At 33.9% G+C, this 144,179-nt stretch overlaps 6 protein-coding genes across 18 annotated transcripts; all 6 read right to left on the bottom strand.

The window, feature by feature from the left end:
• Nucleotides 1–15,795: 15,795 nt before the first annotated feature.
• LOC127845330 (uncharacterized) lies at nucleotides 15,796–46,232 on the bottom strand. Its single transcript, XM_052376188.1, has 28 exons — nucleotides 46,029–46,232; nucleotides 40,244–40,309; nucleotides 39,203–39,303; nucleotides 38,900–38,995; nucleotides 38,601–38,726; nucleotides 37,858–38,145; nucleotides 37,536–37,662; nucleotides 37,222–37,327; nucleotides 30,705–30,812; nucleotides 28,550–28,782; nucleotides 27,855–28,021; nucleotides 27,483–27,612; nucleotides 26,815–26,999; nucleotides 26,147–26,321; nucleotides 25,472–25,598; nucleotides 24,697–24,888; nucleotides 24,104–24,140; nucleotides 22,471–22,595; nucleotides 20,433–20,592; nucleotides 19,872–19,925; nucleotides 19,328–19,494; nucleotides 19,014–19,200; nucleotides 18,686–18,805; nucleotides 18,098–18,252; nucleotides 17,682–17,804; nucleotides 16,896–17,010; nucleotides 16,539–16,632; nucleotides 15,796–16,165 (listed from the first exon to the last, which is right to left on the bottom strand). The coding sequence occupies exons 1-28, from the start codon at nucleotides 46,109–46,111 to the stop codon at nucleotides 16,033–16,035; spliced, it is 3,780 nt and encodes a 1,259-aa protein (XP_052232148.1). The 5' UTR covers nucleotides 46,112–46,232; the 3' UTR covers nucleotides 15,796–16,032.
• A 14,377-nt stretch (nucleotides 46,233–60,609) lies between these two features.
• LOC127845855 (cytochrome P450 20A1-like) lies at nucleotides 60,610–67,159 on the bottom strand. The gene is made up of 6 exons (XM_052377023.1): nucleotides 67,000–67,159; nucleotides 66,421–66,484; nucleotides 65,930–66,106; nucleotides 65,058–65,181; nucleotides 63,582–63,693; nucleotides 60,610–62,011 (listed from the first exon to the last, which is right to left on the bottom strand). Exons 1-6 carry the CDS (start codon nucleotides 67,096–67,098, stop codon nucleotides 61,844–61,846), a joined length of 744 nt encoding a protein of 247 aa, XP_052232983.1. The 5' UTR covers nucleotides 67,099–67,159; the 3' UTR covers nucleotides 60,610–61,843.
• Nucleotides 67,160–80,778: 13,619 nt separating this feature from the next.
• Nucleotides 80,779–85,077, bottom strand: LOC127846294 (PR domain zinc finger protein 5-like). The gene is made up of 4 exons (XM_052377462.1): nucleotides 85,039–85,077; nucleotides 82,256–82,579; nucleotides 81,573–82,016; nucleotides 80,779–81,087 (listed from the first exon to the last, which is right to left on the bottom strand). The coding sequence occupies exons 1-4, from the start codon at nucleotides 85,075–85,077 to the stop codon at nucleotides 80,779–80,781; spliced, it is 1,116 nt and encodes a 371-aa protein (XP_052233422.1).
• Nucleotides 85,078–85,680: 603 nt separating this feature from the next.
• Nucleotides 85,681–115,129, bottom strand: LOC127844741 (protein new-glue 1-like). 12 transcript variants are annotated; one of them, XM_052375198.1, is made up of 12 exons: nucleotides 114,948–115,112; nucleotides 108,621–108,696; nucleotides 107,984–108,031; nucleotides 107,013–107,048; nucleotides 106,465–106,518; nucleotides 98,814–98,912; nucleotides 94,897–96,589; nucleotides 92,702–92,755; nucleotides 91,574–91,662; nucleotides 89,579–90,931; nucleotides 88,882–89,010; nucleotides 88,355–88,455 (listed from the first exon to the last, which is right to left on the bottom strand). In XM_052375198.1, the coding sequence occupies exons 9-11, from the start codon at nucleotides 91,638–91,640 to the stop codon at nucleotides 88,907–88,909; spliced, it is 1,524 nt and encodes a 507-aa protein (XP_052231158.1). In that variant the 5' UTR covers nucleotides 91,641–91,662; nucleotides 92,702–92,755; nucleotides 94,897–96,589; nucleotides 98,814–98,912; nucleotides 106,465–106,518; nucleotides 107,013–107,048; nucleotides 107,984–108,031; nucleotides 108,621–108,696; nucleotides 114,948–115,112; the 3' UTR covers nucleotides 88,355–88,455; nucleotides 88,882–88,906. The 12 variants fall into 12 exon arrangements, with proteins under 12 accessions (XP_052231157.1, XP_052231158.1, XP_052231156.1 ...); XM_052375196.1 differs by lacking the exon at nucleotides 92,702–92,755 and having other exon boundaries at nucleotides 89,579–90,610; nucleotides 90,671–90,931; nucleotides 114,948–115,111; XM_052375200.1 differs by lacking the exon at nucleotides 92,702–92,755 and having other exon boundaries at nucleotides 89,579–90,490; nucleotides 90,731–90,931; nucleotides 114,948–115,111.
• Nucleotides 115,130–119,004: 3,875 nt separating this feature from the next.
• On the bottom strand, nucleotides 119,005–123,768 carry LOC127845659 (integumentary mucin C.1-like). Of its 2 annotated transcripts, none has more exons than XR_008033310.1 (4): nucleotides 123,481–123,765; nucleotides 121,718–121,781; nucleotides 120,221–121,389; nucleotides 119,005–119,801 (listed from the first exon to the last, which is right to left on the bottom strand). XR_008033310.1 is itself a non-coding variant. In XM_052376684.1 (4 exons), the coding sequence occupies exons 1-4, from the start codon at nucleotides 123,481–123,483 to the stop codon at nucleotides 119,751–119,753; spliced, it is 531 nt and encodes a 176-aa protein (XP_052232644.1). In that variant the 5' UTR covers nucleotides 123,484–123,768; the 3' UTR covers nucleotides 119,005–119,750. The 2 variants fall into 2 exon arrangements, 1 of the variants encoding a protein (XP_052232644.1); XM_052376684.1 differs by having other exon boundaries at nucleotides 120,977–121,389; nucleotides 123,481–123,768.
• Nucleotides 123,769–127,926: 4,158 nt separating this feature from the next.
• Nucleotides 127,927–133,560, bottom strand: LOC127846293 (mucin-2-like). Its single transcript, XM_052377461.1, has 2 exons — nucleotides 131,970–133,560; nucleotides 127,927–129,124 (listed from the first exon to the last, which is right to left on the bottom strand). Exons 1-2 carry the CDS (start codon nucleotides 133,558–133,560, stop codon nucleotides 129,033–129,035), a joined length of 1,683 nt encoding a protein of 560 aa, XP_052233421.1. The 3' UTR covers nucleotides 127,927–129,032.
• Between the last annotated feature and the right edge of the window lie 10,619 nt (nucleotides 133,561–144,179).

The raw sequence follows: 144,179 nt of genomic DNA, 5'->3' as shown, positions 1-144,179 counted from the left end.
ACTTTTAAGTATAACTTTCGTACCGATTGTACTTTGAATTATACTAAAGAGTACCAGGTGTACTTGCAAGTAGTACATGGGCTTTAAATGACAAATCGAGATTATTTTTGTCACTGTAGTTGCTCGATGCAGTATGGTTGTAACAAAGACTTTGTCTTCCAATTGTCGCACAATTTGAGTAAAACTGTGTACTCCTTCTCCAAGATAGCACGGGGTCATATTGGACGACAGCTATGCTAATAAGATTTAAAATCCAGACAATTAAGGAAAAAGGATGTCGAAACAGGCCAAAGAAAGAAAAGGTAATATAAGACAAGACAAGGCAACATCAGATAATACAAGACAAGATTGGTAAATACACTGTAGAAAAAAACAGACGAGACCATACAATACAACAAAAGACAAAGCTAGAAGATGAAACAAGACAATTCAAAATCAGAGGTGACCCGACAACCCAATATCAGATGAGACAAGAAAGGTAATAGCACCGCCGGAAATAATAAGGGACACGACAACACAACACAAGATAATTCAAGGAAAAAAAATGCAGGTATATACACTGCATGCAGGAAAATATAAGATGAGACAAGACAATCCAAGGAAAAAAAACACACGACAAGGCAAGATAAAGCAACGTGAGATAGGTATAAGCACTGCAGCAAATGATCAGACGACACAATTCGAGTCAACAGCAGACAGTGAGAATTTAGACAAGTCAAGATAAGATAGGTAAGGCACTGTAGGAAAAGGTCAAACGAGACAAACTAACATAAAACAATGCAATACATTACAAGACAAGATAGGTATAGGGTCTGTAAGAAATTATCAGACAAGACTTCACAAGACAACCCAAGACAATACAATATATGACAAGACAACACCATATATGTGTAGACAATACAGGAAATGATAAGACGAGAAATACAAGACAGTACAAGGCATGACGCGATATGTCAAGGCAATGCACTATACAACAGAACACAACACGCTAAAAAGGCGTTGCAAAGCAGGACAGGACGACTTATAAAGTAATGTAACAAAACATTATATTGATATATATATACATATGTGTTTTTCAACCGACCCGATGGGCCTATAAGTCAGAATATTTCAAATATACTCACCTATATTTACCGACTTGGCCACATCAGTAAAACATCAGTTCATAAAAGCTAAAAGAGAGAAACATTGGCAAATAAGAGCATCAGTAGAAAAACAACGGCTTATAATAGCTGCAATAGAGAATAGAAATATAATAATAGATACATCAGAGAAGGATAATCTTACAAGAGCTTTATAAGAGAAAAATTAGCATATAATATATACATCAGAAAAACGTAAGCTTATGATGGGCATCAGCCACCTTTTCTTAACGTTTTGCTGATGTCAAACAGTTTGCATGGTAAATTGACATAATTATAACACGTTTGTTCAAGATAATACAATGTCATAGAACAATTTGTATTTACATTTTAGAAAACAGGTGTTATTCTTTGTTGACAACTATCAATAAAAATGAAACTTATTATGCACGAACCATATGAGCTTCGTCATGTGAAAATGGATCTTATGTTATATGCTTTATATCAGCGTTGCTCCAGACTATTGTCATTTACGTCTGATGCATGTCAGTTATTCACTTTCGTTTGCGATTTAATAAGCAATTGGTTGGGGACATATGTATACTCCTCAATGCATTAAGAGATACGAACTGAAAGCGAGCAAGGGAAAAAGGACCCTTGTAATGCGAATATTGGTCTTATTCCATACGAGACAACCAAATATTGCGTGACTTTATCTTGGACACGGTAGCTCCTGACCAGAGTGTGTGTCTGTCAAATGCTAAACATCGTTGCTGTATGTCTTTTGGTATTCAAAATAACATGCATATATGAATAGTTGTTCCACGTGAATATGCAGTGTCCGCTCTTCTTCAAAAAATATGTAGACAGAGAAAGTATAAAAAGAGAATCATATCCATTACAATGCAAACACAGAAACACATGCTTATCTAAAAGTAGCGAGAAGAACATATTTTGCACGCGTTTCTTAAAATAACATACTAAAATTTAGGCTTGCCGAGCCTTGTAAGCCTTTCTGAGACGAGAGGGATAAATTTAAGTATACAATCATACTTACATAGTATTCTATTTATCCTGCAAAATAATTCATCGTACCTCTACGTCCCCGATTTTAAAGAAATAATGAAACAATCGCTTCAAAGGTGCAGTTTTACCGGTAAAGAATGCGACTTCTGTCGTTTGAAGAGTAAATAATGACGTCATGAGCACGCGCGCTTAATACTTGTAAAAAATGTTTTTTGTTGTGTGTGTTGCAAATATACAACATCTTTGTATCAAATTGTTTGGTTTGTTGAATCTGATTCGATTTTACAAAAATGAAAAGTTGATTCCGAGTAATATGACCTTTCTCTACACATGACTAGGTGTGGGATAAACATAGGTGTGGGATAAACCTTATCTTTTCTGTATGGGTCCTATTTTGTTCTATAAAATCATTTAGCTGTAGTATAAAACATTTTTTTGCGGCCATGTTGTTGTTGTTGTTGTATTTTTTCACCGCCTATGTAGACGAACCTCTACCAGATCTGTAGAGTTGAACAAAAGGATATCGTTCCCACCACCAGAATCGTGTGGTCCTCCACCGTCTATGTACACTGTAGTATATACACAAATATTGTCTTTTCTTACAGTATCTGAGCTTCTGCTCACCCGCTAGCGTCAATCCGTATACATTCGGACAAAGGGAGAAATTCGGACAATACATCCTAAATGCATTTTACGTTAGAATCAATCTAGCCACAGGCCTTCAGCACCTACAGCGCTTTGATTTGTTTTTAATACCGTAGAGGTCGGAATAAAAAAGTTACTGAAGAAAAACCGTCGACACATTTGTTGTTTACTTTCTTGACCTTCGAGATGTTGGATGTTAGAATATAATTTTCTCTCATAATAAATAGTATATACGCTTGTTCAGCGCAAAACTGTTTTAGCTCACTTTTTTTACAAAAATGACATTTTTGCATTTTTGTCACTGGTTTAAATAGATACACATAATATTTAAAAAAAATCAACATATTTCTAAAAATAATGGTCAAAAAGGGCCAGTTGGCATTTAGTTCTATCTCACTTGATATGTTTAATTCAGTGCAAAACTGTTCCAATTTTAGTTGGAGCAGTGTTGCGCAAATTAAAATGATCATGATCACTTTTATTTTTAGTGCAACACTGTCCTAGACTTGTTGAAATCTATAATCTCACTTGAATAAAGAATGACATCATAGTAAAGCTATAATGTCATTATTGTATGATGTCATTATTGTGTGATGTCATGACATACTAATGTTTGGTCTTGTTATTGTGGGTAATCTGCTGGGAAATAACTATGTTGTGTCCAGACTTGTTGAGATATTTCAGAATTGTGTCCATAATTGTGGGTAAACTGCTGTGAATTAACTATGTTGTGTCCAGACTTATTAAGATATTGGGAATTAACTATGTTGTGTCCAGACTTGTTGAGATATTTCAGAATTGTGTCCATAATTGTGGGTAAACTGCTGGGAATTAACTATGTTGTGTCCAGACTTGTTGAGATATTTCAGATTTGTGTCCATATTTGTGGGTAAACTGCTGTGAATTAACTATGTTGTGTCCAGACTTGGTGAGATATTTCAGAATTGTGTCCATAATTGTGGGTAAACTGCTGTGAATTAACTATGTTGTTTCCAGATATGTTAAGATATTTCAGAATTGTGTCCATAATTGTGGGTAATCTGCTGTGAATTAACTATGTTGTGTCCAGACTTGTTGAGATATTTCAGAATTGTGTCCATAATTGTGGTTAAACTGCTGGGAATTAACTATGTTGTGTCCAGACTCGTTGAGATATTTCAGAATTTTGTCCATAATTGTGGGTAAACTGCTGGGAATTAACTATGTTGTGTCCAGACTTGGTGAGATATTTCAGAATTGTGTCCATAATTGTGGGTAAACTGCTGGGAATTAACTATGTTGTGTCCGGACTTGTTGAGATATTTCAGAATTGTGTCCATAATTGTGGGTAAACTGATGGGAATTAACTAATATGTTGTGTCCAGACTTATTGAGATATTTCAGAATTGTGTCCATAATTGTGGGTAAACTGCTGGGAATTTACTATGTTGTGTCCAGACTTGTTGAGATATTTCAGAATAAAGGCCATGATTGTCACAATTTATTGTGAGATTATAAGGATAATGTAAAGACATTTTTCATACAAAGTTTGTAGGTTGTGTGTAGATTTATAAAATGTTGCAGCTGTTATAGTTACTTTTGCATGCTGTTACAATTTGTAACAGATATTACCTGTATATTAAAAGTTAAAGGCAAAAGTTAGTCTTTTTATACAATGCACATTATAAAATCGTTAGACGGTTATGTATATCAATATAATCATTAATAAAGGTCTCAATAAGGTAAATGTATTAAAGCAATACCCTTTTCTATGGAATGCCATTACTGACTTCATATGACTGTTGTTGTTGTTTGCAGTACATGAATCATTATTTTCAGTGGAATATGCATTATGCTTTGTGCAATTTTCTTTACGTTCGGTACATTCGTCATTATATGCTGTAGTTAAAGCATTACGCGAAGTAGTAACAACATTTTGTTCTGTCAAAACTTCTTGACATTCTGTACATTCGACATTTTGTGATGTAGTTACATTATTACGCACTGTAGCATTATCATTACGTGCTGTGATATCTTCTTTACGTTCGGTTCATTTGTCATTATGGGCTGTAGTTACAGCATTACGTGCAGTAGTTACAATATTCAGTTCTGTGCTGGCATCTAAAGGTTCGGTACCAGGGGTGGTGAAATCAAATGTCCGAGTTGCCCGAGTCGTACATTTGCTTGTCTTGGCAACTGATTTTTTTCAATTAAGTTGTCAGTGGACAACAAGTTTTTTTTAAAGTCGCGTCCAGGTATACAAACATACATTGTATTAAAGCCGTAATTAAGTTTTACAAAACCGGATGTTGACACGCGATATCATTGTCAGTGCTATTTGCGGAGCAATCAAGCTAAAATACGTGCACTCTCCTGCGCAGCGATCTCACTTATTCTGTAAGAGACCGGGAGCATGCCGCATTTTCAACATTCGGCCCGACTGTTAGACAGTGTACAGACTGGTTTCTTTATTTTTACAATCAGACGGAAATAAAAAGTATCAAACTAAAATAATCAAAACACGGTCTACCTTGTTATTTAAGACGACTATAATGGTAAAGATGAAACTTTATTTTAATCTTCAACAACAGAGCAGAAACCCGAAGCATTGAGCAGCCCACCTCCCAAAAAACTAAAAAAGATTATGATAAAAAATATAATCTAAGTAAACGCACCAGAACTTTTCAAGTAACTTGGCTCAGAGATTTTCAATGGTTACCAGTTGATGATAATCAAATTGCTACCAGTAGCGGTGCAGAGCCTCAGTCCGATGAGGTTCACATATTGGACTAGTTTAATTTGTTAAGATTACGATGTACTTATGTTCAACACATGTTTTAATAACACTAGCTTCGCAAGATTTAAAGTTTAAGAAAGTCTTTATAGTGTTTATATCATACTGCTATAGTGAATGTACCATTGAAATACAATTATAAACAAAACAAGATCATACTCATTTTGATATATTCCACATTATTTAACATTAATCAATAAACGCGTTTATAATTTATATAAACATTAACGGACAAGTGTAGTTCAGCAATGGACAAGTTAAATTTCCTAAATGGTTGTCCGTGGACAAGTATAGTTTTTTGAGATTTCGCCACCCCTGGGTACATTAGTCATTACGTGCTGTAGTTACATCATCACATGCAGTAGTCACATCATTTTGTTTTGTGCAAACCTCTTTTATGTTACGTACATTCAACATTATGTGCAGTAATTTCATCATTACTTGCTGTGCAAACGTCTACACGTTCAGTACATTTGTCATTATGTGCATTACGTTCAGTATAATAACATTATTTCGTGTTGCGCAAACTTTATTTACATTCAGTACATTCGTCATTACATGCAATAGTTTCATCATTATGCGCTGTACTAACATAATTCCATACCGTGCGAACTTCTTTACGTTCGGTATATTCAACATTATGTGTAGTAGTTTTATCAGTATGCGCTGTGCAAACGTCTTACGTTCGGTACATTCGTCATTACGTGCAGCAGTTACATAATTATGTGCAGTAGTAACAACATTACGTGTTGTGCAAACTTCTTTCCGTTCGGTACATTCGTCATTATGTGCAATAGTTACAGCGTGCTGTTATAAAAACATTACGTGCTGTGTCTTTTCGTTCATTACACATCATTATGTGCACTAAGTTAAAGCATTACGTAGACATTATAGACATTTGCAATAAAAGTCATAATTAATGTTTATGAAGTTGTTTATTTTATCTTAATATAGATGTTAGACCTTTAGAATTGCCCAGTGAATGCTTGATTGTAATACCCATTAATGGCACGCTCCCAACCAGATTAAATTTCCTTTCTTTAATTAATGTTTTCTCCTCAATTAAACCATTGTATTTTATTAAATGAATTATCCCATCTAACATATATATAATAAGTAATGGTGATAGTATAAAATTCTAAGAATTCAATGAAATTAATAAATCGACTTCAATATTTGACAAAGTACTACTAATAAAATAGTAACCTAATAATATTATTTAAAACAAATGCACAAATATTATATAAAAATACTTCATTTATTTCAATTTTATATGTTGTTACACAGTTTATAGAAAAAAACAATGGTTGAATTGCCTTTGACAAAAATTTACAATGTCATATTTCATTGACATAGTACATTTTATTATTTTCACGTAAAATTGTGCTGCAAAGTCAAAATTATAACCCCAAAACATCTGCTCACAACTTATTTTCAAATATGACAAAGCAAATTACACTAAAATCTCATATAAAATATCGGGGTGAATTGTCTTGGGGGTGAATTGTCTTTAGGGGATGAATTGTCCAAGGAAATTAAATTCTGGGGGTGAATTGTCCAGGGGGTGAATTGTCTTGGGGTGAATAGTCAAAGATTCTGTTTCACACTTGCGGGAAAATTACGTCATCCGGTGACACGTATAAATGTTCCTAGAAAGACCTATCCACAAAACAAAAAAGGCGTAACTACCAAGCATAAAGTCGTTTCTATCAAAACGATGTAACCAGTACGGTAGCAGCGAAGTACTGAATACAATGGAATTTGCATAGCACGAAATTTTAAAACCTCAACATGTTATCATATAACTACAGCACACAACGAAAAATGTACCGAACGTTAATCTATGTGGACAGAACATAATGTGTTACTACCGTACGTTATGCTGTAACAACTGCACATAATGTTAAATGTACCGAACGTAAAGGCATTTTCTTCACACCATAATGCTGTTACTAGTACACGTAATGCTGTTACTACTGCGCATAATGATAAATGTACCGTTTAAAGACATTTTGACATAACTTAATGCTATAACTACCGCACGTAATGCTGTAACAACTGCACATAATGACGAACGTACTCAACGTAAAGACGTTTGCACAGCACGAAATGATGTAATTACTGCATAAAATGTTGAATGTACCCAACATAAAGACATTTGGAGAGAACATAATACTGTAGCTACTTCACACGATGACGAATGAACTGAACATAATGAAATTTGCAAAGCAAACAGTGAAGCTGCTACTGCGCGTTATATTGTAACTACCGCTCTTAATGAATGTACAGAACGCCAAGAACTTTGCACAGAAAAGAATGAAGTTTGCACAGAAATAAAACTGTCCACGGAACGTAATACTGTAACTACTGCACGTAATGCTGAAACTACTGCACATATTGACGAATGTACCGAATGTAATAAGTTTTGACAGAACATAATGATGTAACTACTGCATGTAATGCTGTTAGTACTGCACATAATAACGAATGTAGAGAACGTAAAGAAGATTGCACACGTCATAAAGCTTATCCCACCGAAACTAATGATGAATGTACTGCAAACAGCGCCAGTGCTCATATATAGTCAGATATGGCGTTCCATACTTTTCTATTCTTAAACCTTTTCCTATGAAGTATACTTATTGAGATAAAGCCACCATAATTGTATGTTCTGTGTTTATATTGTTAAATCATGTATCAAGTTAAATCAATGTAGTTTAATTGCATTAATTGCCTTTCATTTCGTATGTACAGGTATGTAATTCATAGTATTTTTGTCAACAGCTGCCTTAAAGCATAGATTTTGGCAGTGTTCTTTGAAATAAGCAACTGCATGTGTTTAATTCTTTGAATATTCATTATGATATTTAAATATTAATATATTAATACTAAAGAATATGACAAGAATTTTGCATTATTAACAAACAAAATGTTAATATATTATGTAAAGTTTTGTGTACCAGAAATTTAATAAAGTGATCATAAATAACCTAATAGTTTATGTCTTAAATGATTATTGTTTAAAACAACCATAATTAAATAGATAGAATCATAAAGTCACTTGGAGCAGTGTTGCACATATTAATATAAGCAAACACAATAATTGTTAGGTGGAATACTGTTTCTAACTTGAGTTAGAACAGTGTTCCACTAAATAAAAACCCATATAGACACAGTTTTAAGTGGGAAAACTGTTCTAACTGCAATAATGTTTAATATCTCTTTTAAAATTATATTTTTTTGTAGTAAAGAGCTATTTTATAAAGTATTTGAATATTACATCATTATAAGAAAAAACATATGACATATCTAAAGAAGCAACATAAAACCACAGTTTTTTCTTCTTCCTGAAAACTTTTGTAAAATGGAGTTGGAACAGTGTTGCGCTGAACAGGCGATATGTATATACAAACATAACACTCAATTATTCCTTACTATCAATGTTAAAGCAAATTATGTTATTAGCAATGTGTGTTCACCTATTGAGCAAAGTAAATAAACTGTTCTTTCCCCACGTTCTTTATTATATAGCCCCAATCGATAATCTGAAGTTTTGATTATTCCGTAAAAGCATCACCGAACGCATTTACAAAAGATGTCGATATTGAACATGAATGATCGAAATATGATATATAATTGGTTCTTAAAAATATTTGCTTTTTTGATTATCCAGTGATATTCCCTTTAAGCCACGTACATACACATTAACTTGAAAAATCTTAATAAACATGCTAATAATCATGTCAAAGTGTCAACGCATATATAATATATAATATATATATAATGTGACACGTCTTGAGAAATTTTAACGAAATTATGAGATAAATTATGTAGATGATCTCTATATGTTCAAATCTTGCACATTCACGTCATTGTGAAATGATCTACTGAAATTTTACAAGCGTAAAAAAATCCAACAAACAGTTGTATGCAGCCACTAATATGTTCCGTTCTCTTTTCATTTCTAAATTATAGTTTGTTTTCTGAGCTATAATTTATTTAATATGGCGTCTACAGTTGTAAGAATATATATATAAAATTTCCCAACACGACCTAGTTTATTTGGACTCACTTTACCCCAATGCGGACTAAGCCTAGATCTTTTAAGTTTATCACTGTGGCCAGGTTTCTTCAAATTCTTCAGTCCTGTTGAGGTAAATGTTGACCCCAAGACGCCTAACACATTGTACGACGCACTGCGCCGGCAGCGGAACATATTACGGAAACGTTAGGATGAATCGTTCGCTTCAAAAATAAACATTCGCCCATTGTCAACTCTATCTTTTTGCATATAACCAGATCAAATATATCAAGTGATATCGCTTACGATTATGACATGGAAAAAAAATGCTTACGCTGACATAACTGCTGGTAAACACTCTGTTCTGTTGGTATAAATCCGTTAGCTTAGTTTTTTTAACCTATCCAAGTGTGAAGAAGCAGGTATAAAGCTTAAGTGGTATTTTCATTATATTTTCGGTATTGTCGATATATATCACGTTAATGAATGATGATTTAAATACATGAGTTCAACTTAATGTTTTTGGCAAGTGTAACAGCGTAACATTATATCATAGATTAAAATATATATACATTTAAATTCAGACATTTCTGAAGCGCGACATGAACTTTGCAATTAAATTTGATTACAACACTGACTAAAAAACGCAAATTCGTCTTTCACACACATCAGTGTATATTCAACATACCAAGCAATAACATTTCCTTCAGAAAAAAATAAGTATAATGTATTTAGGGTGTCGTCCCGATTGTCCCACATTTAGAAATTCAATACACCGTTCAAATAGGTGTGAAGAGGCGTAAGATGGGTAATACAAGTATAAAAAATATCATGTCTAGGATTTATTATGATTAACTACGATCAAAGTATAAAACGATGATTATCTATTGTTTGTCTGCTGTGACATAAATACAATATATATTTAAAAAATAAGATAAATAAAAACTGTTATTTTATATAATTAAATAACAGTCGAACATCTCAAACATGCATTAATATATATCCATGCGTTATCAACAAATTAACCTAACTTCACTTTTTTCAAAATTCCACGTTGCTGTATTTACTTATAAACACGAAGGGATGAGCATTTTGCTTGACGGATTCAGATTTGTACTAAGTATGTATACTTGTATACTCATTGATCTTATAACATGCGAAGTATTGTTAGTATGCCATTCGAATTAAAGTATACAGAATCTTTATTCAGAGGGGAGATTAAATAACGGATTGAACGATTGATGCTTTGAATAGAAATATTAAGAATAAATGGTGATTGTTAAATAAACAAATTACCTGAGATTGTCTGATTTTTTTAATACATTCATATTGCATTTTATAGGTATTAAATCGATTGGTGATTAAATATAAAATGTTAATAAAGTGTGTCTATATTCCCTCTAATGGAAGAGAATAAAAATAAAATATTTATCGAGAAACACTTTTGTGTTTATGTTATGTTAATTTAATCAAATAAATACACGAAATAAATACCCCTTTTCGAGCCCCAGATATGCGACTTACCTGTCTTTTCCGTTATCGATTTTTTACTCTTAAAATAAAAATGTAGGACAATCGGGAATTAAAATATATATAGCATTCTAGCATTTCTTAGTTGGTATGTAATAAGGAAGTACTAAGCAGCGATATGAAACACCACCAGATGGAAATTTCTAATGCAATCTATATGTTTGAAAGGAATTATTTAAGTACATGTATTTTTAAGTATTTCAACGACTTAACATGGCATCAAAAAGCGATGTTTGTAGGCATTATTTCGAACCCCAATAAGGAATGCGAAAGAAACATATGTTTGGCACTGCATATATTTATTTAACGATTACATCAATCAAATACTCGATTATAAGACTGTTGGCGGATTATTTCAATACATGTTTCAACTTAGTGCACTATATGCAATGTTATAATTTACAGATAGCAATACTGGAATAATTGCATAGATATTGTATATAAGGTGATGCAATTTGTTAAAACTGAGTACAGCTTGAATGCAAGCATGCAACATACAAAAAACAATAATGTTGACATGAAAATATTAAATTTAAGAGTTGTGGCGCGCACATTTAAATAACGATTTGTTATGGAAAAGACAGATGCCGGCTTGATTGCAAACGTGCCATTTTAAAAGGGGCCTTTTCACGTTTTGGTAAATCGACAAAATAAAAAAAAAAATTTAGATACGCAAATGTTCGTTGTTGTTATGATAATTGTGAGGAAACAGTTACTTGAATATTTACCTTACCCTAAAATATCCATTATATGCATCTTTTGACGATTTAAAAACCTGAAAATTATAAAGCGTTGCAACGCGCAATGATTGAATATTGTGGATAGTTTTTTTTTGTTGTCGTTATATTTTGTGATACTACGAGGAGTGCTTATATAAAGTATAAAACACATCGCTTCTTGTATGAGCACGGTTGGCCAAGTGATCTAAGCGATAGACTTTTACTCCAGGGGTCAGTGGTTCGAGTCCAGTTGAGGGGATACTTTTTTATTTCTTTCATTGTATTCTTTTTGACTGGAATGTTTTAGATCCAATGTTTACATGTATCAATATAAAGCATTTAATTACAAACTTCAATACATGCCAAAATCTGTGAAAAGGTCCCTTTAAAGAATAATAGTTCATGCTTAGACGTGCAGACTGTTTATTTTAATGATTTGGAACGCACATTTAAAATGATAGTGCAGTGTGTTACTAAAACAGACTTGCTTAAGCCTTAAAACACTGCTGGTTAACTATTTGAACTTGAATTTAACTGAGTCGAATTATCAACTTTGGAATAATCAGTTGTTACTGCTGGAGCCAAAAATAAGATGTGTGTATTCCTAGCCTGTAATCAATAATAATCAACTTGGAGTTTGTAAAGATTAAGGATAAATGGCGCTGTTTTAATACACTCACTTGTTAAGAGGCTCAAAAGTACTAAACTTTTATATAAAGAACAATTTTTTGTTTGTGTTGAGAAACTAAAATATTTTAAACTCTATTCCCGTTTGATCAAAAGAATCGCCCTGATAAGGTGGACGTGGTTCAGACCGTTCGAGATTGTCCGACTATCGTTTGCATAGTGTTTAACATTAATGCATTTGAAATCTGCGTACGGCGATTACCAAACGCCTTTATCAATGATCATTAAGCTTTGCCTACTTTAAATAAGCAAATATGTGTTTCAAAAACGTATTTAAAGACATAACAATCATGTATTTTTGTGAATATTTCAAACAGACTCTGCAACCATGTACACACACATGACACACTTGGTGGTACCATTTCCCTAGAAAAAGTGATTTGTTTATGTGTATGACCATATGTCAAGGTGACTATTTTATTATTTATTTTTTCCGTTCAAGAAAAGTTTAAATAAATGTGGCACATCAATAATATTACAAATTTCTTGTTATACAATTATTGTATAAATGTATTTTCAATAGGCTCCACTTTAATTAAATGTTTGAACCTGATAGTGTCAATGCATACATATTTTACAATACACTACATATTTTACAAAAATGCCTTTTTCTGAAGTTTTTTTCTAACTTCAAAGCACAAAATAAAACTGACCAGAATTAATAACAAAGCCTGCTCGTAAAATTAACCATAAGCATCAGTTTGTTTCTGTCGGTATAAAGTTAGTTTTGTTTAAAAAATGAAAAAGACAGGGTTAACGTATTAATTAAAGTATGTATTTGTTTAGCCAAAGAATTTGCTATTACATGTGCCAAAGATGAAATGTTAACTCGCGACCATCACATTTATATTGATTCAGGAGATGCTGACACACAAGAGTTACCTCCATTAGTAAATGCACGGAGAGAGACCAAAGCCACTTATCTGTCTATTGAAAATTCTTGTGCTGCTGGCGTTTCCTTAGAATTCAGAGATGACTTGCACCAGCTGCCGTCAATTTTAATCCATCTCAGAAAATGTCATAGGCCATCATGCCACTTGTGGTCAAATCTCTCTTCTTAAAGTCAATGAAGTTGTGGAAGAGCTCAAGTTGGTGATGTATGTGTTTTTCGATTATGAGACTGCAGTTGAAGATTACTTTGAAAATAACAATAATAGTCGCCTCTTTTTAAGTTTATTCGATTTCCACGCCCTCTTCGTGCTTTCTTACGATGATCAACGGCCGTGATTCGATCTAACCTCGTCATTGATCGCCGTATGAATCCAATAGGATCAGAAGCCCGTTGTGGCGGAGGTATTTTTGCTCTTTCTTAATACAACGTAAACGCTTCGGTTTTGCTTGAACGCCTTACGATTGTCCCGAAGACTAGAACAGACACAGAAGCAACAAAACGTAAGGACACGCTGTAAACGAAACGCCGTGACGTCGTTTAACTGTATCTTATGTGGATCGACCGATACAAAACGTAAGTACAGCAACGTCCTTGTCACTATTGTCAATGGTATTTATAATTTATTATGAAGAAATACAACGCCATGATTATGTTATATATGTTATTACAGTGTACATGAAAGTAAAAGCGCAATGTTATAGTGCTAAGCTGAAATTTAAATATTATTAGTCAGCAGATAAGTTGAACGACTGTGAATATACAATTGCAATTAAAAACAATAGCCGGTTGAATTTTCGTTGATGAACACACTAGCATTTAACTATTTCCGGTTTTCTACCAATTATGAAATCCTTAGATCTACTTAGAGAATTGGTTTCATAATGTGCACATGCATGCATAATTGTACATGTGGATTTTGAAAATAAATTCTTTCAGCCAGAAATGTTTAAGTTTCGCAAATTGGTTTGAACATCGCGTCAACAAGCGCTTGCAGGTTCAACTGTATTTGAAGAATCGATTTGTGTAAGGGTGGAAAACATACTCGCATCATATTTAAACACATATCGTACCGTTGAAGAAAGGTGATGAATATAATGTTGATATAACTTCGTGTAGTTTATCCTCAGCAGGGTTTGAGGTTCACAATTGAACGTTAATGGATGTAAACATACCGGTTTATGGTGGTTTTCTTGAAATAACTTTTTCAAACAATTGTTCCTAAGAATTTCAACTAGTGCATACAAGACATTTGTATGCTGCTTATGGCATTGGGAAATACATCAGAATTATTTTAATAATAATCCTTGGCCAAAAATTCGAGATGTAACGCTTTCATGTTTACGGTTATGCTGCAAGAAACGAGACAGTTTGGTACCGATTTAAGATGTATTCTATGATTTATTTTTAAATCTTAAGATATCGACACACACAATGCAAGAAATACTGTCTTTTATGCACTTAATATTTTTGAAAATGTATTTCAATAACTTGAGATATTTGCAAATATAAAGTTCTTAACGATGTGTTTACATTCAGTTCAGCCAGTGTGTAAACCCCTGTAAACCCCGTTGATCCTGCACCATGTAATAGGCTATAAATCATTTAGTATGAAACTCATTCTTAGGCTGATTAATCGAAGGCTTTTTGTAATGCAGTTTTAACCACTTTTGTTACACGGTATTTATTAAGATCGGATTCGTATCGACGAACTGTTCCTCTTTCACTGTGACTAAGATTACCATATTGAATATATATAGAAATATAACTAATAAACTAATGTCTTAAGTGCCATTACTGTTTAGAGGCTTAATAAATCTGATATACATTGAAGATACATGTATATCAATGGGAAAAGTACGAAAAGTCGATTTGTTAATACGGTCGAACTCGTAAAATTGGGTATGCTATATAAACAACTTATTGAATTAACAATTTAATATTAAATGTGATATATATACGGGGTTATTAAATATAATACACATTATGTAAAAGGTTGATAAGGTTTATTTGATGTTTGTTTCAAATGTACAAAGTACTAGGTTTAATTATCCTTACGGGACTTGTTTACAGTATTGCAAAATGACACTTTCAATTTTAAAAAATGTCATAACGTAGACAAGGATCAATGCATTATATTAAAACAAGCACAATGACTCTCATGACTATTAAAATGTTAAAACTCAATGTTCTTTCATCCATAAGCATGATAATAAGACATATATTGTGGACATTGTTACAAAAGCTCAATATTTTTCCAATTTCAATTAATGCTAAGGGATGTTTGATCGGATTTCTTTGAAAAAAAAGAAATGGCTTTCTCAGTCCGCTAACGTTCTATCTATCGGTGTATACCTATAGTACATGTAAACTCATGTCAGTATTCTTGGTAATTCCTTATGTAATATAGAACACACGCTGCATTATTCTGCTATATATTTTATTATATTGTAAATGCTAGTGATAACGTTATAACGTTATAAGCCAGTATTATAAATTGCAGACACGATATTTATCCTTTGCGCCAGAGTAATCAAGAAGACGGAAAGCTAAATTTAGTAACAGGGTAATGCATATACACACAATTACACATACTTTAACAAAACAAAATGTTTTAGAAGTAGAACTAGGACCTCGCGTTCATATGGTCAAGAACTCGCTTAGCGTTTATAGTAGTAGTAGTCATCTCCAGGAGAGGCAACAAACACAGTGTCCAGCTCCGTTCTGATGTCAGCAAACGTTGGTCGCTTCTTCGACTGAAATGCCCAGCATTTGGTCATCACGCCGTACCACCTGAATAACCCATACATCAAATACAGTGAATGTTAAGGTAGTCCTTAAACCATGCAAAAATACCTCAACACAAACCGATTACGGCTAACGTTAGTAATATCATCAAATATTACTGCAGGGTTTAGAAAGAGACCAACGAGTACGTTATTTCTTGAACGTAATCGTTAGACCATAAACATTAACATTACAAGGTACATTTTGTTATTAACAACTAGGTATGCCATTAGAGAGAAAGCTATATGCTTATCTTGTAACCTGCCTAAACACAACGAAATAAAAACGTTGTTTTTTTAATATGGGATTACTCGCATGTATTGTGAAACAAAAAAAATGAGAAAAGGACCTATAGTACAAATAACGTCGATGTACGTACACGTTATCACAGTGGTCCGGTTTATGCAGACGCACATTTTTCTTCAGTCTGTCAAGCAGGTCTCGGCTTCTCACTTTCTCGAACGGGGTCTCTCCTGATTATGGCAGAACACTCAAGAATTTGTTTACGTTGATTTTGAAATAAACCATACTTTCATACGTTTTGTTTTCGTTATATTTAATATTTCGCATTTGAAAATGTATATATATCTGTGTGACTATGTAGCTTGAACGATATGGTTTTATTCGTGTTATCCTTTATCACAATTAACTAAAATGTTTGCCAAATGCATTGTTGTTGCTTTTGTTTTGATTTTTGCACAAAACTAAATACTAAATGAAAAAAATGCTGCTTTACCAAGAGTAAAAACTTCCCACAGGACTACGCCAAACGACCACACATCACTTTTCTGGTCTGCATCTTTCGTTGACGTCATGCATTCAGGCGCCATCCACTTGATTGGAATTCTCTCCTGTAATGAAAGCAACAAGTGCACATTAACACAATTGTTTTATATAAGAATGAAAATAAAGTTAAAGGGGCATTTTCACGGTTTGGTAAATTGACAAAATTTAAAATAATGTTTTAGATTCGCAAACTTTCGATGTAGTTATGATATTTGTGAGGAAACAGTAATACTGAACATTTGCCATGCTCTAAAATATCAATTATATGCCTGTTTTGACGATTTAAAACCCCGAAAATTATAAAGCGTTGAATAATTAGGAGAGTTCTGTTGTTGTCGATATATGTTACTACGAGGATTGCTTATAAAAAGTATAAAATACAGCACTCATTGTATGAGCACGAATGGTAGAGTGGCCTAAGCGATATACTTTGTCTCCAGTGGTCAGTGGTTCAAGCCCAGTTTATGGTTACTGTTTTCTTTCTTTAATTTTATTCTTGTTTTTACTGGAGCTTTTTAGATCCAGTGTTAACATTTATCAATATAAATCATTCAATGACAAACTTAATACATGCAAAATCTATGAAAAGGACCCTTTAAGAGCCATGAATGGAATATATTTGAAACAGAAAATTGAAGAAATCAAGGTTTCTGGACAATTAAAGTATCTTGCAAAATAAACGACTGTTGGATAAAAAAAAGTATTGATCATGACGGTTTCTCAACGTATCACTTACCTTTTTGCCGCTCTCTGCATCTCCGTCACCTTCTTCTTCCGGTTGTGGTCCGAAGCCGTAGATCTTAACTTCTTTCAAGGAGTTAAGCAAGATGTTGCGTGCCGCTAGGCGGCGGTGAGTTATCTTTAAATAATAAGCCGCGGATTTAATTCATTTAGCGTTTGTTGATTAATAATATTATAAGTCGTCAATTGTTGTAATTATGACACTTAAATACAGGCACTAGCGTGAACATGACGTTACTGTCTTTATACCCCCTCGCAATCTTGGTACAAGTTTGGTAGAAATGCATAATAATTTATAATCGTATAAGTTGTTTAACAACATATTGTACCACAATTTGATATAACTCTTATATGAAACTATCTTTAGTATGTTACCTGCATAACACTTTTACACCATTATATTTGAATTACCCCTTTTCCAGCCAGGTATTCCATCCCCATGGCGATGTCGCGTCCAATTCGAAAGAGGGTCTCCTGGATCTCCATGGTAACGTTGGACTTGTGCTGAACCAGGTATTCCTTCAACGTACCGTTCTCGCAGTACTCATACAGGACGAAAGGTCCCACTTAAACGCATGAAGGAAATGATACGGCATTTTGTGTAAATGTGAAAACATGTCTTTGAATAGGTAGATCAGTCTGAAGACTGACGACATAATATCAATACAAAGAAAACAGCGTTATTCACTCTCAACAGCGATAGCGGAAAGAAAGCTTAAACCATTACCGTAAAAGAAACTTTATCGCATTGAAAAGACAATCGCAGATTGTACTTTAAGTATGGATGTGTGTGCAAGCCCAAACAATCAAGTGTTATGTTTCAATTCGTTTAATAGAGTATCGCTTTAACACCGTTATTTACTCTCAACAACAATAAGAAAAAAACTTGAATCAAAACACTATATGTGACTTTATCTCATTGAAATGACAAGACCATACTGTGGGTAACGTGTTTTCAGTGTGTAAACCCCGAAATGTTTTCATTTACAATATACTAACTGCTCGTGTCATCAAGGCCGGATCCCAAATACTTTAATACGTTGGGATGGTCCCCAACCTTCTCTGATGAGAAGTTCATTTTCGCCTTCATAAGGAACTCGTCCTTGGTTGCGTAGTTCTCTAAATTGAAAGATTTGACACATTAATAGCATGTATAACAATTTTACAATCTTATTATTTTCTTGACGTTATGCAATTAAGTCAATATTGCTGATTTTTCAAGTTTTAGAGTTCCTAATAGTAAACACCAATGTGATTCTTTTATAATTACTGGTTCTTATATTTTACTTATATAAACTAATAACAGTAAATGAAATAATATGCATACCTTTTAGTGTTTTAGCCACCACAGTTTTTCCCTTGTACTTTGCTTTGTAGATGTTAGCAAAGTGTCCGGACTTGATGACAGACTCGAACACAATATCATTGCGACTAAGGACTGACTTCGATGCATACGTGTCCATGCCACCGTACAGGTAAAGTTCCTCGGCGCCCATTGATCTCGCCCGCGGTGTCTGATGAAGGAAATTACATAAATCAGTACGCTTAAACGTGTTAATGCAGAATCTTAAACGGTGTGGATAAGCAATATACAGTACACAGTGTAATTGAACGCTTAGTACCATATAAAAATACACCCACACTATAAGACGGATTGTTGTGTGCCTCGCCTCTGAACATACGGCTTTGACGAACCCGCCGAGATATCCTTCGCCCGACCACACGGACGCGTTCACCAGGTCGGATCACACCACAGCGGATGAGTATCACCATTAAAAGGACAACGATGGCAACAACAGCCAAAACCCCTGTGTGATAAATATTATATAATTTTAAATAACTCATTGACTTTTCAATATAAATATAAAAAATACCCTATTATTATTGTATCGAATATTAATCCTTAAATTGGTAATACGTCATAGGAATTTTTCAATACTTAAATATTTCATACATTATTAATACAGAATAATGTTTAAATAGGCAGGTATGTTAATCATGACAAGCGACAGAGCATGATCAAAAGCTAGGTATATAACCATTTAACAATTATCAATTACGTCGGACCGTCTTCATTATATAACAGATAGGGATTGATACTAGATTATGGATTCACAGTTGAAAACTAAATATTCCTTACGCGCAGCACAATCGTATTCTGGTATGGGCGACACGACATACTTACCTATAACGGCATAAATTATACCAATCAGTGGAACACCACCACCTTCTTGCTCCTCTGAAATAAGACATATAGAATTTAAAAACGCTGTATTTTGTGCTGCATTCTAAAAATTAAACATGTATGTTGGCTTTGTGTTGATTGTTATTTGATGATTGAAACTGGACAAATGACCACAACTATAGTATATTGTATGTTGAAGTAATAGGAAGACCTATGTGCTACCAAAAAAACTTAGTTGTAATCGGCCGAGCCACACACCTGTCCTTGCCGTCACTGCTAGATCCGTTTCTTGGGCACTTTTTCCCTGTGATTTAATGTTCAGCTCAACAGAGTACTACGTATTACGTAAGTTCAACTTTCCAAATACTTTCTTCTGTACTAAAGTGTCGTCTCATTACGCTGTCAAGCATCATATACGCATTAACTACTTTTCTTTGGAATAAACGCCTTCTTGCAATAATGCGCTTTTTAATAGCATTTTGTCTGTCCCTTAAATGATTGTTTTTTTTAAATATAAAACTGTTCCGGATGACTGAGAGTGGGTGGAGGTATGGAGCCTACCTGTTCGTACTGATTTCTGCGCGAACGCCTCACTCACGTCTGACTCACTACCCAGTTGCGTGTAGAACGAGATCTTATACACCGTGTTTGGCGTCAAACCCGCGACATCCAGGAAGGTCGTGGTGCTGGTCAGATAGTATTTCTTGGGCTGCGTGTCATCCTGAGTGGGATACACACGTTAGTAAACACGTGGTTCAAAAGATTACATTTTTCGAATGCGTCATTTCTTCACACATTGTATGTGGAATGGGTTCGCACAAGACATTAATATGAACAAGAAAATTCGTTGAATTGATATCCCCCGCCAATATTCTTCTGGACACAAAAGTGTTATATTTGACACTCAATGGACATTAGATTTAACGTTTTATTTGTACCGGCGGAATGGTTCCGTGACGTAACGTCGATTTGTGACGTAACGTTATAGAACTGACGTCGTTACCTAGTGATTAACTAGATAGAGACAAGGATTGTTTTTATATTGAGGATCTTTAATAAATTTTCATACCAAAAGCGGGTATTTGACGTTTATATTGTTCCCACTATCGGGAAAATAGTGAATTACGGATTTCCCATTATCGGGGATAATTCTCCGTAAATAGTAAATTACGGAAATTACCATTATCGAGGATACTCCTTAACACTAAAAAAAAAACATTTTTTGAAGATACAAGGGGCCATAACTCCTTTACTATCCAATGGTGTACAATTCGTTTTGGCGTGAATCATCCTCTTATCCATATATATATATATATATATATATATATATATATATATATATATATTCACACATATGGCCAGTTACGGGGTCTCTGATTTAGAAATAGGTTATGGGGTTCCCACTTTAAATACATGTATCTCCATACCCTTTTTTATCCGATATAAACACGAATTAAGGTATATAGGGGTACCTACTATATTATTGTATATAAATACGTCATTTATTTAACGTCTTATACAAGGAAATATATAGCGAACTTATTTGCGAGGTATATACAATTTCAATTTCAGACGTGATTGTGGTTTTCGATTTAAGACCTTATTGTGAGATTTGATTGCATTACCTCCCCTACACCCCCCTCATAGTAATTAAAGGAGCCTAGAATGCGGGGTTGTATATAGACCCCGTTTTTTATATTGACCTCGTAAGTACAGTCTGAAAACTACCGAGACCGCGTAACTGGCACTATATATTGGTATATATATATATATATATATATATATATATATATATATATATATATATATATATATATATATATAAATATATATATATATATATATATATATATATATATATATATATACTCATACCAAGTTTCAATGAAATCCGCCAAAGCACTCCCAAGATATGGCTCCGAATACAAAAAAGCATTTTTCCAAGATACAAAGGGCCATAACTCTATTATTAACAGATGGTGTACAATGCCATTAGGCGTGCATCATCCTCTTATCCATTTATATACTAATACCATGTTTCATTTAAATCCGCGGCAGCACTTCCAAGATATGGCTCCGGACCCAAAAGTGCCGGACGGACGGACGGAAGGACGGAAAGACAAACGGAAGGACGGACGGAAGGACGGCCAACGCCAAAGCAATATCCCTCCGCCTATGGCGGGGGATAATGAAGCAATACGCGATTGAAAAGTATACTTTATAAAATCAGAAATAACCTATTTAAGATTTTTTTTGATATCTTAACGAATTTTATTTCGAATTAGAAAGAAAACAAAACTCATCATATATTCAACATGTATGCCCTGCACTAATGATTATTCTTACAGTTTAAAAAAAAATATTATCATAAAAAGCAAACTATAATATGTTTCAAATAGTGATAAAGACAAAAACGAAAACGACGTGAATTATTATAATGAAACCACTTGGAAATTAATTGGCGGTTATGTTAATGCTGTTGATGCTGATCAATTATGTTTTTCGGCAAAATATGATGTTAATGAGGTAAGACTGGTTACAACAATATGATGATGGGGATGGGATTATAATCATATTGATGATGATGAATATCACTTACAAAGAACGCTATATTTATGACGATGGGTTGACTATCGTAGCACGAACGAACTGTAGGAAGGTCCCACTGGATCCTGAAGCTGTCTGGCCTCTTGTTGGTGATCCGGATGTTCTCAGGCCCAGAATCTAGACGGGGTCAAATCCTTTTTAGGCATATTATTAACCATTTTTGTACTAGTATATTACATCCTTAATTTCAATCGGCTTCATCGTGGTTCCTACAGTGCGTTACATTGGTTCATTTACCAGGACAGAAAAGATAGATCTACAGACGCTTTTCAGTCTCCGAGAAGAGTGCATGAATTTTGTCAAACGACAGATGAAAAAAAATCAACGCCAAAGAAAATGGATAGACGAAAGAGTAAAGAGATCGACGGAACCAACGTTTTAAGGTAGCTGCTTCATAGCCGAGACAACGCATCATCCGAACAAACTATAATCAATGCTTCATTGATAAATCTTTCTCCATAAAGTGTCATCGATTGTGATCATTTGTGCCGGGAAATATTCTAGCACTCTAACTATGCATAGAAAGTCGAGCTTAACAGATGTGCGGAAAGTCAATTATCTGGACAATCAAATAGACGGAAAAGCAGCAATAACCATTGAAGATTTCGCGCTGAGGAAGTACGTACGGGAAATAAGTGAAATGATGATGCGCTGCTGACACCTACACACACGCTGCATGAAGGTGGTGTTTTTACTTATCTGCATCTCGATCATCCCTCCACAGCATCTGAATATTAAGCGACACATTTAAAGGCGCACATCAACAGCTTAGGCGCGTTTGGCCACCATCAGGAGACATATGCAAATATTTTGGGACCGACAGTAAGCGACACAGTTTTGGCGAAAGTAAGAAGAAACATCACACATGACCATTATATTTAATATTGCTGAACAGCAAATTTTGACGTCGGTGACTGTGACATCTGCTCTCAACCTGGAAGGCGTGTTTCGCTGATGGAAGTCGCTTCGACCGTGCGTTTGCGTGTTGTTAGAATATTACTTACTACATGTACATATTACAATTAATCCAGCAAATAAATAGGAAAGGAAGAATGAAGACCGGATCATAAAATATCAACAACCAAAGCTGATCTCCATTCGAAGCAAATGACAACGTGTATGAAATAGACATCATTAAAACGTTGGGAATGCCATGGCAATCTTTAGAAGGACTAAACATTCAGCCAAAGAAAGTTACCGATTTTGGATTATTTCCGCTCACTGACGTATGATGTACTGATGCCTTAAACAAAGAGCCGAAAACACCCTAACATCAAGTATGTGGTAGAAGTGTAAAGACATTGCCATATTGCACGAGAAACGACGTCAACTCAGCGGTGCCGGTAGTATCTTACGGATCAAAGGCAACACCACCAAACGGGATGTGACAAAACAGACGATTTCCGTGAGAGCTATTGTTCAAACCAAAGAGGAACCTCCGAGAGAACATAGAGACAATCTTGTCTTTTTCTTCTCTCTCTCTCTCTCTATCCCACTATTAAAACACATCATTATAACGCATTATAAACAGATAATTGTGTAATGGTGAAAATACAACTACAACTCAACACTCAAGTTAACATCCAATATGTTATTTAATTGTTAGTGCTTGCTATTTTACTTACATATTTCGAGTCCTTTCAATGAGTTCAGCCGTTTGATCTGTAATAGACCAGTAGTTATCTGTATATCAACGACTGAGTGGCCATTTCGTAATTTAGGGGAAATACTTCAAATGGTTGCTTAATTGATTCCTTTAACACATAATTAGGCAAAGATAAATATCGAAGAAGAGAGCCCTGCTTTAGCAAATATGAATTTTAGGGTCAGCTATCGTAAGGAATTAAACTTATGCTGTTAAAACCAGTGAAGAGCGACTGAAGAACGACAATGAATTTCATTGTTAAACGGTTTATAATGTTTTGGGCTTGCGTTGCTTAAACATACTTCTCTGCGTATGCAACAACATATTACATGTGAAACCTACCATAATGAACTCCTATCTAACTTATAAGGATAAATGCAACACATCCCAAAAAAATACGACACTCAAGGATCTGACCACCAAGACCTGCAGAATGTTATATCCGGAGCACTTATCGGCCACTCTGAATGTGCTTACGTGGTTGTACTACCTTCAGAATAGTTTGCTAGTATTCCAACGACAATCGGAGCTTCGCTATTTTAATGTGTGTTGTCTAGAGCCTAATGTTGATACCTCGAACTGTGTATCGACCGGTTGTCGCGCCTGGTTGAAGGCACGCACTGTCACAGTGGCTCCCGCTTTGATGCTGTAGTCCTTCTTCGGGACCAGAAACCAGCAGTTGTCCAGGCGGACATTCTGTCGTTCCAGGAAGCAGGTGACCGGGTCTTTGGACGGTACACAGGCCGAGTCAGATGGCGACTTGGTCTTTACAACAGACAGATATACATGATGAGCGCTCATGGTTGAGTTTACAAATGCAAACGAGCTCAAGGATATAAGGCCTTTAAAGTATTTAGTTCCAAATTGTTTTTCTAACAAAAAACGATACAAGTGTAAGCTTCGAGGGTCAATGTTTACGGGAAACTTGACAATAAAGGCGCAGTTAGCATTATTGTTCTTAATCAATTTCGGCCAATGTCTAACACTTGTACCATTTCTGCTTCGGTTTCATTTAGATTTTTACCGATGGTTGAGTATCTGACCAACCGCAAACAAATGTTGTTTTGTGAGGTTTTTCGAATTTGTATTTTGATTTGACTAATGACAACAGTGGCGCACTGTCAATATTTGATTGAGTGGCATCGAATGAGTCGTACAAAACACTAACAAATTACGTACGAAATGCCTCCTTTAAACAGTGATTTTATAGTGGTGTTAGCAATTCTAGCCTTCTGCGATTGTTGATGTATAAAGCCTTCATACAATTAAGTTTAAGCTCGTTCTGGACCTGCTTATTCACTCGTGACCATTATCGCCATTAACAGCAGAACCCATGCTCGTACCCTACCTTGTCCATGCTGCCATTCACCACCTGCTGGAATCTGCGAACTACGCCGATATCCGCCATGGTGATGTTAACATCCAATTCTATCTGGTATACGCCGCTCTCTTTATCTCGGGCGTAAAACTCGTAACTGAAAAACACAGTTCAACTTTGGACATCTAAACATGAAAGTGATCATATAGACATCGAGATCATTTCATGTAAGTACGTGAATAGAAGTTATTTTGTGCCTTTATAGTATACACATAGAAATCATAAACCTTTGCACACATGGTCATCGTGGAGTGTATAGTTTATAAAAGAAAATTAATGACAGTGTTGACAGGGACATGAGAACGTTTCATTTGAAAGTAAATGTAATGGCGTTTGTTCAGTTAATATTCCATCACATGTCAACAGACACTAATACTTAATGAATAAATGAAGTATTTAAACAGATATGGTAGTTTGTTGAATTTCGTGGACAGTGTGTTAAGTAGACAGCAAAAAATAATTAAAAACTTATTATGTACCACTAATTGTCAGAGTGTAATGATTTGCCCTTTTTAATGGAAAAAAGTGAGTGACTTTGTGCTTTTTATTATTTTTTATTATTCTACAGCAAGTTTATATATACAATCATTAACATATCGCTTACACTAGATTTACATGTCAACAATGAAGATCGGACATTTATACCTGCTATAGTAATAGCCGCCATCCGTCTTTCCAGCATTTGGCGTGAACGAAGATGTTTTGTTTTCAGCTAGGTTGGAGACGATCTCCGGTGGCGTGACATCAATAGTAACTGTTGTCTTCTTCTCCAACATGTTGCCAAGTATATCGAACGCACGAACCCATAACGTTACAGTGTCTAAAATGATGGTGATAAGACATTTATTCAATATTGATACATGTTTATATATGTTTGATTGCCTATAGGTTTGTTTTGCAATGCTCTCTTTTCTTATTTTATTTGATAAAAAAATTGAATGTCTACTTTCTTACATAAACGTTAAAAAAGGTTATGTATTGCAATACGTGCTATTGTCAAATAATTAAAAAAGTGTTTAAAATGATTTTCTACACTTCTGAAAAAAAATCTAGATTAATACCATAATGCTGATGCTTGAATAATTACCTCTATAAAACATTGTGGGTGTTTAAATGACGATTAATTTATAATAAATAAGCTAAATAAATATTCTTTTTTGAGCTTTCACATCTAATATCATGGTAGCTTAAACTAGATTAATTTAATTATTTTTTTTGATTGCCATGCGTGTGTGTTGTTGTTGTGGTTGTTTTTTTAAATAAAACATGTTCCCATAAAGCAATTATTTCAGTATATGTCACAAAATACCTACCACCGTGATTGGTTGACACTGGAAGATCAACGTTCTGCGTTAAACCAGTGTTCCACATGGTAGGGGCTTGCTCACTGGCCTGGTTTAAAACGTAACCGTAATCGAATCGCGTAATCCCATTGACGTTAGGAATAGCGTCCATTGTCCTGGGGCCCTCTGTGTCATCGTAGGAGTCAAACACGAACCTGGGTAAATTAGGCATACTTTTTATCTGATGCGGGGAATATATGTGATCAGGTATTTGAAACAGTGATAATGTATTTTGCCTGATTTCAATTTGAGATGTGTGTTAGTTTGTTTGTTGGACTTTTAGCCGTTTTTAATAGCAATTAAGTCATATCGATGCGGTATTCAGGACACTTCAATGACGTCATCATAAGTGTATAGTTGATCAGATATCAGCTTATATGTCGCCTAAGGTAAATCAGGCATATACCTTATTATAAATAAAATATTATAAAATAACTAATGATTTGTTCACTTGATCCGAATATCGCATGCATTTTAGAAAATAGTGTTTATCATTCGATCAGAAAAACGCCATACACTTATATGACGTTGGCATTCATTTAATTAGATAAGATAAACGTGAAAAAAACGGTTATGATATATTCCATAGAAAGGTTAATATACACATACTTTTTATTTAAGTACAAATCATGGTTTACTTTTTCACGTTTCGGATTCCAATTGATTCGAGGTCGTCAAAAAGAGTTGGGAACTTTTTGATTTTGTTCAGGAACTTCTTTTCGTGATGAACTTTGTTCACAAAATAGTCCGTCCAGTTCAGTTTGACCGCTGAAGTAAAAAATATGCGTGTTGTTATTGGTTTAAATCGAGTTACATAACATGAAGGTTTTGACCAGTACATAAAGCTGTGTCATTTTTTATTTTATCGTTTTGAACGGAAATCATATTACGTACTCTTACGTACTATGCTTCACCGACTATTTGCGATATTGACACCACTGCTCATGCAACAAATCTCTTCCGATGCAAACAGAATGTTAACAGAATGATATCAATATAAGTATTTGTACACTTAGTTTCCATCTGCCAGCGGTAACCGGTTTCCTTTGCAGCGGAAGTTGCATGTAGACCATGCGCACTGAGAGGGTTGGTAGTCACGCTGGATACGTTGTCGTACAGGGCGAACCGACGAGTGAAGATGGAGTTGTTGGCGTTGTCCGTCACCTCCATCACGATGCTGAAATACAAATAAAATTGGTATTGTTTCAGATTTTTTTTTCTTTTTCTAAATAAAGATGTGGAAATGCAATTTGAACAAGTTGTCAGTAGATTTTGTATAATTCACATCAGATAAGCTGATCAGTATTATGAACGTTAAACGTAAAACAATGTCAGTCTTAAGACACGCAATCTACATTACATACACATTGTGTAGATAAACCTATCCTTACAAGGTCAATCTTTACCAAAATAGATTAGACCAATACATGCGGAGAAGATTTTATAAACAGTAACATATGATGTATTGATGTTATTTGTGTGCGTGGTATAACCTTACAAGTACGCATGGGCCATGCATTGACTTATTGGTTATATACATATCGACTTACTTGAATTTTGTTTATCGCAGCACACATATCTTAGAAGTGTGATTATTTCAAATTAACTCAAAGGTAAGCCCAATGGACGTTAATCTCATGGCTTTAATACAGCTTTTTTTCAGACAGTTTTTGTAAAAATATACAATCAAGAAACCGATTCTCACCTGTACATTCCTGGTTCTGGCGGTGTGAATGTGGTACTGAACAAGTTCTGTACCGTAGTTCCCCCCGTGTGATTTACGCGATTCTCCATGACGGGCAAGGTTGGGTTAGCCTCCGTGAGCTCCAATGTCGCGTCCTTGACCTCGAGCCGGTGAAGCTCCAGGCGGTACGCCCCCACCCCCGCAGAGTATTGGTCCGTGTCCACCCAACCCTTCCATTCCAACACTATCGGCGTCTGTCGGAAAGATGTCTCAAATAGTAATATTTGTGCTTTTATTCACTCGCTATTCTAGAAGACATATTTGGTGTAAAGAATAATTAAAATCATACAATATAAATATAAAATATCTTTGTTGTCGATGTGATTGCGATCACATCATAGGTGAAAAGACGATTTACAATAGTGCTCATGATAACAAGTTATAAGTCTCGCGTCCTGAAAAGACCTTCCGTTCCAATTTATTTTATTTCCTTGTGAATTGGTCGAGATTCGAATGCATCCCACACCAAACTGAACAGTTTATATGCAATATATACAAAGTATAACATATTTGATTCAGTTTCTATCAAAAGCTTTTAAACCACGATATAATAAGTATTTGTCAAAGAAAACATTGTCATTACAATACATTACAATTTCATATCACAACAACTGGAAAAGAGATGACAGAAGTTCCGATTCTTCACGTGTACGCATATTTTTAAAATAGTCAATTAATTTAGTACATGGAGGTTCCTCGGGTGGAAGTAACGTACCCTGGATAGTATATGGGCCCAGGAGCCCAATTTATTCAAATAAATATATGTAATCATGTTTAATGAGAGAAAAATTGACAAAGAGCCATGAACGAAAATCCACGTCCTCTGATATTGGAATCATAACAAGGTCATTATCTAGAATTTATCATAGACCTGTCTTCGCGGGCCGCAAAAATGTCAAAAATAGCTTTAATCCAAAGCATCCCTTTAACCTTTCAAAAACATTACTACAAAGAAATCTGTCCAGCCGTTAACTCACAGTCGGTCGATAACCAAGCAATATTTCGAGCCCCTTAGTCAATGAGAATAAATCTTAGACAGACTTTCAAACAATATTTTTGAGTTTTCTCCCCTCAATCGATAGCTCGCGTCCTATTCCTTTAAAACAACGAGGCATGTCACATAATACATAACAACTTACCTATATATATTGATCAAAACAAATATTAAGTTTAAGGGTTCATTTGTATGTTCATGTACCAGTTAAAAGGAAGACATATTTAGAATGTTTGAAAATTGATTTTATCTGGAAAAGATATATTAATAACTGATAGGCGTGCTTACATTACCATGATATATGTTGAATAGTTTTAAATTCACTTTGACAAAGGTACCGTTGGTTGCAGTAACATCCAATTTTAAATAAAAGGAGTCAGTGCATATGATTCTATGTACAATTCTTTATTGCAATAACTGTTATTTGGTTAACCATGTAATACGAAAGTGCATATACAATTTGTCTTTTGTTTCAATGTAATTGAAAATGTTCGACAACACTGGCGAAGAGTTACTTTTATCACACAAAGGTTGTGTACCTTGTTTGTTTACTAACATGACTAAGATGAACCGTATGCTATTGGGAATAAACGGCTTGATAAGAGCTTTATGTGTCTGAGTTAATAATTCCGAGACAAAAATATATGAATAGTTTTAACCTGTTTGACATGTATTTAGAGCAGATTTTACATACAGTATTTATTACCGTTATTGGTGGCCAGTAATGCATTTTTTTTCCAGGTTTAATACCTTTTGGAATGCATGTATTATACCTTGTGTTTTAGTCACTGACAAATTTGCATTTACTAATGAGTGTTTTAAAGCTCTGAAAAGAAAGACAGCGTGCACTTCCATCGATAAACAAACACATATCCTAAATATACGTATAAGACTACGTTTAAAAGGAATAACCATGCATAAATGTTATGTTGAAACGTATTATGCTATAGGGCAGTAGTTTCAGACTGACATTATTTTAAGGCTTCAGTGTACGGCAAATAAAACGTGTTATATTGCTTGTTCAAATAATACCTAATCATCATGACTGTTGCGCCGGGCTGACACGTAAAAGTTTTGCTCCAACTAAAGTGTACGACAAACACAACGTTTTAAACTGCTTACCTTGGTGAAGTCTGACGTAACCTTCAGGGCATTTGCGTTATACTGACAGGTGAATGTTGAGTTCTTACTACAGTGCACAGCGGGCTCAAAGTCAAACTTGAACTCCATCTAAAAAATGAAAACATCACGGAGTCATATTATGGGCTGGGCATTTTATGAATATTTTACTCAAGAGCATGTTAAAAGCTTTTTTTACTTCGAAAGAAAATTAGTAAGGTATCTAAAAATAAGTTATAAATAACTGATCATAGGACATATTAAATAAATTTAAGAACGCATAGGTTATGAAGCCCCGGATTTCCGTTCCCAAAAGGCCCATACCATTTCGACTACACATGTATGACATCATATACTTTTCCAAAATTGATGTTCAAGCATAAATGTTCAGACTACTGGACTATAGCGGTAAAGTTCGGCAGGAAACGTATCTTAGACCGGGAAAATAGGCATGGAACCAAACTTTTGCATTGAACCGATTTGAATTACCGCGAGTTGATCTCCCAGAATGAATGTTTATGGGTGTCGCACAATGCTTAGTATTATCTCGTATTGATATACTATACAAGATACGTATTGATGCAAAGCATCAAAGGGCGTCGGTAATTTCAGTGTAAAAGGCACTCAATGAAGTTACATGGAACGATTTTTTTCTACTGTAAATATTAATATATTGGCCGATTATTTTAAACAAAATCGAAAAAGATACTGGTATAACCATTATCTATAATTTTTTGTTATAACCCCCAAATAACCATTATTCATGATGTTGTGTTATAACCCCCAAATAACCATTATCTATGATCTTGTGTTGTAACCCCCAAATATTTCATAGTTCATTTTATTTACATTGGTTTCCTTTTTTTTTTACTGGCATCCGTGTGCAGTTTTCATTAATGGAACATAACTGTGTACGTTTTAAAAAATCTGCTTCATCTTGTAAGCGTAATTTCATATTTTTCTCAACTTCAAGGGGAGATGATTCTGAACTTATTCTTACGTTGCTCATTTACGATAGGGGTTGAGTACTCATTGATATGAAAACACTGCACAAGTTTGGAAAAAAAATGGAATGAAAACTGTAAATTGCATAAAGAAGCTGCATTTCACAATACTTTGAAATTCAGTAAAAGATCATAATAGATTTATTGCTCCGATATTCATCATTTTCAATAGGGTTCGAGTAATACTGATATAAAAACACTTAACAAGTTTGGAAAGATTCAGACGAAAGTTGTGAAATCTTTTAAACAAGTGGAAATTGTTTATTTTGTCAAATTTAAAAGAAAAAAATTCTGGACGTATTGTCCAGCACCCGATTGTATAAACGCTGGTTAAAGTAACCGCTCGGTAACATTCAAACCTTGGTAAGTTTTCGGTTATTCAGGTTTAGTAACCTTCAGGGTAACTCGATTGTATAAACACGATATACCGCAAAGTAACCTAACCGCGCAAAGTGGAATTTAACCACCGGTAACTTTAACCAAAACATTCCAACAATGCATTTTCTAATGACGTAATTTTCGCGCGAAGTGTCACGCTAATAAACAGCGACATGTATTATTTTTTATCAAATTCATTTACAAATGAATTGACAATAAAATAAAGTGTACATTTTAACTATGGAATCATCAAAATGAAGGGGACTAATTGATAATGATGTCGGGATTTGCATGGCGGAATCCCTGGTGCTTCCAAACTGCAAGAGAGTGCTTTCAAAGACGTCTATTCTGTTCTAGATGTAACATAAAAAGTATACATGGTCGTCGTAACATGCTAGCCTATCCTTCTAATTTGTCTTATATCCCGTTTTCACGACTGCGTTATAAAATAATACGGGAAATACTATCTTTCGCAAAATAACGGTTTTTACACATTCAAAGCACAAGCTGAGTACAGTATATCATTAACTTAAAATTACATCAGAAAATCACTCTGTCTGTAGTCCGACATTGCATATTGCAGTTGAGAAAAGTGCGAGTCTTTTTGAAGATTTATTATAAACGCGACTTATTGCACATGTAAATGTACTGCATAACGACATTTGAATTGTCAATTTATCACATTTTCCTTATTTCGTTCAATGTGCATTGTTTATAATCCGTGCATATACTTTTAAGATTTAAGAATGTGCAACAAGCCATACAAATATCGCACAATTCATAAATAATCTGCACTATTTGCTTTCCGATTTAATTCACGTTAGGCATAGAGATGTGTAAAGTATAAGATGTTAAAAATAGCATCACATTGGAATTCGGAATGTCCCATTTTGTACACGGGTATAATGCATTCATTTATCTGTTGTGTAATGGGATGTTTTCCATTCTTTGTTTATTAAAATATTAAATTATTTTCTTGTACAATAAGAGAATTTACCATAGACAAATTAAACATTGTTCAAGTTTAAATATATCTTTGTATGCAGAAATCTGCAAATGCAACTGAGTTCACCAACGGCTCTTATTTGAGCCGCGTTCTGAGAAATCTTGGCTCAATTCATGTGCGTAAAGTGTCGTCCCAGATTAGTCTGTGCAGTCCACACAGGCTATTCAGAGACGACACTTTCCGCTGTTCTGGTATTTTTAGTTTCAAGAAGGTCCCTCCTTACCGAAAATCAAGTTTAGGCGAAAAGTGTCGTCCCTGATTAGCCTGTGCGGACTGCACAGGCTAATATGAGATGACACTTTACGCACATGCATTAAGCCCAATTTTCTCAGAACAAGGCTCATTTGATAAACTGCTCCGGTTCATTTTAACAGCAGTAATGAACATAGAGTACATGACGTAGCGTGTGACGAAGAAGATAGTTTATTGAGTTATTAAACTCATTTGAATAAAGTGATAGGATGGCATAAGGGTCTTTATTTAACTATGCTAAAATAATTATTAAAGACCCTAGATGCAAAATCGTCAATTATTGAATTAAATGGATTATTTATGGATTTTAAAGGATTATTTAAGGTAAGATACTAGTTCGAACGTGTTTTGTTTTTTGTTTGTACTTTTGTCGTTCCCTGTTCTCGGTGAAATGATTTTAACATGGGCGCCATTGATGCATCGGATCACACACGGCATACCCATAACAGAAAACATGTTCTGTGCGTCCTTAAATTCGTCGTCCGAAGTCGGAAATCGTATTGCCCTGTAAATTAAGTCAAATAAAGTGTCAGTCGCTGCAATTTGTTGTTTACTCGTCGAAATTGTGAAGGTCGTCGATGGTTAGCTTTTATAATGTCGCGCGCCGCAGCCATTTTGTGTAGGTTACCTCTCGGTTTCTTGTACTTTCCCACCTAGGGAAGCAGGGTAGGGTAACACGCCCTTGAGTCGATTTTGCCCTTGAGTCGGACATTTTTATCTTTGTAGTTTTCAAAGATCAGTTTTGTTTAGCATGATTTGTGACGTTATATCGAACAATTTACCCTTCATACTCAAAATAAATAAAATTTTGAAATGAAATGTTATCAAATATTATCTGACAATGAATTTGGATTCGTTTAAGTTTTAATTACTTCTGGTTACGGAAAATTCAGAATTTTCAATTATCGATTATTTTACTACCATCGGCATCTAGGTCAGATACGTTTGACAGCATTCATAAATGACTTTATCGTCGCTGTCGTTCTCAAACCTCATAGGTACAAAATGCCAACTTTTCAGGAGAGAGAAAAAACCGACTCATTTTTTTATAGGAAACCTCGTAGTTGCAAATAAAAAAAATTATAAAAACGTTTTTGTCAAATTTGTCCAAACGAAACGACGTACCAATAGGTGAAATGGCGTCGCTACGACTTTTCGCCGGGAAAAAAGCCAACAATCATTCTACAGCATTTCGTCACGTCACGTGGCTTTTCAAGGGCTCTGATTGGCGTAGAGCTAAGAGATATAGCACAAAACACGCGCCAGACTTCATATATTCGGAAAAGACGAAAAAAATATTTTGAAAATTTTGGAGCTACGAGGTTTGAGAACGACAGCAACGTTATATTGAAAACATAATCTTATTCTATAATAACGAAAGGTAATGTTCAGTGGTTTGCTCTATAGTATAGGTATAACAGTAAAAAATGAATTACAACTCAATTAGCCCTTGAGACGAACGCAATTCGCCCTTATGGCGAACATGAGTTTATGTAATGGCAGAGGCATGCGGATGAGAATTAACAACATATTCATTTCAATTAACCTGATCTATAAAAAAAATCCGATAACTCACAAACAACAAGAATCACACAATGTTTTATCCTTTTATGTCTGCACTTTTCTTTGTAACCCCCACTGCTACAACTGGTTCCGCTGTTGTGAAGGTCGGATAGACACTTCAAGTGACCATGTCATTTTTTCTCTTTTATAACTTATTTTCGTTAATATGTTAACGAAAGAATAAACTTATAAAATCAACACATGTCTGTTACTGTGCAACTTGCATTTTTATAAATATATAGGGAATGGATAACCAAATAAATGCTAAATACAAATCTATGTCCGTGTTAAGGGCGAAGGTGTCCGACTCATTGGCGAATTCAGTGGATATTGTTATTCCACTATTTTTCAATGAACATAAGCTGGGAATCAAATAATAATATGTAAAATAGATTCATATGATATGATAGTTAAAGCCTGAACAAGCTAAGTCCCGGCTTTGATCACAAATCTTTTTATTATAGACTTATACCGCTAACCCGTCCGACTCAAGGGCGAGGTACCCCTATGTTTTAACTGGGTTTTAACCGATCGGTATAACTAACCAAATTTTATACAAACGCTTACCGACCAGTAAACAACAAGCTACCGACTTTTAACCGACGGTATGTGTTTAACCGCCAGTTTAACTGTTTATACAATCGGGTGCAGAAGTTTCTCATTTTTAATGAGGTAAAAATGCTCATTGATATGAAGACACTGTAAGTTTGGAAAGAATCTGATGAAAAATGTTGACATAATCACCTAACCAAGCAGTTTTTCACTTCTTTTTTTTAATTCAAAGAGACATAATTCTGGACTTATGGTCCGATATTGCTCATATAGAGAATTTGGGTTGGGTCCTCATTGATAAAAAAACCTGTGCAAGTTTGGGAACAATCGGATGAAAATTTTGGACTTCGAACAACGATTTCAAAATTTCTCAAATTCTAAGGAAGATAACTATGGACGTAATGCTCGGATAATGCTAAAGGGCCCATACCACCTGGAGAGTAATACGTGTCGCGCTTCGCGCTCTATATGTGGTTCTTAAAAAAAAACTGGTTGCTGGGACACAGCTCCTCCTTGATAAGCGGCTGCTTCCTTTATCGCAACTCATTGTTACAACCAATAATACGTGTCGCGCTTCGCGCTCTATATGTGGTAGGGATAGTACTTAGGGCCTATGATAGACAACCATAAAAATACATGGATAATAGATGTGTTGTTTGCATTTATTTGTTAATATAAAAACACGTGTATTTTTTTATAAGATATTTAAGTGATGTAAGACATTTTAATTAACGTCACCACGCGGCATCCATTAATTTTAATAAAAATGTTCAATTGTAGTAAATTGGCTTTTAAAATGTCTACATAAAATAAAGCTTTTTTATATTTATTAACCTGACTGAAAAAAATTGTCAGCCACCGAACTGTTCCGTTTGTGCCGGAACCCGGGATTGAACCGGGGGTCTTTAGATGATTGTTGCGTAAACAACTTCAGTCTAACGCTGTCCCAACTGAGCTATTCCGGCTGATATCATTTATGTACTGCTATTTGGTGAAGTTGTGTATAGCGATCGTTATTAAATGTCTATTAATAAACTAATACATTGTACGTTTTCGTACCACTACGCCTTCCAATAAACTTGCTTGCGCGATAGGTCGTCAAATATCGTACTACATTGATTCTCCACGAAATAAGCAAATTAGAAAAACCACAAAATAAATATATTTTGATAATGTTTTGTTTTTATACAAATCAAGAAAGTTTCGCGTATTTGCCCAGTCCCTGTGATCTTTCCCCAGTGATCAGTTGTGGATCAGTTATTAATTAAAACAATTAGTTTTGCATTATTGGCAATAAATGTTGTAATAAATGTAATAGGCACAAATGCAGTACTTATTTACACTAATTTACACAAAAAATCACCACTATGCAAGATATTCTTAAAACAAAAATATATACATTGATCCGTAAAATAACTTCTCCTCCCATAGGCGAAAAAAAAATGCATTACATACTAGTCGCCGCTCTCCAGAGCGACGCCAATGATTATTAATGCTTATGGAAAATCGCAAAATAATTGCAATCTTTCCCACGTGTTCTATTTAAAACATGACCCCAAATCGTCATGTTATGTTTATTTCAATCTGACAATCTGATTATAATAATACTGACAGTTGCCGAAATACAGATTTTATTAAATCGTCACGACAAAAATACTTATATTGGAGTAATGTGAAAATTAGTAACATAATATTATAGCATCAAATGACAAAATGACGTATTGTATACGAAAAGTGTTCTTAAGTATCGGTTTGTGACCTTTACCTGTTTCGTGTACTCGGTACCAATGATGCTCTCAGGGCGGACATTGACATCAGGTAATACAATTTTGCGCTGGCCCCCGCTGTATGCCGTCAGTTTCACTACCATGCTGAAGAAATCGAGGTACATATTAAGTTGTACCTTTATATTAATTGGACTACTTTGATACTTTCCAAAACTGATCTTCATGTGCGAGTGTATGTAAATGTGGTTTTAATGGTTATTAACGAAGTGCATTTTTATGCAACATGTCGCGTTGAACGTATTTTTTAACGTCTGCCGAAGAACGCCGATCCCTAATAGAACGCAATACTCACGTGTCTCCGTGCTCGATCAGCGTCTTGAAGGGTTTGTCTGGGATGGAACAGTTCATTAGTTGCGTGGGATTAGACACGATGATACCAGGACATGTGTAGCTGTAGGTCCCACGCTGACCAGCGCTCTCTGAGACATTAAAAATTTGCTCTATTGTGCAGCCGAATTTGAAATAATTCCATTTTGTAAAAACAAATAAGTAAAAATTATAGTGGTTCATTTTTAGGTAAACTAAAAAGTTCTACTGAAAAAATTCGTGAGATCGATGACCAAGATGAACATATACACGTCAATATTTTTATGCTACGGTAAACAAACCCATACCTTTTTTAAAATCGAACACCTTGACTTCCACTTTTCCACCTACGATTCCGTATTTGAAGTCATGCACGTACGTTGGTCTTTCGGGCATTGTTTGCGGTTCCACGTATCGGGCTTCGAACTGAAATGAGAGGTAGTTAAAAACCTGCTGGTTGCTCCAGACAACTCTTTTCTGTGGATCCTCATCTGTGGCATCTAACTGGAAGAAGTAAAGAAGCTCCTCTCGCGTGTTCCGGAAGTGTGATATTATCGCGGTTGATCTTCCGATAAAGGGTGTGTTGTTGTTAGCAACTAAAATTTTAAAAGAAACATTTTCTTTAGTACGATTTGATTATAAATGATAACATAATCAACTGCCTGCACCAATACAAAGCCAGTTATCAAAAGCCTACTAAACACATGGCTGACTGTGTGAAAAATATATAAAAATACCTCTGGAAGTAGACAACAATAATTTTCTCTTGCACTGTTGTTATGTTTAGAATTGTTTGTACGTTTTATGTTTGTTTATAAGCAGCATTTTAATACAAACCATGCCCCAATATACATTGATTCCGTCTGAAATCGAATCTTTGTAGTGATCTTGAAATATATAAGATGTAAGATGTTGATGATCATAATATCGATCTTGTATTTATTAACAACAATGTCTATTTCAGGTATTGTGGATATGATAAATAATAAAACCACTGTCTCATTGTATTTTATTTTAAAACTTTAATTTCTGCTAGGCACGTATTCTTTACTTTTCATGCAGCCGGGATCTCTAGGCAAGGGATTAGATGTCGTCTTTTCAAAGCCTTCAGTGCAATTACATTTCGAGTTCTCGTAGCAGTCTCCGGGATAACAAGGGTGGTAACGTGAGCAGATTTCTGAAAATAATAGAGCAGTGTAAAAAACGATAAAATGCAGACAAAAATAACAAACGGACACACTTTGAATATAAATATTTTTTATCTAGAACATACTTTCAGTTTCTGTCTACCTCGCCACTTTTATGTATAAGTATGTATTATAAATTTGTATCCGTTTAAAGTTACGTTACCAGTCCCACAGGACGGTCCAATCGCAAGATCGTTACATCTACACATGTTTGGTTCAATGCACCTGCCACCGTTTAGACATCTTGGCGAACAAATTGCTGTAAAATATTCATAGATAGCCTTCAAATAAAATTAACATGCATAGCAGATTATCGTTGTATTCATATTTCCAAATGTATAGGAAACTGGTAAAAGATACACTCATCATAAAAATTGTACATAATGGTTTTGTATCAATCCGGTTCATTTTTTTATTATATGCTTGCTAATTTCAATTGATTAATTACTCGTTGTAATTGACCTACGTATATTGCAGTTATAGTTTCCATTGTGTTCGTAGCCATTGGCACAGCGTTGTTTCGTTGCCCAAACCGTACAGCTGAACTCTCGCCAAATGGAACATCCCCTGAAGATTTAAAACACTGACACTGATACAATATACTGATTCCAATCGTTTTGTATATTTTAATGTGAAAGCTTCTATTTTAGCCAGATATATGTCCATCATATTCCCCTATAATCCTACATATTCTCAATAAGCATTCGAAGCTGAATGAATTCAATCAATAAAAAGGTATGCCCTTATTTATGTTAGAAAGAACTCGATTCACAAAACTCCCGTTTAAAGCAACGACCTTAGCAATTCTACATACCACGAGTATTTACACATGCATAGCAATCCTACATACCACGAGTATTGACACAGGCATAGCAATCCTACAAACCAACGAGTATTAACACAGGCATAGCAATCCTACATACCACGAGTATTGACACAGGCATAGCAATTTTACATACCACGAGCATTGACACAGGCATAGCAATCCTACATACCAACGAGTATTGACACAGGCATAGCAATCCTACATACCACGAGTATTGACACAGGCATTTGCATCTTACATACCAACGAGTATTGACACAGGCATAGCAATCCTACATACATATACCACGAGTATTGACACAGGCATAGCAATCCTACATACCACGAGTATTGACACAGGCATAGCAATCCTACATACCACGAGTATTGACACATGCATAGCAATCCTACTTACCACGAGTATTGACACAGGCATAGCAATCCTACATACCACGAGTATTGACGCAGGCTTAGCAATCCTACATACCACGAGTATTGACACATGCATAGCTATCCTACATACCACGAGTATTGACACAGGCATAGAAATCCTACATACCACGAGTTTTGGCACAGGCATAGCAATCCTACATACCACGAGTATTGACACAGGCATAGCAATCCTACATAACACGAGTATTGACACAGGCATAGCAATCCTACATACAACGAGTATTGACACAGGCATAGCAATCCTACATACCACGGGTATTGACACAGGCATAGTAAACACCTTGTCACCAATTCCTCACTATACGACACCAGATTCCTGGAATTAAATAGAGAATATGTGTTGGATTCGGTGTATTATCGATTTAAGTTCACGAGTGATCATAGAAAATAATATTTTGCACGAGTGGCGCAGCAACGAGTGAAAATATATATTTTCTATGATCACGAGTGAATTAAAATCGATAATACACCGAATCCAACAAATTTTCTTTTTATTTTATGCTTTTTTCACAGTTTTATACACATTGTTAAAGAGTTTAACTAAAGAATTTCGCTGAGATAATGACGTCATTGCGTCAAAAAATGACGTCATTTCACACTAAACAGTTAAAATTCTCGATAATTTTCACTGTTAATTTTCACTGTTTAAAACAGTGAAATTATCAGTTTTAATTCACTGATATTTCTCTATAAACCACCGGAAAGCATAAAATAAATGTGTTTTATATGAAATAATGTCCAATGTACGTATAGCTCAACACTTTTTAATATCGTATCTGCATGTCGGAAAAATTACTAAAGATACAGTTACGCAAACCGTATTGTACTTGTTGGTGAACGCAATAGACATGTTTAGTTTTGTTTGTCTTTGTTTAATGGTGAAATGCCGTTGTGTTACTTATACACGCAATACTGATTAGTATATGTTCACTAAAACGTATATTTTAGCTGCATCATAATCGCTTTAGCATGCGTTATAGAACGTGTGCGAGAGGCTTTTCATTGTATTTCGGTGTTCCTATGTAGTAATAATACTGGATGGTGGAGCTTGACCGTTTAATAACCAGAAATAAGAAGCTTGCATCGTACATGCGCATTGCAAAAGGAACTAGCATTTGAAAAACCCCACTAATCCAGGGGTATAAACAATGCAGGTCTATAAATTATCTTTCCAAAACCACATACTAAATCAACCGTTCTTATTTGAATGAAAATACAATTGATACACAAAGTGGACCAGCGTTGGGGTAAGTGGGATCTTCCAACCTCTACCGGAATCTGGAACATTTTTATTGAAATATAATAATTTACATACTGTACCCTCTAATTACTATTAAGCTGTTAAGCATACATAACTTTCATGTGTTATTTATGAAAAAAACGAGATGATGTATTGTGCAAGCCAAACGCGCCTTAAGAATGCTGCAGCATGATATTGAATGAAGTCATAAGAAAGCGTTATGCGCGTAACATTGACTGATTAAATACGATGATTTATTATTCAGATCTAATCCTGCAATAAGACTAAATAGCGGTATTAAGGTCAAAATATTATTTAAATTTAACTAACTTCGTTCCTATGTTACATCAATCTTAAAACTATTTATTGCAAAAGGTAGTGATATTGCAAATTAACGTTTGAAACGATTAACTTTAAAATGTTATGTGTAGTTGCGTTTTATTTTCTTTGCTTTTTAAAACCGCATTGGATCAAATGCTCAATTCTTAACTTCACACTCATACGCTCAATGCTTAACGTGATATTATGCGCATTTTTCACTGTTGAATTGAGCGCAAAAGAATTGACAGGTCAAAATAGTTAGTTAAAATGTGGTTACTGGCCAATTATCTGCAACTCATTTTCTGCTAGTTGTTTATAAAAGATATAAATTATATTCGATATTTTACATGACTGGACAGTCCTCTAAACCGAAATGATCCGTAAAACAAAATAGTGTCTTTGTGTCGTATGAACGAATCTGTACTTAAACTAAATTTAGATTCAAATTGTAAATCGAATCATTTCTGTTGTAAGTTGTCAAAACGAAAGTACGATTGATATTCAAATGCATTATTTTTCTCTTTCCGGGATATTGTTTTAGTATGTTGATACTGCATTAACAAATATAAGTGTATATGAAGTGAAAACACCAAAAATAAACAACGGTTGCGATAGACACCTATAAACTGTTAGATGCCCATAATATCACTTTAAACGGTTATCGTTTCTGCTGTATATGTTGTCATTGATCGCGGTCGTTTAATCCTAGCTTAGCTTTGTAACTATGGACGTGGCAGGTTCTCAGACTTGTGTAAATTTACTGTATATCTGTCAAAATATACCTTTAACTTTCAATATGCTTTACATCGTCGTTGACAATATTCACACACGAAAAAATCTCCTTCTCCTTATTTTAGTCGACATGTTATGAAAACAGGTATCAATTGATGTTTTCGTAGTCGCATTTTTCCTTTAAGCGAGTCAAATTGTGTAGGGTGAATTTTAACTAGCTTTTAAAACTGCTTGTGATCATTCAAGCTAGACTTAACACTTTAAATTTTATACGTTACCTTAGTAAAGAACTTTCCAACTTCACTTCATGGTATATGGTTACAACACTAACTAAAGTAGCAATTTAAAGTTATATGGAGTCAAGTATTCATTTTCACTATATGTATTGAATTATTTAAGCCTCTTTAATTATGTGCTTAAATTATCAAACGATGAAGATTATGCAATACATAATGCATTCTTATACGAGTAGAAAGACAATAAAAGCACAAAGTACAAATTTATAAAAAAAGGTTTATTTCTTGATTTAACGAACGAAAGGTTGAATGACAAAGCAAACGGTATTTTTAGAATACCATTGAAGATATGCTTAACCGTGAAAACGGAACATTTGAATAAAGTTTCACGCACATTTAAGAAATAAGGACTTTGTAGCTTGATTGCTTTTAGGAGAACTGTGACCACGATTGTTTATAAAGTCTTATTTTCCGCTATTCTGCAAATATTGTATAATCACTTGCAATCAAGCCTTAAGACAAAACAATAAACGTTTACGTCCTTATTGGATTCTTTAAAAACGCTTAATAAAGGCAATATGTAATCGGATGTTGCTCAACATAATCGCCAGATTCCCACTTGTAGGAAAGTGGCAACGGATGAACATCTTAAATTCGGAAAGTTGTGACAAATTAACAGCTGTATACAGCAACAAATATAACTTTCTACAGTTATAACAGCTCGCATGAACTCTACAATTTATATACATTCAATAAAGGCGTATCCACATACTTTTCAACACCAGTTATTTTGATATAAAGTTTACCGACTGAATTTCCATCTATACGACAATAAAACTGAAGGAAACTCCGTTTTATTAAATTACAGTACATCACGATGTACTGGGAAGCGGACAACGACAACGAGCGAGGCCTGGTATTCAATACCAGGCCTCGCTCGTTGTCGTTGTCCGCTTCCCATTGTATTGCGCATGGGGGGTTAGAGGGTTAGGGTAAGGGGTAGGGTAAGGGTTAGGGGTCGGATTTGGGTTAGGGTTAGCCTAAACCCTAACCCGACCCCTAACCCTAACCATAACCTAGGGTTATCTCAGTGAATTACAGGAGTGCACAACGTGCTTGCCGTTGGTTTTATCCGTTGACGACTATGAACCTGTAATTATTTTTCCAGTTTGGCTTCATTATTTTAGAAACCAAATTAACCATATATATATATCTTACGATATATGCTTACAAAGGCATTGTTTTTATCAGCAATGTCTTATTTTCTTATATTTGAAATGTTGAAACGAATCAAAATGAATTTATTTTCAATCTACATAAAAAAGATCACATGTTTTGAAGCAGACGTAAATTGTATACTCAATTAGTTTGTGAATTTTCATATATGCCATCGAACAATAGCAAAAACAATAATTACTTAGTTTTTACTTTGAAAATAAGTAAATTGTATAATAATTAATGCTGAAAATAATACATTCTTTAAAAGTATATTTCAATGCAATTTGTTGGTACTTTATCCATTCCCTTGATATACTTTATTCATTCCTTAAATATTTACACATGTAACTATATTCTTTTCAGAAAAAAATTGGGACTTTAGTGAAATGAACATGTTTTCTATTCTTCGGAAAAACGTAATTAAAATGCCAATTATAAGACGTGCACCTTGATTGGATATTTGTCTTTGAAACTATGAAATACACGGTATCAAATCTTATTACGCTGTAGTGTTCATCTTTATTTAATTATAAAGCAATATGCACGACTAGAAGTACACCATCTTTATAAGTAATTTAACAATTATATCAGAGATGTCAATATTCATCGAACCGTTTATCCAACAGACAAACAGTTAGATTATTTATTTACAAAGCGTCGCGAAATATGAAAATCAATTCGACTAAAGATGTCCGTAAAATGAGGTATAAAATTGTTCCGATCCGTTACACAAGGTTTCCGCTATGAAGTGGGTATTTAGCTTTGTAATTCTATATCTAACGCATGCGATCAGTAACTGCTTAGAACAGTATGGCCTTTCGATGTCTTTAGAAAAAGCCCCATTGCTTTTTGACCGTTTGTTCGTGTCGATTAAAGCGTAATAATACAGTAAAAACACGGAAACAACATCGTGTTTGGATCATTTTCAGTGCTTCTTTGAAAAAAATTATGTTTAGTAAAAGGTATTCGAATACCCTTAAATCACTTATCGATTCCACCTTCGAACACATTTGCACTTATATCTGCGCTTTTAAAAATTGTTTGCTTTCACGGCTTTCACCGTTCATGTAGTTACCTTTTTTGGCTCAAAACTGAACTGTATACTTTAAATATTGAAACAAATCAAATAACTTAAATCTTGTGTTTTTAATTCCACACCCAAAAGGCTTAAATAAAAATAATAAATATAATTTACCCCGACTGTGAACACGAGGAGCACGCTATGTGTCGGACAAAAAAAAGTTTCCCGTTGCAAAAATAAACTCATATTTTATCCAGAATATCCGGCAAACCCTACCTCTCATTTTTGGCGAAGTAAGAGTGATGACTTTTTTATCTTAATATATAAATCATAACGGTTTAAAATATGTAGCAGTAAGGTAGCTTTTGTTGAGCTTTCTTCATTGCGATCACTGGAGCAAGATTGAACAGTATTGCTTTGTCACGGTACGTTCGTGAATAATTTTACTGCCTTATTTTGTTCAGAGGTAAAAAACTCGAACAGTAAATACAGCTTAGTTAACAATTTTTTTCGAACTAAATCAATTACATTATTTTATCGACTATACTGTACTCAGTGTATTTATTGCGTATTGCGGTTTAAAATATGCGATATAGGAAAAAATACTGATACAGTTGTGCCAATATTCATAGGATGAATATTATATTATTAATAATATTTATTTAAAATAACGTGGTATCATTTTTTTTAAACTTAAACTTGTCTTAATTATGTAAAAAAAAAGAATTATGCATGTTAACAGTTCCTTTAAAATAGCAATAAGTTATTAATACTGTCATGCTAAAGCGTATGTGAATGATTTGGCAGACATATTTTACGTAGGAGTGCAGTGTTTATTATTTTTTTAGAGGCGTACTAATGCTTGCAAGTATGTAAATGACTCGTTTATAGACGTTACAAAACTACATGTGGCTTTAACAACTTTGAATAATATTTGTTATGAATGCATAATAATCAAAATAGTGTACAATAAACATGGAATAACATGCAAAATTGCAACAACAACAAAAATTAATTATCAAAGGCAGATAAAGATTGTTTATAATATACGTATATTTGGGCCAAAAGATATTAACTGAAAGACATGCTATTGCTTGCAATACGAAATGTTGGGTTTCAGTTTTAATTCCAGTGTCAATGTCGAAACAAAGTCACGTGTATACATTAAAACCAATCCAGTAAAAACGATAAAAAGTATATTACAAACATCGTCCTTCTACGATGTATTAAACAGCATAGTTATTATGCAAAAGGAATTTCGTCTTACCCTCGCCACGGTTGCCAGGCGTCCATTGGCACCACAAACAAAGAGGCCACCAGGAACGTGAAACACGCGATATATCGCACCATGACTACCTGCAAACCAATATCAAACCGGTGACAGTCCCCTTAATGATAATATACGTTAAAAACGCGTTCAATATTCGAATTCCAAGCTGGCTAAATACGATGTCGATCTTCCAGGTATTTGCGTCGTACTGTCCCGCTGACTGAGCGGAGGTTTCCGGATTTATAGTTCAGAACAAGGAAGTTTTAGTCCGTACCGCATAGACATGGGGGTTTAAGTGAAGAGTACTTTCAAAATGCATCTTGATTTTGTATAGCTAGTGTTTGTCTTAATATGCTATATATTGTGCGTAGTTCTTGCAGTGTTACTTTTTGTCGTTGTTTTGCATTCTGAATCAAAGTGTCGAATCATATTCTTCCAATTTGTTTTATTATATTTTCTAACAAAACGTTCATTTATTTGACGTATATGTTTGAATAGTAACCAAATATGTTAATTTGGTTTGTTTTACAGGCTTGGTGTAAATGATTAAATATAACTGAGCCACGCTCTTTGAAAAGGGGGTTTAAAAAATAACTGTGCATAAAGTGTCGTCCGCAAAGGCTTATCAGGGACGACTCTTTCTGCCTTAATTTGATTTTTGCTAAGAAGAAATGTCTTGAAACGAAACGTATTAATCTGGGACGACACGTAGCCACTTAAATGTTAAACCATATGTGTAATCAATATATATTATAAAATATTGCAAAAACATTTATTTAAAGATTTGGAAGAATATGTGTCACTATTTAAAATATTTGAAAGGTTGAAAAGCTAAAATAGAATGGCATACATGTTTATACAAACCTTCATCTTGAATTTTGATTTACCGTTTTCAAAATTGTTTAGCTGCATCTGCATCGCACCAGGTTTACTGCGTGCAAAACAGAATTCGCAAACATTCTCCTTCTATTGCCTCGGTCACAAATAATCCGACATAGCCCGACATCGGATTCGTTGTAGGTGTAACACGACGAGCACCGATCAGCGTCCGCCAGTCATCGTGCGGCGTCCCTCCAGCCATCAGTCGGTCGCCGGCCGATGTTTATGTTCCTGGGAAATACCTTGATTTTTGCCGATACACATACAATGAATCCGATATCGGGCGATCGCCGGGCGCAACCGTGCGTTGATCGTCCGTTCCTTTTTCGATCTCAAATCAATTCCTTCCCGGGCCCGAGTTCGGGTAAAATTTTAAGTGAGACTTAAAATTAATCCGGACGCCGCCCGATGCTACAAAATAAACCGGTGTACGTGCGATCATCGGCCGGGCGCCAGTCCGATGAGCGTAAAAATACGTCGTCCGCTGATTGAATGATGATCGGTCTCTATTTGTGTCTGAGGTATAATTTGATCAGATGTAGCTCCATAAAAGAATTGACGTGGTTAAAATGTTTTCTGGTAATTGCTTCATCGATTTTTACGAACTAACGATTTTAGAAGTGCAAGTATTCATGGTTATTCGTTGATTTTGGGTATTTATATCACTTTAAAAGCCTATTAACCCTCAAAATTAACGCGTTGGTCAAGCAATATTTCGAAAAAGAAAGTTAACACATAAAAAATCAATGTTTTTAATAGCAATAGCCGAAATTTAAACGCTAGATGTGGTCTGGTAACAGAGATTTATGAAGATACAAAATGCTCTTTTTTTACGGGACAAGATATTCAACACATGTACCAAGCATAGTGTTCGTGTGTCGTACGAATAGATATCGTGAAATAAAAATGGATTATATTGTGCCACAAAAAAGAGCAGTTTGTATCTTGTATAATATATGTAGCCATACCACATCTAACGTTGTAAGTTTGGCTAAGTGCATCTTTTTATTTGTAAAAAAATCTGTTACATTGATTTATAAGTGTTATTATGTAAATGTATGTTTTACGATGTTCATTATAAATTGTAATCTGTAAACATTTTGTTACGCATATTTAGTCTGAATTAAATGTGACTCTTTTTATAACATGATTACAAATTTCGGATACATCAGCAACGGCGTGAGAACTTATTAAGGATGCGTTCAACAGTTTACGAAATTTGTGAAACAAATCTTTAAAATAGTTACGCCTAGTACCAGGAGACAGTAGACCAACTCCAGAGGTTGCATGTGAAGGTATAATCACACATTGCAGAGGGATATCCTTGCTCCAAACAAACAGAAAGTATGACAACTTTTTTGACAATGTCAACAATCGGTTCTCGTTTTAAACTATACATACCATTATTTCATACAAATTATTTTATCAAGGCGATCAGGTGAATGCATTAAACACGCTAAAACATAAAAAAATCAATCATAAAACTCATTTTAAATAGCGGGAAATTCCTTCGACTGTGCTGCTTATATACGTAATCACTAACATAGCAACGCAAATCAACATATAACTACAAAGAGGAAAGGTTCTAATGATCCGTGCAATACTTACTTTCAATGACTCGAGTCCCTTTTTAACAATAATTTTTTTTGAGGAGGACCATCCACACAGAACCATGGTTGTATCCGTGTATAACCGATACCGCATCCGAGATGGATACCGATATTGCGTTTCATCCGAGAGGGGGACCGGATTGGTTATGCATTGCGAGTTACATATCTTTAAAAAATCCCCGTTCGAGGTTTTCAAAGGTAAGGGAATCTTGTATTGCCCGCAAGACTGCAAACGACGTGCTGCTAAGATCGTTAACAGTAAATAGATGGCTGTTCCAGGCAGTTATTTGCTTTAATACTGACCGACAAATACCACTCTAATTTACTTTTTTGTTTAATGATACAACTACAACTGCGCATTTGCAAATGCTGTTGTGACGCTTTAAATTTTAATAGTTCAGTACAGCGACATAATATCGCGAGATTGCACTAATCGTTATAACTCTAAGTATTCGGACGCTTCACAATAAATCATATCTCCTACAATATAAATACATAAAAATATTCCCAGAAGTCAGTGTTCGATTCACTCAATCATAATACAAGATTGTTTATACAAATGTATACAATAAGTTAGACGATTCTTACTCGAGGCATTGCCGATTACATATGGAAATATCTTCGAAAAAGATGGACCGATAAATTGAAGTAATGTCAAGAAGACATAAAAGGAATTGATTTATTTGCTGACAGAAGAGTAGTTGAGACCAAAGGAAAACGTGATTTCCAAGAAGTTTGAATTATAAAAAAAGGAAACGTGACTTTTTATATATGATTTTGTTACACTCCTTTTCGCATCAATAACGGTTGTCTATTTTGGCAAGTTTAAAACTATTATATTTGGAAAAAATTTAAATCGTATATCATGAAAATTAAAAAAAGAAACGAACTTTGATTGCCCTCATCGGGATGAGAAACTGAAACTTTGGGATTAAAATAAACACGTTGATACTTTGTCATTTATTCTTGTGAACTTAACAGCATATTAAAATGTTCACGATATTTAGGATTGACCACTTATTTACCACTTTGCGATGACACGCATAACATAAGCTTCATGAATTTTGCTGAATACTCCTTGAACGATTACGCACATGTTGATTTTGCATGAGTATTTAGTTTCCTTGTTTAAATACTATCTAGACCTTAGTTTTTGTTTTAATATACGACTGTTTATTGGCACAGATGATTTTTCGCTCTCAATTAACTATTCCCGTGCTGCATACGATACGGAGTACGACGAATTTTCAGTATGACAACATGTTAACATACTAAAGTGAACATGCTATACTCATGCTTGCAATATTTTTTATTTGATAACACGCGTATGCAAACACAGAACCAATACACTTTTCTGCATTCACAAGTCGCTGATAAATTATTAAAAAGCCTATGTCTGTGTTAAATGTTTTATTCGTAAAGTTAATCAAGAGAGCTTATAGTTCACAAGCAATGTCATTGGTCAATATTTTATGTTGAGAATACATTTTAAACGAATATTGTCGTGATCGTGAAATAAGGTCGCTTTTGAGAACGAAAGGCATTGTTTGTGGTTAAAATATTCCAAAGAGCCGAGCAATAAAGTCAGTTTATATGATGAAACGAACACCTTAAAGAAGAATGTGCATTTGTCATCGTGTTTGTAAAGTCAGCAGGCCAGAAATGTTAAATAACCATATCTCAACGTGTGTGAAATGTATAATATAATGTGGCAGTGGCTTGGAAAATGGGTATTATGGCTCAACAATCACACTTCGGGTTCTATATATTTTCTTTGCATATTCTTTTAGAAACAAACTGCAAAAATAGGTTTCTATCATTGTTATTTTTCGAGATACTGACCATAACGTAATATCACTGTTTAGTGCAAAATGACTGATATTTCGTAAATATGCTTTCAAAACATTAACATTAGACAAACACTAGTAGATGATCAATATAAAGCAATATTTTTATACTTTACTCCATAAGTGTATTTTATTCATTATGTGATACATACAAACATTTAATTTGTGTCTTTTGATACAATTTTTATATGGTTTTCATGGTTACAGAATTAAACAATTTGATTTTTTTTCAATAAAATATTTTTGTCGTTATTTAATATACTGTACACAAATAAAAATTTCAGAGCAAATTGTATACATTTTTAATATTCATATTTCAGGTGTACCTTCTGAAACTTTGAGTAAAGCAATGATAATAATACTACAGCATTCTTTTGTGAAGACAAGAAGACACAAACATTCCATGCTCACTTAAGGTGTTTGACTTCACTTTTCAACATAAGCGTAATAAACTATTGTCATTGCAAATTGACTTTATGAAGAGAAAAAATCCAATTAAACTGAGCGGAACAGCGCACGTTGAATTTTAATTTGAAAAACGGGATGTTAAAATAATTTTGTTGATATAGAATGTTATTCTGACATGCTATTATGGGATTTGATGCTTTTTTGCAGTTTGACGACAAATGTACAATTATATTTGAAACGTTGACCCAATAGTTATATTAGTGTTGTTAAAGCCTTTACGATGACACTTAGTGAATCCGCCCGTTTCCAGAATTATCATGTTTCTAATCGATATCACTATGTTAGCCCCGCCCACAGTTCAAATGGTCAGCTTATCTTTAATGTTTAGTAACTCATAAGTCATCACCAATTCAATTAATGTTTAAAGAAATCATTTAAAGAAAAATCGATCTGGTTCAGGGGTTTAAAAGCGTTGATGAAAATGATGGATTATTTAAATAGTTATTAGGAGAAAACACGCATTAAGTACAATCATTTAACATACGTGAAATAGTTACAGCAAGAAAAAAGAAACCGCTATGCTAAAAAAGAAAGTTCAATAAATGTTTTAACAATGAATTGTAAACTATATCGTGCATGTTATGATGCGTAATTATGATGTGTTAAATTGCAATCAACAAAGCTCAAGGACATTTAAAGTACCACTAATTAACTTAAAGATTTTTCGTTGGGTTTGAAGCAGATGAACACTATATAATCTGAGTACATCTTATTATACTTCATAAGTGTGTTAACGAGGATGCTTGCAGCAATATTTGTTCACAATTTTCGCTTTAATAAATGTCATCGCTTGAGATGCTACCGATCAACTTCGTCATCGCTACACGTGCTGGGTTTGTTAATTAGAGTTTTGTTTTTAATGCATTCAATTAACACTGGAATTTTGTTATATTATTAACATTTTGATCATTCTTTATGCGAATATGAAAAATACAGCTTTATCATTATCAAGTAAGCAAATGTAACGATTTTTTAAATCTCAGAACTGTACAATAACTTATTTCTGTCTATAAATGATGTACCAGAAACCGTTTTTCTAAGAGACAATTTTGCTTTATTTCGCATTGCCATTTGTGTACAGACACAAATGTGTTGTATATAAGTTACATGTTGACTCACTAATAACAATAAACAATTTATGTTTGCCATAGTTCATTATTAAATGCGGTCGGTCATGTGTCGAATTAGACGTGTAATCAAAGAGTTACAAGATTTTAGCAAATAATGTACAGAAATGACAATCGCTACCATTCCAAGATGGCCACCAAAACTAAAATAACAAATAACTCTTGTATTTGCCAAAACCAAATTTTATATCGGTTATTTCATTACTTTTATACGTTTCGAGTTGCATTTTGTTTATTTTATTATTCCTATCATTGAGTTATTTAATCGCAATTAAATCGCCCCTATTTTTTACATTTGTTTTTGCAATTGCTGCGATTTTTTTTAAATTAAGCTAAATGTTAAAATGTGATTTTTTCACTATAATTGTAACTTTAATGTTTTAAATTTCTCGCTCGCCATCTCGTCTTTGGCTTTATATGTTTAGTTTTCAAAACTCGTTTCCCCAATGCAACCTGTCTAACTGTGAAGATTCGTGGCATATACACGTTATGCGCTGGAAAAAGTATCATCAAGAATTACAGGGGCACTAAAACAGAAGTTATGGTTGCTGTTTAATGCAGCATATCCTCCTGAAATATTTTTACCTATGAAATTTTAAGTTGATACAACGTATGATTTGTGAGATATTCTATTGATACTTTTTGAATATATGAATTAACAGTACGCAATAATCCTCAATGCAATATATCCTCACGTATGTAGACTATGGCTCTTGTTTACTGCATATCCACTCAATAAGAGCTACGTACATATTATTTCAAGCTGATATCTATCATTCGTTTTATGATATGCTACTTACAAAAAAATAAAAGTTTATGTCCAACAAAGGGAAGTAATGTTAAACGTATAGGAAATGGTTATACCCCGTCGCACTGAATGAGTGTCCTCTCAACGACCACAACAGGAAGATTTTGGAAAAGTGCGATAGTTGTTAACCTGTCAAACAATATGCCGGGGGTTATGCGATTTGTTGTTTATAAAAATACAAATACAAAGCGCAATTGCACTCACTCGAACAGTCCATTTTAAACGAGCGCGACATTAATGAGATATCAAATAACTTCATAAATATTTTAAAACATAGTGCGATAGAAGTGTTTGGAAAAACCGAAATAAATAACAAAAAACATAATAAAATTCACCACAACAAAAAAATATGGTTTAATAACGAAGGTTATACTTCCAGAGCGGAGTTTAATAAACATAGGAATACATTTCTAAAGGACAGATCTAATGAACATAACCGACAATTATTTATCAAATCGAAATATATATATATACGCACTTAACGCCGAGTCAATCAAAAATGTATGCATAAAGACAAAAATAATCTCACAAATCTTAGTAAACATAAGCCACGAGAATTCTGGAAAACAATTAAAAACAGTATTTAAAGAAAGATAACAGCCCAACCAATTTAAACACAACGGCACTCTATGAACACTTTAAACAATTATATTCTGACAATTGGAGTAAAACCGACAATAGCTCGCGCGAAAATAATCACTTAAGGGCAGATCCAAAATTAGATAAAGACATTTCGCTAGAAGAGGTAACTATTGCTGTCCGCGATCAAAAAAATAACAAAAGTAGCGGTATCAACACGATATGCGTAGAAATATATAAAAATTCTATACCGGAATTGTCATCAGTTATATAAGCACTTTTTAACAGAATGTATAAAAATAGTGAATATCCTAAATCCTGGGGTGAAAGAATTATAACACCTATATTCAAGGGAGGGGATACAGAGGATGCGAAAAAATATAGGGGTGTCACCCTAATTAATATTCTTGCAAAAATATACTCAACAGTACTTCTAAATCGATTGACAAACTGGTCAACTAAACATAAAAACTTGGTACAAAACCAGTTCGGCTTTCAGAAAGGATAGTCTACAGTAGACTGCATATTCGTATTGCAATCTATTATACAAAAAACTCTTAGCCAACGGAAAAAAAAAACTATATTGTGCCTTTGTTGATTTCGAAAAATGTTGTGACAAATAAGACCGAACTCTTATATTCCAAAAACTTAATTAATAGTATTGGAAATATTAATGAAAACGTAAGCACAAAATTTGTAAACGCCGTACGGAGCATGTATAACTCCGTCAAAGCATGTGTCCGGCATGAAAGTACATATACATCACTATTTGAGTCGAAAATTGGTGCAAAACAAGGCGACCAAAGCTCAACGTTATTGTTTTTATTTTTCATAAATGATATTGTTTCAAGTTTAAAAGATCATATGGATGACCTTTTGAATATTGAGAATACCATGTCTTTACTATCTCAAACACATACTGTGTATAGGCTATTAATTTGCAAATGCTATTTAATGCCGAATAAACGTTATGTTATGCTTTGTATTATTTGTTGTTTGTTTTTTCGCGTGTTCTTTGCGTTCTCACTACGTCCTTAGCATTGTAATGCGTTTATGCCGCGACCCCTTTGCGTTCACAAGGGGACCATTATCGACGTTACAGTGTACACACATCGTTCTTAGGGCAATTTATACGACACTTCTTAGACATTTGTGTTTTCATTACGACCATCTAGCGTCGGCGTTTTTAGCATTTATTTACTCCACCCACGCCGAATTGGTTTGCATAAATTTTCATAAATGTCTACGCTTCGACGTGTGAGGACGTTTTGACAGTAGCATAGATCTTTATTGGATGAATACAATTATATTTAATAATGAATAGAAGATATGATTATGTACGTTTCACTGCTATCGAAATCATGGAGATATAAGTTAAATCCCATTATTTTGTTTTCATTAGAAATATACACATGTTAGTTACTATTTCTGATGAAATTAAACAATATCAAAATATTCATAAATATAGCACGGGATGTCGAATCACGAGTGTAAATCAAGCAGACAGGCAACGATGGATTATTCTGCGATAATTTTAGGCAGTGCTTTAAAACGTTCTACCAACAAATCGTTGAGCAGATAGAAATGTTATCAATACTTCTATTAAACCGAAAAATAAAAACTATGTTAGCCCCGCCCACAATTCAGATAATACACTATGTAAGCTATGTAAGCGCACACATCATCTCTCTTATCGATATCATTATGTTAGCCCCGCCCCTAGTTCAGATGATATCACTATGTTAGCACCGCCCACACATCATTTCTCTAATCGATATCACTATATGTTAGCCCCGCCCACAGTTCAGATGATATCACTATGTTAGCCCTGCCCACACAACATGTCTATAATCGATATCACTATGTTAGCCCCGCCCACACATCATGTCTCTAAAAGATATCACTATATGTTAGCCCCGCCCACAGTTCAGATGATATCACTATGTTAGCCCTGCCCACACATTATGTCTCTAATCGATATCACTATGTTAGCCCCGCCCACAGTTCCGATGGTCAGCTTATCGGTGATGTTTAGTAATTCGCAAGTCATTTCCAATGCAATTATTTGTTTAAAGCGGGACTGCACGATTTCGTCAAATATTTATGAATTTATATAAAATGTGTGAAAAAAAACCTTCTTATACATATATTTCAATATAAAGTAAAATAAAAGTTAAGAACAACATGTATCGAATAAGCCAGATATTTAATTCTGAAATCGAAAATGTATGTACAGTCGAATTCGCCAGCATGTATATCATGCATGTACGATGTGAATATAAATTTAGATTTACGGATCATTTTAATTTCCTGCAACAATATCTATTCATACGACACACGAACACAAACTCAGATTCTAATAAAACGACGAATGCTTCGGTTATTGTAGAAAAATATGTACGAAATATCTTCGTCACAATCGGCTCGGGGCGCTAATTTGTCTTTGCTGCATTTTAATTTGAATATTTGAGTTTGGTCTTCAATGTATAATTTCTCTTGCCTATTTTGTGTTGTTGTAACATATTTTTATTAATATGTTACAATTTAACACATATAAAAATCGTGCAGTCCCGCTTTAAAGAAATCATTAACACAAAAATCGATCTGGTTTAGGGGTTAAAAAGCGTCGATGAATATGAGGGATTATTTAAACAGTTTTTAGGAGAAAATACACACTAAGTACACACATATAACATACGTGAAATAGTTACCGCAAGAATTAAGAAACTGTTATACTATAAAGTTCATACTGTTACGATGTCAGATTACTAGTATAGTTCCGTATTATTTAAGAGATAGTAATCCACAACCGTTTAAGGGGTAGGTTCTGTTCTTAACCGTAAGTGTAAGAAACGAGCCGCTCAAGATCATTTCATTAGTGTATTTATACTCATCTCAGTTGTGGACTGGAATGATACACTCTAAACACCAGCTCACCAACACTCTGTCAATATCCTGTATCTCCCAGTGCAAGTAGTCTAAATCATATATTCCATCCATTTCAAAGTACAAATCTAAGTTTAAAAAGTCAACAATCACCTATACATGTTGACCAAGACCAATGAAAAGTAATACACCTGGTTAAACACAGTAATCACAAGTATGGTCCAAGGGAAACAACTCAATCAAAGAACTAAAACTCTAAAATCAAGCCTGCCGCAAACTTCCCCTGTCTGCGAAATGATGTCCCATCATTCGGCTGTCAGTACTCATACAGTACTCATACAGTACATAATAAATAATAGTCAAATTATTTATAATATATCCACCCAAAATAGTAAAGGCTTCATTTAAATGAACCATCAAAATATTTCAAAAATCAAAAATAAAGCTCTTAACTTAAGACCTTATTCAAAAATACATCAAGCATGTCAATAAATCTTACATGTATTCAGGCTATTGTCTCCCCTTCTCAAAAATTGTGACCTCACAATACAAAATACAAAAATATGACAAAAATCACATTATCAATGTTTAAAATTTAAAAACAAGTAAAATGTAATATATTCCCTTAAGTATAACCTTAAATGTTAATATATTATTAACAACTTTCAAAACCAAAAATATTTCATTGTTATCCTTTCAATATCAATGATTCCTTGCAAAATTTCAAGTTATCCTTCCTAGAATAATGCTTTATTTTCAAAATTTCATATTTTATTATTTCAAAATTGTCATAGTTATATTTCCAATACTATTTCACTTTTATAATTGTATATGTACATGTATATCTCAAATTTGAAATAATCTATTTGTAGTCCAGAATATATTATTGCATCACTGCGTTAATAACTTTCTTTGCTACTTCAGGATCCACATATTTAAAAACACCAGAATTGATAAAAAACATCCAAAGCATGTATTCTGTAATCAGGTGTTCTTTGGACCATTAAATTCATCTCGTATTTCTCGTATCTAATAGGTGCCTTTTTAGGTCTCTCTGATACCATTGTCGGTGGTCTAGGAGCCAGTTTTGGTCCTTTCCTTCTCTTTTGTACTCCTCCTGATGCTGTTCCAGCTGTATCTGCTGTATCTGTATCTGTCTCATGCGACTCCTTCTCAGCTGTGTCCTGCTTCTTTACATCTGTTTTTTCTTCTGTTGCACCTTCACCTCATTTCTTCCTCTCGTCTTCTTTCAACATCTCTGTAGCTGTAGCTTCACCTTCTTCACACTGTTTTCATCAGCCTCTTTGGTTTCTGTATCACTATCGATCTCTTTCTCTTTCACTGAGGTCCCTGTTCTTGCTTCATCCTGTTCATCTACGTTCTCTTTTAGGTTGACGAGTAGACTACCATGTTCTTCTTCTGTAACGATACCTGTACTATCTGTTCCTTCTGTAACTGTTGGCTCATCATGAGTACTTTCTTTTCCACTAGGAATTTCCCTTACTTTCAGGTTTGTGGGTGTCCCCACCTGTATATGTGTCAGGCACATATTCATCCCCTGAATCACTGGATTCCGAATCACTGTTCTGGTCAGTTCACTCACTGGTAATATTGGTAACCTATCACTATGGTATGCGATAAATTACACTTAAGTCACAGTTCTCTTCTCCCTCGCACTCAATGAAAAATGTTAACATTTGTCAGTGATCTTCACCGTTAACTCAACAATTTCTTAAGCACTGGTACTGTAGATAAATCCATATATGCTAAATTAAATGCATAAGTGTTCAACGTATAGAACCAGATGTGTTCAGCTCATGAACACCATTCAAAAATCCAAACTTTCTTCAAAGTTCTATCTGATAGTTATAATCGCGTATGTTAATATTGAAATTTCACTAGAACAGTTTGCATTCAAAGTTTACTGGATCACCTTAGTGCTAGTTCTAGATATTGGTTTAGGTTCGACGCTGGAGTGTTTGAGCTGGTGTGTTTGGCTCCTGAACACTTGCCCCACGTTGGGTGCCATTGTTACGATGTCAGAATACTGGTAAAGTTCTGATTATTTAAGGGATAGTAATCCGCAACCGTTAAAGGGGTAGGTTCTGTTTTTTTGAGACAAAACACAAATCTAAGTTTAAAAAGTCAACAATCATCTATACATGTTGACCAAGTCAAGTCTTCTTTTCAACTGCTGCTGTGACCAATGAAAAGCCTTTAAACTGGTGGGAAAAGGAAATGACCTGGGGTCAAGTAATATACCTAGTTAAACACAGAAATAACAAGTATGGTCCAAGGGAAACAACTCAATCAAAGTAATAAAACTCCAAAATAAAGTCTTAACAGTGGCCTTTAACTATATCGTGCATGTTTTTATGCGTAATTATAATGCAATGTATTATATTCATATATGCATTGAAACATTACTCAAAGCTTTTAACATTCGGTTGCAATACGGGCTTTGTTATAATAAATGCAACGATGTACAGTTTTGCAAGTTAGAATTTATTGTTGCTTTACCGGTGCTTTTATAAATTCATACACAGCGTGTAACTGTTTACTTTTGTCCGTTATAGCTTACAACGAATAACATTAACATTCAATTTATATCTGTTTTCGATGTGCAATTATCAACATCTAGTTTTTGAATGGGACTTAATAATTTAAATAAGGGAGTACAAGGAATGGAACTATTATTATGTACAATGATAAGGCTTCCCAATTCAATGAAATGTATAAGTATATTCCGGTCAACATTCAGATATAATATGCTTTATATAGCAGGGGTGTTTCATACTTGTATTGAGGGCCCGCAAAATACTAAAAGGATTTAAAAGCAAAACACACATCGCTTGAGCATAACCATTTTATTTATCTGACCGTAAGTTATATATCCATTCGCCTTTGGCGGAGAAAGTTATGGCACATTTTCAATTGAATATAGAAAGTGACAGATGGTCTAAACCAAATCCTACACAAGTAGAGCATATGACATGTATTGACTGTAAATGTATTGAAGACGAATATAATTTTGTGCTTGAATGCAACTTATATACAGATTTAAGATTGTAAGATTTCAGAAACAGACCAAATATGCAAATATTTTTAGGAATAATGTTTTCTGATAGAGAATCTGTGTCAAGAAAACTTAGCGCCTTGGTCCTTGTCGCACTTTTAGTTAGATTAACCTACATGGGTTTTTCCATTTGATGTTCATTAACCCATCAAACGTAGTCAATGCATTTCGTATATCTATTTATGTTGTTAAATACTTACAATAGCTCAGATTTTTTTCTGTTTGTGTAAATGAAACTTACATATGTTTCATACGTTATCAAAATTTTAAGTATATAGTGCTTAATCGAATCAAAGATAGTAATGTTTGTTTTATGAAATTTGATTATGTGTTGTTTTCCATGCAATACATTTAACATGTGTTATTGTTGCGAAGTAAACGCGATATTGGTTCTGTTTAGAATGTAACACGTAATATTCATTGCATTTCCTTAAATTGTAAATTTCAAAGGAATATAATGCACTATGAGACTCAATGTCTACTGTATTTTCAGCAGTTTTTTAAAAGATTTTTTTAATTTTTTCACAATGTTTTTGTGCGACGAGTAAATGTATGTATGATAAACAGCTGCTAATTATTGATTGATATTATTTATGTATGAAGTATTTTTAATGTTCAGCAGCCTCGCTTACTCATAATTTAAATACTTGTCAGAAATATGTAAAGAGGTTGATGTTGTTATCAATTACATGTACAAAAGTGTGTCCACATTGACGATTGGCCATTTGAACATGTTGCAAATAAAAATTGAATCTTGAATCATGAGCCTTGATTTTAAGCTCAAACTATGTTAATTAATTTGCTTATAGTGGCCATGACTAATCCAGCTCCTATGTATATATACTTTCATCGCAACAGCTTCATCCGGTCTTAAGATCTTAATCCATGTATCCATATTTTGTAATATTGACCTTAATCTTGATAAGATCGATCCAATATGCAATCTCTGGACATAAGGAATATATGTAATATATGTATCAAATGTCACTACAATTGCTTTACAATTCATTTCTCTCCAGCCATACACGACAAACTAGCTCACCAAAAAACTATACTCTGCCTATGTTGCATATATGGGCAGGCACTTAATTTTAACAAATTTCAAAATAGAGTAACCCACCAAGGCCTTTGTGGTCATTTCAACATGAAGACTACAAGATCTAAATTTTAGGGAAATCCCTTAAGCCTTTCCCAAACCTTCTTTTTAAACTTTCAAATAGACCAACAAAAATTGGCAAATAAGATAATTTAAGTATGGGAAATACATGTTTATTTTTGAATGTAATTACTCTAGCCATTTCTTAGAAACTCGTTCGGACGCCCTGAAGTACGCCTACGCTGACGCCAATGCGAGTTAAATAGATTGCATTTTTTGTCCTGAAAATCAAGCTAAATATCACAATGCGTTATCAATTTTTCCTATACATAATTTAATATCATGTTCGTACAAAAATGGTTATAAGCAATATCCAAAATACGTTTCTGTTTACGTTTATACATGTTTTCTACACTGTGCATTTGCTGTTATAACAAACGCCTTGTCACTGACTATGGTGTCTTCTGAAATTAATGCCGGCAGAAGGAAGAGCTATGACCAGAGGAAGCTGCTGTCACTCTTATTGGCCTTCGTAAATATATCGCGTTGAAATGATTCCCTTAACAAATAATGCTTTGCACGAGAAAATCACAACGTGCAAATAGAGAAACGGCAAAGTTTTAGCAATGGAGGAAAACCACGTTGTTTAGCTTAGTTGGTCATGTCTCCTTTCTATAGACATGGTATGCATGCCCTTCTTGATTTAATTCGGACACGAACATATTACTCTCTGCGTGCCAGATCTAACGCTTCTCAATTTTGACGTAAATCTCCTCGTTGGGGTGCGTTATGAGACCGTGGGACGGCTTGATATTCAAGCCGGGCACCAGTCGCAGCCGGAAGTGACGAACGAGAGCCACCACGAGGGTGGTCGCCTCGGCATAGGCGAACTTCTGGCCGGGACACGAGCGTTTTCCCGCAAAACCGAAAGGAATGAAGGCGAGGGCGCCTCTCTTCTTGGTTTTGTCAGGACTGAACCTCTCAAGATCAAACCTTAAGTAGAAAGCAAGCCAGATGTTGTCATAATTAATTATTTGGAGTATGTTATAAAACGATTTATGAACAATACTAAACGGAAGCGTGTTTTATTATTTAAAACTTGCATGTTGAGAAGCGTTTACAAAACGGTTCGCGTCAATCTTGGGAATCTAATTACGGCGGACGGAAGTTAAACCTATCGTCTACTATGGTGAAACTTAAGTAAGGAACTTATTAGAAAACCTTCCATGATGGACAAAATGAAACTTTAGAGAGGCTTTTTACATTTGACATAACCTTGAAAGCTAGATCTAAGACCTATAGGAGCTGTCTCTTTTTCGCAATTTAAGAAAAGTATGGATGTTTTTGGAAAAACTTTCAATACTATAATAATGCTTCGAAGAAGTATCCATACATACAAATCATAAAAATAACACTAAATATCTCAGCTATATCAATTAATGAAAGTGGTTAATAAAACCAGTTATCAAAGCTCGTCGATACTTGCAACAATTTTTCGTCAAACACATGGGATGCGTTTTCATGAAATTGATAACTTTCACTTCGGGGTGGGGAAACACCTTCTCGTTGAGGCATGCCACGCCTATCGCATGAATCACTGGCGTCTGGAGAGATAGAGAGATAACATAACGCACCACAAACCCGTATTCGTAATTCAACCTATATCTAAAAAACAAATACAAACTGCCTTGCACTTGGGTCGTATGAAAATTTGCAAATAAATAAAATAATTAATGTCTATTCCAATTGAATTACAATTAATAACCTAGCTGACGTGGGTCAGATTCGTTTTGACCTCGTGCACAATTCGTGTTAAAAGTTTTCTTTAACTTCCAAATTTCAGCTTTTAGTTGAATTTATGTCATCATGTCAACTGTATGGTAGAACAGTATACCGGTCATATTCAAACTTTCAACTTATCATGGTTGTAATATAAGGATTGTTTCTTCAGACTTTATTAGCAAAAATATTAATGCCTGACACCACAACATCAAGATATAGTCTCTTTAGTTTTTAAAGTGTAAACATGTACGTTGTATTTCCGTTTACTACATGTCATGTTTACCACACATTACCCTTAATATCGGCCTTACTTATGGGGACAAAACTAGTTATAAAGATTTATATAGCAAAATAACATCAGATATTTTCATCTGAACACTCATCTGAAGTTCCGGAAATTCCACTCGGGTTACAGCTGGCATACTTGAAACTAAAATTTTAAATTGTTACAATTTGCCACATATTTCTACACTTTATATTTTGTGATACTACGAGGATTGCTTATATAAAGTATAAAATACATCGCACATTTTGTAAGGACGAATGGCCGAGTGGTCTAATCGATTGATTTTAACTCCATTTACTCCAGGGGTTAGTGGTTCGAGCCAAGTTGAGGGCTACTTTTTTTCTTTCTTTAATTGTATTCATGCTTTTTACTGGAGCTTTTAGATCCATTGTTTACATTTATCAATATAATGCATTTAATGACAAATTTCAAAACATGCCAAAATCTGTGAAAATGCCCCTTTACCGTTGCGAAGTAATCCTGCTCAAACTGGTTGCCAGTATTCATTTTCTTTGTGATATTAGTTTTACGTATGAAGATAAAAATCACACTTGCACGATTTCATGTTTTAGGACAAATGCCTGCAAGATAGAATGTTGTAAGTTAAAACGTGTAAGAGAACGTATGCGGACAGTTTACGGACGAACGGACAGACACATGGGTTATTTCGTGTTATGTTCTTTTAACATAAGCATGCTTGCTTGTAATAAGTACCAATATTAAATTATTTATTTTGTATCTTTGTTTTGGTTATCAGAAGTTATAGTACTTCTTAACGAACATTTGATCTGACAGTTTGATTTAAGTACAAATAAAGTAATATCTGCCTTAGGCGCTTCCGGATTACCAGAGCCTTGTTCTGAAAAAAAACTGGGCTTAATGCATGTGCGTAAAGTGTCATCCCAGATTAGCCTATGCAGTCCGCACAGGCTAATCAGGGACGACACTTTCCGCCTAAACTTGACATTTAAAAACCATAAAAGCGGAATATGTCGTCCCTGATTAACCTGTGTGAACTGCACAGGCTAATCTGGGACGACACTTTACGCACATGCATTATGCCCTGTTTTGTCAGAACGCGACTCACTGGTCTCTCTTATACGTACGTTTTTTGGGATCACATATCCGTTGATGGTGACGTCCTCGTCCATAAATCTCCCCGCCAAGGTGACCACGATAGCGCAGCGTAACGTCTCGTCCAACACCTGCTTGACGTACCTGTTAACAATAACCCAACACGTACAATGCGGGTTTATATAGTACACCATCTGAATTTAATATGCTTAACAAATAGTGGTTTAAAAAAGATTTTTTTTTTACTATTACACGAAAATACAAATGTGCGTATCACTTATATTCAACCACGTGACCCTACAGACCGTTTAGCAGTCTCAGTATAAGGCATCTGTATGTGACTGCTTTCCAATAGCTTCATACATTCTCGAGTTTTTGAGCGAGAAACTTGCTTTTCAATGATCCTTATACGTAAAATAATTTGACTCGATTATTGCGTTATTTCTTTGCAGAAAAAATGTATTTCTTGTAAATATTGAATTTCACCATTTGAGGTTTTCCATGATGATTAATGCAAACATTATTCGAGGAAACGAGGCATAACGAAAGTTACTCATCCTTCAAGAAGTTCTGAAATGTTAATAGACTTTTGAAAAGCTTCGTGACGTTAGAAACGCTCTGTAACGATTTTGACTAACACTACATAGCGTACTACAGTTACACTTCGAAACGACTGATCCTATGGGTAACGTACTGAAATGATAAGTAATCACGGTCATGCTACGTAACGGCAGTTAAGCTAAGCGCAATGTACTGAAAAGTTGAGTACATATATGAGTCTGAGAAAACACGGCTTAATGTATGTGCGTAAATTGTCGTCCCAGATTAGCCTGTGCAGTCCGCACAGGCTAATTAGGAAGACACTTTCCGCTTTTATGGATTTTTAGTTTCATGGAAGTCACACTTCACCGAAAATCAAGTTTAGGCAGAAAGTGTCGTCCCTGATTAGCATGTGCGGACTACATAGGCTAATCTGGGACGACATTTTACGCATATGCATTATGTCCAGTTTTCCCAGAACGCGACTCATATGAGCGCAACGTAACAACAGTCCTGTATACTCGACGAACTTGAATGCTACGTCACCTACGTAAAACAACGATACGGAAGTGATGCTTTAAGGGACGAACTAGAAAACTTCGTAAACAAATTAACGTTGCGCAAATACAGTAAGGTTGTACGTAACGAGAGTTACGTTTCATGTAACAATACGTTATATTCAGTGTACTGAAAAGGCACTTAACAACAGATAAGAAACGGAACGATAGTAACGCGATGTACTAGACAGCTTGATAACTTAAGAAACACTATGTAACGTTTATGTCGCTACGAGGCGAGAGATAAAAGCGCTAGGTTATTAACTGAAACGCTAGGTAACTCAAGTAACACTACGTAACGCTAGATAAAGTGATTGATTAAGTAACATTTAAGCTACACTACGTATCACTACCAAAGCTTCGTGGCTACATAAACGCTTCGTCACGATTATAACGCTATACACAACGTACTGGAACTCCCCAACGTTGGTGTGGTCCACGTTGCCCTGTTCTCCAAGCACTCTCCGGATCTCCGCGTACACTCTCTCCTGTATATCCGGGTACTGGGCCAGGTAGTACAGCGCCCATGACAACACTGCAAGAGGAAACACGGGTAGGCTTACTTCGGAGTGTTCCAGGCCTTTTATAAAACACTTATTTTGGAATAAAGAACCAAGCCGAACCATTGACGACATTTTTAGATGTTCATATGCATTTGAAATTTACTTGTAGTAACGTGATCCAGCGTCGTTGGAACACATGGATTATATAGGTTTTTCGTAGATCTGTTGAGAGTAGGAGCCGGCGTCCCATTTTAAATGCAATTTAAATTGTGATTCGATCTTAAGATGTTCTCATAGCTAAGAATTCCTTAAATTTTGGTATTAAACAGTAGCTGTGGATGCAAAAATGAATGGTAAAATAAGCTTGTAAACTGACTAGTTAAGTTAATATCGGAAAGCAAGTTTTTAGCTTTACTATATACAAACTTACTGAAGCCATTAGCCGAAGGCAACTTCGTTGTGGTAAATGTGCTGATTTCGTATTTATTAAAGTTTACTTGTTAATTCCAACATTTACATAAAATTCCACGAACACCCTATTTAACCTATACCTGTCAAAAATACAAAAAAGGCCCACGAGGGTCACTAAGAGCCGTGGTGTAGTGAATATAGCGACCGGAAGGTCACGGGTTCGATAGGAGCGTTCTTTAAAACTCCCCCAGAGACACCAAGTACTGGTTCTAGGCCCAGGAAACGGACTCGAGAGCGTTTCGAATAAGCCTTAGGCTTTCTACACAATCAAGCTAAAATAAATAGGTTTAAACTAAACAAAGAGCTTACAATTTCCGGCCGTGTGAAAGCCCCCGATGGTGTACACGAGCGCGTCACAGAACTGTACCTCTTCGTCCTCTGTATACTCCATGAGCACATCTAAAAATAGCTCCTCGCCCGCGCGTGGTGGGTTTCGCTTCCGGTCGCGAAATATCTGCAGTAACACCGAGGATAACTCCTGCTTGCCTGACAAATACGGAAAACAAAAACCGCCATGAAGGGGCAAACAGTTGAGATCTGGAGAGTACGAATAAATGTGTATCGCCATTTCAGCCTCGCTCTTCAAGTTTAGTATACGCCCGAAATGCGACCGTCTCGACATTGAGTGTTGCGTATTTAAACTTCTTTCAACTATACAGAATGTAACAAACCAGTATGTGCTGCTTTATATAAGTCGGTTAAGATAATTTAAATTAAAAAAAAATGTAGCGATGTTGGACATTACTTTTTGACAATCCGACGATTTAAGCATAAAGGGAGACCACTCCACGACATCTCACCTTCTTGGAGTTGCCTCTCTTGTTCATTCGGATCAGTAGAATTCACCAACTTATCATTCCATATCTGAAAATGAGCGGTTTAACACTTATAAGATGCGAAAATATCGACGTAATAAAACTATCAATCAATCATAATAGTTATTCGTTGATCTTCTTGTAAAGTGCATATGTTTTTTAAATGAACCACATGCGTTTACATATTGTGAATTTTTTAGGATTACTGTTTGTCAAAATAAGAAAAAAAATCCCTTCTTGAATTGAATAAGAATCACGCAAAACGTTCATATTTCATAAAATTTATTTTGAATAGATTGTCAAGCATATCGCACAGAGTATAACACAATAAATGTGTATACGTTCTGGCTCGGACAATACGTATTTTTTAATGTTCATCTCAAGATTGATCATCCACCGACAGGCCCCAGGCACATTTACTAATGTTTGTTTTATGTAATTTTTTGTCGTATAATACTGGTTAAGGGTTACAAGAATTACACTTCTAATACGTTCTCTCAAGATTCATTATTGCTATATAACCCGACTGTCAAGTGCTGTTAGTAAACACGTGTTAAAGCCTACCGTTTCATATATTTTCCGGAACTGGCTAATTTGTTGGTCGGTACTCATTGCCTTTCCAAACAGCGACGCGAGCACAGACCGCAGTGCGAATACCGTCATGTGAGTGCACACGGGCACGTGCTCACCGGGCGAATATGACGTCCACTTCCGCACGATGTCGTCTGCTGCCTATGTACAAACGAGCATGGCGCGTTATTATAATTATAAGAGTTTAAATTATGAACCGATCGATTAATTTTTTAATTCAGTTAGAATAGCCTCTAAGCTACCAGGTAATGGCCTGTGCTGAGCGAGGATGCAATTGCACAGAGGATAGTTGTCAAACAATAACAACAACACTACAACGGCTCATATTTATGAAAAAAAAGAAAAAGACAGAGAAAACCTGTTTACCTTCTGGAACGGTTCTATGTATTTTCGGATGGAGCCGTGCGTGAACACCCTGTCATAGACCTTACGTCAGCTCTTGCCGTCGTCACCGTAAGCGTACTCGAGACTTCGCGCCCCAAGCAGCGGCATAAACAAGTCGAACATTTCGTCTGAAGCAAATAGTTTTATTTTAATCCTGCCTTTGTTGCAAACATTGACCTAATAAAGCAGGGTCGAATAAACTAGTTGATCTGTACCTCGCGTGACCACGATATAACCGGAAGTACTTATTCCTGCGCGTCTTATTATATATTTGACCTTTAACAAAAGGTACATGCGAAGTTCCTGCGAAATGTTTTGTAAAGTAAGAAATGTGTATTTAATTAAAGCAAACATATGGTAATGAAGTAATCAATTTCGCCTATAAATTTATTTACTCATAACCTTTAATATACGGCGTTTCTTAATATAATTAGAAATGTTACACTCCACCAATACACACTTATTTCCGGTAGTCTGCAATTTATTTCGTTTTTCAATGAAATATCATTAAATCGAACAAAATAAAACTATTTTCAAGACATAATTTATAATGAAGCAGGATAAATACAATACATGGTAAGTGCCGAGATGGAGAAAGTTTATCCGGTTCGGCCCGAAAAAAAAGGTTAGCTTTTTATTTTATTTTTCTAAGCATCACCGGATAAACTTTCTCCATCTCGGCATTAACCATGTATTCTCTATATATTGAACCGCTATACACATTGGGAAAATGTTTACGTACTCGGGATGTACTTTTTCGGTAGCAGCTTAAACATACTGAAAAAAAACACGTCTGCATTAAAAAAAAGGGTCGAGTAAAGAGTTAGAATAGTTCAGTTTCACATACGGCATCAACGTTGGTGTTCTCGCAACTGCCTAAATCCAGCAGCGGTATAAAATGGTCAACGAATCCTCTGGAGTAAGTTAATAGTTCGGGAACATATTTGTCATTCATAATCCTATATCAGGCCCATATGCCGCGCATTTCATACTACGTCGAACACACTGTTGAATCTGCGTTTTGGTTTAGTTTCTAAATTAATAAACGTATTCTTTCTTAATATTCATCTTAAATTAACACATCTTTGTATTTTACAAATTGAAATTGCCTACTGCGAACATTGTTAATTCCTTTAATGATTTGAAAAACGAAATTATAAAGTATTCAACGTAACAAAAAAACGATATCATATCCGCCATACGATCGACTTTCTGTCTTACCCATTTTAACATAAAATTGTTCACTACTTTTTTCTAAGATAAGAGTTAAGTCCAACATTACAGCAGTATTGCTTGCTGTAATAATCTCGATATGTTTCAGTTGCAATACAGAACACCCCAGCTACCAAAACATACTTCTGAGAGCTCGGCTGCATACCAGGAATCGGTGGTGATGATTTTTTGCTCTGTAAAATACAAACACACCACGTATAAAGCAGGCACATGCTAATTAGTCTTTTGAAAATATTGAAGACTATTGAGGTTTTAAAACATATATACATTTAAACCACGAATGTTCATAACCATACAAATGGTTATCTAAATCAAATTGATACTGGTGCTTGAGATGGTGGTAACGACGCATTGCGCATATCTCCCACCGACGCTTCATTTAGTATATATATATATATATATATATATATATATATATATATATATATATATATATATATATATATATATATATATATATATATATATATATATATATATATATATAGCAAGTTGTTCTCATGGTGCATTTGACCCTGGAGCGTCGTCAGTTTAAATCCCAGAGGTATTATTTAACAATGTTTAAAAAGAACAGCATTATGATTCTTCCCAAATGTTTTACTTTTGAGCCTCGAAGTTTTAAAACTCACGTTAAAGATAGTATTATTCAACATACGGACAAACCAAAGCATTTAAAATTAGGAATATAATCATGGCAAATGTACGACTCCATATCATAAGGCATTATGTATGAAAGGGTCAATGTTGCGCTTTGAAAGACAGTTCAATACCCGTTGTGAATCCGGTATTACCCTTGTACATCGTTACGGAGTATAATAACGAACATATGTACAATGCCTCATTTTTAGTTATATGATCGTTTAAAGAAAACTGGATAAAGGTAATGGAAAATACCAAATAATTATACAGCATGTTTAACAGACTTAATATAAAATATCGTGTTGCCTGTACTAAAAATATACATTATAGTTGAACATCAAACTACCAAAAAGGAGGCTTACCGATGATCGTAGAATCAAAAACAGCAACAGTCCAACGACCGCCACCAACAACGCTGCTTCCATGACAACCATTGCGAAATAGCTAACTGCAAAAATCAAATAAAGACTTAAATAAAGACTTGCATTTACGATTTAAAATCCGCAATTCAATGAAGTTGAACGCGGTCTTATGTTGTTTATACTACTGAGATATACAACGTAAGCATACGTGGGTCGTTATCTGCTATACGATGAAGCGCGTCTATATTTATGCACGGTCTAAATTATGGCCTTTTCGGTCACGTCAGTTTTACCCGTAAGACAGCGCACGTATTAGATACATTAAAATCGGGTATAAATTAATGTGCGATCGGTATGACAGGGAGGTTTAGTTCATGGAATTGCGAACATTGGCGTATGCAATGTGATACGGCTTAATTACTGTCAAGTTTGCTTTGTTGTGTTCTTCTGTTTTCTTGTGTATTGTTTATCAACAAAACTGTTCTGTTTATGTTGTTTTTTTTTTAAGATATGTAAAAATCAAAACCGCGTTGATCTCGCGAAAAAAAACGGCCAATTGTGTTACTAAATATAGTAACATATGCAATTAGTCGTGTATATCGAAATTAATAATAAATATCGTGTAGATCTATATAGAAATAAATGATAAATATCGTAATAAAAACACGCTTACCTCAATGACAACATTAATTAAATATCTATAACAGTGAAATTGAAACGAGTTACACTTACATTTTGTATTATTCCATCTCTTTATCGAAACTTATTGTAAACCACACTATTTTATTGAATTCCTATCGAAGTTTTACAATTATGCACGATAAACACGCAATGCAAAATACGTTTTGCATTTGTTCGATGCATTAAACAATATTTTACTGTTAAAAAACCACACGTCCAACATGTTCTTAAAATCCAGAAGTTAAACTCAAACCAGTGTGTTTTGTCAGAGAAATTACGTCAAACAATATACGTCATAAATTGCGCTGAAGTTGCATGAAAGATAAAAGTACGGAAAGCCGGCTCCGGTCGCCAATTACTTAACGTCAACGCGTGCCGACGATCCGCCGTTACTGGACAATAGGTGCGAGATAACCGGAAGTTTGCAAATAACCGATTTTGGCACAGTGTGCCAATAACCGGGTGTTTGCACACTTGCTCAATACCGAGCTTCCACGAGTTATTCGCGAAAAACGGCAAAATTTGTTACTAAATATAGTAACATATGCAATACATGTTATTTACGTTTCAAATATTCAGAACCCGTTTGAATAAATGGAATCGGGATATTTGGATCCAAGAAAAACAAACTAATATTAAAACGGCTTCGTATGCTGTTGTATGTAATTAATATGTGATCCTTCATTGTTGTCTCAGTTTGATGTATGCAAAACGTTCCCCATATGCTTATTCACGTTTTGACTTACAACTTCTTGTGTATGCCACGTGCGTAAAAATTGACAAAGCAAATTCCGGTTGAGGCTCACGGTGTTTCGGTCAAACACAATTCTATGAAAATGAGCAGTTGCGAAATATTTTGAACGACATAATTGTTCAGAGGATACAATATTTATTATGAAAGTAACAACAACATCATTTAAGTGTTAAATGATTTAGATGTATTTAATTTAATTCAAAATTGTAAACACACAAAAACACAAATAGTTTGTTAATAATCAATTATCAAATTATAAAATTATTTCATAACACAAACATTTGCGTTCCACGTTTCATAATTGGTAGAAATGTTTACAACTTTGCAACTAACGTGATGTGTAGCCTCAAAGCGTTTACGTATGCTAAAAATAGCCGAAAGAAAATTAAATTTTAATTCTGTTTTAAACAGTTTTTTACCAGCAGAAAGTTACTTATTAGATCACTACAAACGTTTTCACCATTTAGAAGTGACCAACTTTGTGAGTGATACCGGAAAACGTTGAAAATCAACGATATATTTTTGGTGACCTGAGTGACTTTCACTTTCCGAGTAAACAGCGATGTAAATAAACTGATTGTTTGTAAACACAATAGACTTGGAGGACACTATATTTTGAGCTCAAAACAAGTTGCATTGCTTATTTTTGTATGGTAATGTCCAATTGCATATACATTTTGTTTTTTGCTCACCATTATAAATAAAATATGAAAAACAATAATTAAAAATCGGTAAATAATTTCGGATCGTGACCTTTATAGAGCCTTTAACTTTACAACAAGATGCGTCAATTACAAGTCTGTTCACTAGTTATAAATGCTGTTCAAATCAGATGTACCTACCTATGAAATTTTAAGTGGATACCTTGTATAATTGATATGCTCTGGAAAACTTTATAAACTATCATTATGAATATTGATGCACGAATCAAAGTTCATGTGCAGTACACACTCCTCCAATAAGATCTAAATATTCGTATCTTAATTTTCCGGTTGAAACATATTGAAGTATAAAAAGACAAAGGGCACTATCCTACAAACTGGAGCAAGACTTGGTTCTCGTAAAACTAGACCATATACGTTGAAGATGTGCAGGTTTTTTTTAGTGCGCACGTAATGAGGATTTTCGTTAAATTAATAAGATCAATTAGAATATTCACAATGCAAGTTCGGTTTCTGTTCACATTTTAAGTAAATGTTAAAAAAAAGCAATTTAATTAAAATACAGTATCAGACAGATATGCCGAATAACACCGATTTGTTCTCATACTAGTAAAGTTTTTTTCTGGTTTTTCGAATAAACATAAGGCAAATGAGGGACTGTTTTATATAGCACTTACGAAAATAAATTAATGTGTGATTAATTCAAAAGATTAAAACGTTGCAGATTCTACGTCAAACTGTTTTCAGTTGTAAAATTGGGTATCTCGATTTTATTTACAAGTGGAAAAATAATACTACATGTATTATCAGTATGCGTTACAGTATAATCTTAGAGATTATCAGTCAATTGGGTTCGATGTGCCACCGACCCATATACTCGTATAGCCATCACACCCGGGCGACTAGTTTGCTTGTTACTAAGACACCTTTTCATTTTCAGGTATACAGGTCAATTGTTAAGGTCACATGAGCTTTCGTATCCGCATGGTATCTAGGATATGGTTCGATCTTAGATCATTTAATTCGGTAGTCATCCGGAAGAGAGGAATAGATAAAAACATCGACTTCAAAGTAAAAAAAGGCGAAATGTCAATGCCACTGCGTTTGAAAGCTAATTCCACCGGATACAATTTCGTTCCGTTTCCGGAGGCTATAAAGAGAATGTCCTAAATTCTCTCAAATAAGTACCGTGACTTCTAGTTGTCGGGAGGAAAATAGAAGCCAATTGATGTACCGATCAACCATTTAGACGCAATTGTCACAAAGTCTTATTAAATAACTACAAGTCGGGCTGGCTGATGTTACACATGCATGATATTTTGACAACGGACCCGACACATTGGTAACAGGCAACAAGTTTTAACATATTTGGGGAGTAACGGTTGCGCTGTGCTGTCATCTTTTGATGAATTTTAGCCGACCGTTACATATGTTTAACCTTGAAGCATGTTTTATAATAGAAACGTTATCACTGCATTGAGAGAGCACTATTTAATGTTCCTCGTTTTTCTCTCCTCTGTCCTCTTTCTGCGGCATATAAATGCTAAATATATTCGGTATTCGTCATACTAACAAGGTTTCAATGACAAAATAGCATTTTAGTTTTTTTATACGCTTCTTTTAAACCCTTCATTATTGGTATGCAGTCACGTACACGAGCACTTATACTCATAAAAAATAAGACATCTGTATGCGGAATGTGTTATTTTCCGTTCTGTTTAAAGTTAAAGAAACCACACTTATCCAAACATATTATTGCATGTACTAGTATTTTTAAATTGCAACATAAAATGCCGTAAACATTCCGTTTTTATGATATACAATTCCCCGTGAATAGTAATTAAATTTGCGTATAAAACATCAATGCAACTGATGATAACGTCCGTGTGCTGGTGGGATAGTATACTAACATTCAACGAATTGCCATGTCACTTAACACAATGTGCATCTTACCGATTCATTGTATTCTGCTTCATAAACGATAAGATTTACCAAGGTTATAACATCCGCTGTTTTATAAGACTTGTTTATTTTGAAAAGAAAACGCATCTTTATACGTACGGTATATAATAAAATGTAGTTTTTTCCCTAAGTCAATTTATAATGTTCTACACGTGAGATTTTCTTGGATGTATAATACCCTTACAATCATGACGCAACAGCGCAACAATAGACAAATTAACACGGCATGAGTTTAAGCCTTCATCTTGATACATTGCTAAGAGCTCTTCCTTAGCATCCTCAACATCCGCGCAGACAAGTGGCTGGAACCAGCAAAGCTGATTCAAATCCCCACATGATGATAGCCGAGCCACGTGGTTCAATAATTTCCCGTTATTTAAACTTTTATTTCATTCGGGTAATTAATTCTTTATAATGAACCTAAACTTATACATCATTTTCAAAATATACAAGAAAAAGATACCGCTTTTCGTAATATAATACCTTAACAACAGATATGGAAGGATTTTCTTGTGATGACAGAGATTGTGGAACGCCATCTCTGCGTCAAGATTAATTAGAATACTGTTTGTTTTACTAGTATCGGCCCGGTGACCTAATTGTTTACCTCAGATGACCCATATACGATCCAAAATCAGATTTTATCAAGATAAACATTCTGACCATACTTCATTAAAATCAGATGAAAACTATGACCTCTATTGTCTACACAAGGTTTTTCTATGATTTGACCTAGTGAACTAGTTTTTGACCACAGATGACCCAAATACAATCCCAACCCAGATTTCATCAAGATTAACATTCTGGCCAAATTTAATTAAGTTTGGATGCAAACTGTGGCCTCTACTGTCTACAAAAGTTGTTTTTTAATTTGACCTAGTGACCTAGTTGTTGCCCCTAGATGACCCAAATTCAAACCAACACAGATTTTAAAGACAAACATTCTTACAATATTTAATTAAGATCTGATGATAACTGTGACCTCTATTGTCTAAACAATGGTTTTCTATGATTTGACCTAGTGACCTAGTTTCTGACCCCAGATGACCCAAATAAAATACAATCCCAACCCAGATTTTGTCAAGATAATTATTCTGACCAAATTTGATAAAGATTGGATGAAAACTGTGACCTCTATTGTCTACACAAGGCTTTTCCTTTTTTTTGACCTAGTGACCTAGTTTTTAACCCCAGATGACCCAAATACAATCCCAACCCAGATTTTATCAAGATAAACATTCTGACCAAATTTCATAAAGATTGGATGAAAACTGTGACCTCTATTGTCTACACAAGGGTTTTCTATGATTTAACCTATTGACCTAGTTATTGACCCCAGGTGACCCAAATCAATCCCAACCCAGATTTCATTAAGATAAACATTATGACAAAATTTCATAAAGTTTGGATGAAAACTGTGACCTCTACTGTCTACACAAACAAATTGTTGACGGTTTTTCTATTATTTGACTTAGTGACCTAGTTTTTGACCCCAGATGACCCAAATACAATCCCAACCCAGATTTCATCAAGATAAACATTCTGATTAAATTTCATAAAGATTGGATGAAAACTGCGACCTCTATTGTCTACACAAGGTTTTTCTATTATTTGACCTAGTGACCTAGTTTTTGACCTAGTGACCTAGTTTTTAACCCCAGATGACCCAAATACAATCCCAACCCAGATTACATCAAGATAAACATTCTGATTAAATTTCATAAAGATTGGATGAAAACTGTGACATCTACTGTCTACACAAACAAATTGTTGACGGTTTTTCTATTATTTGACCTAGTGACCTATATTTTGACCCAAGATGACCCAAATACAATCCCAACCCAGTTTTCACCAAGATAAACATTCTGATTAAATTCCATAAAGATTGGATGAAAACTGCGACCTCTATTGTCAAAAAATTGTTTTTAATTTGACCTAGTGACCAAGTTTTTGACCCTAGATGACCCAAATTCAGTCCCAACACAGATTTTAAAGACAAACATTCTGACAATATTTAATTAAGATCTGATGATAACTGTAACCTCTATTGTCTACACAAGGGTTTTCTATGATTTGACCTAGTGACCAAGTTTCTGACCCCAGATGACCAAAATAAAATACAATCCCAATCCAGATTTTATCAAGATAATTATTCTGACCAAATTTCATAAACATTGGATGAAAACTGTGACCTCTATTGTCTACACAAGATTTTCCTTTTTTTGACCTAGTGACCTAGTTTTTAACCCCAGATAACCCACATACAATTCCAACCCAGATTTCATCAAGATAAACATTCTGACCAAATTTCATAAAGATTGGATGAAAACTGTGACCTCTACTGTCTACACAAGGTTTTTCTATGATTTGACCTATTAACCTAGTTTTTACCCCAGGTGACCCAAATACAATCCCAACCCAGATTTCATCAAGATAAACATTCTGACCAAATTTCATAATAATTGGATGAAAACTGTGACCTCTATTGTCTACACAAGGTTTTTCTATTATTTGACTTAGTGACCTAGCTTTTGACCCCAGATGACCCAACTACAATCCCAACCCATATTTTGTCAAGATAAACATTCTGACCAAATTTCATAAAGATTGGATGAAAACTGTGACCTCTACTGTCTACACAAACAAATTGTTGACGGTTTTTCTATTATTTGATCTAGTGACCAAGTTTTTGACCCCAGATGACCCAATTACAATCCCAACCCAGATTTCATCAAGATAAACATTCTAATTAAATTTCATAAAGATTGGATGAAAACTGCGACCTCTATTGTCTACACAAGTTTTTTCTATTATTTCACCTAGTGACCTAGTTTTTGACCTAGTGACCTAGTTTTTGACCCCAGATGACCCAAATACAATCCCAACCCAGATTTCATCAAGATAAACATTCTGACCAAATTTCATAAAGATTGGATGAAAACTGTGACATCTACTGTCTACACAAACAAATTGTTGACGGACACACGCACGCACACACGCATAATGGACGCTGGGCATCACACGGTCACATAAGCTCACCATGTCACTTGGTGACAGGTGAGCTAAAAATACAAATTTATTTTAAATAAACAACGTAACAGATTAACCGATAAGTCAATATCATTTATTAAACAATTTTATTGCAAATAAAGAATGTTAAATAAGAAACAAGAGGGCCTGAAATGCCCAAAGTAGCTCACCTGAGAAACAAAGAAACTGACCTGTTCTGTGCAGCCCAAGATGTCATAAGAAAGCACGTTCTGACCAACTTTCACGAAGAGTGAACAATAAATGTAACTTTTAGAGTTCTAACAAGGTATTACAATAGCTTTACATAACAAGATAAATTCCCCTCTCCCTGACAGCCACATTTTTCAACAAACCGAAACCATTTACAAACACATCCAAATTATCATTTAAACACATGTTCTGACCAATTTGCCTAAAGATTGCACTATTAATGCGACTTTTAGAATGTTAATACGTTTCTATTGTCATATAAGGAAAAATGACCCGCCCCCTGGTGTCCGTGTTTTTTCAACCAACCGGATCCATTTTTGAACTTGTCCAAGATATCTTTGGGACAAATCTTCTGACCAAGTTTCATGATGATCAGAAATAAATGTGGCATCTAGAGTGTTTACAAGGTTTTACTATAGCCATATAAGGAAAAATGCTTCGCCCCCTGGTTCCCGTGTTTTTCAACCAACCGGAACCATTTTTGAACTTGTCAGTCATCTTTGGGACATATCTTCTGACCAAGCTTCACGATGATCAGAAATAAATGTGGCATATAGTGTTAAAGCCACACACCTTGAATTGAAGTACATATTAATCAATACATGTAGATGCATTTTGAAAGTGTGCAAAATTGTCATTAAATCTATAGCCTAGTTAGCAAGTAATTTATAATTAAAAAAAAATTAAAACCGAAAGTAGGATTTCTATTCGTATACGTATATTTTGACAAACGCGATTATTTTTAAGTTTAAGCGCAAAAAAAACTAATTTTTACCTTGTAACCACCAGATATATTCTTATTGAAATAGATAAAATTAAATGTATAGCCTAGATAGCAAGTAATTTATTATTTTTCAAACGTTTCCGCACTTAAAACCGAAAGTAGGATTTCTAGACGTATACGTCCATTTCGACAAACGCGATTATTTTTAAGTTTTAAAGCGAAAAAGAGACGGATTTCTACCTTGTAACCACCAGATATATTCTAATTGGCATAGATCAAATATGTTTCTTATTTATACTTAAATTTACTATGCCATGTATTGCATTTCAAAGTGTGTGGCCTTAAGGTTTTACCAAAGCAACATGAGGAAAAATGCCCCGCCACTATTTCCGAACTCATCAAAGATATCATTGGGACGAATCTTCTGACCCAAGTTTCATGAAGATCGGACAATAAATGTGGCCTCTAGAGAGCTAACAAGATTTAACTATAGCCATAATAGGATAAATGCCCTGCCCCCTGGCGACCTTGTTTTTCAAGCAACCGAAACCATTTTCGTATCCGGCAAAGATTTCATGGAGACAAATCTTCTTACCAAGTTTCATGATGATCGGAAACAAAATTTGGCCTCTAGAGGTAAACTGCCCCGCCCCATGGCGGACATGTTTTTCAACCAACCGGAACCGTTTTCGAACCCTCCTCGATATAATTGGTACAAATCTTCTGACAAAATTTTATGAAGATCGAATAATAAATATGGCCTCTTCAGTTTTAACATGGTTTTACTTAAGCCATATATAGAGCCATATTTGTAAAAATGCCCGCCCCTTACGGCTATGTTTTTCGAGCAACCGTGGCCATTTTCGATCTCGTTTAAGATATCATTGAGACGAATCTTGTGACCAAATTTCATGAAGATCGAAAAATAATTGTGGCTTCTGTGGTGTTAACAAGGCAAAAGACGACGCACGATGCACAACGCACGACGGACAAAAGGCGATCACAAAAGCTCACGTGTGCTCAGGTGAGCTAAAAAACAGCTTCAATTAATATTATTGAAACAATTACCGATGCAGTCAGATTTAAATTCATAAAATTTGAGTAAATATGTTTTTACGGGTGGAGTAAAGATATGTCGCGGTTGCCCATCTCATTTGTTCACAGGTCTCTTGCATTCAACAGCGCACAAACCCACACACACAACATTTTGCAACGTAAGCATAACATAGGATACCCAATCTAAACAAGTTTTATAATGATCCGGCAAAACTGCGACTTCTAGTGTACCCATTGCTTCACTACAACCATACAAGGAAAAATGTCATGACCCCTGGTGGCCGGGTTTTTTTAATGAATCGGAACAATGGCTTACATATCGTGAGCACAATGGTCTAAGCAAGTTTCATGATTGGGTAAACCATGCGACTTCAAGAGAGTTCACAGTTTTACATTAACCAAAATAAATTAAAGTGCCCCACCCGTAGCGGCCATGTTTCTCAACTAACCAAGCCATTTCCAACAAATGTTTAAGTAAGTTTCATGAAGATGGGACGGTTGAAAACATCCGAATCGAATTTATTGTGATACGCATGTTCAAATGCTGGTGATGTTTGTGAAGTTTCATCCCTGTGGCAGCGAAACATTCCGAGTTACAAGCAACACAAGTTAAAGAATGTCGTTATATAAGGGCCATTACTTTAGTTATGTCCCCAAAAAAATCAAAAAAAAATATGAAGGTGCCTGGGCTCATGTGCTCTGACACATGTTTTTTAAGTTTCAGCCCTTTACCAGCAATAGTTCTAGAGTTACTAGCGGCGCAGATATTAAACCGACGTGACAATGAAAAGACGTACGGGCATTGGCAAACCACTATTTCCACTCTCACATGAAACTGGGGCGTACATGTACACATGAAAATCCAAAAGAAACTAAAGAAACATTTTGTATCATGCTAACGCCTATATATGCATATAGCTATTCTTATTTACACGTCCGTGGTATACATATCAATGTTTTCAAGTCCTTTCATATTGTCGGCTCTATCTTTATGCATATTCACACACGCTGTGATCTTAATCATTGGTCTATTTCAACGTGTTTTAGTGCTTACTATAGCCAACAGTGACAGGAAACTAAGTATTGTAGAAAACATGTAAAGTGTATTTAAGTGAGTGCAGAACATAGTTTAAATGTTTGAAGATTACATATTCTTAAAGAAGTGCTATCAGACAAAAAATGTACAGCAGTCTAAGGCAGCATGTTAACTGTCAATTATACAGAATATAACATTCAAAACATAAAACATGGACAAAAGATATACAATATTATTGAAATAATGTTTGTTATATTGTACTCATTACATCAATGTAAACTATTGAAAGTCAGAATAGTCATTGACACGATAAGATGTTTAAATGGAAGTCGAGGAATAACCCAACTATAAGATCGTTTTCTGCAGTATTTTCATGGTTATAAAAGTGAACACTTTGCACTCTAATGATCAATCTTGTTTTAAGGGTTTTCTTTACATTAATTTACTGAAGTTTAAAACCGTTATCTTGAAGTGCCCCTATCCGATCTTGGACATCACTTTCCCACAACATGCCTAGTGTATACAAAGCCCGATAGGCTATTCTAGTTTTAAAGGACAATAAGTTACGGTAAAGATTCACAGTGACATAACGGGATGCTGCATCCTGCTCATTTTTGCTTTCATTGCTGCCCTTGCCACCAACAAAGTAATCTTTTTTTTTAAATCAATTTGTTTTTTTTAACGTGCAAAATGCAATCCATAAAGACCAAAAATTAATCTGAAAAATTATTCACAAGATATCCTGGCTGAACATTTTTTAGAGGCTGCCACTACATATTGGTGAGGGGGATGGCACAATGGGCCGTGGTAATGTGAGTCTCTGCCTCACCATAGGTGTGAAAGGTTGCACTGCACTCACTACAGGCAAATAACTCCAGCTAGGTAGCCACTTGTGATGTAGCTTCTACAATTGCTTCGGCATCAGTCAACTGATCCGTTATCTCCATGGTGACCAAATTACTACCCATTGCAACGCCTTCATCTGAGACAACAAGTCGGGTATCTCCAGAAAGAATCTGTCATGAAGATTCTGTGATCACGACATTCTGTTCACCAGGCAGGAACGCAACCTGGGAGGCAGTAATGACAGGAATGGCCATTGGCCTGACACCGCCAACCTCCACCATCGAGGCTTCAGACACAGTTATGATTCCCTGTCCGCTAGGGTAGATCACCACCATGCCAGACTGCTGTGTGGCCTCTGTGAGTGGCTTCTGCACCTGGGAACATTTCCTTATGTGGAACTTCAAAGAGGATGCAGTGGAGAAGATCTTGTTGCAGTAGAAACACGTGTGTTTGCTCACGTTTGTGAGGATGGTCATGTGGTTCTTCAACAGGTTTATGAACTTGAATCCCTTTATACAGTAGCCACACTTAAACGGGCGCTCTGCCGAGTGCTAAAAGCCTTGTGCTTCTTGAGCATGCTTCGGAAACCAAATTATTTGAGGCACTGGTCATATTGATACGGCCGATTCCCTGGAGATGAAATAATACACATGAAAGTATAAGTATCGTTCAGAAATATTTTTTGACAAACGGTGACAACATGCCTTTAAAAGCCAAAATTATGCTAACTGTTCAAAAAGGAGGATTCATTTAGTTTGTATATCTTATCGTCTTTAAAATTGCATTAAATACTGTTATTAAAATGTACAAAATATAAAGAAGGAAATCCAGTGTGTAGGCGTTGTTCAATTGTTTGATAGATGGGATTTATAAAGCTTTTAAAATAAAAGAAAGTCAGTTCACAATGAATTGTAACATCATAAATACCTGTATGCTTATTAAGATGATCTTCGTAGTTAGTTTTCACCCTGAAGCCCTTGCCACAGAATACACAGTGGAAGCGGTACTGTCGCTCATTCTCAGGTTTATGTGTCTCCAGGTGATCCTCATACGAGGCCTTTGTGGAAATCTTCTTATTACAGTGCGTATAGGTGTACTTGGCAGAGTTGTGCAGCTTTAAGTGACGGGACAGGGTCCATTTGCTGCTGAAATGTTTGTTGCAGATCTCACAGTTCAGCTCCCCATCGTCAACATGCTTGGCCTCGTTGTGGGACTTGAGAGTCTGATAGTTGACAAACACCATGTTGCACAATTTGCACTCTATTGCCTCGTAATGCTTAATCTTTTTATGCTCCCACAGGTCAGCTCTTGATTTGGATTTTAAATGGCAGGTCTGATAATCATATTTCATTTCTTCGGACGACGTTTCCCCATTGATATGAACTTTACTGTCATGAGCCATCAGGCCTTGCTGAAATGGAAACGCTTTGCTCTTAAACACGGTTTGCTGCATCTTAGGACCATGTTTTTTCTCAATATGATTGGCAAGTGACTGACAATTGTCGAAATCCATCTCACAAACATCGCACCGGGGTGGCTCGTAAACATGATGGAACGTTTTTAAATGATTTGTAAGCTCAGAAAAAGTCTCAGCCTGATATTTTCACAAAGTGAACACCTCAGGTTATCGCCTTTTAGGCTCTGTGCAACTTTTTCCATTTCTTTCTCCATGGCCACTTTTTCTTCCTCATTCACTTGGCGGCTACCAACTTTCACGGTCCGAATCCCAACTTTTGAAATCAGTGGGATCGAGGACTTCACATTGGATGTCTTGAGATTCTGTACAGTTGAGTCTGTAATTTTGCTCATTGGTCCACCAGATGCTTTGTTATCATTTTCATCATCCTCGATCATTTGACTTGGGGACAGTAGAATCACTTTACTTTTCTCAGACGTCACATTTTCTACAACAGGTAATTCCTCATTTTCTATATCTCTGTCCTCGTCACCGCCTTCATCTTGGTTGTCAGAGAACTAGAAGATAATGTGATACACAAAATGACATTTTATGATTTGATATTTATTAAAAAAAGATACACCTAAAACATATGTGTTTTGTAAAGGGCTGTCAGAGGACAGTGCGCTCGACTATAAGAGTGCTTGACAGTATAACGTAAGCCATCATGGGGAAATTGTTCAAATTATTCAATAAGGTCAAGGTAATAGTTCAGGTATATTTTCCACAATCTATTGAACATTTGTAAAAACAAATTGTGTATTTTTTAGCTCACCTGATTGCTAAGGTGACCTTTTGTGATCGGTCTTCGTCCGTCGTCCGTCCGTCGTCCCTCCGTCGTCCGTCCGTCAGTCCACATTTGTTCGTAAACCCTCTAGAGGCCATATTTCTTGTCCGATCTTCATGAAACTTGGTCAGAGGCTTTGTCCCAATGATGTCTTGGTCAAGTTTGAAACTGGGTCATGCCGGGTCAAAAACAAGGTCACTAGGTCAAAAAAAAGAAAAACACTGTAGAAGTCACATTTTATGCCAAATCTTCATGTTACTTTGTCAAAATGTCTGTCTTAATGATATGATGGTTGAGTTAAAAAATGGTTCCGGTCCGTTGAAAAACATGTCCGCCATTGTGCGGGGTAGTTTTCCTTATATGGCTATAGAAAAACCTTGTTAACACACTAGAGGCCACATTTCTTGTCAGATCTTCATGTATCTTGGTCAGAAGCTTTGTCCTAATAATACCTCGGTCGAGTTCGAAACTGGGTTATGCCGGGTCAAAAACTAGGTCACTAGGTCAAGAAAAAGGAAAACCTTGTAAGCACTGTAGAAGTCACATTTCATGCCCAATCTTCATGTTACTTTGTCAAAATGTTTGTCTTAATGATATGTTGGTTGAGTTATAAAGTGGTTCCGGTCCGTTGAAAAACATGACCGCCAGTGGGCGGCGGCAGTTTTCCTTTTTTGGCTATAGAACAACCTTGTAAACACTCTAGAGGCCACATTTCTTGTCCGATCCTCATGAAACTTGGTCAGAAGATTTGTCCCAATTAAACCTCGATCGAGTTCGAACCTGGGTCATGCTGAGTCAAAAACTAGGTCACTAGATCAAAAAAAAGAAAAACTTTTTAAACACTGTAGAATTCACATTTCATGCCCAATCTTCATGTAAGTTTGTCAAAGTGTTTGTCTAAATGATATGTTGGTTGAGTTATAAAGTGGTTCCGGTCCGTTGAAAAACATGGCCCCCAGTGGGCGGGGCAGTTTTCCTAATTTGACTAAAGAGAAACCTTGTAAACACTCTAGAATCCACATTTCTTGTCCGATCTTCATAAAAAAACTCGGTCAGAAGATTTGTCCCAATGATACCTAGATCGAGTTCGAAACTGGGTCATGCTGGGTCAAAAACTAGGTCACTAGGAAAATAAAACAACCTTGTAAACACTGTAGATGACACATTTCATTCCCAATCTTCATGTTACTTTGTCAAAATGGTTGTCTTAATGATATGTTAGTTGAGTTAAAAAGTGGTTCCAGTTTGTTGAAAAACATGGCTGCCAGTGGACGTTGCAGTTTTCCCAATTAGGCTATAGAGAAATTGTGTTAACACTCTAGAGGGCACATTCAGTCCGATCTTCATAAAATTTGGTCAAAAGTTTTGTCCTAATGATACCTTGATCGAGTTTGAAACTGGGTCATGCGGGGTCAAAAACTAGGTCACCGACTCCTCTCAGGTGAGGGAACTAGGGACATCTTGGCCCTCTTGTTTAATTGTATTTTTACTGGACCTTCTTAGATCCAAAGTTTATATTTAGCAATATAAAGCAGTTAACGTCAATTCATGCCAAAATCTGTGAAAAAGCCCCTTTATCATGTCAGCATATTTTTTTTTTAAACTCGTCATCCCTTATTAAAAACGCTTTTATTTAATGAGCATAAGCATCATTTGTCCAAGTATTTTTATTTGGGTTACGGGGGATAGTAAGAGATACAGGAGACACTGTTCCTGAGAAGACCGACATTAAGGCCCGATGTGAAACACCTAGTACACTGCTGTAGACGATACATAGGTTAGGTTTGGCGGAATTCGAACCGACACTCTTGATTGTGAAGCTAGTATATCAACACGTGACCACAGCTTCGCTTATTGGTGCGAAAGCATAAACACCAAAATGAGCGATTCAGGTTTCGGGCGACTTTGAAGTCAAATCCGATGTTCGACCACCTATTCTTGTCTTTACAGATGCACTTTGTAAGAAACGCAAAAAAAACATCGAAGGGACTCCGCACTAAGACAGTCCAAAACAAATATTTATTGATAGATCTTTGGACAGTCTAGAAAGGTCAATGATACCACACAAAAGGTTGAAGGACTGCTAGGAGCTCGACGGCCAAACTGCGGTCTTAATACGTCAATTGTTGTAACGCCAATTGTGCGCTTACTGCGGTGACTTCGTTTTCGAAGTTTTGTGTGAAAGCTTACATCCCCAAGACGCCCGTCACTATTCCGCTCACTCTTCATTACGTATCCCTGTTCTAATACTATAATGGTGTTTCCTCTTAGTTTCGGCTGCGTCCCTAACACGTTCTTACATTACTTACATTTATATACAAGTCTCATTATATTAAATTGTAACAAGTGTATCTTTTGTCTACGACAGTCTGTATCACAAACAATACATTTCTATTACTTGTTACAATTACGGACTTTCAAAACGGTCAAACGTGCTATTAAACTGTTGTGAAAATAACTTTATCTTTTTAAATAAAAAGTAATTAAAATTACTATATGACTGTGATTATGCGGAAACTGATAAAATTCGGCAAAACGATTCAAAGCTTGTTGATAATGGTTTTGTTGATAAATTTAAGCCGAGACAGCTGAATTTTCGTGCCTTTATGTGGATACGATCCTGATGTTATTACGAAATGTTACTTGTTGAAAATCACGAAAATGTGTACTGCTCCATGAAGAATTTTTATGACTAACGTATAAGTTATTTTCTTTAGAAAAAGCTGTTTATTGTACAATTAAAACCAATTGCGGTTGAATATATGCGTTTTTCTAATTGATGAGATTGGGATGTTAACATGCACGAGGATTTAGAGATTAATTAAAAAGATGAAATTTTCACGTGGTTTATATAAAACAATCATGCATTTCGCTACGAGATAAACGTGTGTACGATGCTACATCATAATGTGACATGTAATTTAAATAAAGGAAATACAAATACCTTCTTTTCAAAATCAAGAAAATAGTTACTTTAAAACAAAGCTTTAAAAAACTCAGAAACCTAGTTTGTATCCTTGTTATCATTGTAAATGTTTTTGTAAAAGAAAGGTAATGCATGTACACGAGCCAAAGAGCTCCAAAAATATATGTTTTAATATACACATTTAACAGTTATAATGTTAATGTGGATTGATTACTGTTTTTTGTCGTAAATATTTATAATACAATAAGAAAGGCAACGTCAAGCACTACTGAAAATGCCAACAAAGACGTTTATAGATACATATAGACATTTTAATATTGAAGCAACTATTTGTTATCAAGATTGAGCGTGTGCAAGATCATTGTTTGAACCATCTACAAATATATTCATTTCTAACATCTGAAAAAAGCTTAAACTTTACGTTTGCATCATTGTAACAGAGGCAGAAAAAGAACGTAGCATGTTAGCATGGTAAGAAACAATTGGTGTAGATCACAAACTTGACCTCGACACAAAGGTCGACGAAAATTTCAACGAGATCAAGATAATGACAAGGGAGGTGGCTCGACGAAAGGATCTCATTGGAACGATATACAAATGTACATAAACATGTCTGACTGTGAATGTATTTATGCTCACATCGATGATACGTTTGCTATGTTACCACTTTATTGCATATTTGCCAACTTTTTCATGAATGTGTGAGAACAACATTTGATATTTTTAAAAATCATATTTAACAGTTTTTCTGTGAATGATATTAATACTACGTTTGTTTTATGTCAGCTGACAAAACACAAGAACATGACACAATCTCGTGATGTGTGTCTTCATCTTATTTATTCTTCGTTAAAAAGTCAATGTTGTGTTGCATTGGTTCAATAACATCCGCTTAAACATTGATTAAGTTAATTACGACAATGTTATGGATAATCATTAAAATAAAGAATCATAAAGATAACTTCACTTATTAAATAAAAAAAAAACATTTTAACAAAAAAACTCAACAAAATACCTAACCGCTATGATGTTTTGGACTCTTAATCTGAAATAAAAGTATTTTAAATCCTACAACAAAATATTTACATTATTAAACTATTAACGGCATATATTTTCTGTTGCTACTATGATACCAGTTATAATAGTTATAAGGTAAAAAGGTATGCATGGGCAAATATTACATGGTTATTCTTAAGTAATTATTTTCCAATGTCCTATGTTCACCATTTTTCGTGTTAAAAATTCAAAAGTTCTTGTATATAGCATTGTCTGCCTAAAATAGTACCTATTTATCCACACAAAATCGAAACTATACTTATTTACCAAGTTGTCAAATGTCGATGTTACATGAATTACTAGTAAGCAAAGTGTGGAAGTATATACATAACCACTCTCGATAATTTCCTATGTAAACTATGTGCGCACGAAAAATGGTCATAATGAATATGAATATGAACTTTGAACTTGAACTTGTAATGGTTATAACATAATACTGATAAAATGAATTGGAAATCAATATTGTATTATGTACACAACAGACCGTTATCCAGCATTGGAATGAAGTGTGCATATGAACATTTAAATAATAGTTTTATTTTGAAACTAAGGTTTAGTATTGGACAGAATGTCAGTGTTAAATGATTGGAAATTAAAAACGATGATGGTCTAGTAGTTTTTGTTGTCAGTTCTACAGTTGTTGTCGTAGTTTCAACTGTTGTAGATATGGTTTGTATATAAGGTTTTGAAGCTGAGGTCTTTTTTTCAGAAGAAGTTGCAGCATCATTTGCATGTGTGCTTGTGCTCAATGTTGATGACTTATCATAAATTGAGGGTGCTGCAGTCGACGAACTATTGTTTGTGGGTAATATTGATGGAGCAACATAACTTGATTGTGTTGCAGTCGGCAATGCTGGGTTCAATATTGATGAAGCATCAATACGTGATGCTGATGCAGTCGTCGAAATATTCATTGGGGTCAACGTTGAGGATGAAGCGTTACTTGATGGTGCTTCAGTCGGCAAACTCTTGCTTGTGGTCAACGGTGATGATGAAGCATTACTTGATGGTGAAGCCGCCGGCGAACTATTGCTTACTGTCGATAATGATGATGCAGCATAACTTGAAGGTGCTGCAGTAGAAAAACTTCTGTTTCTGGTCGATGTTGATGATGCACCATTACTTGAAGGTGCTGCAGTCGGAAAATTATTGCTTATGGTCGATGGTGATGATGTAGCATTACTTGAAGGTGCTGCAGTATAAAAACTACTTCTGGTCGATGTTGATGATGGACCATTACTTGAAGGTGCTGCAGTCGGAAAATTATTGCTTACGGTCGATGTTGATGATGCACCATTATTTGAAGGTGAAGCAGTCTGCGAGGTATGGCTTATGGTAAATGTTGATGATGTAGCATTACTTGAAGGTGCTGCAGTCGGCAAGCTATTTTTTGACGTCAACTTTGTTTAGTATTGGACAGAATGTCAGTGTTAAATGATTGGAAATTAAAAACGCTTATATGTATACACGTATGTTAAATGTGAATATAAAAATGAACAATCATTTCGAGATAAATTGCTATTTTGTTAACAGTTTGACGTACTGCCAAAAGTCATTAAAGAATGAAATGTTGAGAACGACCGTTTCACTGTGTTCCTGAAATATTCCACGCGAGCTTTGATGATCTGAAAATAGAAAACATTTCACGATACAGTTCACTGCTTGCTCTTTAAGAAAATACTCTTAAACCAAACAAAAACAAAACCCTACGTACACATTAACACACATTTTTATTTAGGTTTACCTGCCAAGTTTATGTAAACCTTGATCACGGTTGTATGTAGTTTGTTATGCCATTTTTTACACTGAACCGTAATGTTCATGAGTATATTTTCATTGATTAAATCGGAAGATCATTTTATGAAGAAGAACGGTGGATCCTTGTAAAGCAACCAATAGGTTTTATTTGGTATTTTGCCTTTTCAAACAACTTTGTAGTATTAACAGCGCGATATGTCAAGAAGTTAAATGAGTTTATCAAGATAAAACCCTACTATCGACAAAATTTAAATTGTAAATGAGTTTGTCTGCAAGAAGAAAAAATGCATTACCATGGACTATATAGTTACCAAATCTTTATGGAATTGTTGACATAAGATGTACGCATGCATTTATTATCATCACCGCATGTGAAACAAAGGATCTAACAGAGGTTCCTCTGTTTTGGCCCCATGAAATGTCTGAAACAAACAAACACACAGTAAAATGAGGAATGAGCGCAAATGAGGAAGCCAACTAGCATAGTACTGCTGCAGCTAGGCAAAGGAGCAGCCTTCTAAGCCATTAATGAATATAAGTATTAAAGCTTAACATTATTGAACCTTAAGGAATTCCACATTTACTGAACTGAAATGTATTCACTTCTACGTTCGTCATAGTATGATCTTCGAATATTACCCATGCTTGGATTAGGTGAGTAACCGGCGTGTTTCCAAGGCACAAAATGAGGTTAAACAAAATTAATGTATGCACACATGTTACAAACGGTAATATTCTAAATTAAAAAAATACATGTGTTAAAAGTATTCATGATTTTGTGCAGCCATACCTTTAAGTTAGGGTTTTAAGACTTATTCTGTTTATTTTGTAACATAATGTTGAATCGTGGACAGTAATCTAACCCCTTTAAAAATTAACTCCTGCATAAATGCACATATATGTTATCCTTGTCTTCCATTTAAATGTTCTATAATTTGTTATCATATTTTTATAGTACAAATAATCAAAATGTCCTCGTTTCATATTTACCTTGCTGACACGTCGATGATTTATTTGTGAATCCTTTCATGCACTTGCACAAGTATGTGCTCCCATCTCGAACACACTCAGCGTTAGTCACACACTCCCCGTCTTCGGCCTCTCTCTTTCGACAACCGTTCGCTGCCGATAACGATGATGGTCTAGTAGTTTTTGTTGTCAGTTCTACAGTTGTTGTCGTAGTTTCAACTGTTGTAGATATGGTTTGTATATAAGGTTTTGAAGCTGAGGTCTTTTTTTCAGAAGAAGTTGCAGCATCATTTGCATGTGTGCTTGTGCTCAATGTTGATGACTTATCATAAATTGAGGGTGCTGCAGTCGACGAACTATTGTTTGTGGGTAATATTGATGGAGCAACATAACTTGATTGTGTTGCAGTCGGCAATGCTGGGTTCAATGTTGATGAAGCATCAATACGTGATGCTGATGCAGTCGTCGAAATATTCATTGGGGTCAACGTTGAGGATGAAGCGTTACTTGATGGTGCTGCAGTCGGCAAACTCTTGCTTGTGGTCAACGGTGATGATGAAGCATTACTTGATGGTTTAGCCACCGGCGAACTATTGCTTACGGTCGATGTTGATGATGCAGCATAACTTGAAGGTGCTGCAGTAGAAAAACTTCTGTTTCTGGTCGATGTTGATGATGCACCATTACTTGAAGGTGCTGCAGTCGGAAAATTATTGCTTATGGTCGATGGTGATGATGTAGCATTACTTGAAGGTGCTGCAGTATAAAAACTACTGTTTCTGGTCGATGTTGATGATGGACCATTACTTGAAGGTGCTGCAGTCGGAAAATTATTGCTTATGGTCGATGTTGATGATGCACCATTATTTGAAGGTGAAGCAGTCTGCGAGGTATGGCTTATGGTAAATGTTGATGATGTAGCATTACTTGAAGGTGCTGCAGTCGGCAAGCTATTTTTTGTCGTCAACTTTGAGGATTCAGCATTACTTGATGGTGCTGCAGTAGAAACACTATTGCTTACGGACGATGTTGATGATGAAGTATTACTTAAAGGTGCTGCAGTCGGCGAACTATTGCTTATGATCGATTTTGATGATGTAGCATTACTTGAAGGTGCTGCAGTAGAAAAACTATTGCTTATGGTCAATGTTGATGATGCAGAATTACTTGAAGGTGCTGCAGTCGGCGAACAATTGCTTATAATCGATTTTAATGATGTAGCATTACTTGATGGTGCTTCAGTCTGCGAAGTATGGCTTATGGTAAATGTTGATGATGCATCATTACTTGATGGTGCTGCAGTCTGCGAACTATTGTTTGTGGTCAATCCAGATGATTTTGTTTGCAAATTTGGATTGCAATGGTCCCCAGGAGCTAAAAAAGTATTAAGCGTTGAAATGTTTTTATACTAAGAATGTAATACATCTGCCCCGAATTGAATTGCAGTCACATTAAAAACCATTTAGATATCTTTCCTTAAATAAAAGCATTAGGGGCATACAGATTGAAGAAGAACAAAGAAAACACAACAACAATAAAATGGAATTTCTATGAAGACGAATAATAACATTCTGGTTATTTTGATGCCATTAAAATAATCAGACTTAAATGACAAAGAATCATCACGTTGCATGGTAATTTGTTACCTTCTCAACTATTAGATGAAATATAAAGCAACAAACAGCTCGATTTTTCGAATTCGGAATAACAGTAGCAACAGTATCCCGTATATTTTCTTATAAACCACCCGGAAGTCTTATATTTTCATATTGGGGCCTTTAAATAGAGTCAAAAATACGTTTTTATATACAATTTACACCACAATTGCTCATTATTTAAACATATCTGTCAAAGATTTACCTTGCGACTGCAGTTTCATTGCGTTCTTAAGCAAACGAAAGCTTTAATTTGGTATGGAAATTGTTTTCTTTTTGAAAAAGGGGTTGGTGAAGTTTATAAGCGAGGACGCTTTTTGAGAATACACGGTAGTTTTTACCTATACTAGCTAGTTTGTACCTATATTAGATGTAGTAATCAACTGGGTGATGGTCAGTATTGTCGTTATAACCAGCTGGGTCCTCATTTCCTTCTGTGTGCCGAAAAATCTGTGAATAAATATTGAACCGGTTTCTATTTAGTATTAATTAAGTTCTAATCTATTAAGTTAATATTTTTTCATATAAAAAATGGCATGGCCACTAACTCATATCCTTTTTTTTAACTTTTAATAACTTAAATTCATTCCGCATTCCCCACATAGCACCCATTCATTCGTCATCACAACAGGAAACGTTTCGAATAACAATAATAATGCTTCCTACAAAAGTATGATCATTGCAATGATGATTTCTTTGAACATTATCAGTACAACCACCTTAATTGAACTCATTGTGACCTTGACCTACATTAGGACTTATTGAAATGGGCCGAGTTATCAATACAGACAATTCGTTCAATGCGGTTATTTCCAATACTCCAAGCCGCCTATGAATCTCACAAGATAGGTGTCTTATTGAAAGTTAATCAACATTGTTGTGTTTATGTTTTGACATATGGATGGTTGTTTCTGTTAATCCCTCGATGATAGTGTCAACCATGGAATATTACACAATGCAGTTCAATTAACATGAATTTCGGCGACTATCCTAATCATTTTCTTTACTTTGACACCGTCAACAAATGAACACCTGTTCTCTCATTATGTTATATCTGCGTGTAGAAAGAATGTCTTTTTTGAAAGATAGCCACGGCAGAACTCGAGATCCATATAGATGCAATTCCGTTATGAAGTACGTCTGTTATTATATCAACTTTTCAACTTTTATGGACTTGTTTAATATTAATGTATTTAAATATTTTATATTCTATAGTAATGAATATTGTAGAACGCTTTCATAAAATGTTTGCTGTAATTTTCTTAACAATAAATTATTTTCAACCTACATGTCTTCTTGACATATATTTTATACCGTATGATCAAATTTTCGAATGCTTAAATAACCAAATATTCGAATACCAATTTTGAAAATCGGTGCCATCCCTTAAAATAGCTTATGAAGAAAACATATATTTTTTAATGAAAATAACTCAAATTTGCTTTGGAAATAAGGCAAACATATTAAAAAGACGTTGATTCATACGTACCTTTACACTGAAATCCTCGCTGTACACAGATTGATATGATTTTGGAGTCTAACTCTACCAAAAAATACATTTATTCCCTTAACAACGCTTTCCTACTCATATGCATGTTTAAACTAAGCATAAGAAAAACGGTTTTCATAGAAGTATCATACGTTTACAAAAAATAGTGTACTAGATGTCGCTGGCAACAGTAACAAGCCGTTTTTATGAAATTAGGTGAATCCGTCATAAATGTTTGTTTTGCAAGATAACAAAAGGAGTGTATAAAGCCGTTTCTATGTAAACATTATCTCTAGTCCCTACAACTTGTGCCCCTTAAGTGCAATGTAAATGTCATTTGCCACGTCGGAAATATGTTTGTTTTATCAGTATCCGAATTAATAAGGTGAGGTAACAAGAAAGGACTATCGGGCTTGCTGGCGGTCCAACGGAAAGATAGCAAAGACATATTGATTGTTTTGTATGGTGTTCTCAAAATGCTTTCATGAACATCTTCACTCTGAATAACACATTTATGTTGCTGTTGTTTTAAATCAGTAACGCTTTCGTAACTGACAAATATATAAATGCTATTATATTATTATGAGGCCAGCTTAGGCATAGACAGAGAAATACAGACTATATATTTGATATAAAGCTTAAATTTATGTCAACAGTTATGGTTGAGATCATACCGCTTTGGCATAAGGTTTCAAAACAAGGGATTCCGAATTATACTTCTGCATTTGCAAAAATAGTTATAAACTCTTCGACAAGCAGTGAGTTGTTAGGACACATTCCGTCACTTTCCCATGCCCAAAAGGTATACGATTTTCTCCTAAAATTGCTTAAAAATTCCCCTCTCAATGAAAGCTTTACAATGACAGTAAAAGCTGAATACATTTGAACAAAAAGTACCAAGAACTTGGAGGCATTTCGTGAATTAGAGCGATCCAAACAACATTTATCATACCAAGTTTGATCGAATTTTGCTTTGTCAGTAAAGCATGTGATCAACGTAGAATAAATACATGAAAAAAATGCTGATCTGAACACAAAACCCATTTTGCCTTAAAGGTCCCCAACCAAGGGGGCCCATCACCAAAAGTGAAAAATCTACACATTAACACGTCTTATGGGATTTTATTTATAAGAACTATGATAATTAGTGCCTCAATAATCCGAAGGTTTCAGATGATATCGGAAATAAACAGGTTCGGACTAATCATCTTTCCCTTTAAGAACATTTCTTTTGTTGGTAAAGTACTTGACAAAAACGGCCTTTTAGAGATAAAAAAATTGATGTAAGTGTATGGCAGACGGAACTTGTCATATTAAAAATGTGATCCTTCAAATACGGCTATATCATAATAGAGATAAGGTTAAGGTCACACACAGCTAAATTACGTCTGGTCATGATCAAGAGCAAGTTTAAATGGAGTGTCGATGGACTTTTAAACATGTCCATTGTAAACTGCACGATGATAACATGTATAACAATGTGAATTATTATCTTTCAGCACACTTAATTATTCACGTATAGAAGATTTAAAACACTAAACAAATACGGGTCTTATTTTCAAATCTACTTTGGGAAAATATTGATTACTGTTCGTCTTTTTCTAGTTCATGGTTATGTCTTTGTATATTGAAATGGATTCAACACTTTAAATATTGCTTTACGTGAATATTACGATTTTGTTATCGGGAAATATTGAATTTTACATAGAAAAATATCTTAATATCTAACGTAAATGAAACAATGATTACTCTTGGAAGCATTTTTGTGACTACCAGACCTGACATACCAAATCTCAATAAGCCCGAAAAGTCTTTGAAACATGGAATTAGAATGTTGATGAATATAAACAACCCAGAAAAAAGGTTTATTAACTTATTCGTGTAATCTTTTTGAAAGCATACAAACACGCTATTAACGAATAGTTAATGTCATCTATGTCAACATTAACGCCATAACAAGGCAGCTGGATACAATTACATATAGTACTGATAATATTAAAAATGCATATCCATATTGGCGCTTGAAAATAGATTTGAATAGAACATTACTTAAATGAAAAAACGCCAGCAATACAAACATAAATATGCTTTCAGAAAAAATTGGTCTTTTTCAAGAGATTCTTTTCTGAAAAAAAGTTTTAACAAATGGACAGACTGTCGAAAGTAAGTAGAGATATTTTGTTGAGAACACATACTGTGTTACGGTGTCCCTGTAATATCCACAGTAGCGTTCATGCTCTGAAAATGGAAACATTGCAGTATCACTTTCTCTTTTTTCGCTTAAAGAATGGCAATTGAACGTGCTCGTAAAAATAGATAGAGCGGACATTTACATTTACAAACGCTTTCTGTTTATTGAAGTTTATCTGCCAGGTTCCAAGCCCTTATGTAAGATAACATTGCTAATCATACCAAACAATTTATATGAACATTATCCCAATAAATCGTCATCACAAATGTAGGATTTGCCAGATAACATAATACTCAATCGAGCCATTTTAGCACATTATCTCTCAGCCCCTTGACTAGCGTCCCTGAAGTGCTATGCACACTTTATCAGATGGTGAATATGCTTTTTTCAAGTATTCTTTATTCAGGTCAGAATCAATAAGGTGAAGTAGCAGAACAGCAAAATCGATTTCGCTCGCGGTCAAGGGCGAGTTAGCAGCAACACATAGATTGTTTGTGAAGGGTTCTGAAAATGCTTTTGGGAACTTCTTAACTCTAAATGTCCTATTTTCTTTTGTTTTGTTTCTTAACAGATAATGTGCTAATAAATAAAAATCCTCATGATATTCATCTCGGTTACTATAAATGCACTGCTCGCCTGTGTTTTTCATAACCAAAAATGGGATTCGCCACTTATTGTCATCAGGGTCCATATATAGTTTACGGACCAAAACAAGTAAAACAAAATGGCATCGTGTGTCGATCAATATAGCATTCTGAAAATGTAAGCATGAACATAGCTTTCGTTCTATTTTTGTTTTGTTCTAATAATTTCCAGTGTAAACAGCATTATAATAAATTGGATGACATGTGAGACAAGTACAGACTATTAGAGAATAGACAATATCAAACATATTAAATCTTAGTTTGGATATCAAGGTCGTTAAAACCCAGAAATTCCATGTTTTAAAAAAGGGATGTCAATGTGTATCACATTCAACTACTACTAGATTTGGGTGATTAACTGATTCAATAGATCAGTTTAAAAAGAAACAAAGAAACAAGAAGCAAGTAAGGTTAGGAAAATTGCATGTGCTGTCATATATATGACTAAGACAACTTTCAAGGAGAATGATTTCCAATACAAAAAAATGACTTAAAATATATAAGTAAAATGTATTGGAAAATTAATTGGATGAGTATCTTTTCTGTGATAGAGCTTTTACTATTAATAATTGAAAGTCGATATTCAGTAAAATTATCATAGCTTAATAAATAACACAAACAACTTGATTTAAACAAGTGTAATCTGTCTAATATACAGTAAAAGAAACTTTATTATGAAATTGAAAACATAATGACTGTAGAATATGTCAAGTTAACATTAAAAAAAATCTTAAAACAAAATTAGGATTTTATTGAAACAGTTGTAAATTCCATATTGTGTATTATGGTGTTTGCCATATTTAACAACATATGCATTCTAAACCGCATTGATACGTTCATAATGCTATCAAGGGTGCTTATACTTTCAAAGAAATCCATATTTATCAGCACCAATGAATCCCAATGTCATCTGATGGTTAAACAAATTGTTTAAAAGAGTGTGTTAACTTCGGTCATTCTAGACCAATTGCTGAATTGCTGTCATAGCGACCATCATGTAGAGCAAGAAGAACTTGGCGGGCTCGGAAGCTCTAAGACCTTCATTTCCAGGTGCTTGAAATAATGTAAAACCCATGTATGAATTAAGTTTATGGTATATTTTTAGTAAATTACATTAACTGTACACTTCATTCGAATGTCTTTTATGTATATTGTGAAAATGTGCATTTCAATATACATTATATTTATCAATCATATAACTATTAAAATACATCGTGTTGTGTATTAAATGGCTAGTGCTAAAATCATTTAAATAAATATGTATTCCTGGTAACAATAAAAATATTAATAGCGCTATCATTTAAATTCTATAAACTGCTTATATTTAATATTAACTTGAAATAATATATTACATTTTTCACAACATACTTGTGACATCTGACGGTACTGGTGTTGGGATCGTGGTTCTATCCGATCCTCTATTTAGAGATGTTGGTGTACGATTTACAGATACTGATGTGCCACTTTCAAGTGTTGATGTAACATTTATATGTGCCAATACGTTATTTGAAATTGTTGATAAAATAAGCCTTGGTGTCGATACGTCATTTTCAAGATTAGATGTTATACTCATACGTGTCGATGCGTTATTTGCAAGTGTTGATGTACTAATCATTTATGTCGATACGTTACTTGGAAGTGTTGATGAACTTATCATAGGTGTTAATTCGTTATTTTGAAGTGTTGATGTCCTAATCATTGGTGTTGATGCGTTATTTGCAAGTGCTGATGTACTAATAATAGGTGTTGATAAGTTATTTGTTAGTGCTGATGTACTCATCACAGGTGTTGGTAAGTTATTTGCAAGTGTTGATGTAATAATCATAGGTTCCGACACGTTACTCGGAAGTGTTGATGTACTAATAATTGGTTCCGATTCGTTAGTTGGAAGTTTTGATGTACTAATCATTGGTGGTGATGCGTTATTTGCAAGCATTGATGTACTTATCATACGTGCCGGTAAGCTATTTGCATCTGTTGCTGTATAAATCATAGTTGGCGAAACGCCATTTGGAAGTGTTGATGCGTTACTTGCAATTGTTGATGTAATTATCATAGGTATTGATGTGTTATTTGCAAGTGTTGACGTACTTATCATAGTTGTCGAAACGTAACTTGGAAGTGTTGATGTACTTATCATAGGTGTCGATGCGTTATTTGCAAATGTTGATGTAATAACCATTGGTATTGATGTGTTATTTGCAAGTGTTGACGTACTTTCCATAGATGTCGAAACGTGACTTCGAATTGTTGATGTACTAATCAAAAGTGTCGATGCGTTTTTTGCAAATGTTGATGTAATAATCATAGGTTTTGATGCGTTATTTGCAAGTGTCAATGCACTGATCATAGGCGTCGAGATGTTATTTGCATTTGTAGTTGTACAAATATAAATATGATATCTCGTTATTTGCAAGTGTTGAGGAACTTTCAATAGATATCAAAACATTATTTGCAAGTGTTGATGCACTAATCATAGTTGTCGATGCGTTATTTGAAAGCGCTGATGTAATAATCATAGGTGTTGATGCCTTATTTGCAAGTGTTGATGCAATTGTCATAGTTGTCGATGCGTTATTTTCGAGTGTTGATGTACTTATTATAGGTTTTGATGCGTTATTTGCAAGTATCGATGTACTCACCATAGGTGTCAATGCGTTATTTGCAAATGTTGATGTACTTATTATTGATGTCAATACGTTACCTACAAGTATGGATGTACTAATCATAGGTGTCGATGCGTTATCTTCAAGTGTTGATGTACTCACCATAGGTTTCGATGCGTGTGTTGATGTACTAATTATTGATAACAATGATAGGTGTCGATGCGTTATATGCAAGTGTTGATGTACTAACCACAGGTTTCGATGTGTTACATGCAAATGTTGATGTAATAATTAGTGATGTCAATACGTTATCTACAAGTGGTGATGTACTAATCATAGGTGTCGATGCGTTATATGCAAGTTTTGATGTACTTATCATAGGTGTCGATGCGTTATCTGCAAGTTTTGTTGACTAACCATAGGTTTCAATGCGTAACATGCAAGTGTTGATGTACTAATCATAGGTGTCGATGCGTTATATGCAAGTTTTGATGTACTAATCATAGGTGTCGATGCGTTATTTGCAAGTTTTGATGAACTCATCATAGGTGTTGGGTTCTCATTTTGTCTCATGTATGGTTACTTTACGGAACACTTAAATACTGTTGCAAAACATGTTCACAAGTGGCGGATATTTGAAAAGAATAAATTAAGAAATATTCATGTAATACTTGTGTTCCATGTATTTGTTGTCGTTGCTTCCGTACTGTTTAATCCATTACTTTGATTGGCTGTTGCGTTTCGAGACCGTGCCTGAGTGCTTGTTGTTGCTGAAAGTAGTATAAACACTGTATAACGTGCCTTAAGAGTAAAATATCAATCTTAGAATGAATATAATTTTGGTGATTTTCTCGCACAAACCCGTACATTTCATGTTGTTTTAGTATGTTTTTTTAATACAAAACTTAAGCTAAAGGTTTACTTAATGTCTGTCTGTCAATACCTTACTCTGTTCATCTGTCTGAATATGCGCAACTGTTTTTACCAGACGGCCTTTGTCTGGTGAATGTTGAACAGCATCTTATAATTGATGTGCTAAACGAGTATTTGGTTACATTATGAAACATTGCAAGCGTATAAAGTGCAATATGAGCTGAATCCCCATTTAATTGGTGGGTAATTTCACTAAGGGATGGATGCAATACGGTCAAAGCCGTGCTATGATTGTGTTTTGATGATTTATTTCTATTTTAAAATGATCATGAATGCACGGACGAGGTCTCATTATCCAGGCAATTATAAAAAAATGGAAATTGATTCACATATTTTGGTTAACAAGAGGGCCTGAAAGGCCCAAAGTCGCTCACCTGAGATAACAAGATATTATTGGGACAAATCTGCTGACCAAGTTTCAAGAAGATCGGAAAATAAATGTGTTTAGAGTGTTAACAAGGTTTTACTATAGCCAAATCAGGAAAAATGCCCCACCCACTCGTAGCCATATTTTTCAACCAACCGGCATCATTTTTAAACTCTTCCAAGATATTATCAGGATGAATCTTCTGACCAAGTTTCATGAAGATCAGCCAGTAAATGTGGCCTCTAGAGTGTTAACAAGATTTTACTATAATCATATAAGGAAAAATGCCCCGCCCCTTGGAAGCCATGTTTTTCAAGCAAACATAATAACTTTAAAACTCCTCCAAGATATTATTGAGACTAATCTTCTGACCAAATAGCATGAAGATTGGACAATAAATGTGGCCTCTAGAGTAATAACAACGTTTACTAAAGCCATATATAGCCATGTAAGGAAAAATGCCCCGCCCGTGGTGGCCATTTATTTAAAGCAACCAAAACCATTTACAAACTAATCCAATATCATTAAGACAAATCTTCTGACCAAGTTTCATGATGATCGGAAAATAAATGTTAAGTTTAACTATAGCCATATAAGGAAAAATGCCCCACCCCAAAGGTGGTCATGTTTGTCAACCAACCGGCATCATTTTTGAACTCGTCCAAGATTTTATTGGGATGAGTCTTCTGACCGAGTTTCATTAAGATCAGACTATAAATGTGGCCTCTAGAGTGTTAACAATAGCCATATATAATATAGCCATTTTAGGAAAAATGCCCCGCTCCTTGGAAGCCATGTTTTTCAAGCAAACGTGACCATTTTCGAACTCATCCATGATATCAATAAGACCCTAGAGTGTTAAAAATGTTTTTCTAAAGCCATATAAGGAAAAATACCCTGCCCCCTGGCGGCCATGTTTTTCAACCAAAGAGCATCATTTCTAAACTCGTCCAAGATATTATTGGGATGAATCTTTGCAGCCATGTTTTTAACGCAAAGGTTACCATTTTCAATCTCGTTCAAGATGTCAATGGGACAAATTTTCTGACCAAGTTTCATGAAGATCGGAAAATAAATGTGGCATCTAGAGTGTTGACAAGATTTAACATAAGCCATATAAGGAAAAAAAACACCAACCCCCTAGCGGCCATGCTTTTCAACCAACCGGCATCATTTTCAAACTCGTCCAATATATTATTGGGATGAATCTTCTAACGAAGTTTCATGAAGATTGGACAATAAATGTGGCCTCTAGAGTGTTAACAAGATTTTACTATAGCCATATAAGGAAAAATGCCCCGCCTCTTGGCAGCTATGTTTTTCAAGCAAAGGTTACCATTTTCAAACTCATCCAAGATGTCGACGGGACAAATCCTCTGACCAAGTTCCATGAAGATCGGAAAATAAATGTGGCCTCTAGATTGTTGACAAGGTTTTACCAAAGCAATATAAGGAAAAATGCCCCGCCCCCTGGCGGCCATATTTTTCAACCAACCGGCATCATTTTCAAGTTCATCCAAGATATTATTTTGATGAATCTTCTGACCTAGTTTCATGAAGATTGGAAATAAATGTGGCATCTAGAGTGTTAACAATATTTTACTATAGCCATATATAGCCATATCAAGAAAAATGCCCCGCCCCTAATTGGCAGCCATGTTTTTCAAGCAAAGGTCACCATTTCTAAACTCATCAAAGATATCATTGGGTCAAATCTTTTAAGCCAGTTTCATGAAGATTGGAAAATAAATGTGGCCTCTATAGTGTTAACAAGAGTTAGAGGAGTGTTTACTATAGCCATATAAGGAAAAATGCCCCGCCCCTTGGCGGCCATGTTTTTCAACCAACCGGCATCATTTTCGAACGCGTCTAAAGTTATATTGGGATAAATCTTCTGACCAAGTTTTATGAAGATAAGACAATAAATGTGGCCTCTAGAGTACTAACAAGTTTTTACAATAGCCATATAAGGAAAAATGCCCCGCCCCTTTGCATCCATTTTCAAGCAAACGTAACCATTTTCAAACTCATCCAAGATATCATCGAGACCAATCTTCTGACCAAATTTCATGAAGATTGTACAATAAATGTTGCCCCTACAGAGTTAAGAAGGCAAATGTTGATTCCGCACAACGCACAACGGACAACGGACTACATACGACACACGGCGGAAAAATGGCGATCACAAAAGCTCCTCATGAGCACGTTGTGCTCAGGTGAGCTAAAACATGTTAGTGATGCAATAACGTACGCAGGTATCTATTGCATCTGAAAGCACACACAATTTATTTCCAATAGTGATGCTTTATTTAAAATAAATATAACAATGTCTTCAAACATGTGTAAATTAAATTCCTTAAGCATTATAGTTGAAGCCGTTTAATAAAGTAAGACCAATTATATTGAATGTATAATTGATAAAAAAGTAAGTATTAATATCGCCATATATGTGTAAACTTATTTTTTTTTAGACATTTAAAAGGTTAGTATAACAGTTTCTATTTTAATGTAGGTGTTATTTTAATGTAGGTGGGACATTAATATGGTTATTATTATTTATATGCACCAATAACATTTAAGAGCAATCACATTTACAAAATTGTGGAAGTGACAGTGTTTTAACATTTTCTATTTGAGGAACCATGAAATATTTTACATGTTGAAAAAACTGTTTAGGACAACCATGAAGAAACACATACTTGTACATACTTGTAACATCTAATTTAATTAATAAATGCCTATTCAACAAAAACCTTGTCAAACAACTTAAAATGAGCACAATCAAAATGTGTATTGCAACTGAATTACAATACTCAGATAAAGAAAGATGCAATGTATTTTACAAAACGTCTTACTGCAAAGAGATTCGCTTATTAGTAGATTCAAATTTAATACACTGCAAATTAAATACATTCTAATAACCATGCTTTGCAAGCATCAGAAATTCACATATTCCGACTAGGTGAAGGTCTAAGGAGCCAATCAAAAGTCAGAAGGAACACGTTCTTCATGTTTAAATTTCCACTGCAACTTCACGTTTAAATGTTCACTGAAACTTGAGCTTTCGCGCTCATTGTTTTAAACTGTAAGTTATAGTTGAAATCATAAATCTACATTTAACTTTACTCTACTGAAAGATAAATTTGCAGGCAATGTATTTTTTTGTATTCATTTTAAAGCATATATTGTATACATACATGCTTTTTTATCTAACAAAGTATACACAAACTTTGCCTGATAAAGTCTTAGACCTTGGTGTATGACATTTCGATCAATGACAAGGGTTCTGTTATATATAATTAATGATCTGATTAGATTGAAAAAACGATAAAACTAAAAAATATTTGAAAAAGATAACTTAAAATAAGAGTGAATCGTATATAAGTGGACAAGCATTATGATAATTTAATTCGATTCCAATTTTGATTTAAGATTTGCAATTTGTCATTACTGAGGGCTATTTCTTTCTCAATCTGGATTTTAAGTTTAAGACTATGGATAAAACAATTAAAATTTGGTATTTGTTTTCTGCACTTCATGTTAAAGATAAAATATTTCATCAATATAAGAATAAAATTAACAATATTATTAAATTCTATTAATTTAAATGAGTTAATTCCGAAACTTACACTTAAATAGGAAAGTGTAACGCTTAGTTGTTGTTGTTCAAGAAAGGATGCTAACTGGTTCTAAATAGGCTGGATGTGTTTGTACTCCCAAAATAGATGTTCTATAGTTTCGATATTTTCACCGCAGAAGTCACATAAATTGGAGTTAGATAATTTGCATATAAAGAGATTTTTATTTGTAGCTATAATTCTACGGACGTATTTATATTGAAAATTTATCAGTGTGCTTTCTATAGTTGCTTTATATGGCATGATAAATATTTGTTTCCAATTAAGTTCTTGTTCTCGAAAAAGGACTTGCCATTTATTTTGGGTTTTGGAGTTTTCTATAGGGTTTTTAATTTGTAGTGTGTAAAATATTTTCTTCGTTTTGTTTTGTCTTGCAAGTATGTTTTCTACAAATGTTGTTTGAGTACATGGTGTGTTATTTGTATTGATTAAAGATTTAATATGTATGAGTATGTTTTTATTAATGTGTAGTCCTTGATTATGTAGTCGTATAATTGGTCGAAGTAGTTTATGCTTCGTTCAAACCAATCTTTATAGAAAAACGTCTCAATGTTTGAAGCTTTATTGTCTTTATTGTTCCATAAAATAGTTTTACTGTTAGTTTGGGTTTCTAGGTTATGAGTAACATTACTCCATGCTGATAGAACATTAGATAGAAATATGTTTTCTTTTGAAATTAAATGTAAGAAATTATTGCTGCTGTTACATTAAAAAAGTAAGGAATCGCCATATCTTTTTAAAATTTTCTGGTAGAATATTTTCCATTTTCTCGTATTGGTACTATCTAGGTATCTTTTAACCCAGCTGCATTTGATTGCATTCACAAATGAGTCGATATTCGTTAATTTGATACCTCCATTTGCTACGGATTGAATTAACTGAGTTCGTTTAATTTTGTCATGTTTTTCGTCCCATATGAAATAAAATATTGTTGAATTTATATCGTTTATAATGTCATTTGGTAGATTTGGGAGAACTGTTAATAAATAAATTAATTTAGGCAGTGCAAACGTTTTTAATACTTTGTTTTTTTCCGATCAATGTAAGTTTACGGTGTTGCCATGATTTTAAGCAGTTTTTAGACTTTTGTAATTTAGGCAGTATGTTTTTTAGAACTGTTTGATTTTCATTATTTGTAAATGTAATTCCTAACGTTGTGGCTTCATCGGATGTTAAGTTAAATTTCATTTTTTTATAATGGACATTACTTTGTTTTAATATACCTACTCGTAGCACAGTACATTTACTTGTGTGAAGTTTAAGACCCTATGTTATTTCGAAAAGGGTTAGTGACTCTATTAGGTTATGGAAAGAATCGTAATTGTCAATTAAAATGTAAGTTGCATCATCAGCAAATAGGGACTGTTTAATTTCTTCGTCAGGTTCTATTGATATGTCATTTATATGTTTATTTAATTGGATGTGATGTGATAGATGATACTCGATGCATATAATAAATAGCGATGATGAAAGTGGAAACCCTTGTCGAAGCCCTCGTTCAATGTTAAAGCTGTTTGAGAAGAAGCCATTGTTAGTAATTCTACTTTTAAGGTCGGCATAGAACAGTTTTACCCATTTAATGAGACTTTCACCAAAGGTCATATTTTTTAAGCAAGCGAACATAAACGAATGATCAAGTGAATCGAATGCCTTTTCAAAGTCTGCAAAGAATATTAGACCAGAATTATTTGAATTGTTGAAATAGTTAATGCATTCTTGTATAAGACGAACGTTTTCACCAATGTATCGTCCTTTTATGAAACCGGGTTGAGATCTTGAAATGATTGATGGTAATATTTTTTTAATTCTGTTTGCTATGCTTTTAGATGCTATTTTATAATCAATGTTCAGTAAACTAATCGGGCGCCAGTTTGACAGGGATTCTAAGTTATTTCCAGGTTTTGGAATGAGTGATATTATACTTTGCTTTCGAAGCGTGGTTAGACTTCCTTTGTTAAATGAATAATTTAGTGAATTAGTAAAATGTGTTTTTATATCGTTCCAAAATATTTTATAAAACTCGATAGTGATGCCATCAGATCCCGGACTTGTGTTATTTTGCATTTCTTTAAGAGCCAGTCCACATTTATATTCTGATAGGAATCCGTCACATCCTTTTTTCCCCTTCATTTAAAGCATGATGTGTGTTTTTAAAGAGGGTGTTATTTTCAACATTATTTCGTTTATAGAGCGTTTCGAAGAATAGGCGTTACTCTTCTAGTATGTGATTTCTATTTGTTATATCTTTGCCATTGACTACTAATTAGTGCATAGTTTTTTGTTCGCTTCCACGTTTTTCAATGTTTGCAAAGTATATTGTATTTTGTTCATTGTGTTCAACATGCTATGCCCGCGCTCGAAGTATTATGCCATTGAGGTGTGTATGAAAAATTCCTTCTAATATTTCTTTTTTTTTAAACAATTTCATTTTCAAGTGCGGTGGTATCATTTGTGTTTGTTTCGGGCAACTGTTTTTCAAGTGTTTCAATGATTTTTATGGTTTCATTTTCAAGTTTGTGTGTTTTTTTTGTTTAAATGGCGTGTATCTTATTGTTGTGTTACGTATGTAACCTTTAATTATTTCCCATAAGGTGTTTGGATTTGCATCTTTGTTATTTTGAACTGTATCGGTGATTTCCTGTTTTATTTGTGTTTGATATTGTGTGTCTAATAAGATGCTATTATTAAGTTTTAAGTACCCTGGGCCTCTTATAGGTTGTATTTTATGCAGTTTTAGTTCAACTAGCGAGTGTTCAGTTATAAATCCTGGTTTTATATTGCATGTGTCGATAATATTGCAAAGTGACACAGATATTAAAAAGAAGTCTTATCTGCAAAATATTGTGTGTATTGTATTTGAGTGCCATGTGAATTTTCTTTCAATCGGATTAACTGTACGCCATATGTCTATTAAATTGTAGTTGTCAATAATGTTATTCGAAATGTTTTTATTTTTTGAGTGAGTATGAAGATTTCCATTTGTTTTATCTTACAATGGGTTAAGAACAATATTGAAATCACCTCCGACTATAATGTTTTTATCTTGGTTACTTATTATATAGGATTGTAATGTATATGAATGAAGATAATTTTAGAAGTTTCAAAATGCCAAAATTGTAATACAAATGTGAAGTCGATCTGTTTTGTAATTTTGAATGGGTCTCACCTTAAGTTACTTCGAATTGTGTATGAGTAACTGGTGTGTTAATAAAAAATATATAAACATGAATACCTGCTATGATTAAGGAATTATATATTTGGTAGTTATCAAGAATACATGTACAGGTTGATTACATCTATATGTGAAAAAAAAGAATATTGAGACAGATTCTTCACAAAAACTGCATTTAGAATATGAAAGTCATAATCACAGATTTTTGATACCTGAAGTTGATATGGGTGTTGTTGTTGAAGTACTGGTAGTCATCGTAGTAGAAGCTGAATCAGAAAATATCAAAATAATTGTGCGAGAAAGCACAAGGTAATTGAATATTTTCATGTATAAGTGTTATTGAAATGCAATAAAATCTTAAATATCTTTTCTATTGAAAGTCCAGATAAATTGGGGTTGATTACGTTCGTTTGGTTCCCATATATATTTTAAATATTGTTCCCAATTTGAAAACCATAATCTTTACACAGTAACAAACACAAAGTCAGATATTAATAATATAATTGGTAATCATGTATGTTGAGATAGCACTTAAGGAAACATCTTATTTTAAAAAAAGTGGAAGTTTTAGACAAAAGCTGAAGGTGGGGACATCCATGCTGTGTATTGACAAATGTGTTAAATAATATTATCTTAATTGCATAATTGAATATTGTTCCCTGAAAAAATAGTTAAGATATTAAAGTAATTTTAAAACAGTAAATGACAATTATCTTAAATGGTTGACAAGGCATTCTTATTTTAAAGTAACTTAACTAACCTGATGTGGTGCTGCTGCCATTCCCAGTGCTGTTTGCTGCATAATAGAAGACAAGACTTTAAAAAATCTAAGACATTTACTTTGCTCCTTTGTTCATCACTGTAAAAGATTTTTAAGGTTATATATATAAGAAAGCTGGATAAGTTAAAAAATGCAGCGTCAGTCAGGTTTCCGCAGTCTGAAACATTTGCCAGAATAACATTACTAATAGTAGTAAAGTAATAGAAGTAGTTGCAGTGTTAATAGAAAAAGATAAAAGAGGAACAAAGTAAGATTGGTCTAAAAATAGCTCAAAAAGTAGATGGATGGATGGATGGACGGACGGACTGACGAACGGACGGACGTACTGCTTGATTGGATAAATGGATAGATAGATGACCGATGTCTAACATTATAAACTAATTTACAATTAATCCAATTGATAGATATATGGATACATAAAAAGATAGATGAATAGATAGATAGATTGATAGATAGACAAAAATAGTTAATGATAACACCTATCGGGTCTGAAACATTTTCATGAATGACAATACTAGCAGAAGAAGTAGTTGCAGTATAATGAATTAGGCGAAAGGGGCATATAGAAGTTACACTGTCTGTCTTTGCCAATGCCTAATGTCCTTCCTAAAAAGCAGATTGTTTGGACTGTTACTATGTCCCTCATCAAATGACGAACGTGAGCACACTTCGCAGTGCTTGTATCACCCGTTTTATTTCCTCAAAAATCAAGGTCAAAACTCAAATGTGACAATCAACAACTTGTTTTGAGCATAAGTGCAGTTTTCAGACAAAAGTGGAATGTGAGGATATATGTGATGTATATGGACACATGCATAGTACTATAATGATATGTATGTTTCATACTTGCATTCTGTAACTTTATAATTATATTACAGTATAGTACAGTTAAGATATGAAGACAATGGAGAAACAGTAAATGACAATTATCTAAATTAGTTAAAAGTTACCTGTTACATTACTTGCAGAGCTTGTCAAAGTAGTTGTAGTACCCCGACCTGTGTAAATGTTTTTCTCAAGTTTGGTAATGTTAAAAAACACAAGCATTTTAAAAAATAGAAGAAATTCATTTTTCTTATTTACAACAACATAACGTATATTAAACGTGAATCGCCGTGCTCATGTGAGCTAAAAACAAATCACTATAATATCAATGCAGAAAACCCATTAACATTTTCGGTAGGTTGATGGCACTTATGGCAGATTAAAAAATATTTTCTTAGGACCATGATTCTGGGTATTTTAATATGTTTGTCTATATTTCTGCCTACAAGAAATATTCTGTTATGTCTATTTGTTTATGGACAAAAAGAGTTATAAAAGAGTTCTCAATTTGTCTTCTTTTCATGTTTACGAAACACTTTAATAATGTTGGAAAATGCATAACATTTGAATGCTAGGTTTAAATTTCGTCAACTTTGGAGAATTGTTTTCAAAATGTAAGCACACTAAACATCAGGGTGGCTTGTATTGGAAAGTTAAGACAGTGCTCACAAGATTTCAGTAGAATGTTATAGTGGGTTCCCCACATTGAATATACAGGAAAATTATTGCATTATATAGAATAATATACATTCCAAATCTTACATGCAGCAAAGGCAACGAACAAAACGACCATCAGCACCTGGATGTTCATGGTTGAATTATGTTTTTAAATTCAGTACTGAAAAAAACAAACAGATTTTAATAAAATATTTTTTAATATATTCATAACGTAAAAATCTATACACAATATAAAATTGAATACATGTTCCTTAGTCTCTCTCTCTCTCTCTCTCTCTCTCTCTCTTTCTCTCTCTCTCTCTCTCTCTCTCTCTTTCTCTCTCTCTCTCTCTCTCTCTCTCTCTCTCTCTCTCTCTCTCTCACTCTCTCTCTCTCTCTCTCTCTCTCCCTCTCTTTCTCTCTCTCTCTCTGGTTGATGAAAAGAACAAAATATGTGTTTTTATCCTACCCAATAAACAACAACAAATGGAAAACCTGATCACAAGCATAACATATTTAAAAGCATCTCTCATATTTAATTTGGAAAATTTCTTACAAAATCATGTTAAAATGCAAATTATAATCATATTTATGTGGTAACTCAACAAAAACAATCTCTGTGATATCACTGTACTAAGAATCCACATTTTAATTCATGCACACTGAATTCCAATCGTTCTTAATTTAAGCTACAAATATATAATATTTCCTAAGTAACATTCATAACATCGCGACGCATCCAGTCAGACTAATCCTAAAAAGGCTTTTGTCTCTGCAATCCCTAAAATAGTTCAATCACTGGGGCTAAGATACCAAAAATAAGATAAGAGCAGTTTGCCATTAAGCCATTAAAATCAAAAGAATTCCCTTCAATTATATAACCACAAAGGGCGCACCTAGGGTCATTACATTTGGATACTCTTGGTTCTTGAGATGAAAAGTAAGATTTGGTTAACAGACGTTTTAAATTAGGTGGCTGTCGCTTACGATTTATTATCTTCTGATCTGAAATTATTTTATTCATAACCTTATAATTGTAATGGCAAAGTGTTCAAAATAAAAACTAATATGTCATGTGATATACAAAATGTGATTTATGTATTAGTATGCAATGGATTAAAAAAAAATATTTAGGCCAAACTGGCGATAAACTTAGAAATAGGCGATTTGTCCATGAACAACAAATGCGAGACCGCTCAACAAGACAGATGCTTTTAAGTGAACATTTATATATATGTTTAGGTTGCCTCACATGAGTCCTTCAATCTATTTGGTGTAAGTTGGACATAATTTTTAGACATAACTGGCTGTTCCAATACGACATTGAACATAATAAACTTAATCACAAAATAATATAATACTGTTTCAGTAAGCGTTATTTATACATTTTCATCAGATTCAGTTGCAGGCCTTAATGTTGAATTACTCACGACAGGTTCACATGTCACACTCCTTCATGTAAACACTCCTTCAAGATATGAAGGTTTGCATGACAACCAATGAGTTTGCGGTTTTCAAGTATGTCAAAATGTCAAAATAATCTCTTCAGTGAGTTAGAATCAATTGATGTGCAACGTCACCAGTTCGCGTTGTAGGTCTTGACGGAAATGCATTAGTCAGATTCCTATTGATAATAGTAATACAATTGAGCCTCCTACTAGGCAGTCCCTTTGCAGTCCCCATAGGCTAATCAAGTACGATTTTTCACATATCCACCTAAACTTGATATTAAATAAGAAGAGACTTTTTTTAAGTTCGTTAAATAAGACAATGTTGTCCCTGATAAGCAAACTGCTCTGGCTAATCTGGGACATCACTTTAGGCACATGCAGTTGGTACTGTTTTCCCAGAGCAAGGCTCAAGTGATGTTTGAACACTGATTTTTCTATTTGAGAGATAACAGGGCGATAAAGTAATCTTGAATAAGAACTTGTAAGGGTTGAAGTTCTTAAATGGCTCCATTTTTCTTTAAGTGAGTGCTTAAAGACAATCTGTTAAAATAATGTCAACCTGTTACCGAAAAAGAATTGTTGATAAATATAATGGCAGACATAATATTCAGTTTTCTAACTTGTTTAAAGTGATATTATGGGTATCTAACAGTTTTTAGGTTTATATCGCAACCGTTGTTTATTTTTTGTGTTTTCACTTTCATATACACTTATATTTGTTAATGCAGCATCGACATACTAAAACAATATCCCGGAAAGAGAAAAATAATGCATTTGAATATCAACCGTAATTTCGTTTCACAACTAATCACGCATGTACAATGTGAACCTAAATTTAGTTATAGTGCAGATTCGTTTATACGACACAAAGACACCATTTTGTTTTACAGATCATTTCGGCTTACAGGACTGGGTGGGTCACGTAAAATATATGATATAAAATATATATTTTTATTAACAACTGGTAGCAAGATGAGTTGCAGATAATTGGTCAGTAACCACATTTTAACTTACTCTTTTGACCTGTTAATTCTTTTCAGCTCAATTCAACAGTGAAAAATGACCATAATATCACTTTAAATTTACTTAAACAAGGATGATTTTGTGTGTCGTGGTCTCTATTCTGGAGACACAGGACTAAACAATTGATATTAAATAGCTATGCAGGTGTTTTTTATCAGTTTAATTTATACTATGGCCCTAGTGGGTTGGTGGTATTAAACAATGCACTTTTTGTCCATCCGTATGACTCCAGGTTTTGGATAGACTCCACCAGAACATACTTCTCCATAATGTCAAACAGCACATAGCTTGCTTGGAGCAAAACAATAGTAATTGTATCATGGTCTTAGGTACATGAGGAGAAATGTCATGGTCAACAATTCATGACTAGCAGAATCATGAGTAAAATCAGTTTTCGAAGTGTTTTGAATGAATAAGACAATGATTTACTGGTAATTTTGCTAGGAAGTAACGACACAACTCATAATCAACAAAAATTAAATGTATTATGGGAAAACTATTACAATAACTCAAACATTCGTTTTTTTTTATTCGGATCGGAGTTATTGTTCGTGTGTCGTATGAATAGATATCGTTGCAGAAAATTAAAATGATCCGTAAAACTGAATTCAGATTCATATCGTACATGCAGGATATACATGCTGGAGAATTCGACTGTATAGACATTTTCGATTTCAGAATTAAATATCTGGCTGATTTCGCATTGTTCGACACATGTTCTTCTTAACGTTTAGTTTAATTTATATTGAAATAAATGTTTAATAATTGTTTTACAAATTGTATATAAATTCATAAATATTTGACAAAATCGTATAATCTCCGTTTAAGACATAAACATGTATTTTGCATATATATAAGTTGACAAAACAATAAGTTGGATGAACATTTACGTACAAAATAACTGGGAATGACAACAATTATTTGAATATTCGAATAATCAAATATTGTTTTTCTTTGTAAATGCCATTGGCTGTATGTGTTATAAATAAGCATATTATGTAAGTTAATTGCAACTTTTAGTCCATCACAAAATAGGTGTCTACCCCACATTTTAACCCGCAATTATTTTTATGTTATGAGAGGTGGCTGTAACTGTTTATTCAATTTATAATAGTGTAAAGCGCATAATAGAAAATTCAGTTCCATGACCGTGATTTCCGGCATATATCGTTAATCATTTTCTAATCTTTGGCACTGTCGACAAATCAACACCTGTTCTTTCATCCCTGTGTAACCTGGGCGTCAATGGAATGTCATTTTTCAGAAAATCCGAGAAGAACTCGAGATATCCATATGGATAGCATAACCATTATATACTAGGTCTGTTTGGAAGTAAACTTTTTAAAAAGTATGTAAGTGTATACTAATTATGTATTTTATTACAATATTATGTATACTAATGCATTTTGTTGCACGTTTTAATAATATTTATACTGCAATTTTGTTCACAATGAATTATGTTTAACTTTCATGTTTTATTTAAATAAACTGAATACCGCAGTAGCGAATGTTCGAATACTTTAATAACCGAATGTTCGAATACCAATTTTGATATTCGTTGCAATTCCTAAAAATGATATATATATATATATATATATATATATATATATCTATAACTTTATATATAACTATATATATATAACTATATATAACTATATATATATATATATATATATATATATATATATATATATATATATATATATATAGTTATATAAGTAAAATGTAATAATCCAGATTGTGAATATTATATAATAAAAGTAAAAACACGTGTCTGGGATTTTAAATATATATTGATTTAGCCAACGCGTTTCGCATTCGCATTCGAATACAGACTTTTATAGAAGAAAATTATTAGCAATGTTAAATGACGTTGAATATTATAAACCAATCCCTGATAATGGTAGTCAAATAACACTTTCAAAAATACGCAATTTACTAAAGGAAAATAACAAACTAACTAAACAGGAAAATGATTTCTTAGTAAAATTCGAATGGAAAACAAGCCTATTTTATGGTCTTCCAAAAATTCATAAAAGTAAAATCGTTCAGGATGCAATTAAACACAGCAATTCAGAATATATAGAGTTAATGGATCCAGACGATTTAAACTTTCGCCCAATAGTCGCTGGAACTAACTGTGAAACAAGTCGTTTAAGTTCTTTATTGGATATCTTGTTAAAACCGTTTGTAAAATATGTCAATAGCAATATAACAAATAACATAGATTTCCTAATACATATACCTTCACCAATTCCAGAGTCAAGTACATTAGTATCATTTGATGTAATTAATTTATATTCTAATATACCGCATACTCTTGGTTTAGAAGCTATTGATTATTGGCTTCAAAAATATCCAGATTCGGTTAATGAAAGGTTTTCGCAACGGTTTATAAAAGAAGGCATAAAAATAATACTTGAAAATAATAACTTCAATTTTGATGATAAGTACTACAACCAATCTAAAGGGACTGCAATGGGTACTAAATTCGCGCCAACATACGCTACATTGGTAGTGGGATTTTTAGAACAAAAACTATATGCAAGAATTGGATCAATTTATAATGATGAATTTCTTTCTTTTATAAAAACATTTTGGAAAAGATTTCTAGACGATTGCTTTATTTTCTGGACAAAATTTCCCCATGAACTTCAAAACTTTTATACTATTTTAAACAACTTACATTCGGATATCAAGTTTACAATGCAAACAAGCACACTCGAGTTACCATTTCTTGATATATTGATTATAAAAAACAAAACTGAAATTAATACTGATATATATTACAAAGAAACTGATTCTAAACAATATCTTAATTTTACCTCGTGTCATAATAAACACACAAAGATAAATATTCCTTTCACTTTAGCGAAACGGATCTGCACCATAGTTTCGAATGATAAACTTAAACTAAAACGTTTAAATGAACTTAAGCATTCACTTATTCAAAGAAAATATCCACAATCTATTATAAATACAGGTATTAAAAAAGCACTTTCCATCCCTAAACATGAATTACTTTCAAAATCAACACAAAAAGACAAGAGTAATATAATTCCATTTATTTCAACACAAAATCCAAAAAATAAAGAACTGTTTGGCGTATTAAAAAACAACATTGACATTTTACAAACAGACCCGGTTATGAATAAAATAGTTTCAAATCAGAAGATAATAAAATGTAAGCGACAGCCACCTAATTTAAAACGTCTGTTAACCAAATCTTACTTTTCATCTCAAGAACCAAGAGTATCCAAATGTAATGACTCTAGATGCGCCCTGTGTGGTTATATTATTGAAGGGAATTCTTTTGATTTTAATGGCAAAATGTTCAAAATAAAAACTAATATGTCATGTGATATACAAAATGTGATTTATGTATTATTATGCAATGGATGCAAACAATATTATATAGGTCAAACTGGCGATAAACTTAGAAATAGGCGATCTGTCCATGAACAACAAATGCGAGACCCCTCAACAAGACAGATGCCTTTAAGTAAACATTTAGATGAATGTTCACATAATGAACCAAAATTTAAAATATTTCCATTTTATAAGCTATTTTCGAACAATATTTCAGCTAGGTTAGCAAAAGAACAACATTTTATACATGTATTTAAACCCAAATTAAATTTCATTTAATATTTATTGACGTTATGACGTCATAATTGATATGACGTTATCTCCATGACATTTTGACGTTGTAATATATTGTATTATGCCCTGATGAGCTATGCGAAACGCGTTGGCTAAATCAATATATATTTAAAATCCCAGACACGTGTTTTTACTTTTATTATATATATATATATATATATATATATATATATATATATATATATATATATATATATATATATATATATATATATATATATATATATACTTATTTAATTTTGTTTTGCAAACAAATTAGGCAAATGCATACAAAGACGTTGATTCACATACTTACCTTTCACACTGAAATCATCGATGTGCACAGATGAATATGATTTTAGAGACTAAATCTGCATACGATATTTTAGAAAAACATATTTCTTCTCAAATGCAAGTTTTAACAAAACATATGAAAATCATGATGTCACTAAAGTGTAAAACATTTTTCAAAAATCAGTTTGTTAGATAGCGCTCGCAAAAGTACTGAGTCTTTTTGAAGAAAATTACTAAATCCGTCATCAATGTTTGTTTTGGAAGATAACAAAATGATTGTATACAGCCGTTTCAATGTAAAGATTATCTCAAGTCCCTTCAACTTGTGCCCCTTAAGTGAAATGTAAATGTCATTTGCCACGTGGGAAATATGTGTTGTCAAGTATTGTTTTATCAGTATCCGAATCAATAAGGTGAGGTTACAAGAAAGGACTATCAGACAAAAGACATATTGATTGTCCTGTATGGTCTTCTCAAAATGCTTCCATGAACATCTTCACTTTGAATAACACATTTGTTTTGCTGCTGTTATTAATCAGTTAGGCTTTCATTAATGAAAACAAAATTATTGTGAGGCCAGCTTATGCATGGACAGAGAATTTCAGACCAGATCCAATTGTTTGATAAGTTACTGCACAGAGTATATATTTGATATAAAGCTTTAATTTAAGTCAAAGTTTCAAATCAAGGGATTCTGCATTACATGTATATTCCAATAAATATTTTAAGACATACATGAATACATATCCTAAGACAGTTTTAATGACATAATCAAATATATTTCCGTAGGCATATCCTAAGACATATATGAAGACAAATCCTTAGACATATTCTAAGACATATCCTTAGACATTTCCTTCGACATTTCATAGGACATATTTGAAGACATATCCTAAAAAATATGCTAAGACTTATCCATAAAATTATCCTTAGACATATCCTAAGACAAATATGAAGATTTATCGTAAGACATATTCAACGACATATCTTATAATATATCAGAAGACATATTTTATGTAAATGTTCGTTATTTATTCATCCTTTATTCCTGGAGATAGCTCAAACACTTAAAAGTGATTTGATAAATGCATTTCTATAAAATTAATGTAAAATTGATTTATAACATCCTGACTTATGTACTCGTAGCTCACTATAATCTTGCATTAAATTAAAAAAAAATTGACTTATGTGTGTCAAAACATATAAAGTAAATTATAGACGAATCGATTGCGTTTATGGTATGCAAAACAATGTTGTTTAGACGGTATGATTAAACAAGTCAATAACTTTGTGTTTAAAGTGTTTAATAAGAAAGATTTCTCTACTTTTTTGAGTCTCGAAAAGTGAAAAAGTGTTGTAAGCTCTAAGTAATTGTAAGGTCATTGCAGCCGCAAATGTTAAAAATAAAAATATTCATTTATTTATAGTATAACATCTTCATGAATTTCTGAAATAAGTGTGTAAAAAGTAAGTTTCTGATAGGTCAATTCAAATCTTCTAACATACGAGAAAGGAAATAGAAGTTTACCGAATGGTTTGTAAATTAAATTAGTTTTGAAATGTCTGACTGAAAGGGTTTAAATCAAGGAAAATTGTGTACATATTATTACGAATTGAAATTAAAAACATTAAAATGGAGCAATAAATAGGGATACAATATTTTACATGGAACACATTTCAGTGTTAGATACTGCTTAAATTCTCAAGCCCATAATTAATAAATCTCCTTTCTTTAAAAAAGAACATTATTAGATTATTTGTTTATTATCATACTCAGTAGCAGCAGAATTATGTGCCAACAGTTACTTTCAAAGGTTTTCATCGAGGGCTGAACGGAAAACTGTCGTATCTCCTTCTTTATTTAATATGAGTTACAACATTTCTTCCGTTCACCCCTTGTCATAGTAATGTCTTTTCAGTTCATTATCATTGCCAGAGCATATACATAGACCATCAAATGCCTATGGTTGTGAAGAAACATTCTGGAACTTTATCAACTATTGCTTGTTGATTTCCAAATCAATGCCACTCTATCGTGTCCCATCATAGTCATTTCAATACATCGTATCATTCTAGTATATGTGTTAAATGAAACGTTTCAAATATAGATTCGCGTTTGAAATATGTTTTTGCGATCGTTATGACATTTTTAAAATGTGGCAGGACATTATCATATATCCTGGTTTGACCATGTTTTTATTATGGAACTATCATGATTAGTCCATTCGTTTTTCCTAAGGGTAAGAACTGGTTATACCTAGCAAACATTGTCGAGAGTGTCTTAATAAGCTGCACCATGTCTAATCAATCAAGCTAAAATGAATAAATTTAAACGTAACTATACATGTAAATGCGTCTTCAAGATAATTTAAAATTTCAATCAAAATTTTAAAAAGTAGATTGTGCTGGATTAATACTCTCTTAATTATAAGAGAAAAAAGCTTATGAAATGATTGCACTTAACGGTGAGTTATATCGATAATCAATATGTGTTCCGCCCTTTCTCACTAATGCCAAGTTTATAAATGTTAACACTTTAACACCAAGCATTGGTTGAATCTTGTTTTTCAAAGCTGCACTTTCAGCATGTATTGTTCGAACAAGTGGCGAACAAATGTTAACTTTATGATTCAATTTACAGGAAAACTGCATTAACATGAAGAGACAAGAATCAAGTGGTATGCTTGACAAAACGTTTCAAATCAATACTTCATGTTTTTAAGTACCTTGCGTTTTTAAATTGCTTGATAATGAAGCTAAATCAGTTGACTTGTTGTAGTTTTCATTTAATCTCGAAGATAAGTCTAAATATTTACCCGCTCTAAGTGCTCTTTATTTAAGTACTCTTTGTTTGGTAAGTCATAATTTTGTTAAAAAGATTATTTATATGGTAAAGTATTCGATACGTACAAACAATATGTCGAGTCCTGTGTTTTGCTTATATTACGTACACTTAATTAATCATTCACACATCTTTTCTTTCATATTATGCAATCATTAAGTATTAAATGCATTGAAAGTAATTGAAAGTAAGATGCATCGTAACTGCTAAGACGCTGTGTTGCACCCTTAAGATAGATGGCTCGGTTCCTCAACAACTAAATTGTCCTTGAATGTTGGCTGTTTATTCACGAATGTTGATACCAAACGCTTTCGGGATAGTTCACTCACAAATACAAACTGGTAGACGGGTATGTTGTTCCATAATGTAATTACGATAATACATTTATGTAATATTTATCTGCGACACAAATGTTCAAAATTGCTGTAATTGATAACAAATTTGATATCTGTTTCAAATTGTAAAATTTTAGATGTTATCAATCGTAATCAATGAGCAGGGTATCTAATCGTTCAATACAGATCAATACAAAACAAAATGTCATTGATGAACGTTTGCTGTAAATTAATACACTGCTTAAGAATATATAGTGGATTTAGCTGTGTACAACATATTTTGTATGGGCACCAGTATCTTAAACACATTTCTACTTTCAAGTATTGTTTTATCAGTGAAGAATCAATTAGGTCAGGTAACACAAAGCAGACTAAAGTTTGCTTGAAGTTAAATGCAAGAGATACCATCGAACATAGTTCTGAAAATGCACACTTAAACAAAAACTATGTTACTATTTCTGTTCTGATCCTGTTGATGCACCATGTAAATAGTATGCAGATTACTTGAATAAAAACATGAGATATAGCCTTTAATTTTAAAGACCGATGTGAACGTGTACACAAAAATACCGAACCTTAAGTATCAGACATACAATATTGATTTCATTGCAAGTGTTAATATAATATGCATACCATGTTTGCAACTAGAGATTTCAATGTGGATTACAGTGAAACAACTCACAAGGTTTAGAAACTGTATAATTCAACGTGTTTCAATTAGGAAATATAAATGAACTTACCTAATTTATCAATTTGCAAAATGTTGTTGTTGAGTGCATTATTATATCTGTTTGAATGTGGGTAGTTATTACACATATGCAGCTGATATTTGGCAAAGATTCATCAGAAAGTTTTTGCTCAATGACAGTGATGTTATTAACGGATTAACGGAATTACATGCCATATATATTTATTGTGCAACTTTAGTTATGTTATCTTTGGATATGCATTGTCAAATAGTAATACAAAATATCAAGATAGCAGCAAAAATGAACTTAAATCATCTGAATGAGAACAATTTTTTAAACATATTATACCCGTTAACAGAAACAAATTGTCGTTACAATATTAAAGTATATGGTAAATGTACCTATTTTGATGTGTGTCAGCAATAAAAAAAATAATACATACAAATGCTTATGACGATTCTGAAACATACAGAATTATACGACACAGAGAGGGTAAAATTAATACAACAACGAATATTGGTTCAAATAAATGTCAACAATAACCCTTCATTTGTATGTTTTATGTACCATTCAGTTGTCGAACATACAATAGAACTAATGATGCAATCATGTTGTATCTGTATTTCATGAAAAACAAACTTCTAAATGTAACATATTTTTGTAGAGAAAAGCAAAATACATATTTTCCTTATACAACCATCATACACGTGTTGAATATACACAATATGTGAACAGAATATGTATATACACGTTCACACGTTAATAAAAATGTATACATGTTGAATGCCAATTCAAGTTTTCGTTTTACTCACAACGCGTACTCAACCTGTTATAAACTGATGTTATTTTTTCAAAGATATCCTTCATACGTCTGAAATAATTTGAGATGCAATGCTATCCACTTTTGTGTGAAAGAAAGCCTCACAATATAAAGTGAATTATTGTAGTCGTTGCAACCATCAAGGCGGAAAAACACAACTCGGACATTGCAACTCCATTATTGTTTTGCACTGAAAAAAAATTGAAGAACATGTTAATTATACTCTACTTTAGTAGATGATAAATATAGTTGAGAAGAATTTATTATGATGATGGTCAGTGTTCTTACAATGTTTTTCACAAATTATCCCGACCAACTGAATAAAGCATTCCTTCATTTCTTCTCATTCAGTGCATATAGCTAAAACAATCAAAATATGTTTTGTTATCGTTTTGTATATATATCAATAAAATAACTCTTAAAAAATAATTTTTGAAAAGGTAAATCCTGATAGAATTTTTTGTCCGATCTTAAGGAAAAAAGATTCTTCTTCTAGTAGGATTGTTTCTTTTTATTGCATTAAACCATATTTGTTTATGAGTACTATTCTGGATTGCATTGTATTAACACTCACAAATACTGGAATAACTATAATAAGCGCCGACTTACCGATTGTGGTACCTGTGGTATTTTGCAAATAATCCATTTTTAGAGTGGTAATTGTTGCTATATGTGTCATAATTTTGGTAGGTTTCGTAGTTGTGGTAGCTTTTGTAAGTGTGGTGGGTGTCAAAATTTTGGTATATATTGTAGTTGCGGTATGTTTTGTAATTGTGGTGGGTGTCATAGTTGTGGTAGGTTTCGTAGTTGTGGTAGGTTTTGTAATTGTGATGGGTGTCATAGTTGTGGTATATATTGTAGTTGTTATAGGTTTTGTATTTGTGGTGGGTGTCATAATTGTGGTAGGTTTCGTGGTTGTGGTAGATTTCATAATTGTGGTGGGTGTCAAAACTGTGGTAGATATTGTAGTTGTGGTAGGTTTCGTAGTTGGTATCGAATTTGCAATTGTCGTATTGGTATATTGTGTCGTAGTTACAATATGTGTGTTTTTTCTTATTGGTGTCGAAATGGTGATGGGTGTCAGAGTTGTGGTAGGTGTCGTAGTTGTGATAAGTGTCGTTGTTGAGGTAGGTGTCGTTGATGATTTGTCGTAGGTGCAGCCTTTGAATTTGTAGTTTTCGTAGGTGTAGTTGCCGTAGGTGAATTAGTCGTGGGTGTAGCCGTGGTAGATGTAGTTGTCGTAGTTGTCGTGGTTGTTGTAGGTGTTGTCGTACTTGTAGGTGTATTTTTGGTAGTTGTAGTATTTGTAGTTGTAGTTGTCGTGGGTGAAGTTGTCGTAAGTGTGGTTTTCGTAAATGTAATTACCGTAAGTGTATTTGTCGTAGGTGTAGTCGTGACACCTGTCATTGTCGTAGGTGTGGTAGTTATGGTAGGTGACTTAGTTGTAGATGTTGGTGATGTTGTCGTGGATGTAGATGTCGTAGGTGTAGTAGCGATAGGTGCCGTAGTTGTGGTAGACATCGTAGTATTAGTTGGTGTGGTTGTTGTGGTTGACATCGTAGTATAAGTAGGTGTCGTTCTTCTGGTAGTCACCGTAGTATAAGTAGGTGTCGTTGTTGTGGTAAGCATCGTAGTATAAGTAGGTGTTATAGTTCTGGTGGGCATCGTAGTATTTGATTTTGTTGTGGTTGCTATCATGATTTGTGAGGTTGTTTGAGACGTTGTCATAGAATCTGATGTTTGGTCGTTGCTCGCATTTGTTGTTGTTGTTCCAGATACTAACAAAAATAAATTATACAATTAAGCGCTTCACAATGTTACATACACTGAGGTCAAATCGCCCAATTGGAGCAAAAAGGTACCATGTGCCTTCTTATTTCAATGTAGCATGGTATCTTTTTTGCAACAAGGCGGCGAAATGAAACACTGTTTTAATATTTTGTTTCCATGATAATAATTATAATGCTCACATATATAATAACCCATTATGTGCATAAGGTCCGCTGACTGTATGGTCAAAGGGACACATGTTGAATGCATGTGTTCATGCCTCCTATCTTGCATTTGTATGAATGTGTGTGACATGTATTCACTCGTATCACTTACCTGGTAAATAGGCGTTAAGCAGCACCAGACCCATCAGCACACACTTGTTGATCCGCATCTTTGCCTGAACATAACAAAGATGTCTTGCTACAGATTAATATCATTTAACGTTTGTATTATGTTTAGTTGATCTGCTAGTTGACATAGAGGCCATCCACATATAAATAAAAAAATCAACTCAGTTGGTCTGCATTTAAATAATAAAGTGTAAATTTATTGTTGTATAAATCAAAATAAGACAATATTATACAATATAATATATTTTAACAACTATTTTAGATTTTATATTTTAAATTTCAAACTAACAAATAATGAATAAGAATCAATTTAGTTGTAAATCCAATGACAACTTGGAGTCAATCCAGCATAAATGGTTCATTATCTTTATATTTTCTCAAAGTTCTATTGAGTATGATTCCATCAATCTTAAGATCAATGGCAGAACAGTGTGACTTATCCTACCAATATTGAATTAAATTGACTGACGCACTGAGTTAACATGATATGCCTAAAATGGAATTAGATGCATGACAAAACCTTTTTTCGTCAAAACGTTATGTTCTGAAGTACTGCAACTGTCTACGCCGAAGATAAAAAGGTGGAATTGTTAGTTTTTTCTTGTTACCTCTAAGATTTACTTGCTGAAAGTGGTCTTAAGTTAATAAATCATAAGTGTTTTTATTAAAAAATATTAATTATATGAAAGAGAATATTGAAACGTGTTAACAATATGTCCACATGTGGACTTTAAAAGATAACATGATACTACAAAATCCAGCTTTGTTTCTGATGTGACGTATGTTATATTAATGATTGATACATAACATTTATTTTAGATTGTGTAATCACAAAGTAGCCCATGCATTGGTAAGTATACAGCATTAGAAGAAGATATATGGTCAGTACAAAGACACAGTCATTACGCCCTAGATTTAGGTTGTTCGTCCCACATCAAATATTTTACTGTATGCTCCTTCTGATGAGGTGTTCAACATATAAAGCTAAAGCTTCGCCCCTTTAATGTCGGTTGTGTACTCATTTTAACCCAAGGCCGCATGATCATGCAATAATAAAATATTAATTGCTTAATAATTGCACATAGTTGTGCCATGGCTGAAGTCAGAGGCATAATAAATAAATTGGTTGTTCGATTTCTTTAAATTGTGGATTGAAAAAATCTACAAAATATGAAAAATGAAGAAAAAGTCACTGAACACACAATATTTGTCATAATCATGAACACATGTTTTAAAAAATGTTGTGAAAAAAGCAAATTTTCTTATTCTTGCCATCAGCTTATAAATTAGTCTCTAAACAGTACTATCGAATGCAGGACCTAAAATATGAAAATAAAATCGGTTTGTTAAATAAGTATAAGCACACCTTTACACAGTGGCATCAGTAAAAAAACAAAATAAGCGCCAAAAAATAAGCGCCAATTGATAGTTTACAATTTTCTTCATGATAGCTGAACGGATGTAATTAAGAGTCATATGTAATTACGTTATAAAGCCATATTTATATTTATTGACCTGGTGTATTAAGTCTTCATTATATACAAAAAGACTATGTGATGAATGCAAAGGCATTTTAAGATTAAAAAAAACACTTTGTTTTCTTTGATCACTTAATACAAAGCGTACAGATCAATATTTTAAATCAGGTATTTAGTAATTAAAATCAATTTAAATTTTATAAATAAACATAGAAAATGATACATTTTAATCACATACAATAAAGAAGCATTCCTTTATAATACAAACCATTTTACACAGAAATCCTTCTTGTCCACATGTTTATCTGAGTTTGGAGACGAAAGCTTCTGATATTTTAACTGCCTTCCTTAAGCACGATATTTCCTTAACAACGCTTTCCCTCGCAAATAAAAGGTGATTAAACAAAAAAAGGAAAGAAGATAAAATTAACTCGGAAGTGTTGTAACATTTTTTCATCACCAGTTCATACGTTAAGATTTGTATTATTACCAAGCCTTTTGGGCAAAATTATCTTCAAAATATCCTTCTTCACGCTTACGGAGACTTAAAAAAGCATTATCGTTCCGCGTCATCGAAAAGAATCCCTAAAATGCAGTATAGTTACTTTTAATTTGTCATATTAGGACAACGTTTTGACAAGTATTTTATTTGAGCTCACCTGGGCATGAAAGGCTAGCTCACCTGGGCATGAAATGCTAAAGGTGAGCTATTGTGGTCAGTCTATGCCCGACATGCCGCGTCGTGTGTTATGCGTATTGTATCGTGGTGTCATTGTGACCACTCTTGGAAGCCACAAGTTCCATCTAGTCTTGATGAATATTTGTAAGAATATGTCATCTGATTAAGATGTAGTTACCACTCTAGAAGCCACATGTATTACGAAATATTGATGAGACTTGTTCTGAATTTTGATCTTGAAAGTATTTTGGCCAGGTTTCACGCGCGTAATCAACTAGCTCACCATGTCATATAATCGAAGAACGTTGTGACCACTATAGAGGCCACATAATTGACTAAGCGTATTCAAAATATTAATCCTGTATCTAGTTATAGTTGCAATCTATCTTAAATAAATAGATTAAGGCAAATTATCATGAGTCACCTGAAGTACACTTCTTTTGTAAAGATACCTTACTTGACTGAAACGAACGATTAAGGATAGTTATCTTTTGTCATCATTTAACAAGATTCTTTCAAGTGGAATACCTACTTTGTTTCTCGTGTAAATAATGTGATAAATTGGCAGACATAGCAACCAAAGTATTGAATGTGCATCCATACAGATTATGCAGTTAATCAATTCTGCTGAGTGTTTTTTGTAAATATATATATTTTTAAACCTTTAAAACTAGTTTACAAAATCGGATTGTCATGTGGATGACAAAAAAAAACACCCGATACAAAAACCTGGATAAACTGAATAGTGCGATCTTTTTTTTGGATGAGAAACAGGAAAGCATATGAAGTAGATGATTTGTCTTGTATCCAGACGTCCTAAGACAAGAAAAAGGAAACTTATTCAACTGACAAAAAATCTCTCCAAGAAAGATTGATACAAAGTATATTATTGCAATCATCGTTTATCATATTTAATATAATAAAGCATCTACACTGAAGATTTGGCAATATATGTCTTTTACAGAGTTATTGCCCTTTGATCAGTTTTATTGTGCAGAGCATAACTCACGTAATATACAATATATTTATATAAAATGTTTAGTCAACTTTTAGAAGAAGCGCATAGTACAAGACCCTGAACCTTCATATCAGTTTTGTAATTATTGTCCTTACCTTATTTTCTTGAGTCCGTATATTTTGTGCATAATAATTACAGATATTACAGTTAACTTTCCAAGAATGAAAGATGGCTTGAAGAGAAAATGTTCATATATGAATCGATACTCTTTTCTCAGTATTTACACAGTTATTTGTCATGTACCAATCATAAATTCATTAGTATTTAAAAGATCATGTATTATCAAGAATTGAAAGGGGTTTGAAAGGATTAAACAAATTATATATTAAATGAGTACATATAGAGGTAGTGCTGGGTAAAAGATCCATAATTTGTTTCTAACAAATTTTGAAATCCCCCCACATTTGCTTATGTGTATGTGCAGCTTACCTAGCAGAACATAAAATACATAACATAAATAAATTTTCAAAAGGATTACTAGAAAAATATCGATTGAATTGAAATAGAAATTCGTTAATTGATAAACAGAGAAAAAGCAGAGTAACAGGACAGTAACTTTTTTCTCAATATTTATTGACTTGACATGTTGCAACTTATTTATTTTCTTGTGCACTCAATAATTCAATAAATATTGACGATACAAAGATTAAACTTCATAGATAAACATAGAGATGGGGATTTTAAATTGCAAGAAATATAACTCTTTTATGTGTTTTATTAGTTATTGTCCTTGTTATTTTAATGTGGAAAGCCAAGTAAAATATTGTAATTGAATGTGTAGATCATAACTGAAAACGTTTCAAAGATAATGAAATGAATCTTCATACAATAAAAGAAGACTTTTAGAGGAAGTGGCGAGCGCAAGAGCCATAACTCTTTCGTTGATATTTATGGAGATAAGGTCTTTCGTTTTATTTTCTTGTACAAATGTTCAATTTAGTTATAAAAAATAAGTGCAATAACAATTCGCCTGTTTATAGAGGCCATTTAGAGAATTCTCATTTTAATTAAATACATAAAACTTATTTGTTTTCCCAACTTTTATTGAAGATAAGATTAATACTTCTTTGCCATTTGGTCTTTAAAGTGACAGCACTTGTTTTAAATAAAAGTGATTTTATAAGTAACCATATGCTCTTTTCTTTGGAATGATACTCAAATTGATTTGTTCTGATCAATTTCATCATTGATAATTGTTTTTTAAAATCAAGAAACACGTGTTTTACTAAAGTATTTAAAATATAAAAACGTACGTATGTTTCCAATAGCATTGTGTACAGTATCATATACTCTTTTTTGCCTGACCTAGAGAAACTGGCCAAAGCAATATTTCCTAATTTAAACAAGAAATATCGTTAAAAATATATACGGCTTTGAGTTTAGTTTGTTTAGCTGTGTAAATCGATCGTCAATAAATTCAAAGAGTTATGATTTATGTTGCGGAGGTGTTTCTGAACAGTTCTTAGCCATATGACATCTACTTACATTAAAATGATTAATTATTAAATTACGTAGTTTAAATCTTATCAGAAACCCTCCTCTTGGAATGTAAACGCCCAACGAAGACTTGCATTTGTGAAATAAAGCTTGGAGATATTGTGGTTGTGGGTGACAGGGTTGACGAATCCGGACATTAATTAAAAAATTGTTCAGCGACAGGTAATCGTGTATAACAGTGCAGTATTTGTACCCTGTCAAAATAAGCATTAGCCTTCCTATGTTAGTTTATGTATGTTCCTCGTAATCAAGCAAACTTAACAGTTTTAGACAGATTATGTTTACTTTAAAAAGCCTTTCTTTTTTTTAGATAATACTTGACAAAAGCCGACAATATCGAGATAACGAGGTTGGTGTAAGTGCGTCGTAAACGTTAATCGTCATAATGAAATGTGACCGGTCAAATATTTTTATAGTAGGACTCATATAAGGTTATGGTCAACAACAGCTAAAACACGTCTGTTTAAGGTAAAAAACAAGGTGACATGGATTGTTAATATGTCTTATCTTTTCCATTGTAAACTGCATGAGGATAGCATGGATACTATATGTAATATTATCTTTCAGGACACTTTATTCACATAAACAGAAAATTATGAAAAAAACAGTACAGATCAATGCCCTTATACTCAAAGCTACTTTGGTAAAATATGGATGAAATCCCTTCACAAAGTTCTGTGTCTTATGTTCGTTCATTATGATGCATTTTTTCGATGTAAAAGCCTTAAACACGTGAATGGCTTATTGCCATAAATTAACATTTTATTCTTTTATAAGCAAACTTATGTTAAGATTACCCTTAGGGGCTTTGATTGTGACAACCAGATCTGACATATCAAATCTCTATTAGATTGAAAAGTCTTCAACTATTTAGCAATTAAATAGTAATTAGATTGAATGCGTTTTAATTCCCTTTTATTATTGTTTAATTTGAGTTACAATGCTATGAGGTTAAATTTTATTTACACGTAAATGTATCATTAATATTGCTGGGCCAAGTGTGAGGTTGAGCGCTCTATAACCCGTTTAAACCTCCGATGCTTTGCATTTACCGTTCCAAGGCGGTGACCCCAGCTTTATTCTCATATGTGTTCATGTTGTTTTGTATTGTGCTATTTTGTGCTGTATTGTACTGTTTGGGCAATCGGTCACTTGCCTTAAATAAAGGGCCAACTAATTGTTTATAATAAGAATTTAATACTGCTCCAGCAGCTGGAGTTTCACTTCTTTATATTTAACACCAAGAATAACATGTTTGCAATAATGAACTTCAATGTTGAATGCGGATAAATAATCCAAGAACGTACGTGTATTTACTAATCGATTAAATCTTATTGAAAGCAAACAAACACCTTATCCAAGCATATTTCATGTCATTTGTATAGACATCTACACAATAAAAAGGAAGACAGACACAAATAAATCTACGTACGTAATCACAAAAAATAATATTTATATCAAAGCTAAGAGAAAAAACAAAAATATTTAATTATTGTAATTTATTATATACATAGATCAGCTTTAAAGGGACCGTCAACCACGAATGACGAACAAAGAAAAGTTCTAAAATATCGTTTTTTTTACAATTATTAGTTTACATTGTGTTGTTAAGTTTTAATATTTTCATATATTCGGTAACAAAATTACTGGGTATGTGTACCAGGTAACTACAAGTTAACTATAAATAACGCAAGTAGATTGATCATCATCGTCACGTAGTAAACCCAGGAATGCAAATTGTACATGCGTAGTGAATTGTATATATTTTATATATAAAATGATAAATCTACTTGCGTTATTTATAGTGTGTATATTGTTATGTCACCTATTTTCGCGATGTACTTTCGATTTCACATCGCGAAATTGTATTACCGAACATACTGAAAATATGAACTTCTTTCAAATAATGTAATATACCAGTCGTGATATTTTAATCAATATAAACTAAAAATTGTAACACATACGGTATTTGAGAACTTTTTTGTTCGTCATTCGTTGTTGACGGTCCCTTTAAAACGAACATGTAATGTTATAAGAGACATATGTTCATAAAATATTTATTGCAGAATCAACCAATCAATTGATGCAAAGTGAAGTCTTTCTCAAATATTATGCATATCATTACATAAACATAAAACACGCACACAAAAATTAACATAATTATACAAAACGCCAAGATACTTAAATTGATACCATATTATAGATTGCTGACAAAGCAAGGTATCCTCTTTGTGAACGCTTTATATAAGATAATTATACGTATGTTTTACTGAACATTGCTATTACTTTTACCACTGTAGAGCATCAAATGGAAGTAATTCTGTTTTATTTGAATCATGTTGTAGTAGAATTTCATCAGAATATTTTTACAACAAATATAAAAGTATTGGCTACATAATTGTTGTGCAAACCAAAGTTCAACTTTATATTTTCAGCTTTCGTAAAAGTACACACGATGATAACAGAATACCCATATACATCTCAATACTTGAAAAAAGACTTATATTATACAGGTCAAAGTCCAGAAAACAGAGTTTGTTTTAATCGCAGTACAAATACTGTTCTTAGCTTTGATCATACAATCAAAGTTTCCAATCCAACGCTGTCAATGCCGTCGAAATGGGCTTCAATGAACAGTATTCATTATTGTTGCTGTGATCACCACCATTGTGAAGGAGAGGTTCATCTCAGACTTTGTTGCTCCATTATCGTAATGCGCTGAAAATATTTGTGACACGTGCACATTATGCTTAACATGAATATTAGTATCATTTAAGTTACTGCATTATATAATGTATTAATTTTATGATTTCCAAATGTCCTGTTTCATACACATTTTATATACCAATTCAACCCAACATTTCTCTAAAAATGCTTATCACCTCACTTATAACTTAAAAAATAAATATGAAACATTTTGTAGCATCGTGTTTTATAAATATCGGTAAGTTACTTTTCTAAACTGATCTCTTTTTAGTATTTATTTTTTAAATGTGCATTAAAAATAGCGCTCAAATTTGGTCAGTGTCGGCCCAGGTACTTCATAAAAGTAGCACAGGCTCTCTTACGTATACTGCAATTTATTCCGGGTACAAAACATTCCTTTAAGGCACCCGACCATACTCCGGGGTACTTTTTGTTTATTTTCTATACTCTGGGTAATTTTTAGTTGTTCGCTTGCTTCGTTTGTTGTTCGATTTTACGGTAAACCTGAGAACGAGTTGTATTATGTATGCCAGAGGTTGAGTTTTTCAACTATATTCATTCAAAAATAAAAACATAACGTGAATATCGTGTTAAATGGAATATTTTTCAACGGAGCGTATATAGAAAAGAACCAATAAACAATGTTAGAAATATACGTGTCGCGGAAGATAACGTTTATGAATGATTAAAGTAGTCCACTATCTGTTGCGTCTTAATCACGTGGTATTTTTGCTCAGCACAGGTTATTTATAATCTGAGGCTTTTAATAGACGAGGGAAAATAAAACTACGGCTGATCAACAAGTGTAGTGTTATATCGAGAGTTCAATACACTATCACGCGTATGTTGCGTAACCTCGTTGATAGTGCTTGCTACCACAGAGGGGTTAAATTTGATATGTCCGGGAAACGTTATTTTGTTCTGGACAGCGGCGTATGTATGCTCAATTGCATGGGTGATAACAACGCAATATTATAAGGTAAAGTGTGTTAACAGTTCTCAATTTATAAAACGTTGAACATGAGTTGCGAAAATGCTGACTTTGAAATAAAGTTTGAAATTTTCGTTTCTAAATTGATAACAAAAGTTGAACTATTGTGTGTATGTTTTCACTTGTTAGTCGTATTTTCACCACATGAAATGTGTGTTCTTATAGTCAAACCACAAAAGGTGTTACTAGGTACAAATCATACTACGGGAGTTCCTCAATATTATGAGTGTATTTCTCAACCATCACAATATATCGTATGTTAATATTTAACACGCAGTTTTCTTTGGAAACATTCAAATCACACATTCATGGACGCGTCATGCGAAAATGGGTCTTATGGCGTTTTGACCAATGTAGCTCAAGCCCAGCCTGTGCATTTGCGTAGCCTTGTCAGAGGCGATTATGTCCGCAATGAAATCACTCAATGTTTTATGGTCTCATTGTGTATATCGTGACCACACTGAGAGATGCGCAGGCTATGATGGGCGCATATGGCATAAGACCCATTTTTCGCATGACGCGGGTCTTTTTAAATTTCATTGCGACTTGTAAATGGCATATTTTAACACAATGCATTCCGATTTAAATTGAATTCGAAAAAGCAAATACAGTACACTGGCAAAAAGAGAAGCCTATACAGGCGTTCAGGAACGATGTCCACACGTGCTGACCAAGTACGGCAAACATATGTGGTTAGATAACGAAACACTTTACTATTTCAATGTTTTTTTTTCAGATCTTGAAAGCAAAACTGTGTTTATCGATAGTTAATCTTGTCTTCCCTTAAAATTTAGTGACCAAGTAAAGACCCCGAAATTCTGCGAGATTGATTTTAACGCGTAATTGTAACTGGACCACAGTTTATGTATATGTGTCGTTTGAACATGCAGAGAGTAGTCCGGAATTTCGTACATTGAACAGTGTTACATCCTTTTCGCTGCGTACTGACACAGTGTTGCAGCAAAATTTTCTCTCGAATCAGATTATAAAATACTCTAAGGTATTCATTCGTGCCTGCTGGCGTTATGTAGATGTCATTAAAGATGAAAAGCTGGGTAAAAAGCACACGAGTCTTTCATACCGATGCAAAAGTAAGAGACTGGTTGACACCGTGTGATTTACTAGGGTAACAAGTAATGCATCAACAACAAAGAAAGAGTAAACATCGCTGTCTTTATGACTACCTAATTCGTGGTTAAAAACTACTGCTCGCAGATTTTTTAAATTTATTTCCATAAATTACCTTATTGTATATTTTGAATTGTACATGTTGTCAAAAAAAGTTTTGTAAAGGGAATTTCCTATTCCCATTATTTTCTTAGTGTGATAGGTTTTTGATATTCCAACAATATTCATTTAATATCATGGCGATTGCAAATTTTATTTTTTATTTACTGGTTCTCATTATACCATTTTCATCATATTTTGAATGCTTTCAGAACGTCAAAAAAGAGACATACTGTTGTTATTTTGACTAAAGCTATCTCTATAACATAAATATGAGGACAAACAGTGCACATACATCTCAAACTGTTCGTTAAGACACACTCTTTATCAATTTTAATGGGTTGTGCTCATTTCAAACTTGCGATTTAAGAAGCTATAACATAATTGTGAAAAATGAGTTGCGTCTTTGATTATAGAATAGCGAACGCCTTCAGCGCTTTGATTACTATACCCAAGAGTACCCGGCGTACTTTTAAGTAGTACCAGAGCCGAATATCACCCACCGAACGTTAGTCACAACACTTTTTTGTGATTTGTTTTTAATTGCAATGAACCATATTGGTTAAAAAGTAGTGAATATTCGGATTTTATTACATCATCCCGCATACATAATGCACACTATTTATACCTCTTACGTACCTGTTGATGTACTGTTGGTATTTGGCAAATGAGAGATGCTTATTGGATTTGTAGTTGTTGCTGGTGTTGCATTTGTTGTGGGTAGCATCTTAGTTGTGGCAGGCGCCATAGTATTAGTAGGTGTCGTAGTTGTGATAGACGTCGTAGTATAAGTATTTGTCGTAGTTGTGGTAGGCGTCGTGGTATTAGTACGTGTCGTAGTTGTGGTAGGTTTCGTAGTTGTGGTAGGTATCGTAGTTGTGGTAGGTGTCGTAGGTATAGTAGGTATCGAAGTTGTGGTAAGTGTCGTAGTTGTGGTAGGTGTCGTAGCTGTGGTAGGTGTCGTAGTAGTGGTAGGTGTGGTAGTTGTGGTAGGTGTCGTAGTTGTGGTAAGTGTTGTAGGTATGGTAGTTATCGTAGTTGTGGTAAATGACGTAGGTATGGTAGATATCGTAGTTGTGGTAGGTGTCGTAGTTGTGGTAGGTGTCGTAGTTTTGGTAGGTATCATGGTTGTGGTAGGTGTCGTAGTTTTGGTAGGTGTCGTGGTTGTGGTAGGTGTCGTAGTTGTGGTAGGTGTCGTAGGTATGGTATATATCGTAGTTGTGGTAGGTTTCATAGTTGTGGTAGATATCGTAGTTGTGGTATGTGACGAAGTTACGGTAGGTGCCGTAGGTATGGTAGATATGGTAGTTGTGGTGGTTGGCGTAGTTGTGGTAGGTGTCGTAGTTGTGGTAGGTGTCGTAGTTGTGGTAAGTGTCGTAGGTATGGTAGTTATCGTAGTTGTTGTAGGTGTCGTAGTTGTGGTAGGTGTCGTAGTTGTGGTAGGTGTCGTAGGTGTGGTAGTTATTGTAGTTGTTGTAAGTGTCGTGATATGTAAGATATCGTAGTTGTGGTAGGTTTCGTAGTTGTGGTAGATGTCGTAGTTGTGGTAGGTGTCGTAGTTGTGGTAGGTGCCGTACGTATGGTAGATATAGTAGTTGTTGTGGTTGGCGTAGTTGTGGTAGATGTCGTAGTTGTGGTAGGTGTCGTAGTTATGGTAGGTGTCGTAGTTATGGTAGGTGTCGTAGTTGTGGTAAGTGTCGTAGGTATGGTAGTTATCGTAGTTTTTGTTGGTGTCGTAGTTGTGGTAGGTGTCGTAGTTGTAGTAGGTGTCGTAGGTGTGGTAGTTATTGTAGTTGTTGTACGTGTCGTAGGTATGTAAGATATCGTAGTTGTGGTAGGTGTCGTAGTTGTGGTAGATGTCGTAGTTGTGGTAGGTGTCGTAGTTGTGGTAGGTGCCGTACGTATGGTAGATATAGTAGTTGTGGTGGTTGGCGTAGTTGTGGTAGATGTCGTAGTTGTGGTAGGTGTCGTAGTTATGGTAGGTGTCGTAGTTATGGTAGGTGTCGTAGTTGTGGTAAGTGTCGTAGGTATGGTAGTTATCGTAGTTTTTGTTGGTGTCGTAGTTGTGGTAGGTGTCGTAGTTGTGGTAGGTGTCGTAGGTATGGTAGTTATCGTAGCTGTTGTAGGTGTCGTAGTTGTGGAAGGTTTCGTAGTTGTGGTAGATGTCATGCTGTTGATGTGGCTTCAGATACAGAAAAAGTAAGTATAACACTGCAGCACAACTCTGCATTACAAACATAGCAGTTCAATGAAACATTGTTAAAGAAAATGGCAAGTGTATGACTAGTTTTCCCATACTTTGGTTGAAGTTCTGAAATGGTCACTAATTCCTGTGCACTTAGTACTGGTACGCTAGCTTACTTAGGAAAAGTGTAATAAACTTTGTGATGTGATATGACATACTGTTGAAAACATTAAAAAACATCCAACTGAACAAACTAACCAATGCTTGTGAAATATTCGTTTGTTTGTTCTTTCTTAAGCACGTGCATATATAAATGTACGTGTAAACTCGTATCACTAACCTTTTAAAAGAGCAGAATGTAGCCCCAGAACCATCAGCACAAAATAACTGAGTCGCATGTTTGCCTGAATTTAACAAAGGTGCCTTGTTAGTACTACATTTAACACATCATGTTAGATAACTTTTAATTGATTTGTTTGTTTACACAGATACGCTATATGACAACATGATTATATAATATATGCATACAAAAGTATTATATGCAATCATTTTGTATGTTTTTTAAATAGTTTATTAACCACATTATAGGTATACAAAATGAAACATATTCTTATAGCTTATCCAGGAAAAAGTTGATATTTTACAATTCAAATTCATTTACAATTAAGACAAATCCGATCATTCGTTTCATGTATGTTCTTCTTTTCTCCAATTAGAAAATTGTAGCCAAAATGTGACCACTAAATAGTTCTATATGATTTATTTGTTTCAAAGCGCAAACATCAATATACCATCAACTAGGCAATGACCAATCGAAAACTAAATGTGAATTGTCTGATAATTATATGGGATTGAACAATGAATAAAAAAGTATGTGAAAAAAATTCGAACGCAGACAATGTTATCACGTGATGTGTCAGAACTGCATATGTTCAAGTACCACAATATTCCAAGTTGCTTGGTCATGCAGTTAAAATGGTTGATTTGTTTTGTTCGCTCTTGACTTTTAAGTTGACTCTCAAGATTGACTTGCTCCAAGTAGTCTTACTTTGATAAGACATAAGTGTGTTTTAAAGATATTATATGATAAAGAATGTTGATACTAGGATGCAATATTTCAACATGTGAACCCTTAATATTTGCCCTAGAGTAAGTCCCACGCCACCAAACCTACTATATGATCGTTCTGATGAGATGTTCTACAAATTGCAATATTAAGGTCATTAAACGATTCAGTTTTACTCCTGGATTGTTGATTGCCTACTCCCATTAATCAAATCTCATATGAACTGCTGTTGTTTCTTGTACATTTACCATACGCCTTTCACAGTGGGGTTAATACAAGAAATCGTGAGAGAATGGTACTTATCTGTTTAATATTATGATTATTTTTAAAACGATAATTGGTTTTATAATTTATTTTACATAGACTTTATTTTATTCCAATTATGTGAACTATTATCTTGTCTCTTGTCACAGATAAAACACGTTCGTATGTAACCAAAATGACAGAGTTGATGCTACTATTCGTAACGTTTTGAATGTTGGGATCATGCGACTGAAACCATGTGATGAAACGGACCTCCTATTTATCAGACTTAAGATTTAAATAATATCTAGAAAACACCTTGACCTGTGATCATCTAAATTTGTTGTATGCTGGAAACATGAGAGGAAAGTACGAAGTTAATTATATGATCAAAAATGTTCATAAATTGTCTTTGAATTTTTAACACAATCTTTTTTAATTTAAGGAAGGCTTTAAAACACCAATTCAAAAAATATATATTATGCTTCTTTAAAATGTATTAAAAATGACCATAAATAAAATGCTTTTAGCCGTGAAGGTCATTGAGAATTGTCTGTTGGCGTTAATATCGGTGGATCACTATTGAATAGAATTTTAAACTCTAGTAAATATATCAATTCCGATCAGATACATCAACGTTTTAAACGTTTAATTAGGAACATTTAAAAAAATCAGATTAATAATACATTTTCAAGAGCTAGGGGTAAACGTTAGTTCTTGTGCACATTATAAGTCCGGATCCGATGCAGTGTGTTGTGCGGTTATCAAATTTTATGTTGTTTCAATTATCAGAGGCCGCATTTTTTATCGAATTTTAATGTAACTTGATGTCATTGAGTTATATCTTCGAATATGATGTTACCTTTCTAGAAGGCACATCAATTGCTCGATATTGATTACGTTAAGTCAGAAAGTTTATCGTGACAATATTTAAGTTGCCTTTGAACCTGGATTGCGTGCATCCATACACTACCTGACCAGGTCAAATCTTAGAAGAAAATTGTTTTCAATATAGAGACTAAAAAAGTTACTCAATCTCAATAAAAATTATCTAATTTTTTAAATCAACAAATTCTATGATACGTATGAATCTGGGTCACATGCCGGCAAACATTTGGTCAAGCAAATGCTTAGAAAACAAAAATTGTTATCAAACTCAAGGCCATCTTTAGGCCTCAATTTTTATGAAACTAACCGATAATTGTAATCTATACCAAATAAATGCCGATATTGAACCTGATCACGCGCTTTGAAACCAGGCCCAATGAAGAGAATATCTAGTTTAAAACTGTATAGACCAAAATTATAAAACTATTATGATGAAACTTGAAATTGAATCCGGTTTACGTGTCTTTTCAACTAGGTCACCAATTCAAACCTTAGACAAACCTTATTACAACTTGAAACTCCATGACTCAACCTGGATAAACATGGTCAGAATACTTAACTTGACAATATCTATGCCAATAGTGTATCGTGTTCACATGTGTTAAAAATTAGGTCACTAGGTCAACTCTTTTGAATACCCATATAAACACTCCCGAAATCACAATTATTTACCATTATTGATGGTCAGAGCATTTATCTTGACATTATAAAACTATGTTTCAATCTGGTTCATTTGAGGTAAACCACTTGAACACCAGGTCAAGGCTTTGACAAACCTTGAATCCAGGTGAGCGATGCCTTTATAAGTAGAGCAAACTGTCTCAAAGAACTCGCATATTCAGGGGGGTAAATGGTCTCCGATCATAAACAGAGAGTTTCGCATACCAAAATGTTAGTTAGATTATGTAGATTGGGAAAAATAAAAAAATAAAAAGTGCTGGGGGGGCTGAGAAATCCAAGATGGCGTCCAAGATGGCTGCCAAAAATAGAAAAAATAGAAAAACGAAAAAATGACTCTTTTTTCGTAAATGTTTGCTATTTTTATGTGTTTTAACTCTCATAAATGTTAGTTTTAGTATTTAAATTGTGATTCCATGGAAACATGTTGTAAATTTAGAGTGAATATATATTTTTTTATAAAAAATAAAAAAATATGTTAATGTGTGTTAGTTGTTTAACATATATGTTCAAATTCAATACATGAAATGAAGTTTTCATTACTTTTAAATGTCAGATATAATAAATAAATACAAATAAACACAAAAGCTTTAAACAATATGTTCCAAAGTGTTTTAATTTGTTTTTGAAACACAATATAGTGGGTGGTGCGAATGTATATGCACTTCAGTGAGACATATCGTGGGGTTCGTAGCAGCGCTTTACCATATCCGGGTTTTGTTTGCTAAACGTTTTATAAATAAATTTATATTTATTATTATGGTATAAACATTTGAGCAATTCGAAATATACACAAGATTTCATTTTTTTTATTTTTTTGTTATCCCAAATGTCTTAAGTAACATTTGAGGAAATACTTAAATTTCGATGAATGTAATTTCAGATTAATATAAATACTGACCCTAACCCTTGATTTTAGTAACAAATTAGTAAGAAAATGTCTCAAAAATATAACTAATTACATTTTTGCAAACCAAAAGAAGATTAAATAGTAATTCGGAAGTATAAGCATCATTTATGTCACAAAGAAGAAAGGAGAATAAGAAAAATATTTTTTTTTCATATATCTTGGACGCCATCTTGGATTTCTCAGCCCCCATCACTTTTGAACCTTATGATCAATAATTTCACAATCTACAGAACATAACGAACATTTTGATATGCAAAACTCCTTGTTTATTATCGGAGACCAGTTTGTTGGTATAAATCTCTCCATACTAAACTAAAACTACTATATGTACCAGTATTAGAATCGGTAAGATGAGGTAACACAAAAGTAAAGTCAAGTTTGTTTGAGGTCAAGCGCAAGATAGCAGCAACATATTGGTTATCCGTGATTAAATTGTAAAAAAGATATAATAATGATAATGATAAAAAAAGTCTCAATAACTCTTAAGCATCCCGTGACATAATTCAATATCACATCAATAAGTTTGGACAAATTATCTTGAGTCACTTGAAGTATAATCATTTTTTTGTTAATATACTCGACCTGACTTAAAAAACGCACTTATGATAACTATATTTTGTCATCATTTAAAAGACTTATTGAAGTGTATTGCACACTGTGTTTGTCATATTGATAATGCGATTCATCAAATATTTTTTATCAGTTTTTTATGTAAAGCTAAGGTATCCAAGATAACCAACATAGTAAGAATCCGGATAGTTGTCGAGTGTCGGCAGATAAAGCCACAAAAGTGTATCCAAAAAGAAGAAAAATTTACCCAGCTCTTCTCTCTTTTTATATTTTATCTTTTTTTGAAAGAAAACACTTCAAATCATGGTACGATGAAATCATTTATATTCGTAAGCATTATACTTTTTAAATATGTCTTTTCGTGTACACGTCTTTTTGAGGAATTCGTATTTTGGCAAAAAAAGACATATTGCGTCTGTCATTTTCCGATGTATTTGTTTTTATTTGTAATCGGTAAAACAAAAAAATCAACACAAATTAATGTCCCATGAATAGTAATGGTTTGCTTGTAACAATTAATCTTAATGTGGATTACAGAAAAACTACCCTGACAAATATGTTAATAAATTGAATCGTTTGTTATTATTTCAAAGAGAGATAGCACGCATGTAAAGTATCTTCCTGGTCTTATATTTGGACTTATTTAGACTGAAAAAAATATTTCAAAGAATGATTGATATAAAATAAATACTAGGTAGTATCATTTATTATATTATACATAATTTACACAATGCAGCTTTTGCAAGCTTTTTCTTCAGGATTTACTGACTTATTCCCCTTAGATCAATTTTCATGTGCAGAGCATAACTCTTTTTAAATAACATATTTAAATACAACGTTGAAGATTTGAATGAGGGATTGATACTGTTGTTATATTTTCTTCTGCGAAGAATACATGTAGGTATAAAAATGGATTGTTATTAAAAATCCACCAATCAAGATATTACAATGAGTTTTGTATGAACACTTATAAGGTTAAATTAAAAGATGTTTGCGGCATTTTAACCGTGCTTTTTATTTTTAAAATCACATTTATACATTCTAAGTTCAAACATTCTTATGAAAGGAATACGATTACCTGTGATATAAAATAACAATCATGATATATGTAAACTTTTATTTCTTTCATTCAATGCTAAATCATAGAAAACAATTATTTAATGAAATTATATAAATACAAATACGAAAAATGGTAAAATCTCTGATTAATATATTGACTTGAACTATAAATAAACATGGGGCGTCAAAAGTTGTCTGCATTGTTTTAATTGTGGATTGCGTTACAAGTCATTTTACCTATAACATTTTCTTTTTCATGAGAGATCAATTCAATGTGTAGTTTGCAGCATTATTCTTACTTGTAGCATTTAAAATTACAGGCTTTGCAACTATGTAACATCGCAGACTTAATTTGTCACATTGAAAATATGATAGATAAAAAAGTTAATATCTTGATCCATATAAGCATTTTAAACAAACATACAAGCATACACAAATTTTAAACATGTCTGTTGAAAGTCACGAGCAAGCTGACATGGAATGTCGATACTCTTCTAAAAGTGGCTGATCTTTTCTTTTGTCAACCGAATGATGATAACATGGATAAAATGTTAAATATTATCTTTAAAGACACTTTATTTACAGACAATAATGTTAACAGCATTTCGAGGCCCTTTTTATCAACGATTCTTTGGGAAACATATTGATGATAACAAAACAACTTTAATTCACAAAAGTTCTTTGTCGTTTGCTAATTCATGCTGATGTCACTTTAGTTTTAAATGCCGTTAATGTCTTAACATACCTTTATAAATAAATGACTTACTGCTGTATATTATTATTTTATAGCTGTCAGTTAATATATTTTTATTTTATACGCAGAAAAAAATTCCATAGAGAAGTTGATCCGAATGTCTAACTTTAGGACACGTTAAGTTAAGATTATCATCAGTAGTTTTAATTCTGTTAACCAGACAGGATAAATTAAATCTTAATTATATTTTAAGTCTTAAAAACCAAGCATAACATATTTCCAACAATTAATGTCAATGCTGATTACAGAGAAAAAAACTGGAAAAATAAGTTGATCAACAAATGTATTGAATGTATTTGTAGTCAAACAGACAAGGTATTTAAAAATAGTTCTTGTCATCTGTGCAGAACTCCACAGCAATATAAGGAAGATGAACACACTTACACATAGTACCCCGAGTCATACCAAAAATAACTATAAATATTGCAGATAAGAATAAAATTACTATCTAAGTATTTGAATAAATTAGACGCAAGCTATGAAAACAAACATATATATGCTAGCATAGTCAAATGTTCATTATAATAATTATTTAAGAAAGTTACAAAAACTCGGTGAATCCTATGCAAATTTGAGAATATCATTACAATATAAAATAAACATGCACGTAACAATATACATAATTATACAAAAGAAGATATGTTAATTTGAAACCATATTATACATTTATGAAAACACAACATTTTATTTTCGTCAAACATAAAGATAAGTAAGTTTTACTCAACATAGTTTTTAAATTTACTTATGTGTAACATTAAATGAAAGTAATTATGTTCATTATGAAGCATTATGCAGCAGCATTTTATGAGAAGATTTTCGCTAAACAAAATGGTTTTAGCGACATATTTCCTGTGCAAAGCAAAGGTCAACTATAAACATAACGCATCATAGCAGTGTTTAACATACACAGAACATTTATTTACCGCGCAATACTAATATATAGAAGAATATATGTTTAACTTTCCAAGAAAGTGTTAGTTTAATCAAAGTTCAGTCTGTCCTTAGGTTTGTTTATACAATCAAAATAATCCATCATAAACCGGATATTATTTTCTTCGCAGAGAAACTTACAGCCTTTTATGCTGTCAAAATAAGCTCCGATGGACAATGTGCACTATTGTTATCAGCACAACCATGGTGAATGAGGTATAAACCACATACACCATTATCAGTATGCACTTAAATTATTTGAAACACATGCATATTATTCAAAACATGAATTGTAAAATGATTATTTATACCGCTTAATAGAACGCATTATTTGTATAAGGTTCTTGTTTCTATCATGTTAAGGAGACGAATTCAACGTTTCACTAAAATATATTTGCTTATAACATATAACTTGAACAATCTTACATGTGATAATGAAATTATAATACATTGTGTTTTATAAATATCTGTAGAGTTACATGTGTGTGTGTGTGTGTGTGTATGTGTGTGTGTGTGTACATATTCCATTAACGATTCTCAATACATAAATAGCTTTGTATTAGTTGTTCCTTCATTGTGTCTATTATTTGATACTCAAACATTTCAATTCTACATGTAATAGGTTCATAACAACGATATGGAAATTATACCTATGACGCTCCTTATTAAATCTTTAACAACAAGAAGGGATTTAGCGGATCCTTTAATTAACTTCATTTCTACGTGCCAAAGAAAGTTGCCATTCTGTAAATATTAAACCTATGAGTAATGCAGACATTGTTTTTAAATGCACTTTACATTATCTGCTTATGCTTTAAGATATTAAAGGCCCTATAAAGGTGGCAAAGCCAATTATTATGCATATAAACTAGTATAATTTTTACCGGATTTCAGTTACTCTTGCATAAAAAATGATTATAACACAGCTTAGGTGCAACGTTGTTAAGAATTATTGAAGATATACCCGTTTCATAATTTGAAGAAATGTTTACAACTTTGTAACTAACGTGATGTGTAACCTCAAGGCGGTGACGTATGCTAAAAATAGCCGAAAGAAAATTCCATATTAATTCTATTTTAAACAACTTTTTACCAGCAGAAAGTAACTTATTAGATCAATACAAACATTTTAACCATTTTGACAAAACCTACTTAGTGAGTGATACCGGAAAACGTTGAAAATATACGATATATATTTTTGGTGACCTGAGTCACTTTCACTTTCACCTTCCCAAGGAAACAGCGATGTAAATAAACTTATTGTTTGTAAACACAATTGACTTGGAGGACACTGTATTTTGAGCTTAAAACAAGTTGTATTGCTCATTTTTGTATGGTTATTATATCCAAAAGCATATATATATATATATATATATATATATATATATATATATATATATATATATATATATATATATATATATATATATATATATATATCTATATATATATATATATATATATATATATATATATATATTGTATTTTGATAACCTTTATAAATAAAATAAGAAAAAAAATATTTAAAAATCGGTAAATAATTACGGATTGTCACCTTTATAGAGCCTTTAAGACGAAGCTATGATGGTTTATTTTAGAATAAATGTATTGCCGCGCGGCAGCGGTTTGGCTCTCTTTCTTAGTGTTTACTTGTTTAGGTGCGACAAACTACAACTTGACATCAAGTGTAGTGACCAAGGGCCAGAACTTTATGACAATCCGTTTTACATCGCAGTTCAGTCCACATTAGACTTTTCTACGCGGCTAAATATATTTTCTTCATAGCGATGTAGTTGGAGAGACCAACAGTTGTGCGGGAACTGACGAAGTTGGATGAGTCAAAATGTAAATTTTATTACGCAAGGAGGATCATTAAGACAATTCTTAAGTAAGCTGAACCCTCTTTCCCTTTCTAGACCCCCTCTCTTCTCTCCCCCCCCCCCTCTCTCGCTCTCTCTCTCTCTCTCTCTCTCTTCTCTCTCTCTCTCTCTCTCTCTCTCTCTCTCTCTCTCTCTCTCTCTCTCTGCTCTCTCGCTCTCTCTCTCTCTCTCTCTATCTCATCTCTCTCTATCTCTCTCTCTCTCGCTCGCTCTCTCTCTCTCTTTCTCTCTCTCTCCCCTTCTATCTCGTTCTCTCTCTCCCTCGCTCGTCCTCTCTCAAAAACAAGGCTATTTTCGACATAGCTTTTTAAGAATGAAGCATTCAAATTGTTCCTTCAGCGTTATAGCATACAAACGTTTTTGACAATGATGACACACTCCATATTTACCTTTCCTCCACTTTGCACCTTGCTCTGTTTTCCCATTTTTGGGGTGTTCATGATCGTACCTTCAACATTAAAAACAATATGTTTTATAGGTATGAAGTCTAAACAATAACACAATAACTGATATGAAAACACCCTATCAGTCAGGTGTGCATGACTGATTTTTGTAATCGGATTGATATCGTTGCGAGATATATATATATATATATATATATATATATATATATATATATATATATATACTCATACTGGGTTAACTATAGGGTCTGTGATATATTTCCGGACTGTTGGGTACTTCCCTTTCCCATGCTAGTATCCAACTGAAAATTAGCGTGTTTTATGCGAATTACCTTCAACAACCTATATATAACTCAAAACTTAATATATCTAGTTATTTCTGCAGACAAATAACATATACATTTTTTTACTTTAAACCTCGTATCTGGGTCCCCATGACCCAATTATTTTTTTATATATGTATACTCTGTGATACTTGATACCGACATACCGGGTCCCTGAGTTAGTGTCACTTGAAATACGAAACATTGTTTGCTAAAAAATGAGTTGGCCTTGAGCATAGTTATATCTTGCGACACTCGCATTAGAATTGTGGTTAAGATCTTCTCGACCTCAAACTTGATATATTAAATCCTCACGATCAGATGTGTTTGTATTTGTGTGGCCTATGCATGAATCGCTCTGCATGGTTTCCTTGCATTATACATTTAATAACATTTTGAGTCGAATTCATTTTACAGAGGGAATGACACAATGGTGAACTAAATATGTGTTTAATGTTATTTTAATATTTTTTTGAATTTTTGCATTATTTGACTACGTATCGTGTTATTTTCTCCTGTTGCGTGATTTTGTAGTCGCCGGAACTTTTAAAAGCACAATGTCCTTGGTTAAACAATTGAGATAATGTAGGATAGAATCATCCTTGTAGAAATCATTGAATTATTTAACAGTGGTGTCCGTGTGATGCAAGCAGCTATAATGAAACAGTTGTCGCTATAACAGTTTCATTGCAAAGATACGTAAAGGTAAAGCAGTTGCGGATCGTTAATGGTAAATAGATATGACAACCAAAAACAAAACATTTATAGGATTATTAAATTGAAATGAAAAATAGAAGTCAAACGAATATTTAAACGTTATAACAATATGTATTTACTTATTGTGTTTAAACCTGACGTGATGTCACCCTGGCGTGACACGAGTATAAATGTTTTTTATGATAGCTTCGAAAAGGATTTCAAAGATAATGACTAAAACACGCAGCGATTCCTAGTACAAG

The sequence above is a fragment of the Dreissena polymorpha genome, chromosome 9 (genome assembly GCF_020536995.1).
Source record: "Dreissena polymorpha isolate Duluth1 chromosome 9, UMN_Dpol_1.0, whole genome shotgun sequence".
NCBI classification, from domain to species: Eukaryota; Metazoa; Mollusca; class Bivalvia; order Myida; family Dreissenidae; genus Dreissena; species Dreissena polymorpha.
Note: the sequence above shows the minus strand (reverse complement) of the source record. Positions and strands in the feature narration are given on the sequence as shown.

Bases quoted from the DNA above. Each gene is read 5' to 3' on its own strand.
- LOC127845330 (XM_052376188.1), bottom strand. From the start codon at position 46,111: ATGGTGCGATATATCGCGTGTTTCACGTTCCTGGTGGCCTCTTTGTTT. The intron at 38,727-38,899 runs GTAACGTAACTT...TATTATTTTCAG, and splicing joins TGGACCGTCCTGTGGGACTG to AAATCTGCTCACGTTACCAC. The intron at 18,253-18,685 runs GTTAGTATATTG...CATGCGTTTAAG, and splicing joins CGGCCTTGATGACACGAGCA to TGGGACCTTTCGTCCTGTAT.
- LOC127845855 (XM_052377023.1), bottom strand. From the start codon at position 67,098: ATGACGGTATTCGCACTGCGGTCTGTGCTCGCGTCGCTGTTTGGAAAG. The intron at 65,182-65,929 runs GTAAGCTCTTTG...TTCCTCTTGCAG, and splicing joins CTTTCACACGGCCGGAAATT to TGTTGTCATGGGCGCTGTAC. The intron at 63,694-65,057 runs GTACGTTGTGTA...TATTGTTAACAG, and splicing joins ACCAACGTTGGGGAGTTCCA to GTACGTCAAGCAGGTGTTGG.
- LOC127846294 (XM_052377462.1), bottom strand. From the start codon at position 85,077: ATGAAGAGTGAGCGGAATAGTGACGGGCGTCTTGGGGAT. The intron at 82,580-85,038 runs GTAAGCTTTCAC...ATTATCTTCTAG, and splicing joins GTGACGGGCGTCTTGGGGAT to TTCTCTGACAACCAAGATGA. The intron at 82,017-82,255 runs GTTGCACAGAGC...TTTCCATTTCAG, and splicing joins TGGAGAAAGAAATGGAAAAA to CAAGGCCTGATGGCTCATGA.
- LOC127844741 (XM_052375195.1), bottom strand. From the start codon at position 95,030: ATGTCCGCTCTATCTATTTTTACGAGCACGTTCAATTGCCATTCTTTA. The intron at 91,663-94,896 runs GTATGTGTTCTC...ATTTATTCACAG, and splicing joins TACAGGGACACCGTAACACA to ATTTTTCGGCACACAGAAGG. The intron at 89,011-89,578 runs GTAAATATGAAA...TGTTTGTTTCAG, and splicing joins ATCATCGACGTGTCAGCAAG to ACATTTCATGGGGCCAAAAC.
- LOC127845659 (XM_052376684.1), bottom strand. The intron at 121,390-121,717 runs GTAAGTGATACG...TATTTTTGTTAG, and splicing joins GCTTAACGCCTATTTACCAG to TATCTGGAACAACAACAACA. The intron at 119,802-120,976 runs GTAATTACATTT...ATTTTTTTTCAG, and splicing joins CTACGACAAATACACTTACG to TGCAAAACAATAATGGAGTT.
- LOC127846293 (XM_052377461.1), bottom strand. From the start codon at position 133,560: ATGCAGAGTTGTGCTGCAGTGTTATACTTACTTTTTCTGTATCTGAAG. The intron at 129,125-131,969 runs GTACGTAAGAGG...AAATATTTTCAG, and splicing joins TACCAACAGTACATCAACAG to CGCATTACGATAATGGAGCA.